This window comes from Mytilus californianus, unplaced genomic scaffold (genome assembly GCF_021869535.1).
Source record: "Mytilus californianus isolate M0D057914Y unplaced genomic scaffold, xbMytCali1.0.p SCAF_1, whole genome shotgun sequence".
NCBI lineage: Eukaryota > Metazoa > Mollusca > Bivalvia > Mytilida > Mytilidae > Mytilus > Mytilus californianus.
Genome location: NW_026262581.1, coordinates 99,908,556 through 100,052,734, shown reverse-complemented (window position 1 = coordinate 100,052,734; position 144,179 = coordinate 99,908,556). Strand labels below are relative to the sequence as shown.

The 144,179-nt window shown below is 32.9% G+C and overlaps 4 protein-coding genes across 6 annotated transcripts; all 4 read left to right on the top strand.

The window, feature by feature from the left end:
• Positions 1 to 20,653: 20,653 nt before the first annotated feature.
• Positions 20,654 to 31,602, top strand: LOC127727369 (phospholipid phosphatase 1-like). The gene is made up of 6 exons (XM_052234762.1): positions 20,654 to 20,949; positions 26,654 to 26,805; positions 27,905 to 28,122; positions 28,417 to 28,537; positions 29,838 to 30,014; positions 30,803 to 31,602. Exons 1-6 carry the CDS (start codon positions 20,841 to 20,843, stop codon positions 31,007 to 31,009), a joined length of 984 nt encoding a protein of 327 aa, XP_052090722.1. The 5' UTR covers positions 20,654 to 20,840; the 3' UTR covers positions 31,010 to 31,602.
• Positions 31,603 to 40,582: 8,980 nt separating this feature from the next.
• Positions 40,583 to 70,092, top strand: LOC127727454 (elongation of very long chain fatty acids protein 4-like). Of its 3 annotated transcripts, none has more exons than XM_052234769.1 (8): positions 40,583 to 40,944; positions 58,790 to 58,851; positions 62,054 to 62,241; positions 62,784 to 62,864; positions 64,466 to 64,522; positions 65,222 to 65,336; positions 68,466 to 68,593; positions 69,820 to 70,092. In XM_052234769.1, the coding sequence occupies exons 2-8, from the start codon at positions 58,797 to 58,799 to the stop codon at positions 69,982 to 69,984; spliced, it is 789 nt and encodes a 262-aa protein (XP_052090729.1). In that variant the 5' UTR covers positions 40,583 to 40,944; positions 58,790 to 58,796; the 3' UTR covers positions 69,985 to 70,092. The 3 variants fall into 3 exon arrangements, with proteins under 3 accessions (XP_052090729.1, XP_052090730.1, XP_052090728.1); XM_052234770.1 differs by lacking the exon at positions 40,583 to 40,944 and adding an exon at positions 53,387 to 53,414; XM_052234768.1 differs by lacking the exon at positions 40,583 to 40,944 and adding an exon at positions 57,046 to 57,433.
• A 5,435-nt stretch (positions 70,093 to 75,527) lies between these two features.
• Positions 75,528 to 88,139, top strand: LOC127727578 (elongation of very long chain fatty acids protein 4-like). Its single transcript, XM_052234779.1, has 8 exons — positions 75,528 to 75,693; positions 78,553 to 78,614; positions 79,136 to 79,323; positions 79,965 to 80,045; positions 81,723 to 81,779; positions 83,420 to 83,534; positions 85,595 to 85,722; positions 87,890 to 88,139. The coding sequence occupies exons 2-8, from the start codon at positions 78,560 to 78,562 to the stop codon at positions 88,064 to 88,066; spliced, it is 801 nt and encodes a 266-aa protein (XP_052090739.1). The 5' UTR covers positions 75,528 to 75,693; positions 78,553 to 78,559; the 3' UTR covers positions 88,067 to 88,139.
• A 4,155-nt stretch (positions 88,140 to 92,294) lies between these two features.
• LOC127727490 (elongation of very long chain fatty acids protein 4-like) lies at positions 92,295 to 105,987 on the top strand. The gene is made up of 8 exons (XM_052234772.1): positions 92,295 to 92,410; positions 96,747 to 96,813; positions 97,625 to 97,812; positions 98,385 to 98,465; positions 100,085 to 100,141; positions 100,711 to 100,819; positions 101,842 to 101,927; positions 105,866 to 105,987. The coding sequence occupies exons 1-8, from the start codon at positions 92,312 to 92,314 to the stop codon at positions 105,884 to 105,886; spliced, it is 708 nt and encodes a 235-aa protein (XP_052090732.1). The 5' UTR covers positions 92,295 to 92,311; the 3' UTR covers positions 105,887 to 105,987.
• Positions 105,988 to 144,179: the final 38,192 nt, after the last annotated feature.

Sequence of the window (144,179 nt, the reverse complement as noted above, 5' to 3'; positions counted from 1 at the left end):
TAATCACTAAAAAAAAACGGCCAAGTAATCACATAATCAAAAACCCAATGAGGTGGCTCATTAACTCAATTATCAAATGTAAGCTTTCGTTTTCAAAAACGTCAACAACCTTATATATGTCTGAATATGAACATGGGAGGGTATTGTCATCAGGTACAACTCGGTCTCTTTCAATTTATTTAGAAATAAAGCTTGTTTTATTGTTTATTAATAAACATTGTCATCGGTTCTGTTCAGACATGTCTTGGACTATTCAGTGATATATTACTGGTCCTAGGGCAAGCTTCAGGAATTTAACCGAGAGAAATGGCATATTTTCCAGTAGCCTTGTTTACACTGACTCTGTTTATTTGCTTTTCTACAAATTCTGTGTCAATTGATTTAAATATTCTTTTTGAAAGCTTTCTGTTATTACTTGAAACTGGGGAGCTTTTCCATAGTTTAATTAATAATCTAGGAGTAAGTCGTTGTCCTCTTTCATTATTTTTTTTTTTTCAATATTTTTTAAATTTTGTCTTATTCTGAAAGGGGGCTCAATATTTTTTTTATTTTGTCATATTTTGAAAGGGGGCTATTGGTAAGTCGTTATGCTTTGCTTCACCAACACATATATATCTGAAAAACAATCGTATTGATCTTCTTTTGATCTGTTTCACATAATTTCTATTTGTTCTATATTTTCCCTAGTTTTCGTTTGACCTAAATTTGTTGTACTTTTTATATATATACCTTTTTTTTCATGTATATAGCGTGTCTACGGTGTTGATTCACAAATGATGTACATTCTTCTTCTTTTCTCTATGCCGGAATGTGTTTGTTTACATTTTATAAAAAAAGATGTTGACGGGATAGATATTAGGAAATCATTTTCTTTTCCAAATTCCTCCCCCAGATATTCCAAACTAAAGTATGAAAAGTGAAAACAAACTACACTGTGCATGCTATCTTAAAGCTATGCTAAATGTCCTACTTTAGAGCGAAAAACCCAAATCGTTTTCTCTCTACGTAACAAAATAGATAACCTTATAATACATTTATTATAAATTATGTTTTGAGTTATCTCTCCTTATAAAGCTAGATGTTGTTTTCAGTGTATATTACGGAAGCCGATAAGGGCCATTCAAAAAAAAAATTGTATGTCGTAATTACGACATAACATGTCGTAATAACGACATCACTATGTCGTAATTTCGACATAACATGTTGTTATAACGACATCGATATGTCGTAATTTCGACATAACAAGTCGTAATTACGACATCACTATAGCTATGTCGTAATTTCGACATAGCATGTCGTTATAACGACATCGCTATGTCGTAATTTCGACATAACATGTCGTTATAACGACATCGCTATGTCGTAATTTCGACATAACAAGTCGTAATTACGACATCACTATAGCTATGTCGTAATTACGACATAGCTATGTCGTAAAAACGACATCGCTATATATATAAAAGAATATGTATTATGATTGCCAAGAGACTAAATGACACAGAAATAAGCAACTATAGGTCATCATAATGCCCTCAATAATGAGAAAAGCCCCCGCATAGTCAGCTATGAAAGAGGGACGAAAGATACCAGAGGGAGAGTCCCGGAATGACAGCTGTTTAACAATTTAATTCAAACGAGTGAAAATAACGGTTTTAATAATGTACAAACAAAGACCGAAACACGAATATGTAACACAGCAACAAATGACAACCACTGAATTACAGACTCCTGACCGCTATCTGATAATAACGACAACCTTATAGTTTAACTTTTCACTTTTTGAAGCGATAGGAATTTCAAAATGGTCGCCAGTAAAGGCAAAGTTTGTATCGTAAACAAATTCATCTTTTTTTTTTTAGAATATTGAACACTTTATGCAATCAAGCTTAATTAAAGTTATTCACTAGCACCTCAGACTTGCACATACTAGAACTTTATTTATAATCAAGTCAAATGAGACCCAGTTGAATAGGGGAGCAATTCAAGCTCCCTGGATCCTCTTATTATGTTTGGCATTGCAGGTTCTGAATAAGATGAATTTTAAGCTTTTCCCAATAAAGACTATGTTAAACTTTGGACTCATAGTGCTCAGACCCACGGATCTCTGTACCTTCATTTGTACACACTTGAATCTTAATGAACTACTGAGGCTTGAAGCAAATTATAACTGTATTGCTATTGTTGGTTCTTAATGAGATTCTTTAAGCGTCCTCCCCATTGAAGCCCTATTAAAACTTTGTACCCCAAGTTCTTTTAACCACTGTTCCCCAGGACAACTATTCCTACAAACTAAGAGGGAGGTTTGGGATCCCGCTAACATGTTTAACCCCGCCACATTCTTAATGTATGTGTCTGTCCCAAGTCTTTAATTTACATATTTGTTTTTCGTTTATTTTTGTACATAGAATAGGCCGCTAGTTTTTCTCGTTTGAATTGTATTACATTTGTCATTTCGGGGCCTTTTATAGCTGACTATGCGGTATGGGCTGTGGTCATTGTTGAAGGCCGTACGGTGACCTATAATTGTTAATTTCTCTGTCATTTGGTTTCTTGTTGAGAGTTGCGTTTTTTCGAACAAACCAGCGTATCCCAAAGCCTTGATAACCTCTGTAGGCCCCAAATAAGACGAAAAAACATCAAAATTGGAGAGAAAACAGAAAATAAATGGGTTCTAACCTCAGGGATATTAACCCTTGGCATGCTGAACTGTTATCAGAAATTGTCTAAATTTCGAGTATTTGTAAAAATATGCAAATGATATGCAAATGAGCTGTACCCTGATGCTGATGCATACTGATTGCATTAAATCTAAGATAGCCAAGGGTTAATATCCCTGAGGTTAGAAACAATTTTTTTCAGTATCTTTCGTCCCTCTTTCAGAGCTTGAATTGCTCCCCTATTCAACTGGGTCTCATTTGACTTGATTATAAATAAAGTTCTAGTATGTGCAAGTCTGAGGTGCAAGTGAATAACTTTAATTAAGCTTGATTGCATATAGTGTTCATTATTCTAAAAAAAAAAAAGATGAATTTGTTTCCGCTACAAACTTTGCCTTTACTGACAACCATTTTGAAATGCCTATCGCATCAAAAAGTGAAAAGTTAAACTATAAGGTTGCCGTTATTATCACATAGCGGTCAGGAGTCTGTAATTAAGTGGTTGTCATTTGTTTGCTGTGTTACATATTCGTTTTTCGGTCTTTGTTTGTACATTATTAAAACCGTTATTTTCATTCGTTTGAATTAAATTATTAAACAGCTGTCATGTCGGGGACTCTCCCTCTGGTATCTTTCGTCCCTCTTTTATAGCTGACTATGCGGGGGCTTTTCTAATTATTGAGGCCATTATGATGACCTATAGTTGTTAATTTCTGTGTCATTAAGTCTCTTGGCAATCATAATACATATTCTTTTATATATATATAGCGATGTCGTTATTACGACATAGCTATGTCGTTATTACGACATAGTGATGTCGTAATAACGACATGTTATGTCGAAATTACGACATAGCGATGTCGTTATAACGACATGTTATGTCGAAATTACGATATAGCGATGTCGTTATAACGACATGTTATGTCGAAATTACGACATGCTATGTCGTAATTACGACATAATTTTTTTTTTTTGAATGGCCCTTATCGGCTTCCGTAGTATATGAATATGTTGCTTGTTATTTTATTTACAAGATGTATATAATCGGACAAAAGCTCAATATATAGAGCATGTGTTTTATCGTTTTAGACCAAGGTGGCGGAACACCGTCATGGCAATAAGAATGAAAATAAAACAATAATATAATGCGTAACAACAAGTATTACAGTGACATTAGATATTATCCAAACAATTACTAGTAATTAAACTTCTTTAAGATAAAAAAAAATAGTTCAGTAGCCTGCGATCCTGACTCACTGCATGCTCGACAGCATGTGCAATGAAGAGATTGTGTTAGGATGATATGCTAATATGGTTCAGTAACTCAGTAAAGCACCAGCATATTTAAACAATTTTAAAATATACCTTGTCTTCTTTGAAAAGAACTTCAAAGTTTATTTCAAGTATCTTGGCCTAAAACAATAATCAGCATAATTTCCATTTCTATGGTGTCTGATAAGTATTGGGCGATTTCCTTCTAAACAATCCTCTCTCTCTACCTGACTTTCAGACTAGCATGTTTTGATTTAATAAAAAAAAAATTGTCACATGAACTAATGTACATTCGGAAAAGAGGTCAATTTCCCATGAAAGCAGTTTTTTTTAAATACAAAAGTTTAGTGTGTACGTGTTTCTATAATACGTTCGATCTGGATGCATAAACGTTTGGAAGCCATATACGTAAAAATTCTGTGAGCAAAGTAGGAAATAAACAGAACAGCCAAGAGTTGTCTATCCATTTTGCCTAATAGAGTTTAGTCCAATTTACATTACAAATAAATTAAAAATGCAGTCGAATGCATCATTTGAATCACGCTAATACCACATCATCAGCTAATATATAGATTTGTGAAGATAGACTGGTTGTTGTTTGGTTATCGTCAAGCGGCAAATAGTTCATGCACAGCCAGAACGACAAATTTTTGACAAAAATATTAGAGAAGAAGAATAATAAGGATTCGACTTTTCTTTCATTTTCCAAAATATAATGTTTATCATCATGATTAGGGTTACCTGTATAGTCGTCATTTTAGCTGACTTGGGTCATAGGTTCCAAATCAAGTCATCAGACGCCAGACCCCATAGGCCCCAATCAGTCCCCAAAACAGGCTGTCGGACGTCATAGCTATCTCTGACTTGAACAATATGTACGAATTTTACATTTAAATGATCTCTCTTAATGTGGATAATCTTAACCTGTGTTTTGTTATATTAATTGACGTTCACTGTGATGTCATGGACGCGAAGCACTATGTTCGTGTAATGTTAAGAATATGGGAATTTAATCTTTGTTATTTGAATAGAATATGGAATATTTGTACTCTTCATTATTTTTCTTTTCATCCTATGATACAGATTTCAATATGTACTACACAAGTTTCAGAAATTAATAGACGTTCATCAGAAATGCTCGAGACGTCTTTACACTAAATCTATTGGATGTTGGATGTGCACTGATTGATATTTTAGTCTTAGATACATGATTTTTTTATTAGTTGTTATTGGTTTTGAACAAGCTGTCAGTAACCTCGAGTACTCTCAGATCTGTACTTAGTATATTTTTGTTGATAGGGATGAGGGATGGCTAAATACCCTGCCACGTCCGGTTTGTGTTTTTGTTTGATGTTTTTCTGGTTTGTATCGATCTGATGAGTTAAGACTTTTTCAACTGATTTTTATAATTTGCTCTTATGTTGTGCTGTTACACCACTGTCCAAGTTAGGGGAGGGTTGAGCGCTCACACACATGTTTAACCCCGCCACATTCTTTATGTGCCTGTCCTAAGTCAGGAGCCTGTAGTTCAGTGGTTGTCGTTGGTTCATGTCTGTCATATATCTTTTTCGTAATTTTTTTTGTTATAAATTTTTCTCAGTTGAATTGTTTCATATTTTTCATGTCGGGGCCTTTTATAGCCGACTATACGGTATGGGTTTTTACATCGCGATGACCGTGATGGCATTCCGATGTATTGTTGCCACAGAGATTTGACTTTCGTTTTTGACTGGTAACCGATCGTATAAATATGCGGACATTATCGAGTGCAAAATAAGATTCCTTATCGCTTGTTATAAATTCATTTCTTCAATGAATACTCATAAAAATATTTTTTTAGAACATAAATTAATAATATGAAAATGTTTTGTCGTTAGAAATATATATATAAGTAAAAAACCATTAATATCTATGCACACGTACAGAAAAATTGTGTTAACGCATGCGGAAGAATATCACAAGGACGTTTTGCGGGAAAATATGAATGCCTACTCAAATCCAATGTATAAGAAAAATCGAATTATTACAGAAGAGTGTCCACCATGCACTTGCACTGCACTATTATTAGGATAGTAGAATAGAATCATATACAAATGGATGAAAATTATATATACATGTAACTGTTATATACAAATATTAATATAATATATAACAACAAACCAGAGTATACTGATTTGTATCACTAGAATATAATAGTTATTACGTTGAGGTTGAATTCCCTGTCATTTATTCATCATCCACGCACGAACTTGTCTCAGAAAAAATATATCTCTGTACATTAACCTCACTTTCAGGTAAAGCGATGTGATTTTTTTTCTGAGACAAGTGCTTGTGGCCATCCACAAGAACTTGCGGACATCCGATGTTCAGTACTTCAGTACTTTGATTCTCATTGAGGGCCGTAAGGTTGCCTATAATTGCTTAATCCACTTCATTTGAAATTTGGTGTTAAGTTGTCTCATTGGCAATCATACCACATCTCCTTATTTTTATATCGAGAATTATACGCGTTACGGTACTTCATTTTAATTTCTGCCATGCAACTCTCGCATTGTTTTATTTTGATCTAAGAAACTTATATAAAAACTTGATACTTTTTGGATTAAATGTTTAATTTTTGATTGTATAGAGTTCATAAACAACTTCAGATACAGTTGCATACAGTACATCCGAACGCCTTTAAAAACTAATTTCTGTTAGTATATATGATATATATATATATATATATATATTTCGATTCCTAACATCACTGAAGAGACATTAATTGTCGAAATCCGGATATGGTGTACAAAAACCTTTGCACCTTTTGTTTGCGGTATATCATCTTTTCCGCAAGTTTATTGTTTTCTGTTTAGTATTAAATTGATAATTAAGATCCATTTATTACATCGGTGATCCGTTTATTTGGCAATCGCCAATGGCAGTCAGCAGGGTTTAAGAACATTTGTTGTTCGACCTGTGAGTCAAATGCGTTTTGTTAAAATATACTTTTTCACTTTTTTGGTCTTTTGGAAAATGTTGTTTGTGCTGTATTTTGACCCCTCTAACAAGAAATTTGTTTTGCATGCACACGTATAAAAATTGCGGTTTTTATCCAACGCAATCATAGGTTTGAACGTTGTTTTCAATTTAGACTTGTTTATATTTTTTCGTTTGGGCTTGTATTATATTTGCCTTCGGGTTTATATGATCCGTTCATCCTATTTTGACTCCTCAAAATTCAAGAGTCTATCCTAAATTGAGGTAAATTGTATGGCTTTCCAAATACCGTTTTGATTCCTAACATCACTGAAGAGACATTAATTGTCGAAATCCGGATATGGTGTACAAAAACCTTTGCACCTTTTGTTTGCGGTATATCATCTTTTCCGCAAGTTTATTGTTTTCTGTTTAGTATTAAATTGATAATTAAGATCCATTTATTACATCGGTGGTCCGTTTATTTGGCAATCGCCAATGGCAGTCAGCAGGGTTTAAGAACATTTGTTGTTCGACCTGTTAGTCAAATGCGTTTTGTTAAAATATACTTTTTCACTTTTTTGGTCTTTTGGAAAATGTTGTTTGTGCTGTATTTTGACCCCTCTAACAAGAAATTTGTTTTGCATGCACACGTATAAAAATTGCGGTTTTTATCCAACGCAATCATAGGTTTGAACGTTGTTTTCAATTTAGACTTGTTTATATTTTTTCGTTTGGGCTTGTATTATATTTGCCTTCGGGTTTATATGATCCGTTAATCCTATTTTGACTCCTCAAAATTCAAGAGTCTATCCTAAATTGAGGTAAATTGTATGGCTTTCCAAATACCGTTTTGATTCCTAACATCACTGAAGAGACATTAATTGTCGAAATCCGGATATGGTGTACAAAAACCTTTGCACCTTTTGTTTGCGGTATATCATCTTTTCCGCAAGTTTATTGTTTTCTGTTTAGTATTAAATTGATAATTAAGATCCATTTATTACATCGGTGGTCCGTTTATTTGGCAATCGCCAATGGCAGTCAGCAGGGTTTAAGAACATTTGTTGTTCGACCTGTTAGTCAAATGCGTTTTGTTAAAATATACTTTTTCACTTTTTTGGTCTTTTGGAAAATGTTGTTTGTGCTGTATTTTGACCCCTCTATCAAGACATTTGTTTTGCATGCACACGTATAAAAATTGCGGTTTTTATCCAACGCAATCATAGGTTTGAACGTTGTTTTCAATTTAGACTTGTATATATATATATAAAAGTCTAAAGATTATGCAACGGTACTAAGATAAGATGGTAATATACGAAGATGATGTGATAAAATCGTGTTGACAAATATTTTGGCTTTTTATAGACTTCTATATTATTTTTCTCTGAATGACATGTATTATGTTACTCACTTAATCCCAGTGAATTTAAGTTTCCATCTCTTACAACATGAACAGAAATACTTATTTTAAACAACGTAGAGCTACTAAACAAAAACAAATTAGAACTGAACACCACTTTACTTATTTAGTTCAATATGTTTATAATGAAATTATTCCCAACGGGTTACATATAAAGCTCATGCCACAAATACCTGGCAATTTATCTAACACCCTACTTTGCAGATGGGATCAAACCCTCTACCATTGCTCCAAGCGCTTAATGATCTTCCTTATACAACACTGCGAAGAACATCTCAATACTCTAACTGACGAATTTAACACTCTTTGGAATAAAGAAGATCTCACATCGGACAACTGTGATGCTATCGAAGCTCGCCTTAAGGACATCACTACCAAACAATCTCAAAATCTGCGTGAAAGACCAGAAAGGAAATTCCGCAGGGATGGCATTGAATACATCCATCCTCCTATACCATCTGAAGAAAAGGAGAAAAGAGAACGACGCTTTAAACTTAGGCCACAAGAGACTAATTCACCCTCCAATATTGTGGTCAACCTATCTTAACACCAGTTGAAACATCTCTTCTCTCGAGAAGCCTTAACTTCTGTCCTTTACCTGCCCTTATCAATGAGACAAAACTGTCGGAAGACCTTGACAATTTTGCAATTAGACTCCGCATAAATGAATAAATTTGCTATAAAAAGTACTTGGATCCCTTAGTCTAGCAAAATGCCACCTTAGAATCCTTTATTGACAATTTCACGTCAGACATTGTTAGAAATACCAGGGAAACCAATAAATCTAACGTCAACCTTATCCCTGAAGAACGAACTTCACTGAAAAACTTACGATCCAACAACAATATCGTCATTAAACCTGCAGACAAAGGCAGTGCAGTGGTTATCATGGATCAATTTGCCTATATCCAAGAGGCTAAACACCAACTTGACGATGCAAGGTTCTACCGAAAACTAGATTCTGATCTTACAACAACTTTTAGCAGAGAAACAACTGCTAGTTTGGTAGAAATGCACGAAGATGGCTTCATCGATGTCAAAACTCTTGAATATTTGAAACCAAAAAATCTAAAATCCGGGCAGATTTTATCTTTTACAAAATAAAATGTATATGGCCAATAACCCAGGAAGACCCATCGTTTCAGCGAACGATCATCCGCCTGAAATAACTTCGGAATTCGTTGACTTTCGTCTTCATCAACATGTCGAAGACTTACCATCTCGCATCAAAGACACAACTGATTATTTTAGAAAAATGCAAGCCTTAATCCTCTGCCTGCCGACACCACACTTGTCCCTATGGATGACACCTCCCTCTACACGAATATTCCACATGCAGATGGCATTGATGCATGTAAAGAAGTTTGGGATTCCCGACCGGTAACATCTCCACCTGCTGAATGCCTAGTCAAAATTTTCACGCTGGTACTGAAGAACATCAACTTCACCTTTGATGGAGATCATTATCAAGCCTTTCCACAAACGCCACAATGGCCATAGAAGTGATATATCTAATAAGCCCGTCCTCCCAGTTAGCCAGCATTTCAGGCAGTCGGATCATACACTTGATGACTTTAACCGCATGAAAATCAGAACATTCACTGCAGTGATGCCCAGCGACAGGTTCGGGAAAACTTCTGGATAAAGGAACTCAATGTAATTCATCCAAACGACATTAACATCTTCAATTATTTTACATACATTTATACACACTTCCGCATTTTGACAATTTGGGATGTAAAGATACGCAACCACGTTTATAGAGTATTGAGTTTTTATTGATGAGATTCAAGATTTGGGATTAAACCAATAGTTCAAAACTTACCTGTATTACTGAGCTATTTTACACAAACAACTAGTATTGTTAATATTATTTACACTGACGAATACTATTTTTTCAGCCGAAATATTTGTCAACACGATTTTATAACATCATCTTCGTATATTACCATCTCATATTAGTACTTTTGCGCAAATCTTTAGACTTCTATATTTGTTTTCCTTATCTGCGCAGTATCGTCTATTCTAGACGATCCGGTACATATTAAATTTGCTGGTATATATATATATAGATATATAAAACCCCCAAGGTTGACTGGAGAAAAGAAATGTGGTCACCACTGATCTTCCCCAGACCGGCAGTAAAACCCTCGCCAAAGTAGGGCGTCCGTTTGGCTGTAAGCGATGTACAAGTTCACAGCCACGTCCGGTCAGAATGGGGACGTTAAATCCGATGCCTAGTGTAAAGATAGTGCTACGCTCTTTGTACGTCAAGAACCCTTGCAACAACTCTTTGTAGGGTCTGTAGGAGGCTTATTGCAAGGCCAAATTTCTGTCCCTATCCAATATACCCTCACTTTCCAGTGGCAGTCCAAATTTCCCCGACCTTCAACCCGGACGACCTCTATTACATGAACTACCTATTGTATTTATTGTTAATTTGTTCTCGTCCTGAGCATGCATGAATTATTTGCCACTGGACGTTAAGCAACCAACAATCAATCAATATATATATATATAGAATATTTAGACCCCTCTACTAAGTAATTTGTTTTGCATGCACACGTATAAAAATTGCGGTTTTTATCCAACGCAATCATAGGTTTGAACGTTGTTTTCAATTTAGACTTATATATATAGAATATTGTATATACTAGTACATTCTTACTTTTTCAAAGTTATTATGGTTTTTACTTTTAAATTAGTATTTAAAAGATATATTTGATCAGGTGTTGTTCATTCATATTGTGTGGTAGACTTTAAAGTATCTGGAACACACTTGATGATTTGTACCGTAGATCTATGTTTGAACGTAACACATGGGTTCTTTCATCAAATACTTTTACCTGTGGTTACAGTTTAAGTAAACCATATTGTATTGAAATAAACGAAAGAATTTCCTCGTCGTATTTATTTTCAAAATGATTTACATTTAGTTCTTGTTTGTCAGCAGTTTGATGCTAACGTAAACTTCTCCCTGCCAATAAAAATAAACCTCCCCATCACTGAAACAAATGTTTCAAGCGGAATAACAAATTGTTGATCTCTGTTATGATAGCAGATGTTTAATTACATTGCTAATAACCAAGGAAATTCATGTTAAATTTTTCATCTTTACACTCATTGACGGGAGTGATGTGAATATTGTCTCAGGCAATCATACCACATCTTCTTATTTTTGTATTGTATAGTAAAAACATAGGACTTATCAGTGGCACTCGAATCATAATCTAGTATGCTAGTGGGATATTGATTGATTGATTGATCGATTGATTGATTGATGTTAGTTTTAAGCCGCCTTATTCCAAAAAGCTATAACGTGAAGCTTATTTTAAGCTATTATGTTTATTTTGACAATAAAGTGCATGGTTTTAAATTATCGATAATATATATTATAACTAAATTTAGAGCCTGTGTCGCTCACCTAGTTGTAGGTGCATCTTAATCAGAAGTTCACTATGTCAAAGCCAAGTGTAAGCCTTCAATGAGAAGTGTTGTCCATGTAGGCAATACTGGTCAAACTGCAAGTCTGTATAGTCTGAATGTATGTATAACCAAGTCCACGGGACATATTATGTACGATTATTGTGTCTGTAAAGCTGGAGAGGCAGGTCTTTGTGCTCTTGTTGGAGGTTTTCTATTTACTCTTGTCAAAATGAAAAATGCCTGTACATCTCAAGAGTGTAGATGGGATAGATTGAGGCCCATTCAGAGAAAACCAAGTCCGAAACGTGTACATGAAGTTCGTTTCTCGACTAATGCTGACAAAGAAAAGTTGCGTTCTTATCCTGACACATTCCAAGCTTCAGCCTGTAATGATCCGGACATTTTTTTTAATGATTTACTTGAAGGACTTGAACTTATAAATCCTGGTTGTGTCCTTTATAAAACACTGGAATCTGAATCTGCTGATATTTCTCCTTTATGAACATTTTTGAATCAAATTTTTCATATGCTGATCATGTAAATTTTAACTCTGGCAACTGCAAGACTACATTTTTAGAATTCTTTGATGACTTAAATATAAATACGGAGACCGTAGAAAATTTAGAATTTGGAACCAGGGGTCAAAGTATAAATAAAAACTGGATTGATGCAAGAACTGTCTTGATAATGGCTTCTAACATGGGAAATCCTGCAAAATAAAAAAAGCAAAACCAGATAATAATCTTGTAAAAACTTTGAGAGGATATAATTCTCCTCCGAGCACAGTGAAAAGCCTTTCAACATGGAAGAAAGTATGAACGGCAGGCACTGAAGGACTATCACAAAACACATGTAAAGTTTTGTGGTGGAACCATTGAATTGGATGACAAGGGATTAATGGTTATTTCAAAGTATCTATTTCTTGGAGCAAGTGTTGATAGCCTAGTAACTTACAGTAAATGTGGTATATGAATAGTAGAGGTGAAATGCCCATATGGATCAGATAAATGTAGTAGGGAAAGAACAAAACCATGGAGAAATATGTCGCCATTAGAATGTGCAAAAGACCTAAATTTTTTTTGTAATATTGTGGACGATGCCATAAAATTGAAACCTCAAATAATTATATGTATCAAGTTCAAGGTCAAATGGCTATATGTGAACGGAGGTGGACAGACTTTGTTGTTTGGACCAAAAAAGTGTCAATTTTCAGAGAATTGAATTTTAAAGAAAACTTTTGGGAAGAAAGTATGCTTCCAGTATTGCGAAAGTTTTATTTATATGGTATGGTACCAGAAATATTTTCTAACAGGGTTAAAAGATGTATTCCGCTTTATAGTCTTTGAATCATAGAAATATCTCAAGTTGACCTAGAGGAAACTGGACAAAATGTTTGAACTATATTTTGAATTCAAAAACAAGAAGTAACTAAAGCATTATTTCTTTATGTGTCGCTGATAACCTAAGTCAACAACATGCAATTGTGTTATATAATTCGTTTTGGCCCTATTGGACACTTGCTTCAATATCATGTTACTGCCATAGTAAAATTCTCAAATCAATTTTGTTTTTTTGTACACTCTTCAATCTTTCATTATAAATAAGAAGATGTGGTATGAGTGCCAATGAGACAACTCTCCATCCAAGTCTGCCATGACTACAAGTAGTTACTTGCAGTAAATGTTGCATTGGAATTGGTGGTATTGGTTTAGTCTCAAATTCTATGTATTTATAGGCAACAACAAAAAAATGTCTGTTTTTTAATTCAAAATTCAGCATAATTTTTTTTTTTTTTTTTTTGGAAAAAACCAAGCCCTTCCCTCTTCTATTTAAACGGTCGGTTTCCAAACTCTGTTCGTCCTGGACACTGGGTTAAACAAATTTGGACGTCACATGGATGAAAAAAGTAGCAGAAGATGCTCATTTTTCCCGAACACCTGATCCTGCTCCTGGTTTTAAATTCGTCTCAACGAAGATGGCAAGAACTATTGTAGTACCCATTGCATCCGTGTCCCAGCTGGTTAATTTGAAATACCACAGTCATGGCAGTACTTATTCATGATACAAAAATTAAGGATCATGTAATCTTGTATATTCATGTATCAGGGATAGTAGGTCACTGTGACCTACATTTTACCATTCATTGACTTTGGTTAAGCTAACTTCCAAATTTTGAATATCTCAGCAACCATTATAAACATAAGAAGATGTGGTATGAATGCCAATGAGACAACTATCCATCCAAGACCTTAAGTAGTAAATATAAGCAATTATAGGTCACAGTACGGCCTTCAACGTAGAGCCTTGACTTACACCGCAAAGAAGGACAACTTTGCAATGTGTGAATGCCTAGTATGTGTTTTTCTAGAGTTTGTGTTGTGCTGTCCATGCTTTAGTTCAATATTTTGTTTGGTTGTTACGTTGGTTGCACTTGTTTGTATAACTTCAACACAATAGAAAAATTGTTTAACAATCAATATTAAAAAAAAATTTTCATTCACCAAAATGGTTTTCACATTTTGCCACAAGCAAAAAAAATGACGACGGATTTAGAATAACATGTATAATGAAGAATTTGTTCCATTAATGGATGCAAAAGATTTGTCCAGGCAATGCACAGTGTTCAGTTAAATAAGCCTCTGATAGTGGTGAAGTGCCATTCAGTATTCTATAGTTTTTAAACTGTTCTATTTTCATCTCAACTACAATGCGAGCGGAGGCAATACCTTGAGTTTGAAAAAACTCATTTGTAGTCATTTGTCGATAACCTGGAATCCTTGGTGGCATATTAAACTTGACATCTACTGGGAGTTAATCTTCAACTGTAAACCCCTATTCGGTCATTACCATGTCCCCTGGTCTTAATTTAGGTAGAAGGTCTTCTTTTTCAAAAATGTATCGGTCAGATGCGATACCACACCAAAGACGAGAAATGAAATTTACAAGACCATTAGGTGCACACCAATCAGTAATTTGAATGTGTTAGAATGTTTATATTCTGACCAGGTTAACCACTGTGCTGTAAGAGAAAAAGGTTTCTCTGTAAATTGTTATGTGCAGTCAATTACTATTCGACAATCTCTATAGTCATGAAAACATTTTGGTAGATTACACAAAATTTGCTCTTTATACGGCCAAGGAACCAAATGTTTTGCGTGAGCATACAAAAAGTTCACCCAAGTGTTCACAATACGAGAAACTGTTGTTTTAGAACATAAAATATATCCTCATGATGTGTTTGAAGCAATCCCAAGCGTAGTCTCATACAAACTAAGAGAATTTCGGCATTGCTTTTTGTATTTTAACTGATTTTATCTTCAGGCTCTGACACAGAAAACTTCCTCTGAAATTATCTGATCATTTGACTAAACAACTTGTTCAGCCTCATAGAGCCACTCAAATCCTAGATTACCATTACATTCGTTTTCTATTGGGTGGCGAATCAATGGTCTTCTTTGCCTTGGGACATCTTTTGGTGGTTTTGAAGGAAATATAGTTGGCACAGATATATCAGGCAGTTTTCCCTCAAAATGTTCGCATCAAACTCTGGTGTTGTCATTAACATCTAAATTGTCTCGAACATTACCCAATCGCTGTATCCACTGTTTTTTTTTATGTGACTCGTACTTTCTGCCATTGGAAGTCTACGCAGGGTTTATCTTTTTGCCGTCCTCTGTTACAGTTGCTGAAGTGTTTGAACATCCTGGTACGCAACAGTATTTACGTCCCATTCTACGAAAAAAAAATGATATGGTTAAAATATTTACCTGCCATTTTTAAACTAACACAATTGGAAGGTGGGAAGTGACTCCTGTAAAAATAGGTAAAAATTTAGAAACCCACAAACGTTGCCTACCTACCCACCCAAGAGGTTTGTTAAGGCCCAAAAAAATAATACATGTATTTCCGCTAACCCTACCTACCCTAATTTTAAGTCCCTACCCTAACACTTTTTATGCCATTTTTGAACCAGCACTGTTAAAGTCAGACTGATTCCCTAGTAGTAACCAGCTAAAAAATGTTTGTAAAAAATGATATTGCCTACCTACTTACCTACCTATTTTCAGCACATTAGCGGAAACACACATGTTATTTTTTGGCCTTATTTTTTTTAGGGGGGACCAATATCCCCATAAGTTTTTGCAAAATTAAGCTAGGCCTGTACCCCTTAACATAAACATAAAACAAATATCCCCCGAAATTTTTTCCCACAGTATCCCATATCCATGTTTTGCTTATTATTAAGCATTTTTTAACATATTAGACTAAAGGATGTTATTAATAACTAAAATCTGTTTTGTTGAACCTGTATTGTTGAGAATTTTTTCTGTTTACGGTTTCTAGCTATCTTCTTAAGTTTTTGCCCAAAACACAAAAAAGTTTTTAAACCGTCATATAAGGGCAATAACTCCTATAGGCAGACATGCATTCTATCTATCTATTATAGTTTTCAAGATAATAGGCAAAAACGAAAACAAACGGTATAAAAAAAATCTTCATTTAAGGGAGATAACTCCTAAACGGAGTCAATTAACGATTTACTTATTTAAAGATCTGGTCTTGCTGATTATTTTTGCATTTAAAGTTTGTATCTATCTATTATAGGTTTCAAGTTAATACGAAAACCTATGAAAAATGGTAAAAATCGTCATTTAAGGTCACATGTAACTTGTGTTGAAGAATGAAACAAAATAACGGTTTCTTCGTTTGTTATTTCTGATAAATAGAAATATACATTTATATTTTTATTTTTACTCTCAGTAGTACCATCCAAGGACACGAAACTACATAACACTTACAATTAGTTGTCATGAAAAATGCTTGGATACAATAAATGCACAGAAGCTGAGATTGATTGATGTTTAACGTCACTTTCAGCACTATTGTGCTATTTCGTGGCGGTCAGTTTTTATTGGTGGAGGAAGCCTGAGTACCCGGAGAGAGTCACCGACCCTCGGTAGGAAAACTGACAATCCTAGTTAATTAGGATTGGAGTTAAGCTCACCTACCATGTGCGGGATTCGAACTCACAAAATCAGTGTTGACAGACTAGTGATGCAGTAGTTCGACTAATTATACCACTCAGCCATCGAGGCCCCTCAGAAGCTGAGAAGTTTGTCAGGAAAAAAATCAGATCTGACTTTTAATCAACGTAATGCGTAGTTGCCGAAAAACCAATCAACAGTACTGCTTTCGTCACAGAACATTGTTTTTCTTGCGGTTCGCATTCTTATTTATATTAAATTCATAAAACTAAAATTTTAAATGGACATTAGCTACGAATTAGACATAATGTTAAAAGACTTGTTTTATGTTTCAAACATTTATAAAAGCGGAGTATAGAAATAATATTTCGCTGTTAGCAGTCAGTTTGGTTAAAATTAGCCAAGCTAAAAACATAGTTGATGTATTATTAGCTTGCAAGTCAATAATTCAACTCACTTGAGTCCGTGTTATTGCAACCTTTAATTTGACCTTTAGTGGAAAAGGTTGCGCATTTGTTCAGCATATGGTTCATTCAGTCAAAAAATAAGAATGTCAACATTGAAAAGTGAAAAAAAGGGAGACACCAGGAATAACCATTTCATTGAATGATCTGACCCACAAAAATAATTATTGTACAGGTACAACAATGATATAAATATTAAGTTGAACCTCGTTAAGTCAAAGTCGAAGGGATCGGATGAAAGTATTCGACTTGTCCGAGATTCGACTCATCCGAAGTCGAGTGTGTCTTAATAAATAGTGTATTTATAATCTATAACATGATATCAAACAGACCTAGAAAATCGCTATTATACGACAGCACGTCCAGGTCTGTTTATTAGGTCTTTCCACTTTTCCAAGGAAAGACCTACTGATTTTGTTCTGATGATTATTAATTTTTTTCTTCCGCTAAACTTTATTTCTTGTGCTGTATGTTTCTTTCGCAAGATGTCGCTTATATATTTGGTATGTTATATCGAACAGTTAGTGCTTTTTTGAAACTGACACCACTTAACATAACACTTTTCTTTGTAAGAGTTATCTCCCCAAACACTGTTTTTCTTGTTATGACTCTCTTTTGCAAATGTAAAAGAAACCGACATTTTTTTTCCAAATTGTTCGTTTTATCCTCAGGATATTATGAGAAATTGGACCGAAGCGATACATACATTCCATATGAGAGTTATATTTATGTGTGCAACATAAGTGAAATATGATTGTCACAGGTAAACCATAAGTGATAAAGACCTAGTGTCTATTGATATGAGGTCCTTAGTCCTTAAAAAAGAAAATGAGGTCAAGGTCAAAGGTCAAGGTCATATTCTAAATTTTGTCGCTTCTCCTCATAAACCGTACAAGATATCGACAAAATATTTTTACTTATCTCTTAGTTGCGACATGTTGTAACATATATATTTTGTTGAAAGGATATGGTTACATTAAATGGGAGTGTCCTCCCCTCCAGTGTTTAAAATGAGCTGTATTGGGATATAACTCATTAACCATATGCAGTAGAGACCAGGGTCTTTTGATTTAAGGTCCTTGCTTTATGATCTGGTAATTTAGGTCAAGGTCAAATGTAAATTTGACGTTCCAGATTTTGACCTTTGTTATAAATTCATGTTTATACATGATAAACCCATGGGGTCTTTTGCATTAGGTTTGTAGACATATAACCTTAAAAAGGTCAACCTGAAGTTACCTTTTGTAAACCGGAAGTAGCCATTTCCTGCACTGATTACATTCAAAAATACCTAGAACCATATATTTTGGAATCAGTGATAAGATGATACAAAAAAAAAAAGAAATTTTGTAAACCGGAAGTAGTAACTTATCTCCTTTATTTCACCAAAAGTATATAGAAACCATATATTTTTGGAATCAGCATAAAGTGAACTATTTTTGGACTTAGGAAGTGATTATGATTTAACCGGAAGTGGCTTATTATCTACTTTAATTGATATAAAAGTGCCTATAACAATCCGTGTGTGATAAGCTATCTTTTAAGACTAGACATACTGTTTTCTATCCAAATTTTCTTATATTAAGTGAATTTGAGTGAAAAGACTATGTTCTCTGAACAATTGGGTTTTAATTTATATTTATGTTTGTATCGGATTATATGACCGTCGCAGTCTTTGGAGGTCATCTCGATGGATAGTTAGTTGGCGTCTAGTCAAAAATACGCACGAAATGCTGATACATTTTGACGGGTCCATGCAATGTTAATTGTTTCTCTTGGATTTTTGTAATTTGAATAAACGTTTAAGTATGTTTTATGTTTTAAATCAAATATAAAATTTGGGTCAAAACGGTGGACAAAAATTGACACCTAAAGCCCTGTAATCAAGTATCAATGTGTTATTGCAAGATAAAAGCAATTTATCATGCCCTCGTAACACTATGGTACAATTGCACAGGCACTTGTCTCTGAAAAAAATACCTATATACTTCAATATAACACGTATGTAATATGTTATATCAAAGTATGTAGGAATTTTTTTTTCAGAGACCAGTGCCTGTGTACAATTGCAATAATAGGTTTTCAAATAAAATTTAGCTTTTTCTATATGTTGTCTTGTATTTTAAGCGGAGGGTAACCTTAAAACTACTGTTAACTTCACAATTAATTTTAGAGCTCTCTTTGCGGTCCGCGGGTAAGCAATGTTTATTTCTATTAAAAAATCAAACACACAGATACAGAACAAAAATAGCCTAATGCTTAGGAGTCAATGTTTAATTAAAAACAACATACAAACATTGCCGGAAAATACAGAATTAGTCTTTACACTCGACACACCTCGTTATTCTTCCTGTTTCTTAAACTCATACAATTAAATTATATATTGTTACTTTTCTGACAATGTACAACGAAGCAGGAGTCTTGCTTTACGTTCTGTTTCATAGTAAGCTTGTTCAAATTCCCTTTTTTATAACGATGGTATTTCTCGAGTAGTCTATGAAAAAAAATAAAAGGTGCTCATTTTGATTATTCTAACAAATGTCTTTATTAAAATTTCTTTTCATTTTTCAGTTTGTTTAATTTTTCAAGGAGTTCGGTGCATTCTGCACTCACAAACGTACCAATAATGCAAGTCTTACAGGAAATCATTAAGCCATATATCGACTAAAAATAAAATAATATCTGAAGGAGCTTAACAAAGAAATTTATTTTTATCACTAAAATAAAACACTGCAATGAAAATGTATTTCATTGGAAGTTAAAAATGAGAATGTTTTTTTTCAAGTTCTCAAGCATAAACATATGTATCCACTTGAGTGAAAAGGAACTATTATATTCCAATTATTATTTTGGGGGGATTAAACACTCATCAAGCATAACAAGAAAATTAAGAAAATAATTGTGCCGACTGAGCAAGTAACACTTGGTTCAAACTTTCAGTGTATTACGATAGACGAATAAGATAGGAGCGCACTTTTGGTACTCTAAAAATTATTTCCACATCATTTCATGATATTATTGAAAAGATGTCAAATATTATATATTTTAAAGTTCAAATTTTAAAAGTGCCGTTTACCTACTATTGACTTATTCAACTGTAGGCGTTGGATGCAAGCTTACGAGTGTAGTAGCTTTACGGGGCGTAGAAACTTGAAGATTTAACGAAAGTATAAACTACAGGAATTCTCAAAATTCAAAATTCTTTTGCCAATGTCTGATTTTATAAAGGGATGAATTTAAATAATAAATGATTCTTCGATGACATGTTCTATGTGGAGTTGTTGTCCTTGTCTAACATATATCTTCTTAGCATTCAAATTATTGTCTTATCCTACGAAATTGCTGATTTTCTTCCTGAATTTAATCTGTGTCAATGGAACAAACCTGCAATACCTTTATTTTGACTGTTTTTCCAGTCAATAATAAGGAAGTATGATTAAAGTATCAATAATATTACCTGAAAATAAATTGTACCGATTGAACACGTACAATAGTACTATACTTAACAACAATTCACTCATGGATCGTTCTCACAGATCAATCAAGATTTAGTAGGCGTGCATATATATATCATGGTAAAATTTGACTGTTGTACTTATGTCGATTTATAATTGTTTTGTACGCTCTGTCAAACACATGTATATATCGTCTGAAAATGTCACATATGGATAGAGGTGACACTACATGTTGGTGCTGTTCGAACTGTGTTGGATTAAAGAGAATTTTTGCTAGATTCTTTGTGGATTTAAGCATATGGATAATCGGTAAGTAATAAAAATATCACTTCCTTTATTTTGATAATTTATAATAAACTTTTTGGCAATTAAAAATATAGATTGGACAAATAAGGTTTTACAGTACATTCATTTAATTATTATCTTAAAAGACAAATGACATATACTTGAAAGCCACGTTGTGAATACGATATAAGATATTCATTAAAACAAAACTAAAAAGATTGTAAATCTAAATTTGGTCATGAATTTATGTCATATAATCCTTTCGAATAATAGATAAAGTGGTATCAAAACTATTTGTAGGGTAAATACAGTATAGATAAAACAATACAACGGTTGTGTACTAGGAGAACTATATACTTTATAGATTAGGAACTATTGTTATACAATAAAGAATGTCTACATTGTACCACCGTGGTATTGATATTTCAAATTACTTGAACTTGGTCATGTTATTGAATAATATGAGTAATATAAAAGTTAAAAAAACCTTTAATTTGGTTAGTATTGAGTATTTGTACCGCACAATGTATAGAGCATTGAAAGATTTATAGTTAAATAACCTGTTACTTTCATGAAAAAATTGGCATTTAAAAATAAAAATGAAATAAAAACAATCTTGTGGAACGTTTTCCTTTGAATTGCTTATACCAGACAAAGAGTAAACACGAGTGTATAAAATAACTGTTTGATCATTTGCATGTGCTGATCATTTTAATTCAGTTAGTCTTAAGTTAAGCTTTACATCAATCTGCATTTCTACATATACTAACACAATTTATTTTCATTTCACTTCTTTCTAATTAAGAACTCGATGAAATTATATCGTTTACACAAAGAAACGAGTTCTGCAGGGTAAAGACATACTCAACCGTCCAACACGAGCCCCTGCATTGAAAGGGGACATCTCTTTGTGCAGGATTTGAAAGTAGAACAACTAAATTCATCAATACCCATTTCAACCGGTACCACTACACCGATGTTTTACACCGGCATTAAAAATTATTAGCCCATTTTGTACTTTCGTCCACACGATTTAGAATGTTATAATTTATTTATTTTTTTTACTTGATTTAACTTCTTGAATACCAATGAAATATTTGCTGTTCAGCATGTGAAAAGTAGAAAGATACAAAGGGGACATTCAAAAACCATAATTAGAAGAAAGACATACAACACTGTGGCCAAGACAAAACAAATTAACAATGTGTACTATTGGTAGGTTCTGCAAGTAGGGGTCGACCGGGATAAAGGGCGGGAAATTTTGATTTCCACTGGAAAATAAGGGTAAGTTGGATTGGGACAAAAATTTCTTTGATATGGGCCACCTACTGTCCACTCAAAGAGTTGTTACAGGTGTCTGTAATGTACAACGGGAGTACAACTCCTTCTGCACGATGCATCGGATTTAACGTTCCTATTCCGACCGGACGTAGCTGTGTATTTATACATCTCATACACCCAAGCGGACGGCCCACTTTGGAAAGGGTTTTACTGCCTTAGGGTGTACTGTTTGTTCATTATGAAGTTGACTATTGAAAATATATATCAAATTAGGATTTTAACCCAGATTTGCCTGTTCCCTGAACATGGAAATGTATTGGGTTAAAGTTTTGGTTTGAGGTATGATAACGCTTTGGTTTAAGGTATTTGTTATGTGGTCACGTCAACTGAAAACCTAGTACACATGCTCATTACGAATTGAAATGTTCAAGATATATGCACAATTAGGGTTTTGACCCAGATTTTATGGTTCAGCAAACATGGAAATGTAATAATGCGAGCGGGGTATGGTGGCCCATGGGCACATATTTTTGTTTTCATGTATATAAATATTAGAAAGTTTATTTTCTAATCAGGAAGAATTTAACTATTGAAAAAACAATTGAATAATAAAAAATGTGTTCCTTCCTGTAAATAATTCCATCAATGAAAAATGATATAATACTAATTCACACGCACGGATTCTTAAAAGTTATGGCAAATTTCTCCAATAATTGTTTGAATCTTTATATGAACACGGCAGTGAACATTACTGTAATTTGAATATAAAACAGCATTTACATATTTATATACGTGAAAGATCTTCCACAAATTAACATACACTCATAAAGTTAAATTGTTATCTTCAGAGCTATACGTTACTTTTGAAGACAACTTTGATATAATACTGTAATATTACAATTTTTAAAGTTTTTGTGTGTTTTTTGGTATTTTTTGATGTGGGTAATATTACAGTATTATATCAAATGAAGCTCCTAAAAAATATAATTTTGCATCGAAGTGCAACCGGATTCAAAAGAAATTATTTTTTTGTTTGAAAGACATGCCATACTTAGATGCATTACTGAAATAGAATTGGTTATGGTTTTGAATGTCTTTCCTGTTCATTCTCGAGATACATATTAAAACATTACCGAAATCTATCAAACTTGCAGTAATTAAAGTAAGGGATACACATGACATCCACCATACGAAATAAACACAATAACATCATACAGTTTATTCCGTGATGGTTTCGTTACTCTTCCCGTTCGAGCCATCTAAAGGCATTTATTTGTTTACATGCTTAAAAGTTCTATCAAATGCTTAATAGAAGCTCAAAATACACACACTGATAGGCTGTAACACTGTGAATTTCATAAGGATTTTAGTACTTTTTGAAAATGACTCATCTGTCACATTGATACAGAGTAAATTTCCCCTCTCTCGTTACATTAATGTATCATCGAAGTTCATGATCAAGTCATGACTTACTATTTATTTTCTATATGTATCTGTCAAGACACTTACGGAGGACCGGTTGTTAATAGTGTGGGCTTCCCTTTCCTATTTTTTGAGAGGGTTCCACTCTACGTATAGTAAAATAACCACCACAACACATATATTTGAAGGAACTATATGTTACATATTGCTTATAAGTATTGGCCCGGATCAACATGTCTCCAGTAAAACTCCAGGTATGCATGTGGTCATTTGATTGTTTACAGCTTGAGTATTGCTGTAATTATTGTCCACTGAAACGGTCTAATAGAGGATTAACGTCGCTATTTTGTTTAATACATGCTGCTGTTGTGACTTGCTTTGGAAATGCTTAATTTCAAGATGTTTCTTTGTTAAATCTTTCCATGAACAGATGTTATTTTTCCTTTCTAATCGTTATATAAAAAAGGGATCCGTTTCCATGACTTCCCCCGTCTAGGTCTAGTATTGAAAGAAGTGTGTGGCTATCACATTTATTATCCACTGTCCGACCTAGTATATTGCACAACTTCATGAATGGCCATATCTGATTGAGGTCTTTGCTGTAACTAATTATAACATTTTATTTGCTTTCAAGTCACATTTACTGAACATTTATCAAAAAGGCAACGTGGAAGTCTGTTCATTTTTATTGTTGGAGTAAATGAAAATACTTTTTTTAAAGGAAGCCACGTCATAAAATGATTTATTGTGAAAGAATTAAAAGCTAGTCAAAACTTCATAATAGTCGGCATATCTGATTGTTTTCTTTGCTGTAACTAATTATTTCATTTTTTAAAATTGCTTTCAAGTCATATTTACTGAACAGTTATTGAAAAGGCAATGTGAAGGTCAATTCTTTTTTGTTTGCTTGGAGTAAATCAAAATACCTTTTAAAGGAAGCCACGTCATACAATGATTTATTGAGAAAGAATTAAGTTAATGACGATTATTCAATGGGATAGTTTAATAATGATAATGATGCAAAAATGTTTGAAAAACATACTATCTACCACGAAATATCTTCAATTGTCAAGCAATATCCGACTTTGAAGAGCATTTCTTCCGGTAAACACACTGATGATAGTAAGAAGTGCCTATATTATCGTCTATAGTTCGGATTACATTGACATGGTTTGATAAGAATAAGGAGGATATTAATAACAAAAAATTGTCACAAATAAGGTCAAATAATTAGTTTGCGCAGTTATGTGCATTAAATGTGTCAACTATACACTAGTATAAACACTAATGTCAATTTCAATGTAATAAATGATCTACTGAGATACCAAACCCATCCAAGATGAAGGATGGGTGAGCTAATTTTTCAAGGAGTGGTAGTTGTTAGGTTATTTTATATCAAAATGATTTTGGTACATAAGTGAAAATTTGCCGATCATATCCTACCTACTTTTCCTGCATTTCCAATAATGTTCAAAATTATATTAAACGTGTCCAAAAAGAAAGAGAAATAAGATATACATGACAAAAATGTGAGTTCATGTCCTGGAAATACACGAAATATTGCTACCAACAAAACATTACATACCACATGCAATTATGATACAATCTGAGCTGAAAAAAGTTTTATAAAGAATATGAATGATAATAAAAGAGATGTGGGACAAATGCCAATAAGGCAGCAACACAAAGACACGAAAATACCCCAATCTAGAAGTCTTCAACATTAGACAAGCGCATATATATTATGTTAAGTTCTAACTCGCTCCGAATCTAGAATATTGTAAATAAATTAATTAGACTTCAAAGATCAATCACCAATACTAAATTTCCTAAAGGTCAAAAACATTAAGATATAAGTGAAGATAACCACTAAATAACGAAGTCCCTTATATAGTGCAGACACAGGAACAAATTGCAATTTAAACTATAGTGTTTTATTAATCAGTCCTTAACCTTTTAATTTTTATCAGTATGAAAACAAAAAATACATACCAAAAATCAGTACAAATAGCACTCAACTCTGTAATACCGGTATAATGGACAACAAAAGTAAACAATATTAAAGTATACTGTATCAAAGAATGTTGGCAGTCACTGAAAGCAAGCTAAAAGTACTTCACCTGCTGATACTGGAATCTTGTCGCCCTATCTCTAAAATTGATAGCACATCGAAGTAGAATTCAAACAAAAACGCAATGAACAGTGCAGGAAGACAAGATCATGAGCAATCTCCAAAGTAAAAGTGTATTTCACCGTTTGTTTTATAAACCAAATTTTTCGATTGGAATGCCGGTAAGAACTTAGTCTTTTACATGTGTTTCGTGTTTCAAATACTGGAAGATGCTGATACGTTTTAGGAAAAATTTGGCCGTTTAACAATGCTTATAATACTACATTGAATTGCAGGTCTAGAGAAAGTGCTAGAAGTTGATTATTTATATCATTTATTCATACAAATGTTAATAGGCCATAAAGGGGTAAATTTAAATGGTTAAAGTTTATCCTTTTTTTATGTATTTTTTAGTGTCGATGTTTAAATATTTGAAGTTTGATATGCAACGACAAGTATAATTTTGTTCATTCTGAGTAAGGGAATTTTATAAATAGTTTGAACAATTAGTTTAAGTTTTAGGCATGATGTGCAAATATTCAGAAAAGTATTATACTTGAAATAAACTTATCAATTTTGTTGAATACAAGTCCGATATTTTAAAATGATGTCACGAATATATAATATACTATAAATTAAGTGTTTTATGCGGTTATTTTCTCAAGGCAATAATATGGTTAGAAAGGTTGTAGGATGATGAAGAGTTAAACTATGCTACGTACGTATGACAAGGGTATGACTATTTTAGTGGTCAATAAAATGAAGGTTGTAGTGGTAGTTCGTCGTCCTTAAAAAGCTGCCATAACAGTTTGTCTTTCTTGACTGTAATTGAAAGTCGTGTTAATTTGTACTGTGTTTGACTTCTTATTATTCTACTATTTTCATCTGTAAAAATAACACCCATTTTTCTTTCAGTTGGTGTTCCAGTATTGTATTTGTATAAAAACAGTGTACCATACAGGCGAGGTTTTTTCTGTAACGATGACAGTTTACGTTACCCATACAAAGAAAACACCATATCTGACGATTTACTGCTGCTCATTGGTTTCGCTTTACCATTTGTTGTTGTAAGTAACATACAATAACATACTTTTTCAAAATATTTATTCTGTTCGCCAAACCAAGGAAGAAGTTGCATCTCCTTGACAATTTTCACTAACATAAGAACTCCCTATCTGTCAAGTTGTATGTTATCATTTTAAAGAGGTGAGATAGAACATTGATTTGTACTGGAAAGGAAACGGAAAATAGGTAATTTTGCAATTCATTTTATTCCTTAAAAAAATGAGAGAACTGTAATCTAAACTAAGTACATGTATATTGCATCTTCCTGTAACTGATATAAATAAGGCTGTTTACTTCTACGTTTCTCGGGTTTTGTAGAATATCACTAATCTTTCCTTTAAAATGTTAAGGTGGCAAATTTTAGTAGAATATTCGTTTAAAAGAAGGTTGAAATGATTTTTTTCTTAAGTTGTATAGATAAAAAACATATTCGGACATAAAAAAAAAGAAATGGAATGCCTAAATTTTTAATGTTGTATTGAAATACTCTATTCGCAAGTTTCATTTTACTATTCTATGTACCACTCGATCCATATGAACGACTCCAGTGTCCGCGTTCAAGTATTATGACCTATATTAAATTATAAAATTATAGTAAATTAGATATAAGTTAAGGTCATTTTTCAAATTACTATATCCGCTCTGTTAGTTGTCATTTGTTTTGTTTATATATCGAATAGTGAACCACAAAGTAATTTCGGTCATTGTTAGTTGAACTGAAAAGAAAATTTGTGAAAATGAATAGATTTAAAAAGGTGTTAATAATTCGTATGCAAACGACTAATACCACTGACATAAGTTTAAGCTAAAAATAGTTTGATTTATTTCTGCAATAAATTATCATAAGATACTTGAGTTTATTCATATACGATCACATAACAGGATCGTTGAATTACAGAACATATTTAAGATAAGTTTTATCTTACTTTTCTGAAACTAGACGCTTCCTGCATTGACATAAACGACGACATAAAATTACTTTTAGCTGAAGATTTACAATATGTGACAAATTTTGATTAATCCTAGTATATCACTCGTTTATTTATATGCGACTGTAGCTAGATTTTTCAGTTTGCCTCTATTTTAGAATTTTGCTTTCAGTTTATCATTAATGAATCTGAGAGATACCGGGTAACTAGAAGGACTGACCACATCAACAAATACCTGGTTGTATTTTTGAAGATCTCGTGTGCCTATGCATTTGGGTTTACTATGATAGAACTGGTAATTCAGGGAGCCAAACCAGCTATTGGACGCCTACGGCCACATTTCTTCGATGTTTGTAAACCTGATTTTTCAAAGATTGATTGCACTAAAGGGTAACTTGAGTTTCATAATTTTATTTAAATGTGATTCATTATAATTTTGCAGAAGGAAAATATAACTAAGAAAAACATGAAAAATCACAATTTTTTATATTGTCTACTCTAAGCGATCTGATTTAAAATGTCTTTGATTTCAGTTTTTGAATCCGTTTCCGTATATCACATCCTCTTACATATTGAAATGAATATTAGTTTGAATTTTCAGTAAGAGTTAATAAGAAAGAATCAAAGGAGTTCAAATGGTTAATATGACAATACTTAATGCTTTGTCGATATTGTCATTTACAGGTATATAACAGATTATAACTGTACAAATACTAACACTAGTGCTTCAGCGCATAGAGAGAGCAGATTATCATTTCCATCTGGACATGCTGGATTTGCTATGTACAGTGCTATTTTCACGTCGGTAAGTGTCCATGTTGAACATAAAGGTTTGACCTGGGATTTACAGTTCCAGCAGCTAGTGCTTAGGTTCTGGTGTGATTATAGCGTTACACATTTATTAATTAACCGTCCCCGACTGTTCCAGGAATCTAGTGCTTAGGTTCTGGTATGATTATAGCGTTACACATTAATTAACTGTCCCGGCTATTCCAGGAGCTAGTTGCTTAGGCTCTGGTGTGATTATAGCGTTACACATTAATTATCCGTCTCCAACTGTTCCTGGAGCTATTGCTTAAGTTCTGGTGTTTTTATAGCGTTACACATCAATTAACCGTCCCCGACTGTTATAGGAGCTAGTGCTTAGGTTCCGGTATGATTATAGTGTTACTCATATATTAATTAACCGCCCCGACTGTTCAAGGAGCTAGTGCTTAAGTTCTGGTGTGATTATAGCGATACACATTAATTAACCGTCCCCGACTGTTCCAGGAGCTAGTGCTTAGATTCTGGTGCGATTACAACGTAACATTTTGATGAGGGATTTCAGATTGTAAATAATGTAATTGTTCTTAAACTAAAGTTACAACTTCTTCGGGATATTGACCTTTATCCTTTATTTTGCTTTTTTGCTACGGCTTATTTTGGTTTTAATGTTCCGAATGATTTTGATATTTGGCTTCCCAGCTTGTTCGTCTCAAAAGTACTTGATGAAAGTTATTCATGAAACAACACGTGTCGCTCATACGGAAATAAGTATCTTATACTTCTACTGAAATTGTGCCTAGATCGCCCACGTAAAATGAATTCAATGTTGAAAATCGACGTGATCAAAAATACAATCGATGTTAAGACAGCCCATCTGGCAGATATAATTAACATGTCTGTTAAGAAAATACCCGGTACTTGAAAGTACAAAAGATTTTAAATTGAAAATTTAACCACACATTTCTGATTACTTAGGTGTAGGTGATGGTTGCATATACTTTGTTTTTCGCGAGGTTAATTGAGAAAATAACCTCTACCTTCTAGTCCTGATAAACCAGACATGTTAGGTTTTATCAAATCAACATTAAAAAGACTTTAATTACACAAAGTCACTTTGTATATGATAGAATAAAACGAGACTTCAAAATTAAGCTACTTTTTAAAAAAATTCTCTTTAATAACTGGTTTTCATCGATACATTTCACTTTATTGGAACAAAATTTAGAGTAACTCAAACGAATTCAAATTTATTTGGTCGTCTCTGGTGTTATAGTTAGTCATTAATGCAAAACTGTTGGAATTAATAATCTTTCAATAATATGCTTTTATTTTTTTAGTTATATATGGAAAAACAGGTAACTCTTCGATGTTCTGCTGTTGCAAAATGTTTCACTCAGACAGCAATGGTATTGTTGGCTTTAATGTGTGCTGTTACACGCCTGTATGACAACCGACATCACGTTTCAGACATTGTAGCTGGTAGCGTTTTAGGCGCCGTTATTGGATTTTATATGGTAATATTTAATTTATGTCATTCTTAAACCGTGCAAACTCTTGTAAAACAAGTATCATTTTACAGAGATCATAAAAATGATTGATAAAGATTGAGATTACATGATTTAGTTAAAGGTGTTTTACTGTTTTTCTAATACAAAATTGACCCCTAAAGATGCACTAAAAAACTAAATTTTGCTAAAATCTAGTGTAGCGTGAAACTTTCGACATTAACAACATCCTGAATATTAAATAAACAGAAAAGAAAAAAAAAATACTTAGTCGAAAATATTTTCAAATGTCGTTACTATAAGTCGTTCGCGATACAAAAATAAAATCAGACCATTTCAGACCTTTCATTCACACATGTTATATGAGATACTATAACTTAAACACTTTTTCCATATTTATTTTCTATATATAAAGAAGTCATATATGAGCTAAGCGATTAAAGACACACTTAATCAATTCATATGTGAGTATCTGATGGTAGGAGTCCTGGATTTTCTGTCGCAAATTGAGTTAAATTGTGTATCCAACCCAAAAAGACTTAAACTTGGTAGAGCTATAATAACTATTCGAATAAAAAGCCAGAAATAATGCATTTATTTTAGTTTTTAAATTATTTGATAAGTTGGCTGTGTCTGCGACATTTTGTGGCTTGTTAGTGGAAGCTTTTAGAATCACAGAAGAAAAAAAAATAAGCAATACACTTTTTAAGGTCGAAATTGAAAACATCAAAAACGCAGCTTTAGCTCTTTTTTTCTCAACAAAATGTATTTTAAATGGATGGTTTGATGTATTTCAGTTTAAGGTCCTAGGAGAGAAAGCTTTACGTTCGCGTACACTTCATTTAAAAATTCCATTTTTAATGCGAAGGCCACAACATCGAAAAGGAGAGATTTCTACGCCGACGCCACTGTTGAGTCAAACATGTTCATCGTCATCAACCACCGAGATGAACCATTACTTTATTGGTCGTGATGGAAAGGAGTCTAATTTAAGTAATGTCTGATCAAAGTAATGTGTTATATCATGTGACAAATAGACAAGAATGCTATACTTAAATTGACGGTGTCGATGGAGACGCTATTGTTATTCAAGGAAATATCAAAATCAGAAACACCATTTCCGTTGTAGGAATTTCTTCCTGGGATTTTTTTTTTTTAATAAATTTTCTTCTGTGAAATGTGCCGTTTTCAAAAAACAATACAAACCTATAAATGAATCTACGCAATTACACGTCATCGATGACACGTTTTATTGTGTGATTAGAAACTAATATGGTGAAAGAAGAATACATTTTAAAGAACAAAGTATCAATTACACATATGAACAAGAAAATCAGATGCGATAGCATAAACGGAACAATTATGGAGATATAACCACATTTTCCCATAACTCCAATAAAGACTCAAAATAAACGTCAAAAGATTAACAAATAGTAGAATTTCGTACTCTACATGCGCTGCTACAGAACGCATGTGTTCCATTAGTACAATAATCATCTAAAAGAATCGACAGATTTGTAAATATAAAGTTGTTATACTCTTTCATAATATTTATGTGACTTGTTACAATGATTTTTTAATAAAAGAAGAAATTGAATGCATGTATCATGTATGTAACATCTTTTAAATATTACGTAACTGTTTTTCCAATATAAAAACTTCTCCCACACACTATTTGTACACTTGCGGGTTTATCTTTAAGTACAGATTATATCACAACATCTACTATGAGGTGGTCTTTCAACATTATTATGAATATTTATAAATAATATTGAATAAGAAGGAAATTCCAAACCAAAACTAAAATAATAGCCTGGCGAAGGAATGGAATATTAAGGAAACAGTACATTATCGATGTTCAACTCTCATAAATTGATTAAGAAGGGACAAATCAAGGAAGAAAAGAAAAACAAAAAGAAAACTGAGGAAATCGCATAAACTCTAAAGGAGCGAGACCGGGTGCGTCGACAGGGAAGCAGATCGCGAAAATATGTCGCAAGTGAGCTGAGACACCGACACATCGTATAGGTCAACCAATTCGTGATGGCGACTGTAAAACGTATGTAGTGTCTATTTCAGTCGTTGTCGTCCTTCCTCAAACCTCTGTTGGAGCAGTTTTTGTGTTAGCAGCACACCCCTGTTAATGAAGTCCATATAGGGTAACATTTACGAGCGTAACGTTTTAACAGAGATATGTTAACGCCATACAATAGAGAAGGGTGTATAATTTATGTTACTGCTGAAAAATGGAAAGTTGACAATTAGAAAGTTCAAATCATTACGTTTGTCATAGATTCTAGTTTGGAGTCGCCAAAATGTGTCAATATCGATAAAAAGATTAAACATGAAGCAAACCTTCTACTTTCGACATTGTACCTAATCTCAAGTTCAATGGGATACATGAGATGTAAGCACCGAGTGACAGAACATTATCGATAGATCTAAAAGAGAAATTCCAGAAAGATGCCTTCTTTTCTTTGAGAAGGTTCTGTATGAACCCTGCTTCAAGCGGTCAGTAGTCATGCGCAATGAGTACCTATATTACCTTTTAAGATAAACTCCACTTCATTTTTGCTCCGGAATTCCGTCGATACAAATTTTACAAAGACATAGAATTTGTAATAATGTAACAAATTTTTCTAACATGATAAATGTAAAAATATGGAAAATATTCAAACAATTCATTTAAACTCATAAATATTCGTATTCACCTAGGTTTCATTAACCTTCCGATTTTGTCCGTCTGATTGAAATAAGAGTTGTAGGCATTCGTGAAATGCTTTGTATGTTTTTTTAAAACATTTTAAACAGGAGAGAAGAAACCAAGGGACAAACCAAAATCTACAAGTTGAAAAACAAAACAGACAACATAAAATCCAATAGAAAAGCGCAAAAAAATAAACACCAATCAACAAAACACTAAACAGAAAAATTAAGATTGAGCGACACGAACTCCATAAAAAACTGGAAAAGTGTAGCAATTCCTGCTCCACTAGTGGCACCTGTTGTGTTGCACATAGCAAATAAAACAAACAAGTCACATTAATTATATCACATTCGATGACAAAGAGGATGGAATCGTGGCTACGACAAAAGCAGCATATCTATGATAAGCTCTTACTGAAATATTCCATAAAGGCTTCCGTAAAAATTTCGAAAGGGGTAACAATTTCAGATTAAGAATCTGTGAAATTTAAATAATAGGCTAACCAGATGATTAACTTTTGTGAAAAGATAACTGTAAAATGTTAGCCGCTCGACACAATAAAACCATTCTTGTCTCATTCCTAATTTTTTTCATAAATGTATAGTGACATTGATTTGAAAGTCGATATTTACATTCAGAAACCCTGATAATGTATAGATAATGAAAGCCATCATATCGAGTATAAGTAAGACTGGGGAGTTTATATTGTAAGGTCATAACCGAACGTGATACCTATTCAAAAACAATGTAATATATCACAGTCTTTGTTGAAATACCATTAGGTTAGTTTGATGATGTATTACTATGCGCTGAACTATACCATACAAAATGTTTTTATTATGTAGCTCAAAGAAAAATTGAAAAGCATAAAACAGAATTACTAAATTGTAGTCATGTGATGAACTAAGAATATCTTTGTTTATTGACTGGCTAAGCCAGATATATATTTGCACGTTTTAAAAACATTTAAGGTTCGAAGTACTTTTAGTTTTTATTCACTAACTGCGAGCTCGAGTATTCTTTAATACGTTGATTGTTTTTTTTCATTGTTTTAGTGTTTTTGTGACCCATTAACTGGCATGATGGAGTAATAGATATCTGATGTATCTTTTCTAATTCCGATGAAATTTTTGGGTAAATTATATTAAATTGAAATGTAATTAATCAATAGACCATGATTGGAACCATAACTAAAAGCCCAAATAATGGATTTTTATTGGAGCAAATATTTTAACTGATTTAGAAATAAATGTTCAAATAGCCAAATGTCATATCACATCTCCATATTTTTATAATAATTTTCTAACACACCTGTGTTCCCGTAAACGCTTCCAATCTTTTTATATTTTAGGTAAAGTTTCAGGTATTACTTGTATCGTCTTCATTGTACCTGGCTTCGAAGAAATACTGTTTGATTCACTTTAGGGTAACTTGAAATATGGAATACGATGATAAAAACTTTGTTCTCTTGCCATGTTTATTCCCATTGTATTACTAGTATATTAACGTATGATATCGAGTTGAGTTCGAAAACTGATGGTTTCTGGAATGAATTGATTAGTGGCGCTTCTAGACCAAAGTTTGGAAAGCCTAGTATATAATAGCATTTGAGATTTATTTTATTTTCAAAGTCCACATGGTACAAATTTTCTTCGAAATATATCTTACAAGTATAGCTTTATTTACTTTAGCAGGATATTAATGATTTCATTACTAATGTTAAAAGCTCGTGAGGTCATAGACTATGCTTACTATTAACAGTAATAATACTGAATAAAGATTTCTGCGTTTATTCAAAGGGTATGAACCTTCAACGATAAGACGTTTTATCTGTATTTACCAAACGATGAAATGGGCAGACTTCAAAAAGCAAGCCACGAAACAAGCTTAATTAAGATAACTGTACCTAATCACAGAATCAATTATAATTTATTCTGTTGTAAAATGATAACTTGAGGTTAAGACGTGGACAAACAGCTAAACATCGCTTTTCAACGTTCAGAGGTTATAAATGTTCACCAGCCACACTCAGCTGATGCAGAGCTAATTAAGCTTATTATGAAGCTGTATCAGAAACAGAAGAAATGTTTTTCTGATAAAAAAAAGCAATATTGTGTCCATCTGCAACATAACCCCAAATTCAATAGTACAACATCACCTCACCACAACTGATGCAAACACGCACCCTTCCAAAAGGTGGAATTTAAAATTTATTACAGATGAGATAAAGAGTTGAGACGTTATATCACCTGTATATTTTACCTGTTTGGCCAGTCCCGAAGAAGAATTGAAATGCATCATGATAGAATGGATTTCGCTATACTCGAAAACAGTAAAAATCGCTTACTAAACAGAAAGCATGTTAAAAACCTGGTCCTAAAGGGGCATTTGACACAATTTAGATAAACATTTAAACGCGATGTGTTTTTGTTTTGTTTCAAACATTTATAAATGCGGAATTTTTAAATAATTAGTCGCTATTATCAGTCACTTTGGTTCAATTTTGTCAAAATATTAAGCTCAAAAACATCGCTGATGTAATATTGGCTTGCAAGTCAATAATTCAACATCATTAGAATCTGTATTCATACGACCTTCAATTTGACCCTTAACTGGAGATGGGCTACGCATGTGCTAAGGGGCCGTGCATTTTTTATCAGGCAGGTGGGACCGGTGCAAACCACAGTTGGACAAACACATTTTTCATCCACTTCAGGCATAGGGTCTCCACTTTTTTCACCTTTGGTGACCATAGGACATGCATATTTATTCAAATATTTCGAAAAGGAGTTCCATATCCTATCAATATTTTTTGCTTATCCCTGTGAATTTGAACTCTTTTTAAAAAAGTGCATGATTATCTTAGTATCTTTATAGATTTTGACAATTCAGGGGCAATAATTATAACTCTATGACCTGTTATCTAATTTCCCTGATATTTTTTATGAATGTCATGATTCAGTAGAGATCTTATCTTGAAGAAAATACTGTGTTTTTGCAATTTATATTGATCATCTACCTTTTATATACATGTATACAATTTTCAAAATACCCTATTAAGGAATTAATGCAAAATTTATCATTAAGGGGCAATAACTCTTAGACTAGTAAGCATATTATCATATGCAGAATGCTTTCATTATATTCCCAGTAGATCTGGTCTTAATAACACAGCATGTTTAAATTAGTAGAGGAAATAATTCAAACCACAATAAGAGGGCGTAGAATTTCAGTGCCAGCTAGACCTAGAGACTAACTATTTAAGGATGTCAGGTTTTGGAATTTTTCCTTTGATACAGGGTAAAATATTTTGCCCCATATCACCCACTTTACTTTTCATAGAAGGCTTCAATAAGTCATAAAAGTAATTTGACAAAATTAAAGCAGATTCTAGATTTCCTTTCTTACGATTTGAAGCCCAAATAATGCCAATGCCAATTAAAAGGTAAAAATCCAAGAAAGATTTTCTTCCCATTTTTTAAACATCAAATATCTCCTTATAAGATCTTATAAACTTAATATGCTTTTCTGATTTATAGTATCAATTTTAAATTCCAGATTTTTAAAATTTCACAATCTTAAATGTCTTTTTTATTGTATTATTGATCATGTACATACTTAAACAACAATATGCAAAAACAGTTTTCATTTATTACTACAGGAAAAGCAACCATCACCAAGGACATCTTATCACTTAGTGCCAGATTAATTCAGATAAAGTTAATGAACACATACTTTTTTCTGCATGCAAGTCATAGGACATTGAGTTTTTACAGCCCAAATCAGTATAGGACATTCACTTTTTTTTGTCATAACCAGAATTTGCACTGGTCCCACCTGCCTGATAAATATTGCACGGTCCCTAAGCATGTTCTGTTATTAAAAAGAAAATGTCAATATTAAAAAGTGAAACAAGGGAGTACCGGGAAGAACCATTTCGTTGATTGATAATTCGGCCCACAAAAATTCTTTCTTATACAGGTAAAATGATGATTTACATATTTTTGCAATCGATGACATGATACCAAATAGACCTATACAAATCGTCCGGTTGTCTGTCATATTTGTCTGTGTATTTATATTCATATTGGGTCATATAACCATCGGCATTCTTCGGAGGTCATCTTGATTGTTACTTAGAAGGCGTCTAGTCTAAAATACACACGAAATGGTGATACATTATAACGAGTTCATGCATTGTGTATTGTTTCTTTTATGACTTTTTTGTAATTTGAATATGCGTTTTAGCTTGTTAATTAATTTGATGTGTATCTTTTTAATAGACAAGAGATTTGAACATCGATAAACTACTGTAGCCTTAATTCATATCCTCATAGTAATTGAGCTCTATTTTGATTGAAGATATAAAAAATATTGTTAATTTCCGAAGAGATATCGCAGAAAGGAATCTGATGTGATAAAAATATTCTGTAGAGTTATGGCAGAAGGTTCAGTTTTGGTTGAAATTCCATAGGAACAAAAGACAGACCTATGATTATGAACAAAGGGAGAAGTGGGATATACGTCAATGAGATAGCAACCAAACACCACACAACACCAAAAACTATCTACAGGTCAACATAATGGTCTTCAACAATAGATGTTCGTATCCAATCTTAATTGACTAGGATTGTCAGTTTTCCTACCAAGGTCGGTGGTTCTCTCCAGACATTCCGGCTTCCTCCACCACAAAAAACGGACCGCTACGAAATAGCACAATAGTGCAGAAAGTGGCGTTAAACACCAAACAATAAACAATAGACAGGTGTCATGCTCAAAAATCCCCCGAGAAACTATACAAAAGAAGTGAATAAATTTAACAGACATTCAAAGACCTGCGATCACAAAATATCCCCAAAACGACACCCAACAACAAAACAAACAAAACTTCTTCGAAATGAAAACAAGTGACGAATCAACTTTTGAAAGAAGTGCAGGAAAATCATTTAGTTAATTCTAATGTGTATCAACAACTTTACAAAGCATTAATCTTTTTTAATTTTTTTTGTGTTTTACTCTTTCCAATTTGTCCATTTAAAAGCAGAACTCGTAAATATTTCACAGCAATGTTTCAACGGCCAGTTAATGGATTCAGGCGTGTGATATTTGAAAAGATGTTATGGTTAACGCCACCAGTTATTACGTGGCAACCAGGAATTTATATAATGGGAAATTGACACAGGTGTAGTAGCTTTGAAGTCGTTAATGTTGAGATCCTGCATTAAGTATTTCAGTCGAAATCTTGGTTTGAAAATGTGGAATATAGGCCTTTGTTAGTCTTTGCTGAGGCCCACCTCCGGGTGCGGGATTTTCTCGCTGCGTTGAAGACCCATTGGTGGCCTTCGGCTGTTATCTGCTCTTTGGTCGGGTTGTTGTCTCTTTGACATATTCCCCATTTCCATTCTCAATTTTATTGTATGTTTTTTTAATTTTAGTTCATTCATATGTTTTGGAATTAAAGTGACGTCCATTTTCATTGAACTAGTACACATTTTTGTTTAAAGGCCAGCTGAAGCCCGCCACCGGGTGCGGGATTTTCTCGCTGTGTTGAAGACCCATTGTTGGCCTTCTACTGTTTTCTGCTCTTTGGTCGGGTTGTTGTCTCTTTGACACATTCCCCATCTCGATTCTCAATTTTAAATAGATACATGCAACAGACCGATGTTAATGGAAGAGATGCATTTTATACGAAAGTCGCATAGATTAATGCTAGCACAACCTTTGTCTCCGTTACATCTTTTTCAACGCCAACCGGTTTGAAAAATATATGACGAACATTACTTTATAGGTCATTGCTGCAGGTATCTTTTGATTCGAATCGGAATTTATGAGAATTTTTCGGAATAGGATTTATTCATAATAAAAGTTTCAGCTTCTGTATTGAGGTAGAAGATTATTTATTCAAACATTATGAAGTATAGGTAATGTATAACGACAATGACCATGACTGTATCTACGCAGAGTTAAAAAAATATCCATCACATTTCACCAAGGTGCAGGTATGTTGGTGGTTTAGGATGAATAGAGAGATAAAGTTGCTTGGAGGGGATTGTTGTAGTTTTTCATATTTTGTACAAATGATACCAACTCGCATAGGAACGATCCAATGACTAAGTTGGCTCTAAATTCACATCTTTAGTTTACCCTAGACATATTCCAAACAGCAAATGTTAAATTCTTATCCATAAATAATATTAGATGATTTAAAATTCAGATTATCTCAGTATGATTTTTAGTTATAATTACACCTTATGTAAGAATCCTGGGTTTTGATTGGTTGATAGCCAGTGTATTTTTCACCAATTTACTTTTATCAAATGAATATCGTTCATTTTTAAACAGCGCCGGGGTATATGCAAAAAGGATATGCCTTTTTTACCCTCCCTGCCGTGGTATTTGCCAAAAAATACTCTATCCGACTGGACGTTGTAATGTCACGATCATCAATGCGTTTTATGTCACGATCATCAATGCGTTTTGTACGTTAACATTCGGTGTAATTAAACAGATATAGCATGTTCTTGAGGGGTATTAGCGAAAAATACCAGTCTTGAGAATGAATTTCCCTCGCCTTACGGCTCGCGAAATTTAACATTCTCTCGACTGGTATTTTTCGCAAATACTCCTCCTTAACATGATATATCTGTTCAAAATACAGGTGAAGTGAGCATTTGTTATTTAAACAATGCAGCGACTGCATACGGAGTATCCCAGTTGACATGATATTCCAGGGCTTGTATTTCCTATAATGATTTCCTTGATAGAGGGTTGCTGATCACAAGGAAGCTTTTAAACCAAAAGTTCCAAGAGGTGAAGGTGAAATCATCCGTTCTTAAATTTTACGGACGCCATCACGAGTTGTGTGACCGTTATGGAATATCTGGAGTCGGTTTCACAAAAAACAATTACGACTAAGATTTTTCGGAAATCATGAACAATTCAGTATACTTAAATTTTTTTTGTGTGAAACCGACTCCTGTTTCACAGGTGATGACGGATATGTTCGTAACTACAATCCGATCCCCTTTTTCCCGAATGTGACCTACCGAATTAGACTTATCATTGGGTTTGTACTTACATGAGCAACACGACGGGCGCCACATATGGAGAATGATCTGCTTACCTTCCCAGAGCACCTAAGATCATCCCCAGCTTTGTTTTTTTTTTGGGGGGGGGGGGGGGGGGTCGTGTTGCTCAGTCTTTAGTTTTATACGTTGTGTTTTGTGTACTGATGTTTGTCTGTTGGTCTTTTTCTTTTTTAGCCGTGGCGTTGTCAGTTTATTTTCGATTTATTAGTTTGAATGTCCCTTTGGTATCTTTCGCATCTCTTTTACAGCTTATGCAGTTACTTGGCTTTATATTTAGAGAAAGGGAAAAATTGGTTTATGTCGTTAAAAATCAAAACATGTTGTGGCTGAACAAAGGCTTGTGCGTAACAGTATTAGATTCCGAAAGATGATGATCTGAATATCAGAGTTGCTTGTAAGATTTTGTGATACTTTGACATGCTTTTCAAGACGACAGCGCGTGGCTGGTCACATCTTGCACAGTCATGCCTGCATATTTTACTGAATGAATGATTTCCTCGGAGATCAAATACAAGCCAAGAGTGACATTGATCCAATAGTATAGTTAATTAATATATTACCCATGGCTATCAAAATTACAAGGCTAAAAAGTCTTAGGACGAAATACAAACAACTTTTCGCGAAGGACTATAAAAAAAAAGAGTTGAACTCTAATTCTTGCGAAACCAGGGATTGAACTCAAGTTTAGAGGTATAATATGTTCATGCTTCATTTGTGGTACTCGACATGTCAGTATTGACAGGTAAACATCTGTTGATCAGTCGTATTCGATGATTAGTCAATACAGATTCAGATATTTCGTAGCGATCTACTTGAAGCTTTCGAACAGATGACTTTATATGTACCATTAAGAACCCTTGGTTCAATAGTATCCTTGTAAGAGACAACCATATCTCAAAGAAACCCTGATAAAAAACATAAACTATGGAATATCTTATCAGCTCGGAGATATGTGCATTCTGATGGAATTTAACGATGGAAAAATAAAAGTATTGTTAGATGGAAATGGTTGTTTTTAACTAGCTCTCACAAACGACAAAGAGAACAAACTACTACTATAACCTACATTGGCATCATAATGAGAGTACTATAATAACAAACAGCTGATGGTAAACAAGGCTGGTATTTAAAATTGGTGTAAAAGGTGGGTAAATATGTATATTTTAAAAAGAGATGTCTTGTATGGTTCTTGTTTAATTGATATTAACAAATGAATCAGGAACTGCTGACCCTTCTGTAGTACATCTGTATTACTACGCGGTTATTTTTTGGATTCTTGTTGCTAAATCTTTAGGGTTTTTTTAATGTATGATTTGTGGACTTTTGTGCATCTGTTCGTCTTATTTCTTTTGTCCATGGTGTTATCTGCTTCTTTTCTTTAATTGCTCCCTTCGTTTCTTGTGTTTTTTAATCATACAAAAATAAATATAAAAATGTAGTATATAGATGACCAAGTTAATTCAGATAAATATAACCTAGGATGATATTCATCGAATCAGTTAATTGGTATTTATAGTGAGAGACAAAAAGACGATAGTCAAGGTAAGTATGCGTATTCTTTGAAGTATCTGACCAGTTATATATATACACCCCCAGCTGAAACCTTTCCAATAGTTTTATTAAAGATAATTAAGGCATTGAAACAAATACCTACTGCTTCTGTGTTGGTGATAAATCATGTTATGATATTCATAGAACAAGTTAACGGTGATGATAGTTAACTTAGAAGCTTTGGTATATTTAAACTTGGCAATTGATTTAGCATAACACTTACATAACTTCATTGCACATTAGCGTTCCTGCTTACATTACCTTTTCACAATAAAGCAAATTTTGTCTTGTAATGGACTTTTGTTGCAGGCGGTTGAGCTGGACACCTGTTCAATTTATGCGCACGCATTGGTTTTGGGTTTTCAGCGTCCTGTATCAATAATTCCAATCCGAGACATCAACAATCAAACGAGTATCTAGTGTGAAATGATTCATTTCATCCTTACATTCGATATGAATTGAATTCTGTATAACTGAAATTTACATGTACAATAATCGAAAATAGATTGGAGATATACAAAACATGTATATTTCCAGTTTTTGTTGTTTTAAATATGTATGAGTAACGTTTACTTATTTAGAACGGTCTTATGACATTTAATATTTTAGCAAGTTAAGATGTGTTTTCCTTTTAGTTGTATGTCATCTTCGATTTTAGCGAATTTTGAAATTCATTCTTCATACTAGTCTGTTCAATGGCCGTATACAATTCATTTTTATTTCATTCCCCAGAAGCGAAGTTGCTAAAATGTATAATTCATTTGTCAGTTGACTTTAAGTATATATTAATTAATCAACCGTTCGTGGCATCTTGTAGTTTCAATAAACTTTGTCAAATCGTTTGCACTGAAAAGATGAGTTAATTCAATAGCATGTTCTACGGTGAAGATAAGGGATAAAACTTTTCAAATGTCAAGGTCAACTGATAGCTTATAGAAAAACAGCTTTTCCCATCTTCATCAAACTTGGTATGATTTTCAACGGCAACAGGACGAATCTAATTCAAGTCATCTCATATTATAAGGAATAGCTTTTCTTAAATGATAACATTTACACAAATTAAAAGTGTAACTTTTTGATACACAAAAACTGATTCATTGATGATCTTCTCTCACCGTGTTGCTAAAAAGGAAATTTTAAAATCGAAAATAATGAAAAGGGTTCGAAATATGCTGAAAATGGTGAATTGCTATTAACATATGACAGAATCCACGACAGTAATGACTTAAACTTCATAGCATTTCGATAATAGTTGCACCTTATATAAGTATGTTGGATTTTGATTGGTTGATAGCCAGTGTGTTTTCGTGTTTGTTTTCCTTCATCATATGAATTAGGTTAATTTTCACTGTCGTCAAGGTATATGCACAATGATGTGCCTTTTTTACCCTTCATGGAGACTCTTACTCCTTCGCCTGATTGAATGAAAAAAAACCAACTGTTTTGCTTACAACTTGATTGCAAACGAATAGAATTGAATTGAATGTTTTTAAATAAACCATTCCTATCGATATTCGGTGTAATGAATTGAGGCGACAGTAGTTAACTTGTGTTCAAATCTCGAAAATCGATTAAAAGAAGCCAAATCATGGTAACAAAAACTGAGGAAATCGTATGAACCAGGACAAAAAGGAGCGAGACCGGGTGCGTCGACAGGGTAAGCGTATCCTGCATTCCATACATCATCCTCATGCGAATACACACTCGGGCAAAATATTACAATCGGGAATAGGACACAATCGATAAAATTTCAGATCAGACGATTATATACTGGTATCTACAATCTAAGACCACGAAAATATATTCGCTAATGAGTTAAAACACGGACACCTCGTATCGGTCGACCAATTATTGATGGTGACCGTTAAACTTATATAGTGTCGATTTCAGTCTTTCTTTCTTATAACTGTTGGAGCAGCTTTTGTGTAAGAAGCAAAACCCAGTGAACAGACACGAGCGTAACTTATTAACTGAGATATATAAACGCCATACGATGAAACAGAGGGAATGTTACTGCTGAGAAATCGAAAGTTGACGATTGGAAAGTAGAAATCATTACGTGTTTCATAGATTCTAGTTTTAAATCACCCATCTGTGTCAATATCGAGGAAAAGATATGAAACAGACTTTCTACTTTTGATAGTATCTTTGATATGAAGTTTACTGAGATATATGAGATGTAAGCACTCATTGAAGTGAGGATTTACGAGAGACAGGACATAAGGAATATATACGAAAGTGAAATTTAAGAACTTTTCAAGATGTCTTTTTGTTATTTTTTTTTATTAAGAAGGTTCCGTATGAATTCTGCTTCATATGAGCACAAAACCAAATCAGTCAGTAGTGAAGCACATTAGTATTCATTGGAATACCGACTGTCTGCTGAAATATCAGTCCACCAATCTCAACACATATGTTGTCGATCAAAAAGTCAAGCACTTTGATATCATCTTCTGCGTATATTCCGTGTGAATCAGTGTGGCTCTTGCATGACAAGGTAAGATTTTTCATGACGAAAAAAAAAGCAAGCGATTTAAATATACGTTTATACGTTTCTCATTTTTGTAGAAACAGAGTGTTTAATGAGACGATGTAGTCGATCTTCTTTTTGAGCCTAGGGACAGACATTAAACAGATTTAAGTTTTAAGACTATTGATTTCCTTCCGTATGCACTATAAATAAGTGTTTTGCACTTTTTATAAGTAACTTTCCACCTCTCATTGAAGATGCACATAAGTTGGGAGATATGTCACATGCCATTGAATCTTTTACCAGTGCATACATCTTACGCAATACAGAACTTTCAAACAGCAATCGAGTCACCTTTATTTATGTTTGAATGTCTTTCAAATTGTTATTATAAATAAGCAAATACATAATTGTCTCGCCTTATCGAGACTTGGGCGTGCTATTTCGGGCGGCGTAAGCGTCGGCGCCGTCGACGGCAGTTCATCAATGTATTAGTTTGTGATTAGGTCAGTTTAAGGGGAACCACTAGTGGTATGTCAATTGTATGGATATTTGGTATGCATTGTTATAGTTATATACACATAAATCCACAATGAAAATTCATCGCACCTCCGAAAATCCCACATCAGAATAAATTGCGCATATATAGTTAAAATGAATCGCTTTCAATGATTGGTATATTTGGAATTGAATCCTGCTATTGTACATTGAAAATTGTGTTAAACCACACCTTTAAAATAATTATTTTGTATTTTGAAATGAAACAAACACAAAACGGAAAAAATGGCGTATGATAGTGAAAATGAACTATTTGGATCCGCACTTTGTGTACACTGATTTTCAATGGATTGACATGAGAGAATAAATATCATTATTATATGCATAAATATGAAGTCAAAGATATATATATATATAAACAAGTCTAAATGGAAAACAACGTTCAAACCTATAATTGCGTTGGATAAAAACCGCAATTTTTATACGTGTGCATGCAAAACAAATTTCTTGGTAAAGGGATCTAAATACAGCACAAACAACATTTTCCAAAAGACAAAAAAAGTGACAAAGTATATTTTAACAAAACGCATTTGACTAGCAGGTCGAACAACGGATGTTCTTAAACCCTGCTGACTGCCATATATAGCATAAAATGTCTAAATAATAGCAAACGATAAATCTTACGGGGCGATGGATCATATAATTATGATACAGAACTCTACAAAATATAATATATAATAAGCAAGTCTAAACAGGTACAACATTTTTGGTGATGTTGTACCCTTTTAGACTTGCTTATTATATATATAGCATTATATATACATACATGTATATTAAACATTAGTGTTTAAGTGTGTACTCATATGGTATCATCAACAACTTGAACTTTCAACAACCTGGTTATACTTTCACAAATTTAGAATAGAAAGTAGATACCAGTGGGACGTTCTAAATCATAACTCGAAGAAATCAGACAATACCCTTACCAAAAAGAATAAAGACGAATATACAGTTATAACACACTGCATAGTAAAATAAAACAAGCAAAACGAATCCCCAACAAAATGTGTGGATGAACTCGGGTGCTCTAAAAGAGTAAGCAGCTCGTGTGTCACTAGTGATTTGGTTGCATATAATATGATAATGTTTCATAATTTTTATGTTCAGTCATGATTAAATATGATAAAACAAGTGCTTAACAGTTGTGAATGAGAAGCGTATGGTGCACGTTCGAATATTGAATGAAATTAAACCTCATATCCTATTTACCACCAATGCGTAGCAATACATATGGCTTGTTAATATAACGAAAAGGAAGAATAGTCCTTTCAAAAGAATTAAGGAGTAAGAACAAAGACTTGTCAGTTCGGAGTCAGAATAATGTGTCTGTGTAAGGTGATATGTCTACCTGCGGACTGTTGCTTTGTGAACAAGCACAAAACTAAATTGTTATTTATATATTTATTTATTTTTTATTTGATTTTATTTGATTTATCTTTTTTTATTTGAGAGAGAGAGAGAGGGGGGGGGGACTAAATATGATTAACATTAATTAAAATTCAAATACAAACTAATTGATCCATTTTAAGAACTCCCTTCGATGCAAAATTTTATATAGTAACTTTTCGTATGACTTAATTTTCGAACATTTAAAACTCGGTCGTAGCGCTTTCCCGTAAACAAATCTAAGTTGAAACTCGTGATTGGTATTGTTTTTGAGAAAAAAAGTCAGACAATCAATGCATATCGTCTATTCAAATTTCTTTCCACTAAACAAACGTGAACTTTCCGAAGAGTGCAGCAGAAGGTATTAACTTTAATATATTAGTTATCTACATTTATTGATTCCTTAAATATTTGTCATTGAGATATTGAGAGTTTTGTTAGCTCTTTATGTTATCATCAATCTTTTAAAATTAACAAAATATGATATGTCTAAATGATTTTTGTTTTTATATGAATCAATTATAATATTCGATAATATCTTTTGTTGTCCTTCAAATGACCATTTTTTATATATGTGTGCACTTTTTCTTGTCATGTAGAATTATGATTTATCGGTTTTATCAGATATAGTATTGTAGTGTTTCATTTTCCTTTGTTGCACATCTGCGTGTAAATGAAAGTCCCGACGAATATACTGGTGCCATGGCGTACGTTGACGGATACTTGATACTCGACCTTTATTATGAAGATGAACATGTGCGAGTGTAACATTCTTTCGCCATAATAGCCATTACCTTGGGTAGGTATTGATAGTGAAACTCTTTAGTTGTATGTATGTCGACACGTTTTTTTTTCTTATAAAAACGTAATACTAAATGACGTATTTGGGAATCTGTCACGTTCTCTACAAGTCATCAGCTATCGACTTACTCCATTGGTGGCCTTTTGAAAGGTTAAATTTCTAAACCCTACTTAATATGTTCTTATTTTCCAACACAAAAGAGTTAAACAACGAAAATACATTCAATTTACATGTCATTTTTACTACCGAAGGTCGGTGGTTCTCTCCGGGCATTCATACTTCCTCCACCAATATAAACCGACCGCAAAGAAATAGCCAAAAGTGTTAAAAGTGGCGTTTAACACCAATCAACCAATCAATCAATTTAAATGCTGACTTCCCGAATATTCTTATTAGATCATTTTACCGAATATTATGGGGAGAATTTTACCGGAATGTGCATGCGGAGCGGGATAACATTTTCCTGCAAGTGTTCAGGCCAAGAATCCCTCGAGGAATTATATGTATTATTTTTGGTCTTTTAACGGCCAATGTAATAAGTCCAATAATTTTGTTTTCTAACAGGATGATAATTCCTTAGATGAACGAATTTGTTATGTGAAAATGGTATGTCCAGTGATGTGAAATGTTTTTTTGCATTAACTTTAGTGAAAAAAGTTAAATGTCTTAAAGTCAGTGATATGTTTTATTAGATTATTGGTTTTGGTGATCTGAACTGTTTCGCTAAATGTATTTTTTTCGCTTAAAAAAGAAAAAAGTATAAATCTTCATGTGCATACAAATATATATTCACAAATATATTTGCTGTGACATCATTAATATTAATTAAAGAATTTTTTTTAGAAGTGCATTTTTTTTTTTTTTAAAATACGTAACTGACATTGTGATGTACATTCAATTACTATATCCTCTTTAATAAGGTTCATACATTTTTTTTAAACATCCATCACAGCAGAACTAAAAACAAAGGTTGTTATGTTCAATTTTTTTTCAAATTAAGGAATGTTTATTCTTGACCTTTGACCTAAATTTAATAAAATTGCAATGAACGACTTTTTGACGGGTGCATGAAGATTCTTTTTTGAAAAATGACCCTCGACTATTATACTCTTTCCGATTTAGAACTGATCATATTGTATATCTATTTGTTTTTTTAAGTCTTTGGGTTGTTGTAATACCCCAATACCCCTTTTATTTATGTTTATAATCTGATTAGCGACTTTTAATGGAAAATAGTGGAGGAAGCTTGGATATAAATATAAAGTAATGTAATGATATGTGAAGAGTTCTGTTTTTTACTTATCCGCAAGCTGACGATAAAAATACTATGGAGTCCAAAAGTAAGTAAGTAAGTAAGTAAGAAAGTAAGAAAGTAAGTAAGCATGTAGTCCAAATAATGTCTACAGTAAGTAAGTCAGTAAGTAACCATGAAGCCAAAATAATGTCTACAGTAATTAAGTGAGTAATAAAAGTCAGGAGCCTGTTGTTCAGTGGTTGTCGTATGTTGGTGTGGTTCATACGTGTTTCTCGTTTCTCGTTTTTTATATAGATTAGACCGTTGGTTTTCCTGTTTGAATTGTTTTACACTAGTCTTTATGGGGCCCTATATAGCTTGCTGTTCGGTGTGAGCCAAGGCTCCGTGTTGAAGGCCGTACTTTGACCTATAATTGTTTTCTTTTTACACATTGTGACTTGGATGGATAGTTGTCTCATTGGCACTCATACCACATCTTATTTATAAATACTTTATTTCAAGAGGATAGTACAGTTAGCAACAATAAAGCAAATCTTCTCTTTGTTTATTTTGAAACTGTACGACCATCAATATAAAAATAAGGAGATGTGGTACGATTCCCAATAAGACAACTATCCGTTAGAGTTCAAATGACTTGGAAGTAATCAATTACTAGTATTGGTCACCGTCCGGCCTACAATAATGAGAACAGATATGACGAACGTGAACCAACGACAACCACTGAATTACAGGCTCCTGACTTGGAACAGGCACATCAAGTATGTGGCGGGGTGAAACATGAATGTGAGCATTCAACCCTCCCATTACCTGACACTGTGGTGTAACAGCACAACATTAGAAAAAACTGTAAAAGTGGCTCAACTCAATAGATAGGTACGGAGCAACAAAGAAAAAACAACTAACATTACACAATAGACACAAAGCACCGATATAAGAGTATTCACAGTTACTGAAAGCTAGTTCAAAGCCAATTACCACACCATTATGATAAATAAATCATGATCTCCCAGACAATGCATACTGATTTATTTTATGTAAGACAGATGAGTGAACAGCTGAAATCAATTCGTCTTTGTATTATTTTCAATAGTTTACAGACAATTAAGACGTTCGCCAAATTACTTTCTTGCTTTTTTATTCTTTTATTTCAGTGCATTTCAAGTTGAAATAATCAGTTATACAAAATATACCGTTTTCCGGCTAAAAAAGTTCATGGTGAACGAACAAGAAAAAAAGCTTCGATGTCTGATGACGTCACTAAAAGTTTACCAGATCAACCGGAAAAACCTTACCATACAGTTTTTGTTTAATTGGATCTATATAAAGTTCTGAGATATTCTTCCAAATAAAATCTTCATATAGCTTCATTTAATGAAGGAGTAGAATTTGTGTCAATATGATTTATTATTGTAAAGGGTATGACAAGAAGAAAATGAACTAATTTTTTAATCTGCTTTTGCAGTAGTCTATATTTATCCTAAATGTGATATAAAAGGGATGTAAAACCTATGTCAATGGAGGACGTCTGCTTAGCTTTGCGGGATGTATAAATACGCAGTCCCGTTCGTTTAGATTGGGGATGTTAAATCCGATGCCTCGTGTAGGGGGAGTGTCAAGCTTTCTGTACGTTTAGAGAGCTTGTGACAACTCTTTTAAGCCTGTTACAAGGCATAAAATCTGTCCCTATCCAACATACTCTGATTTTCAAATATAAGTCTAAAGTACCCGGCCTACACCCGATTCAACCTCCTTGGCAGTCCCGCCTATTGTAATAATATAATATAATAATCGATTGTTTGTTCTCGTCCTTAATATGCATGAAATATATACCACTAGACGTCAATTAAGCAACAATCAATCATTAACAGTAACAACAAATAATTTGATTGTCCATAAAATCTTTAAATGATAGCTCGCTTTCCTTAAAAGAAAATATTGTTAACTTCTCTCCACATTTTTTTTTTTAACTATTGATACATTCAAAACAACAACCTTTCTTATCCACTACTGTAATATCGCTTGTCGCTTTGTTTTAAGCGATACAATAAAGCATAGAGAATAAATAAATTGAGCTCTCTAAAAGTAGTTTTAATTTTATAAAAGGGGGGAATAATCTAGCAATTGATGTGACCGGAACTAAAACATCGAACATGTTAATTGCTAAATACATAAGTTCAATGAAAGGTAACTCTAGCTTGTATTTTTCTACAGTTGCATATTTCATCCTGTAATAGTCCGGTAATTTTCGTATACATTTATGCGTCACAGTTTATTTTGGTGTCATTTTTGCGATCCGCGCCGAATCCCGTCAATTCCGGTGAAAAACATAGACTACGACTTTTTTTTATTTCGAGGAGTTCGTGGCTTAATTCTTCATTTCTTTTGAGTTATGTTTTATTAACCATCTTTAATTCCCCTTTTTCTTCTTTTTTGTTGTCATGTTGTTGTCTGTCTTTCCTCGATTTATAATTTTCGCTTGCTCTTGTGGAATCTACTAATTTCTATTCACATATCCTGAGTTAAGTCTGCCATAAAAAAGTACTTTAACTTTCATGGGTGCTACTAGTGAAACAGGAACTTCTAACTCTATCCTTATAACATTTTTTACTGCGATAGCGATATACCAGCAAAGTCTATAGAAATCTAGTCAACTTGACATATTTCGTTCGTTTAGTATTACGGGATGAACGAAGCAGCCTTATAAAGAAATGGGGGGGGGGGGGGTTGGGTTAAATTCGATGCCTCTTTGTAGAGTGAATGTCGCACTGTCTGCACGTTTTTGAGCAGGCTCGTAGGCAAGATACTGACAATATCCAGCATATGATCTTTTTTTTCATTGATAGTTGAAATTCTCGGTGTCGAACACTTTGCAGAAAGTACCTTTTGAATATAAATATTGTATTTTGTTCTGAATACTAGTATGCATCATTTACCACTGCACTTTGTTTCTGTTTATCAGTGTCTATAATAATTCTAAAACTAGAGGCAATTGAGTTGTGTAGTACTGGAATATCCAAGGCAAACTTATCACACGAGTTCTCTTAATGACTGAATGATTCATACGATGATCCATGTGAAAAATATCCAGTTAAAAGGTTTTTTTTTTCATCGTCCGGAACTCTTTTCACAAACAAATCCTATGCATTGAATAAATGGTAGGTTACTCTTAAATGATCACAACGTAGGAGTATTTTTCTCTTAAGATATTTTGTGAATTAACCCCATCGACTTAAAGTTTTTACAATAAAAATCCAAATGTGTATATGTATTTTTCGATTATTTAATGATATTAGCTCTGAACATTTATTATTCTCTAAAGTGAAACTGTTGTGTGTGCTGATATAAAGAATATTTCAAACAAATTCCTTTAAAGTTTTGTGAAAAAGATTTTCATTTTATGTATCGAAATGTGTAAGTGTTTATTTAAATCCCCACTGGAGGGCCTCTGACAGACTGAGTGAGCGTAAAATCATTGTTATCGCTAGCCGATGACCAACAAGTCAAAGGTAAGGGGACGACCATTTGATATTCTGGGGGGGGGGGGGGCAGGAGGATTTTGAAAATAAATAACTCAGCCTTAATAATCACAAAAATAAATGGTTTGTTCTGTGGTAGTTTGAAAATAAATTACCTGACTTGCAATGTGTTGAAAATAAATTACTCAGCAGGTCTAATAGAAAGTATGAGATGGCACCAGATTCTTCATAAATTCATCTTTTTTCCAAAAAAAAAATCGGGAAACACTTCCCATATCTTTTAATAATAAAAGTATAAATATTATTTAAATATACTTGAAATGTCAGAAAATTGGTTTCATTTAACTTGAGGTTAATTGTCTCAGGAACACTTACCTCACTTTTATTAAATCAGGGCCGTAACTACATTGAGACAAATGCCTCATGTAGGAAATTTCAAAACCAAACGCTTGTCTCCATATCAAATTGTGTTCACCGTGAGTGCCTTTCAAGAAGCAAGTTCTGTTCTCCCTCAGACGAAGCCCCCGATTTTTCGGGATCAATGTTTCTTATTTATTTGTCTTTTGTTCATTGATTGCCCTTCTGTATTCTGTTAGTGTTGCATTCATTTTGTAATTTAGTAATTTTATTATTAACTTGATCATGAGTTTAAAAAAACACAGCAGCCACAGACTTAACTATGTGAATTACATTTTTGCTTTATCATGCATATTTGTCTTTTGATGTTGTTCCTAGAAACTTAAGTCTTACACTGAATCTATAATGTGATTTTGCTTTGAGACCAAAATATTGTCATAAAATTATTAAAACAGAACTTGCATTTTCAGTTTAAGAAAGGGTCTGGGGAACACCCAGAAGGCATGATTTTGCATCATTTGTTCTATAGCTTCTTGGGCCTTCAGCGGTTCAAAAACCCTTCAAAAAAAATTTTGCCTCGCTCCACTCGGCAAAACATGTTTGCCAATACTTTTAAAACAGCCTTAGTTACAACCAAACTTTAATACTGGGTATGTATGCAATACATGTATATGCATTGGGGAATATAGAAGAGTCATTTCTGCAGAGGATAATAATTAATTCTGATTAAATGGTACATAATGACTTGACTATACATGAATTATTTATAATAAACAAATAATTTAAAAATTGTATGTTTTCGAATATTATAAATATAGTTGTGAAAATAAATAATCAGTCCCTTGCTTTAATGAAAATGAAAAATCTTGCTTCAATAGTGCAGAAAATAGATAATCTGTCCTCTTAGTTTACAAAAATAAATAACCGATCCAAAACAAATCCTCCTGGCCCCCCAGAATATCAAATGGTCGTCCCCTAAATGATTCAGTATTATTAACAACAAAAGTACTACGGTTGTCCACACTGTTACGGGAATACTTCTATATGTATTATTTTTGGTCTTTTAACGTCCAATGTAATATACAATAAGCTGCAAAGTCCAATAATTTTGTTTTCTGACAGGATGATATTTCCTTAGATGAACGAATTTGTTATGTGAAAATGGTATGTCAAGTGATGTGAAATGTTTTGTTACATGCATTAACTTCAGTGAAAAAAGTTAAATGTCTTAAAGTCAGTGATATGTTTTATTAGATTATTGGTTTTGGTGATCTGAACTGTTTCGCTAAATGTATTATTTTCGCTTAAAAAGAAAAAAGTATCAATTTTTATGGGCATATAAATATTTATTCACAAATATATTTGCTGTGACATCATTAATATTTTAAATTAGAGATTTTTTTTCAGTAGTGCATTTTTTTGTAAATAAAAATACGTAACTGACATTGTGATGCACATTCAATTACTGTGTCCTCTTTAATAAGGTTCATATATTTTTTTAATCCTACCATCACAGCAGAACTAAAAACAAAGGTCGTTATGTTCAATTTTTGCAAATTAACGAATGTTTATCCTTGACCTTTGACCTAAATTTATATATGTTTTTTTAAGTCTTTGGGTTGTTGTAATACCCCAATACCCCTTTTATTTATGTTTATAATCTGCTTGGATATAAATATAAAGTAATGTAATGATATGTGAAGAGTTCTGTTTTTTACTTATCTGCAGGCTGACGATAAAAATACTATGGAGTCCAAAAGTAAGTAAGTAAGTAAGAAAGTAAGAAAGTAAGTAAGCATGTAGTCCAAATAATGTCTACAGTAAGTAAGTCAGTAAGTAACCATGAAGCCAAAATAATGTCTACAGTAATTAAGTGAGTAATAAAAGTCAGGAGCCTGTTGTTCAGTGGTTGTCGTATGTTCGTGTGGTTCATACGTGTTTCTCGTTTCTCGTTTTTATATAGATTAGACCGTTGGTTTTCCTGTTTGAATTGTTTTACACTAGTCTTTATGGGGCCCTATATCGCTTGCTGTTCGGTGTGAGCCAAGGCTCCGTGTTGAAGGCCGTACTTTGACCTATAATTGTTTTCTTTTTACACATTGTGACTTGGATGGATAGTTGTCTCATTGGCACTCATACCACATCTTATTTATAAATACTTTATTTCAAGAGGATAGTACAGTTAGCAACAATAAAACAAATCTTCTCTTTGTTTATTTTGAAACTGTACGACCATCAATATAAAAATAAGGAGATGTGGTACGATTCCCAATAAGATAACTATCCGTTAGAGTTCAAATGACTTGGAAGTAATCAATTACTAGTATTGGTCACCGTCCGGCCTACAATAATGAGAACAGATATGACGGACGTGAACCAACGACAACCACTGAATTAAAGGCTCCTGACTAGGAACAGGCACATCAAGTATGTGGCGGGGTGAAACATGAATGTGAGCATTCAACCCTCCCTTTACCTGACACTGTGGTGTAACAGCACAACATTAGAAAAAACTGTAAAAGTGGCTCAACTCAATAGATAGGTACGGAGCAACAAAGAAAAAACAACATTAAACAATAGACAGAACGCACCGATATAAGAGTATTCGCAGTTACTGAAAGCTAGTTCAAGCCAATTACCACACCATTATAATAAATAAATCATGATCTCCCAGACAATGCATACTGATTTATTTCATGTAAGACAGATGAGTGAACAGCTGAAATCAATTCGTCTTTGTATTTTTTTCAATAGTTTATGGACAATTAAGACGTTCGTCAAATTACTTTCTTGCTTCTTTATTTTTTTATTTCAGTGCATTTCAAGTTGAAATAATCAGTTATTCCTTAGTCACGCGATTGATCATGTGATTCATGCTACATCCCCGCAAAAAAGACACTAGTAAATCTTGTAATCTCTATTGTACAAAATATACCGTTTTCCGGCTAAAAAAGTTCATGGTGAACGAACAAGAAAAAAAGCTTCGATGTCTGATGACGTCACTAAAAGTTTACCAGATTAACCGGAAAAACCTTACCATTCTATATAAAGTTCTGAGATATTCTTCCAAATAAAATCTTCATATAGCTTCATTTAAAGAAGGAGTAGAATTTGTGTCAATATGATTTATTATTGTAAAGGGTATGACAAGAAGAAAATGAACTAATTTTTTAATCTGCTTTTGCAGTAGTCTATATTTATCCTAAATGTGATATAAAAGGGATGTAAAACCTATGTCAAAGAAGGACGTCTGCTTAGCTTTGCGGGATGTATAAATACGCAGTCCCGTTCGTTTAGATTGGGGATGTTAAATCCGATGCCTCGTGTAGGGGGAGTGTCAAGCTTTCTGTACGTTTAGAGAGCTTGTGACAACTTTTTTAGGCCTGTTACAAGGCATAAAATCTGTCCCTATCCAACATACTCTGATTTTCAAATATAAGTCTAAAGTACCCGGCCTACACCCGATTCAACCTCCTTGGCAGTCCCGCCTATTGTAATAATATAATATAATAATCGATTGTTTGTTCTCGTCCTTAATATGCATGAAATATATACCACTAAACGTCAATTAAACAACAATCAATCATTAACAGTAACAACAAATAATTTGATTGTCCATAAAATCTTTTAATAATAACCCGCTTTCCTTAAAAGAAAATATTGTTAACTTCTCTCCACATTTTTTTTTACTATTGATACATTCAAAACAACAACCTTTCTTATCCACTACTGTAATGTCGCTTGTCGCTTTGTTTTAAGCGATACAATAAAGCATAGAGAATAAATAAATTGAGCTCTCTAAAAGTAATTTTATTTTTAAAAAAGGGGGAATCATCTAGCAATTGATGTGACCGGAACTAAAACATCGAACATGTTAATTGCTAAATACATAAGTTCAATGAAAGGTAACTCTAGCTTGTATTTTTATACAGTTGCATATTTCATCGAGATGAACGAAGCAGCGTTCTAAAGAAATGGGGGATGTTAAATTCGATGCCTCTTTGTAGAGTGAATGTCACATTGTCTGCACGTTTTTGAGCAGGCTCGTAGACAAGATACTGACAATATCCAGCATATGATCTTTTTTTCATTTAAGAATTGAATGCTTCTTTTTGTAAATTCATTGGGGTGTAAAAGCGTTGACCGAAGTACATTTTGCTCTTCATTCTAAAAATGTACGCACGGTCAACGCTTTTACAACCCTATGAAATTACCAAAAGAAGCATTCAATACTTATAATTACATGTTTTCGCTATGATCATGAACACACGATTACTATCATTTTTTTTTCTTTTATTTACCTGTGCACTTTATTGTGGAAACGTGTGTCATCATGTATGTTACAATTCATGAAATTCATTTTGAAATGAAGAATGACGCGAGATTGCTGTTAGGCAATCAAAATAACGTATAATAATGAAACATACATCTAATGTAATTATTGATAGTTGAAATTCTCGGTGTCGAACTCTTTGCAGAAACTACCTTTTGAATATAATTATTGTATTTTGTTCCGAATACTAGTATGCATCATTTACCACTGGACGTTGTTTTTGTTTATCAGTGTCTATAATAATTCTAAAACTGTAGAAGTATTTTTTTTAAATCATGCACTTTCGACATTATGTATCTCATTGTGGTCCTATCTGTTGGTAAAGTATAGAGAAGAATATACTTTATTCAAAATTAATCGGCCAACAAGGGGCAGCATGAAAATATTCTAATTTACAATTAAACAAATACAAAAGAACACTACTGAGTGAAAGAATTACTTGATTGATAGAATATAAAGGCGAGAGAACAAATGATATGCGGTAAACGGAGGTGTAGCAAATATCAATTTCAAATATGTGATTAACTCGGCTAGGATTCGTAATCACAGTCCATAGCGCTCAAGTCATGTACGATACCGCGAATCAAAATAAACATTTTAAAATGTGGCAACTTTGAATGTTAGGGAACGACCATTTACGACCATTTAACTTCAAAAAGGGGGGGGGGGGGTATGGTTTTTTCCTAAAAGAATATTCTGATCCCCAATTTGATGAAAACAAATACTGTGGTCAAGCAGATGACCAAACAAAATCTTCTAATTCCAGATTTTCCCCATACCTTATAGTGTTAAATTTTGAAAAAAAATAATTTAATTGATAGCGTCGAAAAACTAAAAAAAAAAAATTCTGACTCAGACAAAAAACCATAACCCCCCCTTTGAAGTTAAATGAAAGCTCCCTTAATTCAAAAATTGAGAAAATTTGATACAATTCTGCTTTCTTTCACAAGTATATGCTCCTTCAAATTTGTTCTGGTATGAAACAATTTTCAAGTCAAACTCAAAAGAAAAATGTCGAAGTTTCTGTTTCGTATCGATTCTGCTCAAATAATAATATGATATTATATGTATAAAACTCTTGTATTAACAAAACAGCATAATAATACCAAAGGAAGATCTGTACTTCTAATTATACTCCATTCACAAAGAAGAAAAAAATACGATCGTTTTTCTTAATTATTTTGGATTCCATGGCGACATCTTCAGAAATAATTACAAGTTAGCATATGAAAAATGAGCAGTATTTCAATTGCTGACCTAGGTTAATATAATCATGGAAGTATATATATATAATACTTCCATGATATAATTGATTTTACCTATATGAACACCTTAACAATATAAACCCACGTGAGGATTTAAATTCGGCATTAAAGGTCGATCTTAACAAACAATAAAAGCACATGTTCTGAGTTTACGTAACTGACATTGTTTACAAACAAGAGGTAAGTTTTTCAACTTATTAAGTTATGCAGAAGTATCTTTTTAACCATTTAAATATAAAAGTAAAATTTGTACAGAATGAAAAAAATAGCTTCGATACTGATGTCTCCACCCAACAATCTTAAACGTAATGATAATCTGTAATATAAATTTGTTGTATGTTAAACATGATAAAACTCGTTTATCATTTATAAAAAAATAATAGAAATATAATGACTTATTAATTAAAGTGTATGTATAGCTAAGAAAAAGTGCTAATCGGAATTCCGAATTGCCGTTAATTTCTCAAGCTTGCAGGAGAAAATTTTAAAGATTAGAGTATTTCAGTGTCCTCTCATATTTTTAATTATGCCGAAAATTAAACCCGTTCATTCCGATGGTTCTAGTTCTAAAAAAGGCACACAATGTCTAATGGACAATATCAAATCAAAGTTTTTGCACTAAATCCAAGTTTATGATTAATTTTAAATATATTGACACCAAGTGAATTTATCTATATCAACTGTCAGTTTGACCACTTCATATCGTTCACTCTGACATTAATGTACATAGTTTTATCGTAACAAATCATATCCATGCATGGCCACATTGGACGAATTATTTGCCCTTATTTTTCGTCCATTACAATATAACAGCAAAGTTCATATTACAGGAGAGGATCTATAAAACCTATCTCTGTCGTTCTGTTTATGAAAAAGAAAATCTGACAAAACAGAAATATGTAAATTACACGGAGGTTTTCCTACAATTTTCGAACAAAAACAGTTTTTTTTCAACAATGTTCTCTCTGCGCGTGGCAAACTTTTTTTTTTGTGAAAAATTGATTTTTTTATCAATTCTTTTACACTTGATTTTGTAATTTCACGGTATAAACAAATCTATAATACTGCACAGATAGAGTACATGTGCCTTACGTGCAATGGCAAATACTACATGCATATTTAGGACTAGTATTGTTAATATAAAAGATACGTACCGTGCTTACCATGGCAATACAACTTGTGATATTAAAATGATTTACGATGTGTTACATGAAACCAATGTTTCGTTCTAAAACTTATTATTGACAAAGAATGAAATCGTTTTTAATAAATCTACTGATTTCAATTCATGTTGAATAAATTAATCACTTGCAAGATTAAAAAAAGGTGTAACTAAAAGGGGGTCAATGGTAAGAAAGAAAAATCTTTATGGTTCTAAACCTGTAATAAATCATGATAAAACTGTGTGGATATACTTCTTTCCTTTATCAAATGTTTGTTATATTGACCCAAACATTTCCCATGTTTGATTATTTCATTGCATAACTACGTTTTCTCATTCAAGTTCCAATGTAATAATTTTTATTCAAATTGCAGGTGTAGAATGGATTGGGTTTACAATGTACGGCATTTTTACCACTTAGCCATGTCAAAAGGAGGTATGTTAATTCAAAACTTCAAAAGAGTATTGGTAAATTACCCTTGATTTTTTTCTCTAATTGGTTAAAACCTGAAATTTGCACCGAAGACCATATAAAACCAAAATCTGAAAAACGATACATTGATTTTCTTTAGACAAAATGCCGATTTTGGTTAAGAATGGCCTTCTCGTTAATCTTTGATAATTACTAGAAATTTATAAAATCAAATCTTTCAAACCCATGTTAATAAGAAAGTTTTTAACGTTCGTTCGGCTGTGTGGGATGTATAAATACGCGCAGCTACATGTACGTCCGGTCGGAATGAGTACATTAAATCCGATGTCTTGTGTAGAGAGAGCGCCACGCTTTCTGCCAGATAACGAATCGTTCCAATATTGCGATAACTCTTTGAGGGATGCCTGCACTATAGCCTTGGGTACGAGACCACAACTGGGATGAGCTGTCACGGGGAGGCGCTGCAGGGGTCTTGGCATTGTAGAGGCTATGCACTCGACTTTTATCCGTCTAGTAAATTTACTTGCTAGAACTTTGGCAGTGTTAGTAAAGTTTAACTTTCTTTTCGTACAGCAAGTACATTAGCCAGTGATAGTAAACTTTCTTTTCGTACAGCAGGTACATAAGCCAGTGGGAGTAAATCGTCTTTTCGTACAACAAGTTCATTAGCCAGTGGTAGTAAACTTTCTTTTTGTACAGGAAATACATCAGCCAGGGGTAGTAAACTTTATGTTCGTACAACAAGTACATTTGCCAGTAGAAGTAAACTTTCTTTTCGTACAACAAGTACATTAACTAGTGGTAGTAAACAAATCAACTATTTGGTACCATTCTTGACGCATATTGCGAAAAACTCCAGTGCATACAAGCTGAAAGTTCAAATGAAACTATGATACTGTATATTTTAGAAACGATTTAAGGAAATTTTGAAAATGGCCTTAGTGTGAAACAGTTTCAGGGGAAGCTGGTCCTACCTCTTTACATTTTGTATAATGAGAAAAGGAGTTATGAGATAAACGCCAAAAAGACAACCGAACAAAAAACATCCAGCACACAGAGGTCAACATTGTCATAGTTTAATATAAAAATAAGAAGATGTGGTATGATTTCCAATGAGACAACTCTCCACAAGAGACCAAATGACATAGAATTCAACTATAGGTCACCGTACGGTCTTCAACAATGAGTAAAACCCTTACCACATAGTCAGCTATAAAAGGCTCCGAAATGACAAATGTAAAACAAATCAAACGAGAAAACTAACGGCCTGATTTATGTACAAAATAATGAAAGAAAAACAAATATGATATACGGCAACAAACGACAACCATTGAATTACCGGCTCCTGACTTTGGACAGGCACATACAGAATGTGGCGGGGTTAAACTAGTTTGAAGGCGCACCAACCCTCCCCCTAACCTGGGACAGTGGTGTAACAGAACAACATAAGAACAAACTATAAAAATCAGTTGAAAAGGGCTTAACTCATCAGATCGATACAAAGCAGAAATACATCCAACAAAAACACAGAGTGGACGTGGCCGGGTACTTATACATCCCCACAACAAAAAGACACGAAGTACAGTGACTGACAGCTAGTTCAAAGCCAATAACAACTAATAAAGAAAATCATGCATCTAAGACTAAAATATCATTCAGTACACATCCATCATCCAATGGTTTTAGTGTATAGACGTCATTAACAGTGAGGGAAAAACATGACCTTGTGCAATGCCAAGATACAGGTATCAACAGATTGTAGAGCCATGAATGTGCATATGTATATAAAAATAATATTTAGTTTGATTTTAATTTACTGATAACAAAATCAATATTAGTACCAATAAAAACAGTATTCAAAGATCTAATTATAGTGTTGAATTGGTAACCTTTTAGAATAAGTTTATTTAAAGTTTGTATACTTACATTTTTAATTTTATATCGTTTTATTGTCAACTATATGGATTTAACGACTTTTCAAAATTCAAGTTAAAACATTAAACATTACTCTTGTTTCCATGAAAATAAAACATGTTGTTTTGAACTAGGGAATTTACCACAGTGCTTAATGTTACATGCTGATCACTGGAAACGTCGCGTAGATAGGAATACGTCGTGAAGCAACCCAACCACTCAAAAACGCCAAAGGCACATAAAGGTCAACATATGGTCTTCAACCATGGACGAGTGTCTTTGCAATATGTCAAGGTCACGTCGAGTCTAGACAAGTAGTGATTACTTGACGAGACTATCAAGATCTGCCATCAACACCAAATTCTCTAAAGGAATCAAATATAAAGACATATTCTTTAAAAAAAAATAAAGACTAACAAGGTTTCTGACTTGATACGGCTACATGAACATATGACAGGTTAAACTGAATAGTCCTTTTTGGATCTCAACCTGTCCCCCTTAAATTTATTTCAGTGGTTTAACAAATGGTTACCGAACACAAAAAAAAGATATGAAAAAGCACTTAAATCTATAATACATGTACGGGTATTACTGACAGCAAAAACACAGGTACGAATGAAAATAATATGCCGTATAAAGAATGGTAGAAGTTACTGAAAGTCAGCTCAAAGTTCTTGACTTGTTGAAATAGAAACCTTGTCGTACCACTCTCTATCGGTGGCTGAACTTCCAAGTAGATTTCATAAAGCAGCATCATGAATAGTACAGAAAGACATGATCTTGTGCAATGCCCAGAGTAAAATTGTACACAATTACAGAAAAAAGAAACATTTCAGTAAAATATGCCAATATAGATTAACCCCCTCTTTAACACCACATTCAACTATGAAAAAATCACTACAATTATAACTTATTATAATCAAAAAGTATATTTAGCCAAAAAAGAGACTTAAAAATAAATTCTTAATTTGCTAGACTCGATTAATCATTAATATCACAATAAAAAGACGTGGGAGATGGCATTTATATTTCATTCCTCCAAGTGGAATCATACTTCCACAATAAATCCTTATATTTGTAATAATATTTCGTGAAAGTCTTGACCAATTTTATGACACAACATATATGTATCCATATTTAAGATATTTAAAGCAATCGCTGCGGAAATCTGAAAAGTAACTGCAAACACGTGCATGTCGTTCTAACTGACAAACTGACAAATAAACACTCCATAAGAAGTTGTTTTATGTTAATATTATTGTTGATTTTCTATTACCATTTTACTTTCCAGACCCTAGGGTTAATGACTGGCTACTGATGGAAACACCAATTCCTATCGTGATAATTTTTATATCATACTTACTCATGGTTAAATTTGGACCCAGGCTGATGGAGCACCGGAAACCGTTACAGCTTCACAATGTTCTGATCGCTTACAATCTGTTTATGGTACTTTTATCAGCGTACATGTTCCATGAGGTAAGAATGCGTTATACATACATGGGGATTTTTTAAGAAATAATATATATATTGATTCTATCACGTAATCACGTTGATTACAATGTTTTTCAACTCAAGATTGTTAAATTTTCAAACTTTTTAATCAAAGGTTCTCCTAGCATTTTAAGATTTAACTATCGGAATATGGATAAATATTGTAGTAAATAGAGTAAACTGAAAGCATCCGTTTCTCTAGCGATGTAAGTGAAAATGCTTGATGCAATCTTCCAAATGTATGTATATGGCGGGATGTTTTAGAAAGAGCCTAAATTCAAGTCATTTTGGAAAGTTTATAATCCGATCAATTCAATCAACAGGTACATTTTAAACCTGTCTTTGCCAAAATATTGACAACTGTGTCTATAAAGGTTAAGTTTAAAATAAATATTTTGTTTAGTTCTAGAATACTTACTTGTTACTAGAATGGCTAGACAAATGAATAAAAAGTAATTAGCACCCTTGCTATCCATGATTTAACTATTTGCATGAAGTTTTATTTGTTATTTATTATTTTACATTAGTTTTTAATGTCAGCAGTCCTTGCAGGATATAGTATAAGATGCCAACCAGTAGACTTTTCCAATAATCCAATCGCAATTCGGGTAAGTAGACCAAGGTATTATTAGATGTTGTAAGTAGTTTCCTGTTCTAAGGCAAACATTCCCATTCTAACAAAAACTCTCTTGTTTCCATTAATAATAATTATCGGCCTTTTCTCTGTCTGCCAACATTTGAGATCATACTAAATATTATATATATCTTAATATCTTTAATACACTCAACAAAAGACATAAAAATAAGGAGATGTGGTATGATTTTCAATGAGACATCTTTCCACCACAGTTCAAATGAAGTGGATGTAAGCAATTATAGGCAACCATACGGCCTTCAACAATGAGAAAAACCCATACCGTATAGTCAGCTATAAAAGGCCTCGACATGAAAAATGTGAAACAATTCAAATGAGAAAACTAACGGCCTAATTTATAACAAAATAATTTAGGAAAAACAAATATGACAGACATGAACCAACGACTACCACTGAACTACAGGCTCCTGCATGCAAGTTTATTTTAGGTTTACTAGTACTTAAAACAGTACACTAAACATAACTAGGAAATTTGGGCAGCCAAATAAGAAAAAAAAAACAGCTATTAACTTCAAATCCCAATAGGGGTTAAATCCTTAAATGAAAAAAGGTTTTTTTTTTAAAATAAATTGGGTTTTTTTTTAGAAAAAAAATACCTATAGGTAAATGTAAATGACATTCGTTCCTATTATCTTAACCACAGTTCACCAGGAATTCTTTTGAGTCAATTGTTGGGTCGGCCAAAATGAGATAGAGACATAAGGAACCTCATATGAGATAGAGACATAGGGAACCTCATATGAGATAGAGACATAGGGAACCTCATATGAGATAGAGACATAGGGAACCTCATATGAGATAGAGACATAGGGAACCTCATATGAGATAGAGACATAAGGAACCTCATATGAGATAGAGACATAAGGAACCTCATATGAATGAGATAGAGACATAGGGAACCTCATATGAGATAGAGACATAAGGAACCTCATATGAGATAGAGACATAGGGAACCTCATATGAGATAGAGACATAGGGAACCTCATATGAGATAGAGACATAGGAAACCTCATATGAGATAGAGACATAAGGAACCTCATATGAGATAGTTACGAGAACCTGTAATCGTGAGCTTAAAAGAAAATGGATGTTTAAGAAGTGAACCTTCTGCAGAAATCTACAACACATTTAACATGAAAGTTAGCAATTGAATGTAACAGCTTATTTTTGTACAATAATTGGATAATATCTGTTTCATATGAATACAGAAATAAACCAGTAATTTGATCAGGCATAAAGTTTCCAATACTTGTAAGTTAGCACCGCTGATGAGAAATAAATGAACATACGGCCTACGCGGTACAACAAGTAATTGTTGCATTTTGAAACTTTGTACTTTAAGAGGTTTTTGTCCCAGAAGAAATTACATGCGTTCCAAAAATGTGTGGAACTCAAAAACCAACGTCAAAATCAGATAAGTAGAAGAAAGTACGTGGCTTTGTTAACACATTGAAAGTGCTGATTATATATTTTAAGTTTTATGGCAGGTTCCGGTAATTATACTTTATCAGAAGTAGTTTAAGTACGCTTACATATTTATATGTTTTGTTACAGATGGCTAAAGTATGCTGGTTATACTTCTTTTCAAAAATTATTGAAATTTTAGATACAGTAAGTAACATTAATCATTAGGTAACTTATTAACCCGATAGATGGGAAATAACTGTATAGAGATATTGCCTTATATGTTATCTGTTATATAAGATTTAAACCCTTACAATATTGAGTAATCAATATAAAGTCTAAAGATATTTTGCAACAAAAAAATAATATCTGTCTTTCTTACGAGAATACACTAAAAAAAGTGACAACACTTTCATGCGTTCTGAAGCGCTTTTCTTGATTTTTCGTCAGGATCGCTCAAAGCTCAATATTTGTAAGCCAAGACATAAAATGATATGCAAATAAAATAGGAAGAAAGCTGACTGCTTAATAAAAACATTATGACTGCAAAATGTTTATATTTATACAGTTACTTACAGTAAATTGATACATGTATGAGAATTTTCTTAAAAACGGGAAAATTTATATTCAGCAAACACTGGTTGAGAATTGTCTCATTGGCAATCATACCACATCTTCATTTCTTTAAACAGAACTTACATTATATGAATTTATTATTATTATAGAGAGTTTTGATGATTCCTTTATAATGAGTGTATTTAAAAACATTAGATGGTCACTCAATAAAAAATCAACACCAAGTATGAATTATTATAAGCGCATTTATTGATTGACATTGGTTTAAATCAATATTTTTAAACTTTACTGTAACAGAAGTGAAATTTATTTTTATCTTTTTTTCCTCAGATATTTTTTATTCTGCGGAAAAAGAATCAACAAATAACATTTTTACATGTCTATCATCACAGTACCATGTTGCTAAATTGGTGGTTAGGTGTTAAATATATTGCCGGAGGCCAATGTAAGTAAACTTTTTTTTTCAAAAAATGTCAAAAATCGGACAATACAGTAAAAAAGTATTAACAAAAATATCGAACTCCAAGAGAAATTGAAAAAAGTGTAAGTCCATAAAAACTGACAAAATCAAACATTAGACTTTTATCAACCAACGGAACAAAGGGAAAACGACTGTCATATTCCTGACTTGGTACAGGCATTTCTCGAAGAAAATAGTGGGTCAAACCTGGTTTTATACAACAGCTGATTTTTTTTTCATTTCGTTTGATGTCAACGTGCAGCTAATGCCATTAATTTCCGTGATATGGACTATTTTAATCCTTGAATTCTCATTTGATGCAAAGGTTACAATTATAGATCTTCAACTTTTCCCGAAGCAAAAATATGGTAATATCGCAATCGCTTACAAACTTTATTTATTAATAATGAATTTAACTGAGATGACCGAAGATCTGATACTATTTCTGAATGTGATAAAAAAGAAAACCAAGGCCAGGTCAATCGAAATAATGACATAACCAAAAGACACGAAAAGACTGTTTAAAGGACGAGAAGATACCAAGGGGCCAATCAAAAACCACAAGTCAAATAAAAACAGATCATACTATTGTCAAACAGAAAATCGATGAAAAGACAAACAACAATCCACAAACCACTACATATCAAAATGAAGATTGAGTAACATGAACCCGAACAAAGCCTGGGTGAACTCAAGTGCACCGGAAGGGAACCCAACCAAAACCTGGGTGAACTCAAGTGCTCCGGAAGGGAACCCAACCAAAACCTGGGTGAACTCAATTGCACCGGAAGGGAACCCAACCAAAACCTGGGTGAACTCAAGTGCTCCGGAAGGGAACCCAACCAAAACCTGGGTGAACTCAGTTGCACCGGAAGGGAACCCAACCAAAACCTGGGTGAACTCAAGTGCTCCGGAAGGGAACCCAACCAAAACCTGGAGTGAACTCAAGTGCTCTGGAAGGGAACCCAACCAAAACCTGGGGTGAACTCAAGTGCCCCGGAAGGGAACCCAACCAAAACCTGGAGTGAACTCAAGTGCTCCGGAAGGGAACCAAACCAAAACCTGGAGTGAACTCAAGTGCTTCGGAAGTGAACCCAACCAAAACCTGGGGTGAATTCAAGTGCTCCGGAGGGAGTTCACAATTTTCTGATCTCAGGGTGAATTAGAGCTTGACATATATATAGAATTTGTCTATTGTTGAAGACCCTAATAAAACAAACAACCTTGACCTGCAGACGTTTTTAAATTTGTATTTGTTTTCGGTGTTGTTGTCTTGTTGTTTCGTTGTAAAAAAGTATATAAAAAAATACAAAAACTCCACGGTAAATTCCAAAAGGTGAAGTCCATAAAACTGACTACTCTAATGTTATCAACAAATGGAACGAGTGAAAAACAACTGAAAAATAAGGATTGATCATCATGAACCCCGTTATAACCGGGGGTTGACTTCAGTTTTTAGCAATATAAAAATATGAAGTATAACTCTTTAAATTGTGTTCATTCTTATGGACATTGCCATAAAACCTGACGTTCATTTGTACACGTATCGTTTAATTAAGTCTCCCAAACGAAGTTTGTGAAGACTTATTGTTTTTGCTCAGTTCTTATTATTATTATTATTCTTCTTCTTCTTCTTCTTCCGCCGCTTTTAAATTTGAACTTGTCCGCACCCGTTCTCCAAAACCGCTTGTCAGATTAACTTAGGGTTTCACAATATGTTAGGCTAACATGTCTAGTGGTGCAATCAGGGTTTTGTTTGTGCAATGGGGTTTATAAAGGGGTACTTTGAGGGGCAAAAAGAAAAGAGGGTTTTACTATAGAACCCTATGGGATTTTATTTTTTTAAATTTTCAAATGAGTATAAATTGAAAACCGTTTGTGATAGACACAATCTTTTTAATTGAAAATGTTCTAATTGATAAAGCACATTTAATGAAATACAGGGTTAGTCCCCAGGGGTCACCCCCACCCCATGCCATTTAAGAAAGTTCTAATATCTTGTAAGTGGTCAAGATCCCCACCCCTAAACCATATATATTCTGGTTTGTCATGCTAAGATGGTATGAATGATATACAGGGTTAGTCCCCAGGGGTCATCCCGACCCCCTGCCATTTGAGAAAGTTCTAATGTCTTGTAAATGGTCGAGATCCCCACCCATAAACCATATATATTCTGGTTTGTCATGATAAAGCACATCAAATGAAATACAGGGTTAGTCCCCATGGGTCACCCCCACCCCATGCCATTTAAGAAAGTTCTTATATCTTGTAAGTTGTCAAGATCCCCACCCCTTAACCATATATATTCTGGTTTGTCATGCTAAGATGGTTTGAATGATATACAGGGTTAGTCCCCAGGGGTCATCCCGACCCCCTGCCATTTGAGAAAGTTCTAATATCTTGTAAATGGTCGAGATCCCCACCCATAAACCATATATATTCTGGTTTGTCATGATAAAGCACATCAAATGAAATACAGGGTTTGTCCCCAGGGGTCACTCCCGACCCCTGCCATTTAAGAAAGTTCTAATATCTTGTAAGTGGTCAAGATCACCACCACTAAACCATATATATTCTGGTTTGTCATGCTAAGATGGTTTGAATGATATACAGGGTTAGTCCCCAGGGGTCATCCCGACCCCCTGCCATTTGAGAAAGTTCTAATATCTTGTAAATGGTTGAGATCTCCACCCCTAAACCATATATATTCTGGTTTGTCATGCCAAGATGATTTGAATGATATACAGGGTTAGTCCCCAGGCATCACTTATGCATATAACTTTACTGGACCAAACCAATTTTCACTGGACTTTGCCCAATGTCAGGCGACCCTGGGAATTACGAATTATGGGAGCTTCGTTTGGGAGACTTCGTAACAGCATCCTGTTACAATCATTTCTTGTTAAGCATACATCCATGATAGTTTAAAGTTTATTTTCGTAGTTTGCTTGAAGACTTCAGAACTTCAAATCAACTGTTTCTTTTCATTCAAGTTCGTAAATTTTATTGTGAACTTGATTATTTTATATCCCCTCTCATTGTCAATATGTATAGGAATGATTTAAGAGAAGGTCATGGAAATTACCTTTACTACGCAAATTGATTATTTTTCAGCATTTTTCTTAGCTTTATTAAATACATTTGTCCATGTATTAATGTATGGTTACTACGGATTGTCAGCGCTTGGTCCACATGTTCAGAAATATTTGTGGTGGAAAAAGTACATAACAAAACTTCAACTAGTAAGTAAAAGTAGAATTAGTGTTTGTTTGATATTAATGAACGACTATTAATATTGTGTTCTCATTCACTGCATGTCAATTCAAAGCTTTATTTAGAGACGGTGCATATATTTAACATGCAGATAGTTTTGATAATAACTATGATAATACGACCAATGTAAACTAGTACATTCCATTAGAGGTTTGAAATAGAATGTTATTTTTCAAAATATCTTTTACCTTAAAAATATATACATTTTCAAAATCTGTTTATCAGAGATTTCACGAAGGACATAAACTATCCCGTATTTGATACTTAATGATATGAATTATTTACGAACTTAATATGTATATTTTACGAAAAATAGTTAAGGTACATTTAGTTCGGTAGTTTTGTTTTGTTTATTTTCACTCCGTTTTCAGTTTTATTATATAGATATAAGAAGATGTGGTATGAGTGCCAATGAGACAACTCTCCATCCAAGTCAAAATTTATAAAAGTAAACCATTATAGGTCAAAGTACGTTCTTCAACACGGAGCCTTTGCTCACACTGAACAGTAAGCTATAAAGGGCCCCAAAAATTACTAGTGTAAAACCATTCAAACGGGAAAACCAACGGTCTAATCTATATAAAAAACGAGAAACGAGAAACACTTATGAACCACATCAACAAACGACAACCACCGAACACCAGACTCCTGACTTAGGACAGGTGCAAACAAATGCAGCGGGTTTAAACGTTTTTCTGAAACAATAGTGTAACATCACAACATAGAAAGACACACTATAAAGTATCAACTGAAATAGCTTAACTCAATCAAAGGACATATTAACACCATTGAACATACACTGAACAAATAAATTTGACCTATGATACAATGTAAATACAAAATAAATAAACTAAGGGAAGAATAATAAAAGTAACATGTTATACCGGTAGGAAATGTTAAACAATTTAAGAAAAACAATATGCTCGTTTGCTTTTTTTTTCTTATGCTGCCAACGTTTCAATTTTTTACCTTTAAGAACAATTATCGGGGAAACTCCAAGCAGTTAAACGGTCTAGGTGGAATACTCTGTGGAAAAAATAAGAAAAAAACAATATATAAAAAAGGTGTGGTATAATTGCCAGTGATACAACTCTCCAGAAGAGTCTTAGTGACGTAGAAGCCAGTATGAACATTTTGATTATACCTTTTCTGTCCAACCTATTCCTTTTATATTTATGATTTTCTTTTATTACAGGCTCAGTTTTTCCTAGTCATCATCCATACTAGTTTGAATATAGTAACGGAGTGTGACTTTCCAAATGGATACAATGTAGCAGTATTTATATATGCCTTTTCATTGGTCTTTCTGTTTTCAAACTTTTACAAATCTGCTTACGAAAAGAAAGAGCATAGTACTTGATAATATAGAAATGTAGAAAATAATTTATTAATAACATACAGGTTTCTAACGTTGAATGTGATGATGTGGTGTAAATAACAATTTATTTATTAAAGTTCTTTGTTGTGATTTAATCTGACCATTTATTAGAGATTGATTGATTCTTAGTGTTTAATGCCACTTTCAACACTATTGGCTATATTGTGGTGGTCAATTTTTATTTCTGGAGGAAGACGGAGTGCCCAGAGAGAACCACCAACCTTCAACAGGAAAACTGGCAATCTTAGTCAATTAAGATTTTTGAGTCGAACACACCTGCCAAGTGCTATGTTCGAACTCACAACCTCATAGCCTGGGATCCTGGCTCACTGCTCGACGAAGTATTAGATTGGGTCAGGATGCCAGGCTAACAACCTCAGTGTTGACAGGCTAGTGATACAGTACTAGATAAACTACTTAGGCCACTCGGCATTTCTTCGAGCAATTACAATACAGTTGTTAGATATAAGTATCTCGTAATCTATTAGTGGTACTGTTTTCAGATTCATTATTGAAATCAATCAAGAATTGAAACCATCTCGTTGGTATCAAGGAAGTCATATCCCGATATATACGGGCATTATAGGATCTGCTTGGTTAATCACCAAAAACAAATAATTTCAGGATGGTAATTTCATATAAATAAAAGGAATTATTGGGCAAACATCAATGAGACGACAACCATACAACAGTAACTGTTGTCAAAAAAACCTCCGATATCAAGAGGTCACAACCTTCATGAGAAGAGATCAAATCATATTGAAATTTCTTGATTTCAATATTGGTAGAATATGATTCAATGGGGATAACAACCAGCGGCTCTTTTCACAAAAAATCTTAAGAGTAAAAATACTCGTAAGTCATACACATTTCAGTACAACTTACGATCAATTTTAATCGTAAGATCTTTTGTGAAAAGAGTCGCAGACTCTTCAAATGAACAAAACCAATTTAAAGACATTACAAACTATTGACGGTATTCTTGACATCCTATACGTATTAAAGCATTGGATGTGGATACAGAAATCAACACAGAAAAATATTTTATTCAACAATAATAGGAATAGTGACAGTTATAAAAAAAATAATTTATTTGCAACCGGCTAATTCATGTTCCGTTAAGAATTTTCAAAGCTATTTTACAGATAATTAAGAAAATAAATACGTTTTTTTACAATACCCGTTTAAATGTACACACATATCAAACTTTTACCTAACTATTGTAATTCAAAAAACCTAAACGTTCTATATAAAGAGTCAGCAAAGGTCCAAGGCTTATAATTGTGTACGCCAAACTCATTTCCTCTTCACAAGACTCATCAGTTGCACTCATATTACAGATGAAGACGAAATCAATATCGAAGTACCACTTAGTATGCTTCCTCCTATACCAATAACAGTGTAATTTGGTGGTAATGATTAGAAATAGTATATGAAGTCATGTAAGGATAATCGGTGATGAACCTCTTAAATCAAACTGAATGATCGAAATAATATAAAACATTCTCCAATAAATAATACAAAACAAAGTTATGAATAAAGCGTAGTATAATAAAGAATTAGAAATAAATATTCATGTTTTAAATTTACCAGGATAGAAGTCTGTATATGTTTAGATAGTATTGCCTCCAACCATTCAGGTTTCTTTATATTTTATGTTCTGATCCGTCATAATCTTCCCCATCGTTAATATTTTTATTCTCGCTTTGCTTTATTTTTCATCTATGTTCCATACAAGGGACTGGGTATCAACAATGGTAGCATGGTCTTTTTAGTCTACCAGAATGACCCATGTTAAGGGGATGTCAATGGTTATGTGGGATGATTTATTACATAGTATATCAACTATATATAGTTGTCATTCTCACTCTGTCTAAGTCTGAGTATATACTGGTTTCCTTTTGTCTCCATACACACCGAAACGGTGAGACAAAGTAGTAGTATCGGTCCGTCTGTTACACTTTGTGAAAACTAATTCACCGAGACCGTTTGTTCAAAAGCTTTCATACTTACGTATTGCTGTGTGTTTGTTTATTCTACATTGGCTAGAGGTATAGGGGAGGGTTGAGATCTCACAAAACATGTTTAACCCCGCCGCATTTTTGCGCCTGTCCCAAGTCAGGAGCCTCTGGCCTTTGTTAGTCTTGTATGTTTTTTTTAATTTTAGTTTAATTATATGTTTTGGAGTTTAGTGTGACGTCCATTTACATTGAACTAGTACACATTTTTTGTTTAGGAGCCAGCTGAAGCCCGCCTCCGGGTGCGGGATTTTCTCGCTGTGTTGAAGACCCATTGGTGGCCTTCGGCTATTTTCTGCTCTTTGGTCGGGTTGTTGTCTCTTTGACACATTCCCCATTTCCATTCTCAATTTTATTGAAACGATTGTGCGTCATGATGTTCAGTTGACCGTTCTACGGTCATTTTTATTTTACGTTTTCTTTTTTCAGGAATTATAGGACTTTGACCATTATTGTACCTATTGTAGCATAATGACGCTGTAAGACATTATTTCTAATTGCTGTCTATTTGAACCTTTAAGTCATTGTGTGTAGTTGACCATATGATCCCGCCATTTTGATTTGCTGAATAGCATATTCTGATATTTGAATTTTATTACATGAAATACCCTCGTGTATAGTTTTTTTGAATATACTATACTATTAATAAACTTCAGTGTTCAGGTATATTTTTTTATAATTTTTGATTCGTCTCGCTTTCGTTTTATCAACCCATTCTTTGGATTTTTGTACTGCACAGGGACAAAGCGATAATGAAATTTTGCTATGGTATAACAATCCTGAGTTTATTCATCTTAAACCTTGTGCTCTTAATCAAGATTACAGAGTGAATTTACAAGATGATTTGTAAAACAGGAGCACATATTTACAAGAAGGTTCAATTGAAAAGAAAATACATGGTTATGTAATTAGGAAATTGATTTCAGTAAAACCTTAAATAAATAGCATGGCACATACTTTTTTATGTTCTTTTTAAATGGGACATGATGGGTAACACATACATTTTCCTTGCAATTATCATTTTTAATAAACAATCTGAGAGATTGTTAAAAGTGTTCTTCTATGTGTTAATAGGGCGGCAACTCTCCTATCAAGGGGGTGTCGTTTTCAACATTGTGACTAGACGTGACTGTCACCGCACTTGAGGTTTAATACTCTTAAACTATTTCCTTTATCAATTTTGATTGATTATTGGTTGCTTAATGTCCATTTGCAAATATGTCATGCATGATCAGGATGAGAACAAATTTTAAACAATAGATATTAAATACAGTAGGTAAATCCTGCAAAAGAGGCCGTCCAGGATGAAGGACAAGGAAATTTGAACTGCCCATAGAAAATGATGGTATATTGGATAGGGACAGACATTTTGCCTTGCAACAAGCCACCTACAGACCCCTCAAAGAGTTGTTGCAAGAGTTCTTAACGTTCATAGAGTGTGGCACTATCTTTACACAAGTCATCGGATTTAACGTTCCAATTGTGAGCGGACGTGACTGCGTACTTGTACATCCAGCACAGCCAAACAGACGCCCCACTTTTGCAAGGGTTTTACTGCAGGTCGCAAGAAGACCAAAGTGACCATATTTCTATTCCCCAGTAATCCTTAGGGTATCAATTTTGAGTAAATCTGCACGATTAAACATACGGTTGAATAGATTTTCAAAGACACAAGTTGGTTGATATACTTTAAATGCATTTCCAGTTAATAGCATATTTTTTGTTGTTTACAAGTTTGACTTGTGAGATCATTTATAAATTGAATGACGGATATATTGTCATTTGTCCTTCGTTCATTGTGTTTTAAACTCGTAATTATGAACAAACATCGCAATGGTTTGCGCATTTTAAGTCTTTTTCATAGATGAAATGGACCATTTTTTGGATGAGTTGAAATAAATCTAATTTTCAACTTTTTACATGGCGATGACCGTGAGGGTATTCCGATGTATTGTTGCCACGGAGATTTCTAATTACGTAACTTTCGTTTTTGACTGGTAACCGATCTATAAATACGCGGACATTATCGAGTGCAAAATATTATTCCTTATCGCTTGTTATAAATTCATTTCTTCAATGAATACTCATAAAAATATTTCTTTTAGAACATAGATTAATAATATGAAAATGTTTTGTCGTTAGAAATATATATATAAATAAAAAATCATTAATATCTATGCACACGAATCGAAAAATTGTGTTAACGCACGCGGAAGAATATCTCAAGAACGTTTTGCGGGAAAATATGAATGCCTACTCAAATCCAAACTATTAGAAAATGATCGAATTATTACAGAAGAGTGTCCACCGTGCATGCACTTGCACTGCACTATTATTATATAGTAGAATAGACTGGTATATAAATGGATGTAAATTATATATACATGTAACTGTTATATACAAATATTAATATAATATATAACAACAAACCAGAGTATACTGATTTGTATCACTATAACATAATAGTTATTACGGTGAGGTTGAATTCCCTGTCATTTATCCATCATCCACGCACGAACTTGTCTCAGAAAAAAATATATCTCTGTACATTAACCCAACTTTCAGGTATAGAGATGTGATTTTTTTCTGGGACTATTGCTTGTGACCATCCACAAGAACTTGCGGTCATCGGATGTTCAGTACTTCAGTACTTTGATTCTTTTTATGAAACGTATTTTTATCCCTTTCTACAAAATTATTTGCAGTTAGTCCTACATGTATTTGACGGATCACCTTTCTGCAAATTTTGAGACGAAGTAATCGTCAATGAGGCCTTTTTCGAGTAGTTATTACTTTCTCTGGCATTTTGTCACATAAACAATTAGATCATCGCCAATCCTTGTTGAACAAGTTGTTATTAGTTTACACACACCATGTACACGAAAGGTGCAGATTTCTTCCTCAATATATGCGCAATATTAATAGACTCTTTTTTATAATAAAATCTCGGTACTTTTATAAAATTTAGATTTACATGCAGCAAAACAGATTTTGCAAGTGGAAAATTTGAGTTTTTGCCCATTCCCTTCCACTTCTAAGCAATCATTTAATGCTCATAATATACACTGAATTTGGCCAATGACATCATCTGAAATAAAAGAACAAATATGCAATTACTTAAAACAAAATCAATGCTGTTTGCGTCCCTCAAAAGCATTTGCTGCCGCTTATGATGAGGTTATACGGAAATCGAAAAGGTTACTTGATTCTTAATTTAATTTGAATGTGAAAAAATATGGATATTAAAAAAACTTTCGTATATTAATTTCATATTCTACCTACTTGTCTGCTGCATAATCAGTCAAAAAGGAATACAAACAAAAATGTTCTAGTGTATTTAAAAGGAAACTGTACTTCGAGTACATAGACACTACACCGCGATAAAAATAAATTATTCATTAGTTGACAGTTGTCTTTACGTATATACCTATGTTACTATTTCTACCTGAAGTTATCTCCCATTGAATGTTTACTTTCACATGATTCTTTCGACTTTGTACACAATAACCTGAATTCGATAGTACAACATGTAGGTTAATATAATTTATCAATACAATTAACGGAAGTGTGTATGATATATCAAAGTTAAACTACTACATGTTCCAAGCGCATTGCATACATCCTACAACCAGCATAGTATACAACAGAACAGTATCAACCTCAATAACTTGACGTGAGTATACCAAATAATTCACAACTTTTATTTCATACAAACACGTGTTTTGAATTTGCAAAGATAGATATAAATTGTAAAAAATGGATATTATTTTTAAATAAAGTAAACTTTCGGTAACGTTAAAACGTATTCTAAATTTTGGAAAGAGCAACAAGATCGATACAGACCGAGATGTATATGTGGTAAGATGGTAAGATGAGAACAGAACAATTTATGAAATCCAGACCACCTGTTGCAGCAAATTGTTGCAGTATTTTATGATATTTATCGTTAATTTTCTCGACAGAGGTCAATTGTCTTATATCAGAAATTTGTCAATTTTAAAACGGTTATAATATATAAGGTAGATTGAAAGTACCATCATTATCCCAAGGTAGACACATTGCAAAACATAGTTATGCTTACATCACGTCATTTGGTCTTTAATACATAGTCGTGTCATTGCTATCCGATACCACATTTCCTTATTAATATACTACATTAAGGACGCACTCAATTTATAAGGTCTTATTTTCCTTTTTTAATCTTTCCTATTTGAATAAATCAACGTTTTGTTAAATTAATACTAATTTAAAAGGAGATTGGTTAAAATGCAAAGATTTTTTGAAAAAAAAGGTCAATATCGAAAGCTTCGATCACGCATTTTCCTCTTTAGTTAAGTTTCTTAAAAAAATAAAACTTGTTTATTAGTGTTAGTATATATCATGTACAATTAATTCAGAATTGAATGCTTCTTTTTATAGTTTTATTGAGTAGTAAAAGCGTCGACTTAAAAACATTTTGTATATACTAAAAATGTGCGCACGATCAACGTTTTTTCAACCCTATAAGATTATAAAAAGAGCATTCAAGTCTTAATAATAAATAAAAAAAATAATATATTAACATTATATATTTTTATATGTATTTTATACGGAAATAAAATATGATATTGGAGTGCCTCGCGATTGTAGTCGGCCAATTAAAAATACGGATTTAATGAAACATATATATAATGTAATTTTGATTTAATATAATGCCAATTTGGTTTGTTAAATTACTAGAATTCCTAGATACTAAAGTATTTCATTATTAGTATCATTATTATTTTGGCTCTTGGTAAATAAGACACACACGATAAGAAGGCCATAAAGACTATTGGTTATTTAACGTCAAGTGGGAAATATGTTATGTGATATTCAGGACATGTGTAAGATTATCAATAAAATCGAACATAATATTTTTAAAATGCAGAGGAGTCACTCAATTAAGTTAATGAGTGTCGGTTGGGAATAGAAAATTGCAGCCCTTGTGAGCCAATAACATCGAGCTTTACTTTAGAACTTTATATAAATAAACTCTGACGCAGTAACTGTGCTACAGTAGCATCAATTATACATAATACATTAAAATTACAGATGACAGAAGGAGTATAAATTATCTTATATACAGAACTTAAAAGATACTATAAATAATCGTAATACGGGGAATATATTACAACTTATAATTTATATAAGGGGTATTATACAAGTTCATATTTCAATGATTTATGCCTTGAGTGCACTCAATTTGGTTTTTGTACATAACCACCACGTGTGTCAAAAGAAGGGAGTAGGGAGCATGGCATTTTAAAACCTTAGCCCATTATTGTTAGCGTCCTAGATTTCTGCATCAGTACCTGACACGAATTCCCATCCTTATCCGTTCTCGTATACACGATGAACAGCTCCTTAGGTGGAGGTCCTAGGAATTGCCACCTGTACCAAGTGACTTTCACACTTTTAGCATTGAATCTTGAAAGTGGTCAATAGGAAAGACAGTTTTGTGCTCTTATTCGTTCCTATTTGGGTTTGTTAGTATTGACCATCTCCATAAGAATCATAGATGACCTTGTAAAGTTAAATTTTCAGACTAACAATGAATAATTGTGCTATTCTTCATGAAAAAAAGAACAAGGGTATGAAACTTCATTGTATATCAATGTCCATATATATAGGCTAGTTTTGAGATATTTTTCATCGTTAGTTCATTGCTTTTTATACTTTCAATATGTTTACCAGGGCCTTTCCCGTTCCGAGGGGCGAGACGTCTCTTTTATTGTGCGGGATGTATATACAAAGCTAAGTACGATCAAAATGAGGACACTCACGTTATAACTGAATTAACCATTTAAAAAAAGAGGTCTACTAATGATCAAATTTAATATTACATTTGCAGTGTAGTAAATGTTTTTATTTTACCCTTATGGTCTTTTACAAATATTCATCAGTTTCTTTTCCAGGAGCTCTCCCTCCTACCTACCGAGCTTCCTTTGTTACATATTAGACCTCTTGTTTTAAAAATTAACTACTGATCTGATCAGATGAAACCAGTCAAAAGATTTATGAATAATATTTTTTCAATCTTGTATCAGACCTGTTTTTTAAAATTCAAAATATTTTATTTCTGAAACGGATAATATCTTGATTAATTTTGCTATTCTACATTTAAAGCATGTCTAAAATGTGTTATTGGTATTACTATATTGATCGTGGCTTGTACATGTACGTCTACCAATTGAGAATACTATTTTTTATAGTAGAGTCGAAAATGAATACCGATTTTGTTTTTGTTATTATCTATTTACTACTTTCCTAAATTAATCAAAAGATAAGATTCTTGCCTAAAAAGTGCTATTTTTATTTTATCAAAACGTGCTTTAATTGAACATTTTAGACATGCTCTAACGGTTTAAATATGTGTATCTTGATGATTTAAAAAAAAACGCCTCTGATTGAAAAGGATACAATGCAAGTGTACACTTTTGCATTCTTATGCTAAGATGTCTGTGCTAAGATAAAGATTTTACGAAATATTAAACGGTAAAATTCCTTTTAGATCCAAGATGTCATTCTTTGAAGATGCTAAGACATTTTATACAGAATTTCTAAAGAGAGGTGGTAGGTATAAATTTTATAATAGAAATTTAACTAGCACCAACAGAGCGATATCAGTTTAAAAAAAATCTGATTTTGATATTAAAAAAAAAATTAAGTAACTCCTAGCCGGACATATAGCAACTGTCTTATTCATAAGACAAAGAGATAGTTACATGAAAAGAAGAAGACAGTAAGATTGGCATAAACATGTAAGCAGTATACCATTGAAGTATAATATGGCCATTATTATCAATGTGATTAACTCAAGGATGTAATGAGTTTGTTACATGTATTAAGGGCATCTGATTTACAGGGCATGATTTGAATTTAAACGCTTGCTGTAGTTGACATTGTCATAATATTTATAGTGTAAATGTTGCACTGTTGAAAATCATACTACAGGAGTTTATTCCTCGGTGCAATAACCATATTTCCGTTTCATTATTATATAGCTTTTTTCATTTTATTTTATCAAGAAATATTGACAGATTGTTTAACACGTTAAATCACTTTTGAAACTTTTATTTTTTTTTTAATTTCAGATCCTAGAGTAGAAGAATGGTTTCTTATGCAGACCCCCGTTCCAATTATGATATTATTTTTTTCTTATATTTTCGTTGTGCTTGTCAGTCCTAGAGTTATGAGGAATGTACAACCACTAAATCTAAAAGCAATATTAATCCCATACAACTTTATTTTAGTTGGATTATCCATTTACATGTTTTTAGAGGTAAATGTTAATTTAGTTTAATTCTTGGTATTTACACCAATTCACGTTGTTATACTTTAAAATTGTTCTTTTAATTTGCAATATTTCCAGTAGGTTTTCAATTTATATATAAAGTAAAATAACAAAAATACCGAACTCCAAGGAAAATTCAAAACGGTAAGTCCCTTAACAAATGGCAAAATCAAAAGTATAAAAACTGATCTTTTATTGGATGAAAGTCGAATCATTTGATTCCATCGTATGCCTTAATTTTGTATGAAAACAACCTATGTAATAATTAATACTATTTTTCGTTCGTGTACTTCATGCAAACGGTTATGCTTTAAAAAAAAAAATCTAATTTGAAAAAAAGTAATCGACCATATATCTTGTAAATGAGGATAATAGATATAGATATATAACAATAAATTATTATCGTATGATATACAATTCATATGTAAATTAACGATTGAAATTTGATAAATATTTTAAAATTAGCAGACGAGCTATCTAGTACTTTGAAATCGACGTCTTCTTTATTGTTTTGATTATTATTTTGTCAATTTCAGCTTTTGACACATAATTTATTTCAATGGAATGATACTTCTTTCATCTTACTAGACAATCAAATTCAATGTTAGTTGTGTAATTTTTTATTTCAGTTTCTTACTGTTTCATTATTGTCAAATTATAGTTACAAATGTCAGCCAGTGGATTATTCAGACAGTCCCTTGGCCATGAGAGTAAGTACAATTTCTTTGAATATTCAACTAAATGTCATTTGTTTTTGTTTTATTGGTTTGAGATAGATCATTTTTTTAAGTAAAACCGAGACTGCCAAACATTTTAAAGATATGATACAGTTGTAGAATATTTTTCCATAGTGATTAATCAAAAGCACCAAGAAATCACTTGAAAAATATTAATCGACTTATTTTATATTAAAATCATTATACAACTTGGCTGCTTTCAATATCGTAGCATCTAGTATAGCCGCTATGTCTTACATGTAGATGTTCTATCTTTGTTGAACGATATGCTACATAGCTAGTCTATCTAAACGACAGCATGAGTAATAATAACCTTTCCGATGCCATTTTGGATTCTTTAGATAACACAAGTTTGAGCTTTCTAAAAAGCTGTGGACTGCTTCGCTCTATCCTAATGTAAGGTAATATGTGTGCATGTGGTTGTTCAATTAGTATTCTGGAGGTGTGCCTCTCTGGATGTGTGCCTAGATTGACAGAAGTTATAAAATACAGATAATGCGTTTTTGTAAACATTGTATAGGAACATTGTTTAGCAAAACAAATCGTGCATATATTGCAGATTAACAAAGCAAATATAAACACGTATTAATAATTGATATTTCAATATTGAATTCCAGTGTGAAATATATGCATAAAAAAACGAACATGAATGAATGACTGTTAATCGGAACTGAAATACACATAGTTAATATTCCGGCATTTGATGTCTTATCCTGAGACGAGAAAAGTCTGTAATTCTTTATCTCATTTAAGCCAATAGCTGTTGCTGTATCTCAGCTGCATCCTAACGCAACCAATCAGAATCTATTTATATGTGATTAGTAATTATTTCAAGATGACGTGTATATCGACTGAAACTAATAGCTCCGCACCCTGATGCGAAGCAATTAAATTTTTGGTCGATCAAGATTTATTTAGCGACTAGGCTAGCTACACGTTCAGTAGTCAAATCTACGTAGCACTACGTAGCAGCTACGATATTGAACGCAACCCTGGTCAGATCCGATTTCAATTACGAAGGTTTATGGACACTCCTTTATACGGCGTTTAGCTAGTTATAAAACCAGGTTTAATCCACCATTTTCTACATAAGGAAATGTCTGTACCAAGCCAGGAAGATGACAGTTGTTTTCCATTCGTTTGATGTGTTTGAGCGTTTGATTTTGACATTGATAAGGGACTTTTCGTTGGAGTTCGATATTTTTGTTATTTCACTTTTTGCGTAACACTGAATTTTTCATGACGTAAAGTTAGATTTTATCGTAGCATTTTTATGGTGTTTGGAAGTCGGAGGGACGGCAATAGATCAGCAAATTTGAAAAATTCCGTTAAATAATAAAATGTAGTATGGAGTATGTGATAAATGCATATGTTGTGGCATTAAATTGTAGTATTAAGAATATTAACCTGAGCTTGCCAATTTATATTTCGTATGGATTATTTAGACAAATACGGTAAATACAAACACCAGACCTGTTCTTAAACCCAGAAAGGAAGGTAAATCTAGAAGACTTCTTAATTTATATAGTTTTCATTTATTGAAACAGACTTGAAGAAGGAACGATCTTTTACTTTCGTAATGCTATATTAAACCAGGTCTTTATAATTTGCTGCAATTTTAGTATTGTTATGTACTTTTTACACTTGCAGATGGCTAAGGTTTGTTGGTGGTTCTTTTTCTCGAAGGTTATAGAACTTTTAGATACGGTAAGTTAGATTCTAGCCCGCTTAACATTTAAAGTAAGAGACAAACTTACTATTTTCACCGACCACAATTGCAAGCTTTATCGCAGTTGCAGGCCCTGGGGCTGCAAAAAGCAATCAATTTTAAAGATAAACAAAGCAATTGGAAAGTCACCCCACATTTGTCTATAAATATTTTCAAATTAGTTTACTCTTTGGCTTCTCCGTCCAGTAGTGAAACTAATGCAAAATAGGAGTCCGTTTGTCTATGTAGGATGTTTGAATACACAGCCACATTGGGTCGAAATGGGAACATTTAAATCCGATACATGGTGTATAAAGTGTGCCACGCTCTCTACAGTGAAAAGACCTTTGTTAAACTTCTTTAACGGGTCCGGTCCACAAGAATTCCCATTCAGCATTCCGGTCATCTACATAATCTGCCTATTGGATTTATTTTAAATTTTGTATCATCTCCCACAGCTTATACACATGTCATAGTATGTTACAATTTTTACGAGTGTTGTTTTTCTGTAAGATCACATTTATGCAAAGCTAGTTGATTACAATTTTATTTCATTTCATAAGAATCTTTATATATATATATAGTGATAATGGAATCGGCAAAAATCATTCCTAACATTTGTACGGCTAGATAAAACACTGAATAAGTAAACATTGAATAACAAAAATACATTAAAAATTGTATCAACAGATCAAATTAACACGAAAGTACGATTTGAGAGTACTCGCAGTTACTGAAAGCTAGTTAAAAGCCAAAAACAATTAAAAATAAAAAAATCATGCCTCAGAGACTAAAATTAACTAAAACACATCCCAGGGATTTAGTGTTTTTACGTCATGGACAGTCAAAGAAGACATGACTTGTGCAATGCCAAAATAAAAGTATCGACAGGCAGTAGGATAGTCTTTAAAACAAACATGGAACGAACTAAACTAAACTGATTGATACTTTAGTCAGCTGGAGAACTGTATTTATTTATTGGTTCTGTTTTACTTTACTAGCTTTCAGAAACTGCGAAGACTCGTAGATCGGTACTTTGTGACTGTTATCTTTTAAATATGTCCAGTTGTTGTCGTTATTTTCTGTCTGTCATATTTGTTTCGTTTGTTGTTTTGTCAGGTCGTTGGTTTTCTCGTTTGAATCGTTTCACATTTTGTCATATGGGGGCCTTTTTAGTGGTAGGAGTTTTGCTCATTTTTGGAAACCGAATTTCATTTGTGTTTCTGGAATACTCTCCACGGGGTACGCTAGAGTCTCAAAATTTAGAACCGTTAAAATGTATTAATAATGAAAGCATTTAAACCAAAATGGACAAACAGAGAACAGTTAGATTAGCATAATTTGTAGTTTTAGTAGTATACAATTCCATTAAACGGGTGGATTTTTAGGGAAAATGCAGCAGGTACGCAAGTTTGATACCTATATTAGTAAACATATATGTGTATATCCGTCAATAAGACTTTGCTAAAATATTTGTATATTTGGAATGCCCATTTTCAATGCATTTCGTGTACATCGAAACACACGTAAAATGATTTGAAAGTATCAAGAAAGGAAAAAAACCCTTATGGGAAGTGAACGGAATGACTTCGCGTGAACAAATATTTTGTTTCTAAGAGATTGATCTTTTTGTCTACAGGTATTTTTCATATTACGTAAAAAGTTTAATCAGGTATCATTCTTACACGTGTATCACCATTGTACAATGATATTGAATTGGTGGATGGGTGTCAAATATGTCGCTGGAGGACAGTGTGAGTATATAAAACTTGTAGGTACAATTTTAGTCACGAAAAAAATCCTCAAAATTAACACATGGAAATTCCGATATTTTCTTATATATTCTCTTAAACATGTAGGTTTTTAATCAAAGCAGTGAGTGACCGTTACAGTACTCGTCTTTCGCTTTATCCCCCGAACATGCATGAAATATTTCTCAGTGGACTGAAAGCAAATAAAAATAAATCAAGTTTAAACAAGTTGTAAATATATCTTACAGAAACTAACAAAGATCTACCATCTACACAAAATTTCAATAAGCACAAAATTATATACCAAGGACAGTCAACATAGTGGTGAGGTTCCTAACTGTGTCTTTACCATATAGATGGAGCCCAGTGTGATTTTTTTCTATCTCTTGGCTTTTGTTTTAGGACAGAACGACCTGAAGAAAGGGGATTTGTTTGGCTGTGCAGAAAGTATGAACACACAGTCACATCCAATCTTATTGGGGACTTTGAATTTTAAAAATCTAAAAAATTCAAAGCCCTTGTTATATGAATAAAGCACTGGCTTTGCGAACCAAAGCAATTTTTCTGATTGGTCGATAGTGTACCTGTTGCTGAGGCTTCATTTCTTACATTTCACAGTGGTGTCATTAAAATTATTCACCCCTTTTTTCCAGCCTATTCACTTTTAGATCACCAATGCGACAACTATCCACCCAAGTTCAAATGAATTGGGTGTAAGCAATTATAGGCAACCGTACGGCCTTCAACAATGAAAATGAACGAAGTATTTATTATACTACGACGACGAGGGGGTTTTTAACGACCTTGACTACCCAATGGGAGGTCTTGCACGGTCGGCTACACTAAGGAGTAAGTTCACGAAGGGTAAACATTGGCCTAAAGAATTTGATGTTTTATTTATCAGGCCAAAATTCTGCAAATTTCACATAGAAATAGTTGTGATATAACTTTTAATACCAAATAACTTCTTTTCAGCATATCACATTAAAATTGACGAAGAAATTACCCCTCAAGTATACATTATGTATGTTGCAACGTCAGTTTTGGTCAAATTTTCAATAATTCTTAACAGTTTTTTATATAATTTACTTCGGCGCCACTCTGGATCCATAAAGTTTTTATGTCTAGGGATTCACTGTTATCATTGGCAACTTTTGGCTGCAGAACATTTTGGAGCCTAGGTTGCGGCAAAGGTTTCCTCCAGCTTTTAGGTCCGAAAAATGCACAAAATCATCGTTTTTTGAAAATATATCCAAAATGTGCTGACTTTGAAAACTAGAATGAACTCAAATGAAGAAATTTATTTAACCTAGTGGTAAGGCTTTTTAAATAGATCAATTTAAGAACCAAATTATGGCCATTTTGATATTTTATGATAAAGTTGAATTTTAAGGCCACCAACAATCATTAACAAATGAAGCAACACATAATTATAAGAAAGAAGGTAGTAGAAACCCACTCCGAAAACGATAATAAATTTAAACAAACGAAAAAGTTGGTGTTAGATGAAAGAAAAAGACAAACATGGCAACAAATCATTATACAACAATCTAACGATTACAAACCTCATGAAAACATCGGAGATACATGTAGTCTAACGCTGCGAAAGGGTGAGCATTGTATGTAAATAATACAGAAGTTAATGGTCTTAATAAATTTCTCAGATAACGTATCCATGGGTGTGTCAATGTTCAGAAAAGATTCATGTTACTCGTTTAAACACCCTTGTCGTAAAATACTGTTAATTCATAATAATACTATATATGTTGGGTTTTTTTTATTGGAAAAAAGGTAACGGAATAGATATCGATAAAAAAAACTCGCAATTTAAATTTTAAAAGCATTATTAGTAGTCAGTTTTTTCCTGAAATCGTTCTAATGTCGATTGTTTTTTTCAATAATCGCTTTAATTGATGCATGCAGAGTTTTCTGAATTTACACTGTATTATTACACAATGTTATGTATTTTATAATGTCTGTTTAAATACATGAAAACCATGTACGTATACTAAAAGGTAACAGTATTTCAATTCAGTCTAAGTTCAACTATCTTCCTATTACAGCTTTCTTTACTGGGATGCTAAATTCCTTTGTACATATATTTATGTATTCCTACTATGGACTTGCGGTTTTTGGACCACATATGCAAAAGTATCTTTGGTGGAAGAAATATCTTACAAAACTTCAATTGGTAAGTATTTGCTGCAACATGTTGATACAGAAAATGTTTTCTACCCTTGGCAATGTATTCAAGATAAGGTTAAAAAATAGTATGATAATTAATCGTGAAACAGGTAGAGCAGCAAAAGGAGAGGGGATACATTACGTGTATAAAAGCCGTAAGTCGAAGTAAAACAGAAAAGACCAAGGCCAAAACCAAAAAAAAAAACAAAAACAAAAACAAAAAAAAACAAATAAAAAATCCACAAAACACAATATAGCAAATTAAAGTTTCAGCAACACGAACCACAGATACCGGTGATCAGGAAGGGTAAGCTGTTCTCAATCCTCTTGGTGTATCCGTCGTGTTGCTCATTGAACCTAAAAATAAATTACATTCGTTGATGTCACAATCAAGGTTAAGATGATGGATTGTGGCTACGACAAGTGGAACATATCGATGACAACGATTTTCCATAACGGTCAACCAATTCATGACTGATTTTATGTGTCAGTAAAATGATGGTTTCATTTTACCATTAAGATACATTGATTCGAAAGCTTCCTTGTAGGCAGCAATTCTTCTCTAGGAAATCATGAAAGCAAACAAAAAAAACTACAATATCGTATTAACTTTTTGAGAAAAAAATACTGCTTATGCAGGTGCTGCTGCACTGTTTCTTCTAAAAATAGATAGTTCACAGTGGGAAAATTTGATTCATCCCTGTTGTAAAGTTTAGTGTTTAACCAACCCTAACTATCAATTTATAAATGTTAGTCAAGGTATTAAGGAGACTTAATTGATAAAGGTCACGAAACTTTAAATTATTTAACGAGAAGATATCTATTCATTCATTCTGTATAGCTAAACGTGATGGCCTTCTTTTCATTCATTCCGAGAAGCCCTGTATGAACTACTGTCTCATACGAAAAACAGGGGGGAAAACGCGAAAAGAGAAACACAATTGGCTCCCAAACGATTGCCTACTGTCCGTCTGAAAAACACTACCAAAAAAACGTAACAAATGTGTTGTCAATAAAAGATGAAGCAACTGAATCATGTCAAACGCAGAGATTCTTTTTATCAGTGTTTTAACAACTTGAAGGTATACTTTTTTTTCTTCTTAAAACAAGATATTCTAACTACGTTGGTCATTCTTTTATGAAACCAATTTGGGCTTATTCTTAATGAAATACTTATCTAAAACGCATGAAAGGAAGAGAAACCGGAATCTGTTTGCTTGTCTACCAGGTTTCTGTCTTACATAGACTGGATTTGTGTGGCAGTTTTGGATGTATTAATATGCAGCTATGACCATATTGATTGTTGACGTTAAACCAAATATAAAATTGGGAGCGAATGTGAAATAATCCACACGATGTGACTTCGGAAAGTCCAGTAGTTGACCTATTGCAGACTTCCCATAATTAAAAGTGGCAGTTGAAATCATTCGCAATCGTCTTCCTTCATCAATCCAACACTTTTTTTAGATCCTATCAACTGATATATTGTTAATTTCTAGTCTTAAATCTCTATAGGAATATCCAACAAACGTCGAGTGACCAAACATTAATCAATCTTGACATCGTAGTCCTGTCAAAATAACGTATTTATTCTTAAATACGTAAAATCAGAGTGAAGTTCACATCAATATGGAAAAAATCATTCAGTAGAAATATGATATGATGTACTCGATATTTTAATCTGATTAATTTAAAAGTGAAAACCCGGAAAATGAGAAATCAGAAAAATGTAAAGAAAGGAGTATAGTTGAAAAAAGCCTTCTGTGCAAATATTCTGAACTAATTAAAGGATTCAAATGACGAATGAACCAAAAGCTTGATGTGTAATATTGGGTTTATGTTTTGTTTTTAACAGGAAAAAATAATATCTTATGAGGAATTTCAAAACATTTCAAAGTTTAACTCTTTGCAAGTGATAACAAGATGAAGCAAAAGGCTGTTGGAACATTAATGGTCTTGTATAATTGAATATAATTTAATTAAGTATTGTTTCTGAAAGTTCTACTAAAAATAAAATAATGACTGGAAACGAATACACTTCATTTTTTTTCTAATGAAAAAAGAAAACATAGTGTTTATATACACCAATAACATTTCCGATATACATTAAAAATGCGGGCCTATTAATATTTTGATGTATTGAAATTGCTGTAAATTTTCATTATTTATTTCAGACACAGTTTGTGGCGTTTGTTATACATACTGGATATAATTTAATAACTGACTGTGACTTTCCTCAAGGCTTTAATGTTGCCGTGTTCATTTATGCAATAACACTAATTTTACTATTTGGAAACTTTTATTACCATTCCTACCTACAAAGTCAACGAGAAAAGAAGAAATTTTATTAGGATATTTTATGAAATATTATAATACATGTCTTATGCTATATATGATTTGCTCAAATAAAAAAAATATACCTGAGTGTGAATATTTATATCGTTATCCACCACAAAGTTTATGTTCCAAAATTTCCTCTGAAATTTGATTCCAAATTCAAAATTTTATCCGTTTGGTGTTTAACCATTTTCCGGATGTTCAAGGAGACCTGCCCACGTGATCACAGTTAGTAAATACAATATGTTTAGTCTGTGATACATGAGTCATGCTGATATTTTGCTGATATTTTGCTGCAGTCACAGAAGATGAGAGGACCAAAAAGATCGATAAATTCGAATTTATTCTGTAATATAAAGAGAAGAAGGTGTGTTATGATTGCCACCAGAGACCAAATGACAAAGAAGTTTACAACTATAGGTCACCGTACGGCCTAAAACAATGAGCAAAACCCATACCGTAATATGTTTTTCTATTTTTAATGAATCAGATGATCCCTGCTAGTCTACCGGTACTTTTATTACAAAAATATGGGAACAATTCATATCAAGTAATATACATGATGGATTTCTTTATTCATCGGAGTTAGTTGTTTTTGGTCCATCATATACTTTAGTTATCCTTTTAAGTTCTCTTGACCAATGGCTACGTGATCTTTGTCATTACTTGGCGTCACCGTCGTCCGGCATCCTATAGCATTTCACATTTTGATTTTCTTCTTGACAACCACTGTCTAAAATGACACAAAAGAGATCAGAGATGTAGTTATTTGTGAGATAAAGAGTAGCACTTTGTGATATATGTAATTTGAATATATTGTTTGCTGCATAATTTGAGAAAGTGTATTAATACGCATCCTGTTCCGATTTTCAGTTTATGAATATAATTTAACCCCGTTTTTTTTTCTGCCTATAGTTTTCTGTGTAGTTTTGTTTTGTGACTGTTTTTCTTTTAGCACTTTTTGATCATGGTCCGGTGTTGTCTTTTTTTATTGATCTTGTAGTTTTTATTGCCATTTTGAAAGTAAGCGTATTACGTTTTTCTGATATTATTCATGTTTTGTTCAACGTTCAATGTTGATCTCTTGACGGATTTTTATTTATCTTGCAAATCTATCTTATTTGCTATAATTTCAAGATTCGTAGAAATAAATTTTAATCATATATCACATTTCATAGAACTTGGTCATGTGAAAAATTCTGTTAACAATAACGGCAATTTTGAACTTGAGCACGTCTAAATAAACGTGAAAATTAGTATGGGAAAAAAAAAACTTTACATTTGTGTAGAGGCATTTAGATATGTCATTTTGACATCGTATGATTGTTTATTTAGCTCTTTGATAATTGAATTACGCATTGAACATCACCGACCCAATATGTACTGCAAAAAGAAACTTTCAAAAGAGAAAATCATTTACGTTGGTCTGATTTGTGTTATTTACATTGTAAAGCTTTCAACGAAAGATTTTGGAATTACTTTTACCGACTTTCGTTCAAATTATATAAGTGTCTTAATAAACAACATCATATTAAGGTTTATTTTTTACGAATATTTTTATCAAATTGCTAAAATATGTTTTCTTTCATCAAGTAAAACCGGTCTTTAGAGCTTCATGGAATAATAAAATATCTTCTCATATGAGGATTGTAAATAACCCAAAATATCCGTTTGAGTGTATATACACTTTACAATCAAAGTCCATCTTCTCATGCAAATATTATCAAAATATTTGAATGTTTCTTCACCCGTTACCAAGATTTTCCTATTTCACATCCCAATTAGTCAAATATTTGTTCAATTTAAGGCAGATACAAACAACAATGCACACGTTGTCATGCGAAGCATACTTCCATACGTAATTCAAAGTATCTGAAAACGGGAAGACACGCGTTACAACTCAAATACTGTCAAGCTTCTGACAGAATATGAAGTAGTTCTGTTTAGCAGTTTCTGAGGAAATTTTGATGAAAATATTTATAATTGAAAAACAGAATATAGGCAAATAGGAAGTAAGTATATGTCAAAATGTATGTATGTAAATTTATAAGTCATCAATTATGTTAATAGGCAAAAATCAGTGGCGGGTCCAGAGGCCTAGGGGGGCGTAGAGGGCGTACGCCCCCCTCCCTTTACCTGCATTTTTTTTTAATTAAGACTGTTAAATGATTAATCAGACTTGATTTCGTTAACTTTGCCATTTACTGTATATTTTATACGACAATTCGTTACTTATAAAGATATTATTCGCTCGTATCTACATGTAATATATTATTGACTATGTCAAAGTCACGTGATTCGCTATCGTGGAGTTGACCAGTATGTCGAAAAAACGTCACTCAGTCATTTTGAAATTCAAATCACAGTAACACATTGCTAAGGCTGAGGATGACAAGTATTACGCCTTCAAAGCGACAAAGGACAGAGCAAGGACGTATTGAAGCTTTTTCACAATTCCACCCAACAGAAGGTACTCACATGATGAAAAAATAGTTCCACAACTATGATACTTACTTACGAAAACATGTTTAACCCCACACAGGCAAGCCCATTAATAATATTGCTGAATAATGATCCCAAGTCAGTAATCTTAAGATAGATTAAAAGTATAAGGTACGGACCATTTGATTTTCGGGGGGTCTGAAATATTTTAGAGAATAGAAATGTTGGCCCTGATTTTTGCCTTAAAAAATTCTGGCTGTACCTGGGCTGAAAACACATATCTTGCCCACTTTTTTTGCTACTACAAACAAAATTTCCAACAAAATTATTTAGTATTAAATTTATAATTTTTTTTGGGGTTTGCATGTAAATTCCAGACCACCATCAGAAAATCAATTGGTCCGTGCCAAAAATCTTGTTGGTATTTGAAATACTATTCTTGTGTTCTTAATGTTTTTAAAAGAAGTTTAGACTTAAGAGAGGGAAGTGACCGAAATGTCTGTTTCTCCGAACTGGTATACTGAGTACTTTTTTTCAAGGACCGACTGCAACCTGCCTGCTGGGTGTTGCCTTTAGGTCTCCATTTCTCGACCATCATTCACAACTTCATTGTCATTTCAAACTCATTCGTAGCCGCCTTTGGTTGATTTGGAACCACTCACTTCCCTTGTTGGGTGAAACATTTCAACCATACATTTGGATAAAAAAAATTGTCTTCTTTCGTGTCGGTCGTATTGTAAATTTCAGTAAATGGCCGTATATCTTGTTTACAACAAGAAATCTCTGAGGATATGCTAACTAACCATGAAAACAAACGTCAGTCTCCATTGCAATTTTTTGTCTCCCCTGCGACTTCTGTCGCAAAAAGCGAGACTTAGGGATAGTGATCAGGCGGCTCTTAATTTAAAATCTTAGTATTTCAAGGTAGAAACCCTGGATGCTTCGTACTTTGTATATATATATGCCTTATATTACAAACTAACGGTCTGTCAGATGACCATTGTCCTTGACCTCATTTTTTTGGTTCAAAAATGTCCAACCCTTACACTTTATCTATAAAATATACATGCCCCTGGTCAGGAACCGTTAAATTAGTGAATTTTACACTTATTTTATGTTTTTAGCCAAAATAAAGGTCCGAAAATTTCTATTCTACGCCCCCCTTAGAAAAATACTGGATCCGCCCCTGAAAATAAAGACTGCAAGTCTTTGAGGTAAGTTGGCCTCGCTTGCTTTATCTAAACCTTTAGGTTTGTATTCTTCTAACGTTTTATATTTCATCTTTTAAAGCTTGATTTTTACAAGGTCGCCGAGGCTAACTGATTGACACTGCGACGAATACCTTAATGTACTTTTAGTGTTAAAAATTTATCAAAAAAAAGTGTGTTAAAACTATATATTTCAAATGTTAATTTGTGGTTAAAAGTCAGAATTTATAATTGAAAGTAAGGTTACTATTAAATTTAAAAGCCAAAGTTATTTTTATATTTTTATAATCGTACTGTCCATCTTCAAAGCAATAATACTAATTATTACACGGCGAAATATTTTTCCAAAAGTAAGCAATCTGGGAAAAGAAAAATGATATTGACAAAACGGTCATACATTGCTGCACGCATTTACTGTCTTGAAAATCATTACAATAATCTTCTGTTTCAACGAAAAATAACTAGTGCCGATATTCTCTTGGAACAGGTATTGACAATTTACACGAGCAACCAATCAATAATATAATCATTAACCTGTGGTTTTAAATATGTAATCCGTCTTCTAAATGTTTAATTGATTTAAAGACAACAGTCTATAATGTAATTACAATGTGGTTTATTGTTATTCGAACAGAACTTGTCAATAGGGCAAAATATTTAAACCAAGAAACAGTGGAAGTAAGTTACAAAGAATTTTGGTCTCACAACGTAAGTAACTTAAACTAGTTTGAATTCATTCGTTTGATATGTTTTTTATTGTACTAGATCGACCGTATACAATATTAAATTCCACTTACAAATATGTATTTTATTAACGTTTTAAGAAATATCTTATAGGTTTATACCCGTAAATAAAGCCAGTTGTCCACACATTAAATAAAAGCATGACTATAAGTCGATTGTAGTGTATGGGCACTAGTAGAACAACACGGTCTTAGATTCTTAAACTCAGACAATATTAATTAGGACCTAAGACACGTTTTATGTGTAAATGGCTGTTTTGGTTGCTCACTCAATTTTGTCAATATAACAGAACTATAAACAACTGTCATACAAGTGGGAGGTTAAGCAAGCTATAAAACCAGGTTTAACCCTCCATTTTCTTCGAAAAATGCCTGTACCAAGTCAGGAATATGACGGTTGTTTTTCCAATCCTGCCGTTGGTTGATAAAGTCTCACGTTTTTATTGACTTCCCCCTTTTTGAATTTACGTTGGGATTCAGTATTTTTGTTATACTTTTTTAAAAGCAATATTTCAAACTTCCACTTTTGTACATTTCATTAGTCGTTTTTTTTACCATTTTTACTGTGCAATCGGTCAGTGAGTTAGCTTTACAACAGCCATTGCTTTTCGTGAACCCAGTTTTTTTTTGTTTAATTTAATTTCGTTTTTTATACAGATATTGTTGTCAGCCCTTTTTAAATATTGAGCATTATATTGCAGTGACATTTTTTTGCATAATGAAATAGATAATGATTATTCCAATGAATTTTTCTTCAATTTGGCCATAATAACGGTCCATATACGTCAAAGTTTTAAGAAAAGGAATTTTCAGTAACGTTTTAAGCATTTCTACATTGAATTTGGGTAATGAGTAGGTACTGTTACGGGTCCTAAATCCTATTGAATTGTTATACCAAATTTAAGGTAAGGTCGTAGCGTAAAGACCCAATGCCAATTTACTTATTGAATTTTTGGCTGCAGATGATTTCAAACACCATGGTTTTGCGCAGAGTGTTGTTACCAGTGAGAGTTACACGACGTTCAAAATAAAAAGAAATTTTGGCATTGTTTAAAAAAAAACCAAGCGTTATAGCATATATTTGAAATCGTAATTAATGTTATGCATATGTTTACCTGTTTTTTCCAGATATTAATGTTAGGTTTTTATTAAAAAAATGCGAAAATGCGGCTTAATGTGGCGTCGCATGATATTTATAATAAGTTTATTTCTGTCAAGTATTATGGCAATGCCAGAAGAAAGACGAGTTTAAGGCACAAAGTTATAATCTACTATACACAAAAAGGAACGTTAGAATCAGGTTTCTGCCTTAAACTGCGGGAATAGAGTTATTACGCAATATTTTAATTTTTAATTTGATTGTTTTACTACTTGCAAGCCTACTAGTATTATATTCAAATCAATAAAAAAATTGTCATGTTTTTATCAATGCGACCAGTTATTGTGTTGCTTTCATTATTAATCAATCTAATTAAAATATAGATCTCGGATTTCGTTATACTACGTTATACTACATACGAAGCTAGATTGATTATTAATCTGTATCAAAATTGATTTGTACCAGCACCGTGTGCAACGTCCGTACACATTTGATGTTATTTTTTTCATCTTTTCATCAGCTTATGAATAGAATACCGCCTACTCCCCGAAGAGGCGAGCTTGATGTTGGGATAGATTTAGATACTTTTCATTGATAAATAAGTCTCCACGTATTAGCTGACTCCTGACAAATTAATTTTCAAAACACATCATTAGAGAAGATATATCAGATCTGTGAATATTTTCTTTATCGGCATCATCATTGATTTGTTTTAATAGATAAACATAACTTAATATGTTTTTCATAGTTACGAACGCTCCTGGTCCCACATACCAGTGATACATCGATTTCGGCAATGCACAAGGTCATGCTTTTCTCAAACTGTTTATAAGGTGTTTCCATTAAATCCGTTTGATGTGTACTGATTGATAATTTAGTCTTGGAAAATATGGTTAATGTATAAGTCGAAATTGGCTTTGAACTCGCTTTCAGTACATGTGAGTACTCTTAGATCCGAACTTTTGTGTCTTTTTGTAGTTTTTTGTGTGCACTTCGAGCCTATCTGACGAGGTAAGTCCGTTCCAACTGTTTTCTTGTTTGGTTTTCCATCACTATCCAAGGTTAGGGGAGGGTTTAGCGCTCGCAAAAAATGTTCAACACCGCGTCATTCTATGTGCTCCTGTCTCAACTTAAGAGCATATTATTCAGTGGTTGTCGTTGGTTACTGTCTGTCATATTTATTTTTCTTTTATTGTTTAGCATAAATCAGGTCGTTGGTTTCTTCTTTTGAATTGCTTCACATTTTGCAATGTCAATTTTATAGCTGACTTTACGGAATGTGTTTTGCTCATTGTTAAAGGTCGTATTGTGACCTATAGTTATTAAATCCGCGTTATTTGGTGTCTGGCAATCATATCACATCTCCTTATGTTTAAATCGACATGCATTGAGCCAATATATTTGGATGGAGATAACATCTAGGAATAACAAAACAAATAACGTAGCACACAATAAGTCTTAACACATATATCGTCTTTGTAATATACATAAAGTGATATGTTGGATAAATGTCAATGAGATACCAACCGAACAACTAAAGACGTCTAGAGCAACAGACGGGTTCAAAGCTATGGCCAAGATGTCATTAAAATAGTAGAACATGTATATGCCACTACGGAAGCGTATTAGCGCCACACAATTTTTGTTTTATATTTTTTCCTATGTTTGCGTTATAACGCAAACCTTTGCGAAATAACGCAAACATTTGCGTTATAATGCAAACATTTTGATTTTAATTATTCATTTAGTTTTGAATATTTAATAATAAAATAGTATATATAATATTTAAATTTACATTTTATGTTTATTATATAATTTGAAAGCAGTGTTTTGTAAATGTCGGCTTTTTGCATGTCCGTCTGTCGTCAAATTTCGGTTGTGATTTAGTTAAAAGAAGAACCATGAACACAAGGCCAAATCATTATAATAAATATGCATAGAAATAAAGGAATACTTGAAGTGCAATTATACACAAATTAATAAATGGTTTATGCATCAGAAGATTATATAAATTTAACAAGTAAATAGATATGGTATAGGCAAATTTTAATTGAAAGGCCAAGATTTTGAAAATTTTGAATAACGGAAAGTGGTAAACTAGATAAGAGCAAAAATAATGTCATACAATTGTGAAACTATAAGTCAAATAGACAAAATGTTCTTTCTGCTTTAAAATGTATTATTCAGAAAAAAACATTTTTTTTAAATTTTGATGTAAGAAATCGTTTGTTGAAATCTCAGAATATGATAAAGATTCTTTAAAAAAAAAGTCATGGAATTTTAATTTCAATCTAGTGAGGTAGCTATTTAAGATGCTTGGGTAGCAATTTGAATGTAGAGAACATAATTATAATAAAATAACATCTTCATCTTATACATTTATTGAAAAAGGGTAGCTTGTTTGAATCTAATCAATCTTACACAATGCTCAAACGAGCGCTTACTTTGGAAGTATACTTAAATTTGCCGGCTACACTAGCGGGGTTGATTTTTTATTTTCTTCGGCATAACTTCAATTAACTCAATTTTCTTTGTAATATATATATATATATATATATATATATATATATATATATATACATACATGTATTATCCTGCTCATTATTATCCCATGATATGTGCTAAACACTCAATCATTTTACATTGCAATGAGTACAAAGGGTGATAAATTTTAATATATGCAGCCTCCTCCATTTAAAACAGCTGCTTCCTATGAAACTTAAATAAGAAATAAAATAAAACAAATGTTTGCGTTATTTCGCAAATGTTTGCGTTATAACGCAAATGTTTGCGTTATATCGCAAAGGTTTGCGTTTAACGCAAAGGTTTGCGTTATTTCGCAAAGGTTTGCGTTATAACGCAAAAGGTTTGCGTTATTTCGCAAAGGTTTGCGTTATACAAACATAGGAAGAAATATAAAAAAACGTGTGGCGTTAATACGCTTCCGTATGCCACTAGCCGCTTTATTATTATTTTTTGTGCTATCTTCCGTTTGTTTAAATATCAAATCCAAGTAAAAAATTCGAAATTTCATTGCGGAAAATCGTCTTTTTAATAACAGATTTAAATGGTTGATACTATAGTATGATCAAAGTTTTGTGTTCCTCTAATCTAGAGTTACATACACAGTTTTTCTCGATTTGACTGATCCTTAATATTAGAATGATACATGTTCCTGTTGTAACCTTATTTTCAATTACAGGAGTTTGATAAGATGGCATTTTTTGACGATATCAGGAAGATTTACATTAATGGATTAAAGAGAGCAGGTTTGTAGAATGCGACTGTATGGTTTTAAAGAATTTTGTCTGCAAATTTTAAAGTTAATAGAAAAAAGACCTCATAATTATAAAAGTTTGTTGTATCTTAATTTTATTTTCTATTTATTTTTGTCTAAAAATGTTGCCTCAGCTATTCTAGCTTCAGAAAAAAAATATGCAGTTAAATAGAAAACAATTTCACTTATAATTAGAATGTAATCCAAATATTCACATCTACGTTTAAAATATTTATTTTTAATTTTATTTTTCTTCGCTTTTCACAAAAACCGAATAAAATAATAACCAAAGGCTTTTAGTTAATCTTCTTATTAAATCAAAAGTCTATTCATAATCTTATTATCAACAATTGCAAATCCTATTATAACTTTAATTTTGATATATAAATATTACATAATTCATTGAAAATTTTATCAATTAAACAACAAGTTGTTTCTAATGGGCGAAATAAATTAGGATCTACGTTGGGACCCTCCAGGGACTCTGTATGACTTGATCTTTCAATATGATATATTTACTCACTAACAAGGACAATCCTTTGAAATAATATTAACTATTTGTGAAATGATTTATTGGTTCATAGTAAACTTTAGTACAAATAGATAAAGTTTTAAAAATCTTGCAGGTCAACGTCTATTTTTATTTTTTGCATTCGTAAAAAAGTTTTACACATCTTAAAAGAAGATCTCTTAAAAGTAGAAGCGAACACCATTTATTCTGGAAGCGCGGTTCCAATGATCATTTTGAAATTGAAAAAGACCTTTATATTTCTACTAAAATAATTGAATTTTGCTTCTTGTAGATCCAAGAGTGGAGAAATGGCCCCTTATGCAATCACCTGTGCCAATAATTATTGTATTCTGTGTGTATGTTTCTATGGTGCTTTTATGTCCAAAATTTGTGAAGAAATTACCTCCAATGAATTTAAAATTAATTCTTGTGCCTTATAACTTCGTTTTGGTAGCACTGTCGGTCTATATGTTTGTAGAGGTTAGTACAATTGTTTTTAAGAACTGTGAATAAGCTTTCAAAATAGGGAGATTTTACCAAGAGGACATTTAAAACCACAAGTAGATTTTATACCATAGTATGGTCTAATAAAGAATGTGAACATATACACTAGTTCATAAAAAATTACACAGAAAACTACCGAAGCAACACGAACCTAACCTAACTAAGGCGTTTAGGAAACGTCAGCAGTATCTGCTCCCCTAATGACACCGGTTACTATACTTGTACTCTAAATATTTGACACAAAAAAAAACCGCGTATATATTAGAAATATTACATTTTACCAAAAATTTCTACTGTAATTATTGATACACCAACAATGTATATAACAAATCAGCAAAACGGGCATATTTTGAACCAAAACGCCATAACTTTGTTTGGATCAGATTGGACCATTCCTTTGACAGGTTTGTTAAAAAAAATTACAAACGACGTTTTGTATTGTTATAAATTGAAAACAATAATTTACTGAAATTAACGATTGTTATTTCTCTTTCCTAGGGGTACCATATTTTCATACTCGTCAATGTTGTAATATTTTTGTATTTCAGTTTATTACTGTATCCCTGTTGTCCAACTATAGTTATCAATGCCAACCAGTAGATTATTCAGAGGACTATTTAGCAGTCAGGGTGAGTATCGATAATAAATACTCAAGATCGAAATTTTATTTGGTTTTTTTAAAATTATAACTGCCATAGCTAGACAATTAATAATTGATGAATTAAAGTAAAATTTCTTTTTATTTTTGAAAAAAATATACCACACACACAAACTATATATATTAAAGTGCACTGCTGAACTAAATATTTGAAGCCACTTTCTAGAGGAAAAGATTTTAAATGTTTCTTGCAAGGGAGCCAATGTTCTGCAACTGGACCATTATTGTACATCGTTATGGCAACACCAGGGTGTTTTGGATAATTTGTGTATATAAAAACTATAAGATGTGGTATGATTGCCAATGAGACAACTATCCACCAAAGTTCAAATGAAGTGGATCTAAGCAATCATAGGCAACAGTACGGCCTTCGACAATGAGAAAAATCCATATAAAAGGCCCCGAAATTCAATTGAGAAAACTAACGGCCATATTTATAACAAAACAATTTACGAAAAACAAATATGAAAGACATTAACCAACGACAACCACTGAACTCACGTGACAGGCTCCTGACTTGGGGGAGGTACATAAAGAATGTGGCGGGGTTAAACATGTTTCTGAGCGCTCAACCCTCCCCCTAACCTGGGACAGTAGTGTTACAGCACAACATAAGAAAAATCTATAAAAATCAGTTTAACTCATCAGATCGATACAAAGCAGAAAAAAAAACATCTAACAAAAACAGACTTGACGTGGCAGGGTATTTATACATGCGAAATGGACGCCACACTAGATTTGTGGTGCAGTTGTACAAGTGACATATTGAATTGTCGTTTCTGCGGACTTTCCTTAATAGCGAATTCCAGCTCTTGCTCACATCTTACATACTGTGGAAAGAGGATTCGTTTCTTTCCGAAAAACCTCGTCATTATTAACACATATTACAGAAGTTGTTCCTTACGGGGAATATAATATTTGTTCCAACAGGACAATAATTATTGTATTCTGTGTGTATGTTTCTATGGTGCTTTTATGTCCAAAATTTGTGAAGAAATTACCTCCAATGAATTTAAAGGAACAGATATAATGGCATTGTTTATAACAAAGTTTCCACAGGAACTTTTGTTAGAAGGAACAAATCTACGTTGACTCAATGACGTGAATAAAATCGTATTCGAAGCAATATATGTCTATTTAAAAATAAAAGAAAACAAACTTTATTATTTAAAACAAAGAAAAAATATGGACAAATTACGGTGGCCTATAATTGCTTACCACCACTTCATTTGAACCCTTGTGGATAGTGGTCTCACTGGCAATCATACCACATCCCCTTATTTTTTATATCTAATGAAATACCATACTACGTTAAGGCAGATAGTAGGCACTACTAAAGACCTACACTGTTATGCACCTGCGAAGCATTTTACCTGAAAAACTGAATACATGTAATTCTGTATTCCGATGATACTTAGCATGCATTTTATCTACTGGTTTCCGTCAACCTATTCTTCTTACATGAAAGCGGTCATTACCTAAAATTTTCAAAACTCTGGGTCGTGACATCTGAATGTCTGTTTTTCTATTTTATTTTTATTGTCTCATTTATAATAAGTTGAATATATTATGTATTCTTTTATTTTACAGATGGCGAAAGTTTTATGGTGGTTCTTTTTTTCTAAAGTTATAGAGCTTATTGATACAGTAAGTATCATGAACACAATTTTAAATTTCTTTAATGTTGAAAACGTATTAATGCAAGCAGAAATGACCATTTGACATTTGAGGACGGTGCATATACGGTATCGAACTAAGCGTTGAAAAAAAACTCATATAGCAGTCAAACAGTACTCATTTTTTTTCAATTTTGACACGAGAAGCTTATGTTACAACCAAACCAAATGTCATTTTTCTGGACAACAGAAACCAAATACTCTTATATTTGACCGTAATTTTTTTTCAAGTTCTGTATTCATGGTTATAGTATGTCCGAATACATACAAACAGCTCCTCTATGTAGCAAAAATCACAGGATGAAAATTGATTATTAGTTAATGAAATCTTCCAGATAAAAGCATATTTGTATTTGTCATTTTTTTTAAGTGCAGCTGACTTTCCCATTTTTATGTTTTAGTCTGATATCCTTTCTCTGAACAAAACTTAATTCATAAGTATTATGTAAACAGACTGCATTTTCTTATCTGCTTAAATTAACCAGTTAGATAATGACTTTTTGTTTAATAAAACATAATAAGTAAGATTTTTCCTACTAGTTATTTCTGATACTGAGAAAGAACCAGGTATCATTTTTGCATGCCTATCATCACTGTACCATGATCCTTACATACTGGATGGGAGTCAAATATGTGGCTGGAGGACAAGGTATGTATGAATAAAATGAAATGTGATGTCAAGGAAACAGCAACCAACGGCATCCATAGGGAAGTGCCTTTCTCGAGGTCAGGGATATTATACCCCAATTCCTACAATTCCTAGGTACGGGTTATGCTATTTTGGATTTTCCTTGTTCGTCCGTTCGTCCAACAGATATTTTTGTGACACATTTCTCAGGTACTTGGTCAATAGCTTGACAGTAATGAGTTGTAAATGTGTGAGCACTTTTCGGATTCTTTCGAACACATACTTCCTGTTTGCTGATACCTTGAATTTTTCATGATTTTGAATGAACTTAAAAAATGTCATCGCATATTTCTCAAATCACTGCTGAATAGAATAGCTTTATATTTAGGCAACAGCTTGTCATTGATCAGTTGTAATTTATGCGCGATTTTCGGACCTGTCAGACACCTAAATAAATTCTTATTCCCCGATACTTATAATTACGAGTGGTGTATGCTTAGCACGACACCGCGATCTTTTTGGATCTGTATTTCTAGATACTGTTTGTTCATTGCGTTTTTAGCAAATAAAATAAAAGATCACAAAAATTTTGTAATATTTTGTTAAAAGAAACATGCTCGGTTTTGCATATACAATTACGTCATGAATCATTTATCATTTGGTGGCGTTATATATCCTTAGAGAAAATTTGAATATACCAAAGAACCCTTAATTTATAGAAAGGGCATTTAATAGTATGACAAAAATGTTAAAAATAAACCACACAAATAAACCATGTTGAAGGCCTCACTGTGACTTTGTATTTGTGGATGGATACCCCACGTTCTTTCTTTGTTATCACAAATATTATACAAAATTATAAATATTGAGCAATTCGATTCCCATTAAAATATATGTTTTCGGTCGGTTTAAAATTCCTGCTACATGTATGTTACTTATTTAAAATAGGCTCGTTATAAATATTTGTTCATCTGTGACAAAAGTAACCCGTCATGATGGCGACTGTATAACTTTCGAAGTGATGACTTGAACTTTACCCCTAGGAAACTTCGATTCAGTAAGTTCATTGCTAGCAGCAGATTCCAATCAAAGAAATCATTTGAGGAATCAACACTATGAACAGAGGGAGGTATGTAATCCATATACAGGTATTACTAGCATTGTGTTACCTATAAAACATTTGGAGAGAAAATACCAACAGGGCAATCAAATACCATAAGTCGAAGGAAACCAGACAACACCATGGATTAAAGAAGACAAACGACAATCCACAAAATATTATGCATGTTAAAAATGAGAGTATACTTTGCAAATACTTGAACCCCGCCATTAGTTGCATTTGATTATATCGATTGTTTTGTCCTTTAAATACAGGGGCGTAGCTGGACTTACATAAAGTGCAATCATAACTATCGCCGTCTGAAGCGAGGCGAAAAAATTTTTTGGACCATTTTATGCAGAAAATGATAACTTTTTTCGGGCATTTTCCCGGTATGCCATGCTTATGAAATTCACATCACATTCACGCCCAAACTCCTATTTTGTGAATACTTGTGGACTTTATAGTGATTCGGCAAGGGAGGAGGCTATGTACCGCTCAAAGTCCCCAGCTGGTCCAGGGTACCATAGTCGGGGATCCAGGGCAGCACCGTAGACGGTGGTCCAGGGAAGCGAATCCCCATGAAGCTCCGGGCATATGAGTAATTACGGTGACTGCTTTTAACATGAAAAATACCCTATCTGTTTCTTACTATACCATATTTTCATGAAACGATAGTAAAAGTCTAGTGAGTTCCGTAATTTGCTGCTTATATTATTAACATGATTATTTCCAAATATAAAATAAATTTTATAAAACGGGAAGATCAGGAAGAGTCGACAACCGAAGCGTTAATCAATAGACAATTGACAAACCCGGGAACAGATAAGACACAAAAGGAGAAACAAAAACATTCAGCATTGAAAACTAAATACAGATGAAAAACACGGACCCAGAAAACAATGTGGCGACCTCCGGTGCTCCAAAAGGGTAAGCAGTTCCTGGTTCTTGCAAGACACCCGTAGTGTATCTCACGAAGGTCATTTTCAAATCAAAGGAGAGGTTTCTACGACAACGGTAGAAGGTCATTTGGGACACAGATACCCCAGGTGAATCAATAGTCTTTTGGACGAACGGACAATGGGAATACGAAATCTAACGGCCACTTTTAAGTCTTGACTTATAAGTAAGGGATATAAATCTAAGATGTTTTCAAGGTGATTGTATTGAGCCTGTATTATTAAATGTTAATACTGCATGTAAGACTTTAAGTATAGTTAATATCGAAAGTCCATATATCTATTTTTTGCCAAGGCAAATGATCGCAGAACTCTCTTGGTGAAACAGGTATGAGCGCCAACGAAGATAGTCTGTCCTGTACCATGGTTGAACGGAGATAAGTTTTCGGTCACCTTAATGCACTAAATGACCGTTCAGTAGTTGATGTAGTTACTGGCATTGTAACTAGAATTGAGAAGATTGCGAATATTGAAGGATATATAGTTCCCTATTGGTCACTGCTACAGACGACATCAGAGATTTGGGCTTTAAACACCGCCCGACACGATAATCTGTAAAGACTAAAGACTATCCGTAATTCAATTTCAGAATTTTTGTTTTTTTTTTGGTGAAAAAAATGTGCAAGCAAATGATTTTTTGCGTAAAGGCAGCTACGCGCCTGAAATAAATTATAGTTTTTCGTAGATCTGCGGTAGTCTCTGTTAAATTAGACATAGTACGTATAATTTCTCACGTTTCGTTAGTATAGACGAAATTATTGTATGTACGGTTCTAACGTATACGGTTTTATAAGTTTACGTCACTAGTTATGAGACACGTGACTAATTTCCTTATAGCGGGAATTTTTTTCCCAGAGATTATCACTTTCTAGCCCGCCAAAGACAGGACAACATTCAAGTTCCATTCATATTATGAATATATTATGATATACATGTATGTATTTATATGTTTTCAAAACTTTACACGTCCGAGTATGTCTCGTGAGAAGACTTGTCGCATTGGGTCGGACCCAGGTTTCCAGTTTATCCCATTATTGGGTTTGTTAGGTTGTTCCTGGCCGGCGAGGTCGTTTATGATCGAGTTATTCATTCATTCAGTTATTCAGTTTACATTCATGTCAACCATATACTAGTTTATGTTTGTATTAGGCTTACATTATTTAAGCTTAGTTGTACCTAATAGTATATCCATGATTTCGTTATTCGGGGTAATTGTGATTATGGTTTTTTCATATGTATATATATATATGTTAAGATAAATAAGTCTAAATTGAAAACAACGTTCAAACCTTTGATTGCATTGGATAAAACCCGTATTTTTTATACGTGTGCATGCAAAACAAATTTCTTGGTAGAGGGGTCTAAATACAGCACAAACAACATTTTCCAAAAGACCAAAAAAGTGAAAAAGTATATTTTAACAAAACGCATTTGACTAACAGGTCGAACAACGGATGTACTTAAACCCTGCTGACTGCCATTGGCGATTGCCAAATAAACGGATCACAAGATGTAACAAAATGGATCTATTATTAATTTAATACCAAACAGAAAACAATAAACTTACGGAAAAGATGGTATACCGCAAACATGAGGTGCAAAAATTTGTACACCATATCCGGATCTCGACAATTAATGTCTCTTCGGTGATGTTAGGAATCGAAACGGTATTTGGAAGGCCATATAATTTACCTCAATTTAGGATAGACTCTTGAATTTTGAAGAGTCGAAATAGGATGAACGGATCATATAAACCCGAAGGCAAATATAATACAAGCCCAAACGAAAAAATTAAAATAAGTCTAAATTGAAAACAACGTTCAAACCTATGATTGTGTTGGATAAAAACCGTAATTTTTATACGTGTGCATGCAAAACAAATTTCTTGGTAGAGAGGTCTTAATACAGCACAAACAACATTTTCCAAAAGACCAAAAAAGTGAAAAAGTATATTTTAACAAAACGTATTTGACTAACAGGTCGAACAACGGATGTACTTAAACCCTGCTGACTGCCATTGGCGATTGCCAAATAAACGGATCACAAGATGTAACAAAATGGATCTTTATTATTAATTTGATACCAAACAGAAAACAATAAACCTGCGGAAAAGATGGTATACCGCAATGTTAATATACATATACGTAAATAACTAATAAATTCCGTTGTCCACTATGCTTGCTGGGGTATCGGCAATACTATATATATATTGTATTCATTCATGCCTTCATAGAATAATAGATATGAGCGTATAGGCTATACACATACTTACCTCTTGTTGATGAATGTATGGTGACCTCAAAATGTCTTTTTTTTGGTTTATTGTGTTGTTGAGTTGCTTATATCATATATTAAACATTTTGCATTGAAAGTTTTTTGTAAACCAATCCGATTCTGTTTTAGATATTTTACATTACAGAAGAAATGTATCTTAAGACAGTCAAGGATTCAAATTATGTTTAATACCAATCTTTTTACGGCTAACGTAATTGTATATGTATCTTCCTGATACCATATGACGGTAGACAATGTTAACTAAGAAGAAAACTGCATTGTTGTTTGCCTTAGTCACAGCAAATATAATTACATTCTTTTAAAAAAAATTGAGGAAACAGTAGTTCAAATCTCCCCAAAAACAATGATAATAAAAAATCGAGGAACTCAAATGTAGCGAGACCCGTTTCGTCTCATGCTGTTCATGCTAAACCCACCATGCAAATACAGACTCAGTAAAAATGTCGAAATGGAATATGTCACAAACAAATAAATATAGGTGTGAAAGCAATGAGAATCACATAAATTCAATAAGGGAATGGGGACGATCCGTACATCAAAAGAGAAAACAGGTATAAGTGATTCCTGAATCTAGTGTACTGGCTAGGAAAACCCGAATATTTAACATATTTTATTGAATATGCACTTATTGTTTTTCAAAAGTCCGCAACAATAATAACTAAAACTAAGTCAGTTTGCCTGTATTATTTTGTTTATCCCATAACTGTATTTCAGCATTCTTCGTTCCAATGTTAAACACCTTTGTGCATATCATTATGTATACATACTATGGTCTTGCCGTTTTGGGGCCTCATATGCAAAAATACCTCTGGTGGAAAAAATATTTGACTAAATTACAACTGGTAAGTATAAAAAATTTATGTATTTTTATTCTTTGAGTTTGGAGATAATTTGTTTCATTCCCAATGTAATCAGAACATTGCAATATAATATCTAGCACTGAATAACAATATGTAATCATCAACAACTGATTGGTTGCTCTTTTTTTAACGTAAAAACTACTAACACTTGCTCCCATGTTAAAAAGAGGGAGAACAAAACTATGTTTTTGGCACACACAAAAATTGCTGAAGATAAAAATGTAAACGAAAGTGGACACTGACTTATTTCTAGACTATAAGACTTTAGGAAAGTTTTTTTTTAGGCTTGTCACTTTCAGTGTGCTCCTACGCCTCTGTTATTATGTCATGCAGTAAATTTGTCACACACAAACACCATAATTCACGAACATAAATATTCTCGCAGACTTTCGGGTGTTCTTAGAGCTACTTTCATGTTATTGGCGCTGTCTTTGAATCAATGAATTGAAAAAGGATGATTAATAAATTCCTGCTGTAATACTGACAACAGAGAGCGAACTCGCGCGACATTTACAAAATTGCACAATAAAGATTGGAAACGGGATCTAATATTTTAATAGTATTAAGATTGCCAATGAGACAACTATTCAACAGAGTTCAAATAACGTGGATTTAAGCAATTATAGGTCCCTTTATGACCTTATACAATGAACAAAACTCATGTCGTATAGTTGGCAATTAATTAATGTCCCAACGTGACAAAATGTGAAACAATTCAAACGATAAAACCAAGTTTTTTTTTTTTTTCATTATTTACTGTGTAGGAAAACTGTTTACACCATAAGTTGTGAATTATAGATAATTTCTGACGAACCTTCACACAGAAGGCTCTGAGCCAAAAGCTTGGGTCGGCTAGCATATTTATGAACATGCTTGTATTTTATTATTGTAAATAAGCTGAATATTTTTTTCAGATACAGTTTGTGGCGTTCATTGTACATTCAGGGTATAACTTGCTCAGCGGATGCGATTTTCCTCTGGGATTCAATATAGCAGTTGTAATATATTCATTAACTCTCATTTTGTTATTTGCAAATTTTTATTACAAATCTTATGTTCAAAAACAACGAAAGAAGAAACTCACGTAAATATTTTACAATAGTTTTATTAAACATTGAAAAGCAATCTCTTATACCGTTTATTTAATTTCTCAAAACTGCTGCAGAAATTGAAAGCCTTCATAGTATTAATTTGTATTTTAAAATTACAAATTAGTTATATTTTCGGGTAGATAAGATACGACGAGGTAGTCATCAGTGATGCGTTCTTTTGACAAAACATATATTCAAAATTTTGCCAGTGAATTTAGTTCACATAAAAGAAATCTGCAAACGGAAAAATAAACAGTAAAATGTTTCATCAAAATAATAACAGTAATGTTCTGTGATCTTGTTGTAGACTATGTTTTTCTTTTTGTCTCATTCTTTAAGCAATGGAGTTGTCAGCCCTTCTTCGCCTTGTGATTTTTGTTGTCTCCTTTGGTGTTTTGTTACTTTATAATTTGTAAAGTAACAGTATGATTAAGAGGATCTAGGGTATTTGTCAATGGAACATAATTTCAACTACACAAATTAAAAGACAACCGGCTACAAAACGGGCTTACCAGTTTGATTTTGATTAGACAAATGCTTTCAGAAAATAGGATCTAGGGTATTTGTCAATGGAACATAATTTCAACGACAAAAATTAAAAGACAACCGGCTACAAAACGGGCTTACAAGAAAATAATTTAATGTACTCTCTCAAATGTCCTGAAATAATTTTCAGTTGTGTTTAGAAACGAGATCATTTTAATTTAGATTTAAATCTGAAAATCACCAATCTTTTTACTTTTCCTGCCATCCTGGTTCAAGATGGTCAAACCAAACATTATCTCTTGTAGTGTACCAAGGACGCTTTTGACCCTACTTTTAAGGTCCCAGTTGATAATATAATTATGACTTTCCATAGTTTGATTAATCGGACTTTCTTTTTTTTTTTAACAATTTCAAAGTGTCTCTTTGCAGTAACAGAAGCATGTCGACACGAATGTGCTTTCTACCAGTATGTTTGATGTATCTGAAAAAAAGGATAAACATGAAATAAATCCTAGCGCATAAGGTGTACCGGTAGATTTAACCATCGATATTCGTTCAGTTTTTACTGCATTAATTCACCTTTCACGACAATTAGTATATCCAGCTATACAAATCACACCCGACAAAATGCGTAAAAAATTAAATTCGTTGACAAACGTTCACTTCTTAAGTTAATTTTTTTTTATAAAAATCAACTTGTGGTTCGTTTGATCTCAGTTCTTCATTGGTCAAAATTCATTTATGACGTCAAATGTTCGTGCTGTCCTCTGAAAATCCTATTGCGACATCATGGAAAAGGCGACCATGTCTGATGACGTCACATATACAGAACACATCTTTTTGAAGATAATTAATAAGAAGGATAAAGTTTTGTCTACACATCGTCTAAAAATCCTTAAAGTAACAGATTCCACTACGGAATCTCGTGCAATACGATATATCTCCCCTCTCGACGGTTAAATTTTCAATATTTAAAAAGCTCGACAAGACTCTATTGATTCTCATATTCACTTTATTACATCGGTGCGGAGAAGTTGCGAAAGAAGGAAAAGATGACGAAAATCCCCATGACGATAATAGAAACATAATCTTTTATGCATATTTCAGAAATTTGTCTCAGAAAAAAAAGCACAATCAAAATATATACTTCGTCTTAAATTCAGCCCAACAATGTTATATCTGCATTTTTTTTCTTCCCTCAGCAAGATTCTGTGATATCGTGGCAAAACCTCCTGAACTGTGTCATATCATCTCATATGTTACTGACAAAATCATAGGAATTAGAGTTATCTTTCCTATCACAATCATCGTTCACAACTCAATTCTGGAAGATCTATCAAGATTTAGATAAGCCAGAAAAAAAACAGTAAATCACCATCAATCAAAACATAACAAAACCAAACATCCCCGTATAGTTAACCACATTATCCTAATGAGAAAACCAACGTATTCAATATATATTTTTAAATAAAATTCTTCAAAAAGCCAAAACGGCCCATAGCAGATAGAACATTCAACACGAAAACAAATATTCCAAACAAGATAAAAACTTATTTACCAGAACAATCTTGTAATATCTGGCAACAATTTCATCAAAACTGTGAGTCTTATAAACAGTCATATACGCATTTTTAATTTTGCCTTGTAAATAGGCAGCATTAATCGTGTGAAAAATATCGAAAACGTTCTATCAAGTTTAAAAACTGATATGGATTCAAATTATAAATCAATGTTAGTACAATCCATAAACAAGCTTCAAAGTTTTCCCCTTTTACTTTACGTTTTGTCCTCACAATTATTTTTGTTTGTAACTTATTTGGAGAGATAATTTGACAAAATGGTATAATTTAACTGTAAGAATACGATAACATAATTATAGTATACAATGGTCTTTTTCGTGCAGAAATATCCTTTGTGATATAACTTTGTAGTCATAAACATATGACAGTTTACACATTTTTATTCAGTTAAATCAAATAAACCTCAAGTGTTGACTGGGTTATTTTAAATTAAGCTTATTCCGTCCATCAGTCAAGCACAAGAAAGAGTGTTCTTTTGGCTTTGAATGGTGTATAAATACGCTGCAACGTCCGATCGAAATAGAGACGTTAGATTCTCTCTCTCGTGAAGGAAAAGTATCACGCTTTATTGAAAGAAATTTGCAAAAACTGTTTTAAGGGACCATTATTAGCCTTTTGCAGGACCAAGCGTTTGCCCCACTCTCTATCACCCTGCATCCCGGTCAATCAAATTTGTACTCGTCATTAATAGACATGAACTGTTTGCCACTGTGCGATAAGAACACAACAATCAGTCAATTGTGTCATTAAGATTTACATGAGCGACAGAGCAATAGTACATGTATACTGATTTCTGACGGGTTTATGTCTTGTGAACATGTTGTAGATTTTATTAAATTAATTACTGATACTTTGTAATTTTTAATTCAAGGGTCAAAAAAGGTACTAGTACCCATCATATTACCTTCTTTTATCATACACACACAAAGACATATATATATATATCATATCATATCCCGCAAATGCCATGAATGACCATTCGAACGGGTCGAAATGACTGGGATAATACATTTGATAAATTCTGTTATAAGTTCCTGTTTCTTAAGCATCTGATTCTCCTTTTCTAACAAATAGTCGATAGTCTATTGCGCTGTAAAACCATTGTCTGACTCAATCCATGTTAATCATATCACTCCGATTGATTGATTTATTGATTAATTGATTGGTGTTTAACGCAACATTCAGCACTGTTGGCTAATTTGTGGCGCCCAGTTTTTATTGGTGGAGGAAGCCGGAGAGAACCACTGACCTTCGGTATGAAAACTGACAATCGTAGTCAATTAAGATTTGAGCCGAACACACCTGCCAGGTACAGGACTCGAATTCACAACTTCAGTGTTGACAGGCTAATGATACAGTAGTTTGACTACTTGGACCACGAGCCCCCCCACCCCGCAATAAATATGGTTGTGTTTGTGACACCAATTTCGATTGGTTGACACAAGAACGTATAAAATGAGAAACCATACCGTTAAAAGTGAAAGTTTGCGAAACTAACGCGTTAATTTTTCATACCGTATGAATTACAAATGAACACGTTTTTTTTTTTAAATCAATGCGGTAAAAGCGTTAAAAGTGGAAACAAGAATGTTTTATCATTATAATTCAAACACGGTGTGAAATTTGAAACGGTATGTTTATACAGCGAATGACACGAACGGCCACTAATAATAGGGATTTATTAAATTTTATAATAATGTTATCAACAAAGCGAAAACATATCAGAATTGCCCCTCCTGTAATATTTTAAATGATATGTAAGTGGAACCATTGTCAATTGTTCGAGAACAATGACTTTTCAATCCAATAAAAGACGGGTAAAACGATGACAGAATTTTTAATGCAGTTTGTGATCAGTAACAATATCACTTTTATCTCCGATTGTTGCAATAACTTTTCCGTAATTTTGGTCATTGAGGTCTGAAACGTAATTATAGACATGCACGTGCAGAAGTTGGAATAAATCGCGTTAACCAGCTGGTTACCGTTGACAGACATGTTGCCTTGCTTCTATGCACAATTTTTGCTATGTGACTGATGTAGTAAACTCTTTTTTCTTAAAATGCATGTACCATATGAACCGAATGTTGACCTTTAGTCATTGGACATGCAACAGAAATTAAGCTTTATTCAACCAAAAATAAAAAGCTAATCGATGCTTTTATCTATACCATAATGTCGCTTAACTCCAGAAATTATCATTAATATATATACAGTTACTAATCAATTGATTAACAATTGAATATATGAATGCTTCCCAGTTATGATGTGAACAAAACTGAATCGTATAGGAGAGTCTAAATTAATCATAACGGGACTCATTTAATTTACTCATAATAAAATTGCTGCATTCAATGCCCTTTTTTCTAATATTAGAACGTCGAATTTGATTTACTAATATTAACATCTTGGCAAGGACATTTGGGTCCAGGTCAATGAAAGTATCCTAAGATATAATTATGTCTTATGACTTAATTTAGGATAGTTTTTTGGACATTGCTGAGACATATCTTAAGATGTAAAACACAGGGACCTGTTTATCGAAGCGCTCTTAGGACTATGACATGTCATAAGATCATCCTAGGACATCTTCGATAAACAGGTCCCTGGTGTCTTAAGATGGTCCTACAAAGTATAATGTTATGCTAATAAATGAATGATATTAAGAGAAGTAAATAAAATAAACTTAAATCATATGATATTTTCAAGTATATATAGGAAAAAGAGGGAGTATCATATTATTTCTATCCTTACAAAAAATAAACTGTTATAAGAATAACAATACGATAAATAATTATACTAATGTTGATATAAATAAAAAATAACAAAAATAATTTTAGATAAGGAACTTAATATAGAAAATTTATTAGGCGCCGATCCGTTAATTTTTGTTTGGGTGCGGGGTGGGGATAGTTTATAAAAAATGTTTCAGAGGGAAAGTAAAAATATAGTTTGTTCTATTGAAAGTTAGGAAAAACAATTCAACACTGGATATAAAAAACTTGTTCTTGTATGTTATTAACTAAATAGTTGAAAAATAAATAAATTCGGAAAAAATTGTTCGTTTAATGAAAAGAAAATGCTTTCCACAATAGACATATGGTTGGTGCCTAAGAGGTAATTAGTGTTTATAAAAGATTTGACCTTTGGTCCACTCATTTTCATAACCTATATGGAGAAACAAAAGGAGTTTATCCAAGTTTAATTTTTTCTGAAACAAACGTAGAGCAATTTTATTCCGTTTTGAAGTTTTTATTTCGAATTATGACATCCTAAGTTTAAGGACTATCCTAAGAGTTTATTATCACATCTTTTTAGCTGTCCTAACGTTAGGATATATCTTATCTAAGGATACTTTCCTTGACCTGATTTAGGACTAAAACATGTTCTAAAACCATCATAAGACACATCCTAGTCATAAGACAGCTTTGTTGACATGGCCTCTGGGTCCTTATCTTTTTCTTTTATTGAATGCTAGTTTTCAATAGTATTAACCAACTAGCATAAGTCAATGTTTTTTCACATGTAACGTATGTACAATTCGATTCCAGTTGATTATTTTGTATTTTGAAAATAATTACTGGCACGAACCAAGTAAATTTCACTTTAGAATTTATAGGCTATTTTGTATGATAGTATATTCAAAACCTGGCATCAAATACGTCAAAATTGGTTTTATTTTGATTAAAAACAAACGTTTAACTAAGTACATTCAAATATCTATGTAATCCCTTCGTTTTTAAACTTACTTTTATAATTATACCTAATAAGTGGGTCCAATTTTATTAATCCCAAAGACCCCATATGGATATAATGTTCTAGACGATTTGTGGATACATATATATAAATAGGAAGATGTGGTAAGATTGTTAATGAGACAACTATCCACGAGAGGCGAAATGACATAGAAGTTAACAACTATAGGTCACCGTTCGACCTTCAACAATGGGCAAATCCCATACCGTATAGCAAGCTATAAAAGGCCCCGAAATGACAAATGTAAAAAAATTCAAACGAGACAAATCACAGCCAGATTTATGTAAAAAACAATAAATGAAAAACAAATATGTTATACAGCAACAAACAACAACTTTTGAATTACAGGCCCGTGACTTCGGACAGGCACATACAGAATGGGGAGGAGTTAAACATGTTTGCTGGTGCCAAACCTCTCCTAACCAGGGACAGTGGTGTACCAGAAATTACGAGCTATTACTCCTGTTTCGAGCCAAGTATACAAATACAGCTGATATTTAAATACACTAAACAGTTGTTGTCTTTATCCTGCAATTAATTTTGTACATTGTTTTTGCTTTGAAAGACAGAAAAACTCACATTTATTACATTTATTTTCGATTTAAAATGTATTAGTTTTTTGTTTATTTTACATTTATGGCCCGCGTAGTAATATTTAAAAAAAAATCCCACAATCAGCTGATGACCGGTACGCCGAAAAGAATCTCGCATGGTCAACAATAATACATCGCTCAAAGTTAATAATCATTTATTATAACATAACAAACAATTTCAACAGTAAAATGATCTTACAAAACATTGTCCGTTTTAAGACAAAACAGACTATAAACCCTTACAAAAACACAAAAAGACAGAAAGTACAGATCCGAGAGTACTCGCAGTTACTGAAAGCTAGTCCAAAGCATATTTCAACTAGTTAAAAATCATGCGTCTAAGAAAAATAGCAATCAGTACACATCCAACATCCAATGGATTTAGTATAAAGACGTCGGAAAAAACATGACCTTGTGCACTGTCAAAATATAGGTATCGATGTGTATAAAAAAAATATTTAGTTTGGTTTTAACATACTGACAACATTGTTGAATTGGTAACCTTTTAGAATAAGTTTATTCAAAGCATCGATAAGTTTACCCAGATCGTATCTTAATTAACGGGCTTGGTAAAAACACCTTAAAACCATATATGTATGGTTAACCTACTACAAGTTAACCATTCACACCGAGCACATTTTGCTTATGTTTTTTTCAGGTTTCAAGCCTTGGTTGTGTGCCCTTTTCTTGTTCTTCTTTTTTTTCATTTTATGACACGGTTGGGTTCCTAGTTCTGCTATGTACACGGTTTTGTTCCGAGTTCCGCTATGTAGACGGCTGTGGTCCTAGTTCTACTCTGTACACGGTAATGTTCGTAGTTCTGCTCTGTACACGGTAGTCTTCTTAGTTGTGCTCTGTACACGGTTGTATTCTTAGTTGTGCTCTGTACACGGTAGTGTTCTTAGTTGTGCTCTGTACACGGTAGTCTTCTTAGTTGTGCTCTGTACACGGTTGTGTTCTTAGTTGTGCTCTGTACACGGTAGTCTTCTTAGTTGTGCTCTGTACACGGTAGTCTTCTTAGTTGTGCTCTGTACACGGTAGTCTTCTTAGTTCTGCTCTGTACACGGTAGTCTTTTTAGTTGTGCTCTGTACACGGTAGTCTTTTCAGTTGCGATCTGTACACGGTAGTGTTCTTAGTTCTGCTCTGTACACGGTAGTCTTCTTAGTTCTGCTCTGTACACGGTAGTGTTCTTAGTTTTGCTCTGTACACGGTAGTGTTCTTAGTTTTGCTCTGTACACGGTTGTGTTCTAAGTTTTGCTCTGAACACGGTAGTCTTCTTAGTTGTGCCCTGTACACGGTTGTGTTCTTAGTTGTGCTCTGTACACGGTAGTCTTCTTAGTTGTGCTCTGTACACGGTAGTCTCCTTAGTTGTGCTCTGTACACGGTTGTATTCTTAGTTCTGCTCTGTACACGGTAGTCTTCTTAGTTGTGCCCTGTACACGGTTGTGTTCTTAGTTGTGCTCTGTACACGGTAGTCTTCTTAGTTGTGCTCTGTACACGGTTGTGTTCTTAGTTGTGCTCTGTACACGGTTGTCTTCTTAGTTGTGCTCTGTACACGGTAGTCTTCTTAGTTGTGCTCTGTACACGGTTGTATTCTTAGTTCTGCTCTGTACACGGTAGTGTTCTTAGTTGTGCTCCTGTACACGGTAGTGTTCTTAGTTGTGCTCTGTACACGGTAGTCTTCTTAGTTGTGCTCTGTACACGGTTGTGTTCTTAGTTGTGCTCTGTACACGGTAGTCTTCTTAGTTGTGCTCTGTACACGGTAGTCTTCTTAGTTGTGCTCTGTACACGGTAGTCTTCTTAGTTGCGCTCTGTACACGGTAGTCTTCTTAGTTGTGCTCTGTACACGATAGTCTTCTTAGTTGTGCTCTGTACACGGTTGTATTCTTAGTTCTGCTCTGTACACGGTAGTGTTCTTAGTTGTGCTCTGTACACGGTAGTGTTCTTAGTTGTGCTCTGTACACGGTAGTCTTCTTAGTTGTGCTCTGTACACGGTTGTGTTCTTAGTTGTGCTCTGTACACGGTAGTCTTCTTAGTTGCGCTCTGTACACGGTAGTGTTCTTAGTTCTGCTCTGTACACGGTAGTCTTCTTAGTTGTGCTCTGTACACGGTTGTGTTCTTAGTTGTGCTCTGTACACGGTTGTGTTCTTAGTTGTGCTCTGTACACGGTAGTCTTCTTAGTTGTGCTCTGTACACGGTAGTCTTCTTAGTTCTGCTCTGTACACGGTAGTCTTCTTAGTTGCGCTCTGTACACGGTAGTGTTCTTAGTTCTGCTCTGTACACGGTAGTCTTCTTAGTTCTGCTCTGTACACGGTAGTGTTCTTAGTTGTGCTCTGTACACGGTTGTCTTCTTAGTTCTGCTCTGTACACGGTAGTGTTCTTAGTTCTGCTCTGTACACGGTAGTCTTCTTAGTTCTGCTCTGTACACGGTAGTGTTCTTAGTTTTGCTCTGTACACGGTAGTGTTCTTAGTTTTGCTCTGTTCACGGTTGTGTTCTTAGTTTTGCTCTGAACACGGTAGTGTTCTGAGTTCTGCTCTGTACATGGTAGTGTTCTTAGTTCTGCTCTGTACATGGCTGTGTTCTTAGTGCTGATCTATACGCGGTTGTGCTTGTTTTTCTGCTCTATACACGCTAGTGTTCGTAGTTTTGTTTTAACTCCTGAAAACGTTAACGTAAAAGAGACAAGGAAGAAGTTTTCCTATGACCTAATTTAACTGATCGGGTGCGAAAAAAATCAATGTGGTATAACATTATGATAGTTTAGTTGATAAATATAGATTTCAACAAGATATGGAACTTTTAAAGACATATATATATATATATAATAAAGAATTTATGTATCTTTGTGTGCAGGATGCAAAAAATAGTGAAAAAGATACCAAAAATCTACTATAAAAAAGTATGATAATAACAAAAAATCTATTATAAAAGTATGATAATAATCTTAAGTATAATCTATTACATGTCAGGCTGTAAAAAAGCCGATAGCTTCGCCTGGTTGAGAATAAATTTAAATTATATGAATAAAAAGAGATGTTGCGTATTATTAACAAGGCAGCAATCTTACAACACAAAAGATTTGCCACAAACAGCAAGCTTTTAAAAGGATAAAAGGTATTTAGAAAACATGGAGAAAACCACTGGCAAGGTTTCTGACCTGAAACACGGACAACGACATATAGCTAGGTTAAGTTCGCCTTTGATTATTCGACCCAACCTCTTTTATATCTCAACGGAATAAGAAAGAAAAAAACGTACTATGAAAATCAGTTTGGAAAATTACTTAATTCTTGTATATCGGCAATACAGAAAATAAAAATACCAAAGGATGATCAAAATAATAAAATGCATGCTTGTACATGCACATTTTCATATTCATATATGTAACACAATGTAATAAAACCCTGTTCAAGGTTTATCTTTGTGAAGTCTTAAACTGCTTTACTCGTGAAATATTGAATTAAATCTACCATCCAATTTTTCTTTAAGAAAATAAATGAAGTAATAGCAAAGGTTTCGTCTGTTGTAGAATCAATATAAAAACTAAATGTTACATATAATTCTAGTACATGCATTATTTCATTTGTTAATAAACCCCATTAACTTTCCTTCATCGAAGACAAACATATACAAAAGTATTATGGTAATATGGTTTATATTTGTTTTGTTTAGAAAATATGATTTATTAATATGGTGTGTATACCAAAGTCATTTTCGGCAAAAAATGAAACGAAAACTATCATTACCATAATTGACTTTCTTGTCTCTTCCTTCAGCGTCTAAATCAACAAATGAAAAATAGTGCGGGTCAGACTTTCAGTTACATCATATCCCTACCACCGCCAGACTTCATTCTCTATCGAAATTTAATCAATCTATTGAAAATATAAATAACCTATGTATATAGAGGTTATTCCATGGTAGACATATTTATATCAGCCATCAATTTCAGACTTCTTAATACTTTTCCCTTAAAAATCTATTGGAAGGAATTATGAAAGTCTTCAATCATATCTAACCAAGCATACATATTGGCATTACATGTTGCTCAGTCAGACAGAAATAGACAAAATTGAAATATAATATTGCGGATAAGAAATTACCCAGGCATTAGACATTACTAATAATAAGACGTTCAGCGTGAAAAATAAGAACCAGTCCTTTAAACTGAAGAAAAAAAGTATACACATATTGGTTCTACGCTCGGATGCCAAATAAAAAGAAGCTACCCTGTAAACAAGTAATGCTCCTCCAACTGCACGTGCATTACAGAACTAATTTCTCTTTCAAAGGTTCAAAATACTACTATACTTGAGGGACAAATGTATTCAAACATGAACTATTATTGCTTTTTCCACAATTGGAGTCATTAAAAACAATTACTAATCAAGGACTATATGCTCAAGGAAATATATAAACAGTCAGGTATCTAGAAACCAAAATTGTTACCAATAATTTGCCTTCTCTATATAATCTATCTATTCAATATAAAAAAGAAGATGTGGTATGATTGCCAATGAGACAACTCTTCAAAAGACCAAATGACACAGAAATTAACAACTATAGGTCACCGTACGACCTTCAAAATGAACAAAGCCCATACCGCATAGTCAGCTATAAAAGGCCATGTTAGCGGGATCCCAACCCTCCCCTAACCTGGGACAGTGGTGTTACGGTACAACATAAGAACGACCTATAAAAATCAGTTGAAAAAGGCTTAACTCATCAGATGGATACAAAAAGAAATACATCTAACAAAAACACAGAGTGGACGTGGCCGGGTACTTGTACATCCCAACAACAAAAAGACACTAAGTACAGATCTGAGAGTACTCGCAGTTACTAACAGCTAGTTCAAAGCCAATAACAACTAATAAAAAAAATGCATATAGGACTAAATTATCGATCATTACACATCCAACATCCAATGGATTTAGTGTAAAGACGTCATAAACAGGTTCATTTTAAACCAAAACATGATACAAAGGTTACCATCCCGAAACCAATCTAAAACTAGAGTTGTTTCCAATTAAACCGGGACTAATACAATAGTTGTTGCTGTGAAATTTAGTATTGAGGCAATAACGTTTTGAGTTTTCAGCTATTTACTTTATACAATTAGTGCCTCTGTTTTAGATTGACACACTAATAAATCAATCTGAAAGAATTACACTGACCCAGGAATAAAGTCTGAGGTTTGAATACTTTAAATTCAGAAATAAAAGATCATGGTCTTAGTCAGTACCGGTATGATGCTACTGCATACAAAATTTTGTCAATCTAAGTGTTACAGTACAAAGTTATGCACCAAACACAAATCAGACAATGGTTTACTATCATAGGGTTCAAAGGTCATACTCTAGATCAGACTGACCTAAATTTAGTATATGATACACCCCAAGTCCATGATTCAACACCATACCAAGTTTGGTAAACCTAAGTTTTATAGTACAAAAGTTATGAGCCGGACACGAATTGGATAAGGTTTTAATATCATAGTGGTAAAAGGTCAAAGTCAAAGTTAGAGTGACCTAACTATAGTATGTGAGACGGACATGTTGATTCCTATTTACCCCCGAAAAAAAAGTTTGTTTGCAGGGGTATAAAAATGATCCAGTTTTTGTAACAGTGACCTTGATCTTCGACCGATTGAGCCCAAAATCAATAGGTCTATTTAAGTTTCATACCAACCAATCAGGAGACGATAAAGTTACCGTCCGGAAATCATCATAATCATACCCAAAACTTTCTGTTTCTAGTAACAGCGACCTTGACCAATGACCTGTTCACACACAAAGCGAATAGACCTTTTCATCTTCCCTTTATCTTTCATCTGTACGTTTCATCTCAATCAAGCAAGGGATACTCAAGTTGTCATCAGGAAACCATTTGTTTTGGACACACGAATGGAAGGACAAAGGGATTTTTTCGGGGAACATAAGCAGTAAGATTGTCTGAATCTTTTTCAGATTTTTGGTGATATGGCAACTCTTGCTATGCTGTACATCAATACCAGTATAAATTCAGGTGAAGTTTTAAAGTCATAATACACTAACGGCATATTTTGTATAAAAGTTCACATTTAGGATTCTAAAGACATCAGACGGGATATTTTAAGATATAATACGGATTTTAGGATATCTGACAGCACAATTGGATGATAAGATATATGATGCATGCAATAAATCTTTCATTGATATGTCATATCGATCGAAAAGATACGATAGGAATGATAAGTTCGCCCTTTCTTCCCCATGTCCACTCAAGCTATTTGAAGAGTGTCACTAAATACTGATGCTCAAATATCTCATAAATCCTTCTGCATGGGAGCGAAGCGTAACGGAAATACGAGGACGTAATGATTTGTTTGACGTCATTCTAGTAAGTATTATAATTATGACTGACGTCAAAATTGGAACGTTTCTAAATAAGAGTTTTAATGCCACGTTAAACAGAAGAAATAGATTCTTATATTCGCTCAAAATAGAAGATCCAGATTTCAATATGTAGTCACGTACATAACCTGTAATTATCCATTAAATAAATACTTACCAGACAGACTTTATCTTCTCATAAAAAAGTTTTATAGTGGTGTCTACGACAATAGGGTCATTATTCTATCAAAACCTTATCAATCAATTAATTAAAAATAACACTTTATAAATTTCGTGCGTCCGAAGCGCTTTTCTGCATTGACCTTTATCAGAAGAGCTCACACCTAAACACTTGAAAGACAGGGATATAAAGTACATAACCACGTTAGCAGCTGTATGACTTACAGAAACATGTGGGTAGGAGTCGTAATAAAGAACTGTAGGCAACGACATAGTATATATAACCATGTGCAATTTGGGAAGTAGACAGCATTTTTAAGAGTCCTTACTACTTTTGGCCACAATTTGTATAGATTTTGTATTCTATTATTTCTCTACATGCACTTTGTTCCTCCAATCAAAACAAAAACACGTGTCGTCTCAACAAAAATCAGTTTCGTGTTTTTAAGCTAACACTGTCACTACTCTGTTTGTGGACTTCTGTCCCTGTGTGCGCATACTTCCAGAACCTAGTGCTCCTGTATCGGTAAAATTTAAAGTTAAATGTACATTTTGCCTGCGTTTTCCAGTTAATTCTACGCCTTAGTACATGTGCCATAATAAGACGTTCGGACGGCATACGTTTACTATAAGGATTGATTGAAGAAGTAAAACCCGTGCTAAAGAGGAGCTTTTGTTTGGCTATTTGGGATATATAAATACCCAGTCACGCCAGGTTGGAAATGAGGACGTTAATTACGATACCTCGACAAGACAAGACAAAGTGTCACGATCTTTGAAGTTTTTGAGGTAGGCCGATTGCAGGTGCCTTTCTGCCCATATCCTCTTTTTCCACACTGCTGAATATACATTTTGGGTTCGATTGTTAATTTGATCTCGTCTGAATATATGCCTTAAATATTAGCCACTCGACGTTAAACGACCAATAAGTAAATTTGAAGTTAGTTTTTATGTACGTTGTATGCTTTTTGTTATTCCACTGATCAATATTAAAAGGGTAAATTGAGTGCTAAATTATTTAGTTTAACCCATCCACATGTTAATGTGCTTTATATCCATAATATGGTCATCAGTTAGATCTTAATATCCCGAATATGGTCCTCAGTTAGATCTTAATATCCCGAATATGGTCCTCAGTTAGATCTTAATATCCCGAATATGGTCCTCAGTTAGATCTTAATATCCCGAATGAGGTCCTCAGTCAGATCTTAATGTTTCTGTCCTATATTTCATATGCATGATAGCAGATCATAGATAGTTTCTATTAGCCTTTTCAAAATTTTTAGACTGGTGCGATTTGAAACATGCCAGATTTTATAGACACTCGTCTATTGTTGATGTCTAGATGTCTTGATTGTATGTAGAATTAAGGAGATGTGGTATGAGTGCCAATGAGACAACTTTCCATCCAAGTCACAATGTGTGAAAAGTAAACAATTTCTTTTTTGTATATTTGGGTTGATGTCTCATTGACATTTTCTCGAAAACTCCTTTTTTATTCATATTTGTAAAATTGAGCTGTAGGAAACATATTTTTTTGGTAATTTTTCTGTATTTGTAAAATCAAATTAAGTTTTCACTCGACTTATTTATGATTCCATATAACTTTCCATAGGACTGCACGATCTATTCTTTGATTTTTTTTCCTCAATGAAACAAATCAACATTTTATCGGTTTACTTGTAGTTTTTTTCCTTGCTGCAATGAAAGTTGAAAAAAAGAACCTTAAACCAATATTGTTTCTTTAACCAAATGACTCACAGTTAATTCTCTGAAATTATTTTTGGTCAAAATTGAAATAACTGATGACTAAAATAAATCACCAAACGAAATGCAGATGAAGTATGTCGTAATGCAGATCAAATCCTTGTTTCGTGTCATTTCTGTCAGTCAAACGCAAGTGGGTCTTTTGTTATACCAATTGTTTATTGATTCAAGAATCTTTATATTTTTATTTGTTTCACGCGCGCGTGCAAATTTAAGCATTTCCTAAAATCCTAGATTAGCTCCAGTTTATAAATTAGGCATCATAAGGACAATTAACAAACAAATACGATATATAACGTTTTGAAAATTTCAACAGCCTACAAACTATTTTAACAATCACTGATCTTTCCTATGTAGGATGTTAGTCAACATGTCAGAACAATCACTGGCAAGCTTTACATTTGACAACATTTATAAGTGTCCTATATGGCCCTCTAATAAGTTTGATCGATTCTTCAAGCCCTCTAAAGCCAAGATGTCAATTTGATATTGAGGGATTTGTTACATTCTGACAATCCGCTGATGGGCACGTCCAACTTTCGTGTGGTATTTAGTTTTTATTTCTCAAATCTGATTGCGGTAAAGCACAGAAATTAATTTACTGGAGATGTTGTGTCACTGCTAATATTAGACAGTAATTAGAGTCCTATGACATCTTGACGATTATGGCTGTACCCAGAATCATTCAGTAATTCCATTTTATATTTTACGTTGTCGACGACTAATACCTAGGATTTTCTTCAAACATCCGGCATCCGATTCAGTGGTATAAAATACTTCTATAATTCGTTCTAATCATGAACTTGCTTTCCTGTTCTATGGTGATAAAAGCTAACTAATTAATGAAATGCATTTGAATCTTAATTTTATTGCGAACCCTGATTTGTAAATTCATGAAATTAATGATTAACCAGTAATTTTAGAGATTTCAGCCCAGATCGTCGCCTTGTTGATTTGTTCTCGCCGAACAAACGAGAAGTGAATGAAGATTTACACGTGACTTTATGGTGTCTTTGTGTCAACGTATTAAAATTAATGCAAACAAAATTTACACTAAATCTCATCTATTATCTGCTTACTGTTCCAGCATTTATTCCCAGACTAATGTTGATCTATAGATGGCTGTTGTGTTTTATAAGACAATTACTTTTCTAATGTTTTCAAACATTTGTCTGACCAATGTACGTCAGATTTATTTTATATTTGAAAAAAAACCACATGCACAGAACGTAGGAGCCTGTATGTACGTCCTGCGTTTTACGGTTAAAAACCTTATGACATACACTGGAAACAAAGAATTTTTAGTTTTTTATTGAGAAAAAAAACTACTTTCAATAGCCGATATTTCATAGATGTATTGATTTATGATTAACAAATAATGTTTCCAGTTTGTTTTCTATTGTAGGGGTGTAAACTCCTTTGAGAATTTTAAAACGAGGTTTGAAAAATGTTTTTTACCTTTTACTTACAAGACTGGATTTGTTTTAATCGTCTTGAAGTGTAACATAGATAAACACCTTTAACCAATGATGAAAGAAATAATTTTATATCTTTGGGTTAAGTAAATAAACCGACCAAATATTTTGTATCCCATGCATGAAGAAGCAAGACTATTCCAAAAAAGAACAATGAAAAATGGAGCCAATAGAATCAGGGGCGGATCCAGCCATTTATAAAAGGGGGGTCCTAACACAGGATAAAGGGGGGTGGGGTTCCAACTGTATGTCCCCATTGAAATGCATTGATCGTCAAAAAGGGGGGGGGGGGTCCCCAGCAACTGAGAATTAACCGCTTTAAGTATTGTGTATGTGCCAATCTTTATTCTTATGTATATTTTATTGTATGTTGCACTTTTTTTTTAAATGACATTGAAAGAGAGACGAAAGATTCCAATGGGACATTCAAGCTCACAAGTCGAAAACAAACTGACAAAAAAAGAAAAAGACCAAAAGACAAACAACAGTACACAAAACACAATATAGAAAACTAAAGACTGAGCAACACGAACCCCATCAAAAACAGGGGTGATCTCAGGTGCTCCGTAAGGGCAAACAGATCCTTCTCCACATGTGACACCCGTCGAGTTACTCCTGTAAAATATGTTGATACGTTATATCAAGTATATAAAGGATTACTTCAGCTCTAGAACCATGCCACATCTGAATTTGGTGATGTTTTCTTCCGTTCTTTTTCGGTGGGAAGAACGGGTGAACGGTAGGTAGATTGATGGATTTAGAAATCGTAACTAAATTGGCCTTTCAATAGTTTTGTTTTGAGTGGCACTAGTGAGGTTCATATGTAGTCGAAACCCTCGTTTTGAATACTAAGTTATAAGACTTGTATCTTTATTGGATTTTAACCAATACTACCACATGATCGTGACCATGGACGGTAGACTGTTAGTCCCGTTGATGAGGATATCATTGTCGTAGCAGTCAATGTTTCGACGATGGCAGTTTTTTATTACTAGCTTTTTGATAAATTCTTAAATGATAAGTTTTAAATTTAGTAAATTTTACACAAAACGTCAAGCATAGTTGGTCTATCGTGGTTAAGGATATAATTTTTAGACCAATTATTGTTTTATAGCTCCTTGTGTATAGAAACAACTCTGAAAACTCTTTATGAAATTTAATCTAGAAATATGCATCAACGTTCATTACATTTTATTATATTTTAGCAATTAATGACCTTTGATCTTTATTTATATATAACATTACAAATTATTATTTTGTTCCCATGGAGACTATGAAAAGGCAATCGTTTGTTATTTGAACTGAAGGAGATATGCATTGGAATTACATGAAGACAACAATTCCATAACAAAAATAATCAAAATACACGTATGTATGTATATCCGGTATACATAGAACAATACAGCATAAGCTTTGTACAGTTTTAAGCAAGCATATACATCAGGTTTTTTTCGTTTGAATTGTTTTACATTCAATCATGTCGGGGCGGGGTTTCTGATAGTTTAGTATACGGGCGTTTTCTTATTGGCTCATAATTTTTAATACCTTATATAACTTAGGGGAAGGTATGTTAAGGCTACTTTTTTGCCCCTTGAATGCTTCATATGTTCACAAGACATTAACCTTTCAATATTCATACTTTTAATTTTTGTCTTACATAATTGCTGTAGGGTTTCAAACTCCTTTCATTTCATACACAACTGCAAAACCTCCCCTCAATAGCCCTAATCTAAGATATTTTCTTTTATGCTTGTTTTGTTAACCTTCCAGTTAATCATTTGCCTTTTGACTTACTCCTAAATACATGGTTTCAGTTAAATGAACGTAATTTCCTTAAAACACGTGTTTAGTATATTGCATTCAAGTAAAGTCATAAGTCCCTGGAATGCACGCAATTTTGTCATCGTCTTAAAACAATTTTGGTATATTTAAAGAAAATGCAAGCATAATGTGTAGACCTCTGTAATGAATCAGGAATGCTATCGACTAGATTAAAAAAACAACTTGCTAAAGTAATGTTAAACTCCGAGTAAAAAGTGTATTTAGTCAACACTTGTATTGTCGAACTCCGATGTAACCATTATACATAGTTATATGAATTTCACGGAGTTTTTTTTCACGAACTGCAATGATTAGTATGGTGACACACCAATCAACGATTATAAAAAAATGTTAAATTTGAACATTAAGGCTTTACTTAAGACCAAGACTGCATTTAATCTTGTTTGGTAACTGCTTCGTTTTTTGCACTGAAGAACAAAGTCTTTGTCACATCATTATCAGAAAACCTTTTAACGGTTATTAAATCAAATAGAATTTACAGATTTAATATTAAAAAGCACACCTCTTAAAATTTTCGATTACTATGAAACCTTACAGAGCCAAAGATTGAAACCATTCAGGTGATTATTTTAGATCTCTTAGGCAAAATATGAGTCAGTGAGGACAGTAATTGGTCAAAATTGATAAACTATCCATAACCACTTCTAGAGGGGATTTTCCTTTCTTGATGTAGAAACATATTAACAGCACCGTATAAGGATTAATTATTTCAACATCTCTTGATGGGATTCAATATAGTTGAGAAATTTCCCGGATCATATTATAGGTTTATTTCGTTTTGGCTAGTTCATAGTAGCCCAAGGGTTGAAAGCTCACTAATGTGACAAAATAGACAAATTAAAAAATAAGACCTGCACATGTTTTTGACATGCTTGTTTTACTATTTCAACTGTCTATTTCTTATTATTCACGTTTTCTATTAAAAACTGTCGATACGTTTCTTTTTCCCATTTCATTGTCATAACACCATATGTATTACAAAGAATGCTAGTTTCACCATTCCTTGTCTGACTTTATATTATATAACATATTAAAGTGATATATAACTGGTTTCAAATCGGTAATGCGTTTGTATTATAGTCAGTTTCAACAATGCCCTTAAACATTAAAATGAAGCATAATAAAAGTGTAATCCAACCAAACAATTTCTCCTATGTTATTTGATAAATCAAACATTTTCAAAACGTTATTGCCAGTTTAGCTTTATTTCAAATAAAGTGACACTCTTTATTCATTAATTCCAACCCTTTCTGGCACTCTTATATGTTCGAGCTTTTTAAGCAAAAACATGTTGTATCCTCCGATAATATACGTGTATTGTTTTAACCTACACTGTTTTAAAATCGGTATTACTTGGATGAAGACCGCGAAGAGGGCTCTTAATCAACTGTTTAAATCGATCATGAAAGATTTAGCAAAATACCAGGAAATAATATCTGTATTCATATTTATCATAAGTATATTTGTATACTAAAATGGACAATCGTAGGACAAATCCATGTATGCATTTATGTGATAGTGACGTAAAAAGTCGTAGTCGCCGCACTTGACCCCAAACACTTAGCAGGAGTTATTTGATTAACGCCAATTGCTATGAAAATATTATTTGTAAAAAATGTTACAAAAAGGCAGTCTGGTTTTAGTATGCCGCCCACGATCTTTCGATTCTGTAAATATGAAAAAAAATAACTTAAACCTTGCCCTTTTCAGATGTTTCATGACGTCAAAAGCTCACGCGTCGAAAATTTCTTGTCAAGGACTGCAATCAACGATAATTTCTATACTAACATATCCGGGCCCTTTCCTCATACAGTCATGACAGTAGCAATATGCTTTTTACATTAGTTTAAAAATTTTAGAAACAGCGACTATTATCTCCCAAAAAAAGAATAATTAAAATAGATTGTAAATTGTACTGAAAAGTTCATGATAGACGAGAACTTTTGGGGGTGAAAAAAAGAGTTTATACCTTAACAAGAAGTTTTAGATAATCATTCGTGTGCTCCGTTTATCATCTTACGAAACAATTATACAGGAAAAGTTCTCCTCACATTTGATTTTTTCACTCAAAAATATTGTTCAACACATAAAAGTATTGCTATGTTCTTTTGGACGTGTTAAACCATCTGTATTCATTTATCTCTAATCAATAACGTTTTAATGAAGGCAATAACTGTACTAACGCGAACTTCTGTAGATTATTAAATCTTCAAATTACTCTTTTCAGAATTTTTTGACCAGTTTCCTAACCACTATCATTGTAATTAAATTAATAACAGTAATGATCTGTCAACTTTAGCAAGTCTTGAGTAGTTTAGACAAAATACTTCCGTCAAATCCAGTCCCGTTTTTTAAGTTCATTGGCGCATTAAAAGAAAATTGAGACCAAATATGTTTAAGACTTCATTGAATCCCATCAGGCATAAAAATGACAGCGTCACAAGCTTTGTTTCCATCGATATGCTTTGTTCTCGCACGTGATGATTCCACTTCGATGACGTCTTTAATTTTAATGTTTCTTTAATAATACTGAGGCATCTGTTATTACAACTGATCGAAAATGTCTGCGAGAAAACGGGTCAGTGCAATGAAGATAATTAGGTGAAATGCTGAGAAAATACTACTTTGTTACAACAATTTAATTATTTGGACATGTTATCAGAGTATATTAAGTCATTCAATTCTTAAAAGTAAACTTACTCTGTCGTTTTTTATAGAGATTCAGATTGTTTTTAAAGTTATTACAATTTAAAAAAAATATTTCAAGTTTATTCTTCTTTCAGATTTATTTAATTTAAAATCGAAATATCAACCCCCCCCTTTTTTTTAAGCTAACGAAGTGAAATTTCTTCTTTTGCAGTACGCTACATCAAGATTGGAATGAATGTAGAGATCTATATGATAAGTCGAGACAAGATATATTTTATGTAACGTACTTCAATAAAAATTTGAGATCATTAATGACCGAATGGTTTATAAAATAGTGACAGTTTTCTTTTTTAATCTAATTAAGTCTAAAAACTTAGCAGTAGGTTGATAAAATTAACGAATCGTGACAGATAGCATACTTAAATCAAACGACTTGCATTAATTTTACTTTGGAAAAACAATCTTAATGAATATGACATTCCGTTTCCTACGGTTTTAACGAACAAAGAGTCCAAAAACGTCCTGATATTGTAAAAAATAGCAATTATATCCATGGCTATAGCTAGGTAATGAATGGTATAAGTTTTATGCTAGACAAGACATCAAAGCCGTATTCAATCACCAGAAGAAATGATCTAGTAATTTCTATCAAGATTTACACACCAGGTCTTTGTAAAGCTGTCACTGATTGTTGTGATTGTCATTATAAGCCTTCTGAAGTCCTGTAGATGTTGAAAGGCAATCAATACCTATACATGAATATTAATCTGAATAATATGGACTTCTATACAATATACAATTAGGAAGGAAGGATAAGAGTCCAACTCATTCTTTATCCTGTCACATCAACGTTATAATTGATATAGAATTAACACAAATCTAGGTTTTATACAATAGCTAACATTTTCTTGCGACTTAGTGGTGTTAAAAAGCTAATCTAGAATTTGCATGTATGAAATAGGTTTAAAAGAAGTAAATGTGAGAAAAAAATGAATTGGTTTTCGAAGTGAAAGAAAACAAAGACCTGAAAAAAGTCTAAAAGAAAAGATGGAAATCACGATTGAATAAGTATATATGTATTTTAAAGTTGACATTTTGATAAAAAAAAAAAGTAGAGGCGGAAGTTACCAAAGGGCAATCAAATTCACAGGTCCGAGAGAAACCGACAAAACCATAGCAAAAAACGAAAACATGAACAACACTACATAGAACACTAAAGACTGAGCAACACGACTCTTACAAGCAAAAACTCATGTACTTATGCAAAAGGATATTATATACTTAGATTGGATGTTCTTTAACAGATATTGGGAGTTGTGTAGTATCCAAGTTTGAATCAAACTACCATTAGAGTCGGTAGTTTCACATTAACTTTGAAATTTCGTTTTGAATGCTGATAAAATATATGTTAATACTTTGGTTTCGTGGAGCATTTGACAGACCCGTCAATATAAGGTTGTTTGTAAGGACACTTATATGTAATTAGAGTATCCAGCATATTGACGGATCCAGTTCTTAATCTTTGATAGAAATTTCAAAGGAACATTCGAACAGAAATATAATAGATCTTGATTTCCTCTTTGGTAGGTGTCGTAGGAGTATATGTTGAGTTTCCAAGTAAATTCCCAATACCTAATTCCTTGATCAAGCTGATTATATTATGTAATGTGAGTAACAAAAAAAAATCGATTACATTGGGGGCTTTGTCATCGGTGATAATGATATATTTGTCATGGAGGTATGACAGGTTTTTACCAACATAGTCTTCGTAGATAGATATAACATGAGTGTTATTAGACCATTATGTTGTTTTTTTTATTTTAATTTCCCTCAACGACCCACAGCTTAACCCATTCGGAAAGAGTATCTACGTCTTCTTTTTTATTTTTAGTCCATTGCCTGGCATAATTTTCCACTGAATTCGTCAGTACTGTAGAGTATTGGTTTAGGCTTACAGTATTAAGGCCTGTTGGTTAGCACATTTAGTCTGTATATAATTTGGAATTAGTGATGGCCTATTAACAATTTGGTGTTAGTGGTGGCCTATTGAGAATTTTGTGTTAATAGTAGTCTTTTGAGAATTTGCTGTTTGTTTTTGTCTATTGACAATTTTGTGTTAATGGTGGTCTATAAAGATTTTTGTGTTATTGGTGGTCTATTGACAAATGGAGATAGTGGTGTCCAGAGACTTAATTGTTAGTGGTGGTCTATTGACAAATAGAGATAATGGTGCACAGGGAATTAATTGTTAGTGGTGGGTAATTGGGAATTTGGTGTTTGTAGTGGTGTATTGAGAATTGTGGTAGTTGTAGTCTATTAAGAATTTGCTGTTAATTTTGGTCTATTGGAATGTGTTAGTGGTGGTATATTAAGAATTTGATTTTAGTGGTGATCTATTGACAAATTTAGACAATGGTGTTCAATTAATTAAGTGTTAGTGGTGGACAATTGGAAATTTGCTGTTAGAGGTGAACAATGGGAAATTTAGTTTTAGTGGTGGACTATTGAATATGATGCGGTGGTAGTGCTTAATAGAGAATCTAGTGTTTGTAAGCGAGATTTATAGTGGTCGTTATTATCACAACTGGTGGGTGCTTGGCCCTTTCAGTCAACTTGTTTTGTGCAGTTGCCTATATTATTGATGTCCACTTCGTATCGCCCTTTAAACATTATTGCTGTTCTCAATAACACCCATAAAACAATGTTATCTGCTGAATCGTGATAAGGTTAACCCGCAATGAACATTTAAAAATAGTTGTATAATCCAGGAGATTAAAGTATTAAAGTTACTGTGAACATTATAATTTTTATATGCATGTTTTGATATCTTGTTCTTTTAGATAAATATCAGGTTAATATTTTAGATCTGTATTTTTAGAGCGTATGATATAAAACTAACGTGGCTATCTTTAACACCTAATGTATTTTAGTTATGAGTCAATACTGCATGGTTCACTGTTTGCAAATTTGTATTGAGTTTTTACATTGCTTTCTTGTCTGGAAACACAGGTTTTCAGTTTCATTGTTTTTATTAGAAATTACAGACATTAGAAAGTTTCTCTAACACCCACGCATATATTGATTATGTTCAAATTATAATAAAAACGTGCTTTTTTCAGTTATTTCACAATCCAAGATAACGGAGAACTCCCATACAACCTTAAACGAATAAAGAGTAACGAAGTTACACCCATTCCTTTAATATCCATACAATCAAAACTAACCCTCAACTAAACAGCACTTTATGATTTCATCGACAATCATAATTTCTACAGAAAAAGCAATACCAGTTTTACTGACTTGATATACATTCACGAGATTTGAACTTCTGTCGACTTAATTTGACTTTAAACTGGTATTTGAAAAATAAAAGTCATGTATGAATACACATCCACGTCGGATTGAAAATATCCAATTCTATGCCTCATGTAAGGAAAGTGCCAGGCTTTCTGCTCGTTAGAGGACACGTGTAACAAGTCTTTAGAGGTCATGGTGGCATATTTGATCCCTATCCAACATATCCTCTTTTTTAGGACGTAAATGACTCGGCTTTATCTTTATCAGTAGACTATCTACCATGTTTCTCCAAGAGTCTGTCTGAAATGCCGTGATATGCTGGAACCGTAAAATAAACTGACATTCAACTGCGGAGTCCAATCATTTTATAGTCCTAAATGAAAATAACACTTTATAAACCTCGGTCGTCCGTAGCGTTTTCTGGATTTACTAATACCAAAACATATGATAGCCAGGGATGTATAATACGTAAAGAATCTAAAGCCTATAATTTTTTTTCGAGTTCTTGTGTAGTAGATAGGCGTGTTCTTCCTTAGTTGAAAGCACTTTTTACGTTTGCAATAAAACATTGATCTAAATTAAAAAAAGCAAATGGAAATTAAATCTTAGTCATATTATTATATATACGAGTATCAAAGCATAACAAGTTGAAACATTATACTTCAGAATGTAAACATATATACCTATATTTATATTATGTTTACTAGTATTCAATTCTGCATGTTTTAACCGTGATTTCCATATTGTTTAAAAAAAACGATATCTAATCTTTTAATATATTCTACTTCGAAACCAAATAAGTCCTGCATAACACACTTAGCACATAGCTGTTGTCCTCAAATCAAATCAGTTAAAGATGCGTACGGGTGGGCGAATTACGTAAAGTTCCGTAAGACCATTTGTCAAGCTAGAATGATATTGAAAATTGTACAAAGAATCAAAAGTAGGCAAACGGGTGATAATACCAAATCGAATTTAGCCTGTCCCTGTGCTTTTATTCATATATACTTTGTATTTTTATTGTCATGCTTAAATTCTTATTTATCTTGAATGTAGAAATGCCATACATTGCCTTTGAAAAGGGTAAACACATAAGATGATTTCCACTGCGGAAGTATCAAATTTGCTTCATTTTACAATATACAATAAATTTAATTGACTTAATAATTTAAGAAATCGGAGGTGTTGGCCAATTGTTTCACCCCTCCATTTCTGAGTTTAAGCGTTCTCAGCTTCGGCAGATTTGCATCAATATCTAGTATAAATCCCTGATATCGTACTGTATTCAGATACAATACAATAAATAGTGAATGGGCCCAATAACTAATTCAAAACATTCGAAAAATTTTGGAAAAAAATTGATTCTCTTCTTTTTAACATCTCAATTTCTAAAGAAATTAGTCTGGCGTACAAAGTTATAAACCTGGTATCTTTGATGAGATTTTTTATTATTAATTGTGTGTTTTTTTCTGAAACTTTTATTTTTTGAGTTATTCTTTATTGCCACCTTGTTTCTTCTCCCTCCTTTTAAGCAAACATAGAATATAGAAAGAGATAGTTTTTCCATATTCAACCAGTATAACCATCCTACCGTTCGGACTATCTGTAAACATTCTACCGTTCGGGCTATCTGTAAACATTTACTGCTATTCCTATTCAAGAATATCTGACAAGAAAGCACTAGTTCAACAACATTACTTTCCCTCCGCTTGAAATTCTTTGTCTTTTCTAATTCAGTCCATATGTAGTGAAAAATCAAACCATCAATGTTTAATAGAAAGGCACTGCAACCAAACCACAAGGCAGTGCAACCAAACCACAAGGCACTGCAACCAAACCACTAGCATCAGAAAAAAAACATGTTTCAGTTTCTTACTGTATACGTACAGTAATTCTCAAACTGTTTTAAGTTAAGCTTAGTGATGATTTTAGCCACAAATTAAGCCAAAAAAAAATGACCAATTGTGCTTTGTTATATTATTGGATAGTGTCCTAATAAGAACTGTTTCTATTTTGGGCAATACATCATTGTGTCACCTACCGAGCAAAATTGCCCCCTTCTCGTATTCTCTAAGATCCTACCTGTTATTTGCTAACTGTCTGGCTGAAACTTTAGAAATGGAAAAACAAAATTCTATCGTCGGTTTGAGTTGATTCATTTGTCTGTGACTTTTATCGGGTATTCATTTGATCCCCGAATAATCTCTAAACAATGAAGATAAGACGTATGCACGGAGAAAAATTATGTGTCTTCGTTAACTTTAAAACCAGCATTCACCAAAGTTGATTTTACGAAATGATGATTAGGAGTGATTTTCGCTTAAAATTTTTTAAATGCAAGACTAATAAATGACGCCTACCATATTACCATATTGACGCATTCAGTCTCTATCGTTTTAGAATCCATGCGGTTCTCTCAGTTTTTGTTTGTAACCTTGATTTGTTTGTTCTTAAACGATTTACAATTTGAACATCGGTAAACTACTGTCGCAATTCTTTTGTAGTTTTCTCTCGAAGATTTTATTATTTTTTAAAACTGTAAAACAATAAATTTAAAAACACCATCTCAATGAAAATGTTTAGTAATAATTGTTTGAGAACAAATATCCGTATGATAATACTCGAATTTGAGGTCGAATTTATAAAGTAAATTGTCATTTTTTTAACGTAGTGCAGTTTCAGTTTTCGCAAAAAAAAAAAAAAACGCAAAAGAAAAGTAATGCGCTTTTATTGCTGTTCTTCATCACAGTTATGACTTCAACGCAGAGCCAAAACAAAAACTTTCACCTCGCTGCATATTCAAGACGGCCCTTAGCACCAGTTTGAGCGGAATTCTAAGCAAACTGACGATCACGCCACAACTGTGAATTGAAGAACAAAGCCATGGAGTAATATCAATAAAATAAATCTTGCAAAGAAATTAAACATTTACTGTCAAAATTTAGCCCGACAATCACTCTGAAGAGTGCAATATTGTCCTTATTTTACCGAAAAATAAGTAATCTCAAATCTATAATCAGCTTTTTTCTTGTTAATTTGACAAACTTACACAGTGCTGGAACTTTTTAAAATAATTTCACATTTTGTCATTCCACAGCCTTTATAAATACTGTATGGGTTTTATCAACAGTTGCTTACCTCTGTGTCCTGTGGTCTCTGGTAGATAGTTGTTTCATTTGCAATCATACCACATCTCCTTATTTTGATGTTACTATAAAACGTTTAAAAGAATCCTTCTTAACAATCGTTTTAATAAAGCTTCTGTGACGAAATTATGATGTTTCAAAGCTGACATGTTTTAAGTTGAGATCTGGGGGAACATAACTGCCTTTTTGTTCCTTCAAAATACATTGTAGTCCGTAAATGTAATTCCAAAAATCTTCATGTTTTGCTAGCCTTTAACACCTTTACTTTTTTTATATGAATCGGAACTCAAAAGTAGTTGCCTTAAAAATAGAAGTAATTTGAATTTAAATGATTATCTTATATCTTAATTGAAAATATAAATAATAGTTATTATTATTGTTGTTGTTTGTTGATTTCTTTGGAGCTACATTTAGATTGTGTGGACACTTGTCTTTATATTGTCCGTGGTTGGGCTTGAATTAACACATGTCGTATGGTGTTGGCTGTCCCTAATTGCACTGGAAGTTCGGAAAATTAAACTTTCTGGAAAATAGCTGAAACTGAAAAAGCTATTTACCATTTGGAAAAGTACTCGGTTTGATATTTCTGATATGTAAAATCTGGTCTGTTATCTGTCAATTGAGGAATTATCGTCGTCTTGAAGTAAATAGTCCTATTTATCGGACATGGTACAAAGGACCTCCTTATTAACAAACATGCCCTTGTCAAGACGAAATTTACGAAATTAAGTTTATAATCACTTCTTCCTTCCACGTTTCATCTGTCGACATTTCATCGATATGGCTTTGTATGGCTAATTTGATAATATCTATTTCAATAAAAATTTTAAATTTCACTTCGATAGCTTCGGTGTCTGCCTGTTGATGGTTTTTAATTTCAATTCCAATATACCATACAAGTCATTCCTGTGGGTGTTTTTAAATGAAACACGATATGCTTATTTCCAGACAGAATTTAGTGAAATGTTTCTTCGATCAACTGATAAAGCACAGTTCAGAAATATTAAACGTGGAAATCTATATATTCGGTTCTTGACATAGATGTTTTTATCATTGGGCATAAAGTGCAATAAACTTGTTTTTAGAAGAAAAAATGTTTTATCATCAGGTGTTTGGAGTTTTGCGATAAGTGTATTAAACGCCGTTCGTGCATTATTACATAAACACAACAGAACATATAATTTGGTCACTGTTACCTTTCGGAATCATGGGTCCTCAATGCTGTTCAACTTCTTCTTACTTTTATGATTTGGCTTTTTGTACATTTTTTTTATTCGAGCGTCACTGATGAGTCTTGTAGACGAAACGAGCGTCTGAAGTACAAAATTTTAATCCTGGTATCATGCAGGCTATGATGAGGTTATTTACATATTACCAACAGAACATATAATTTGATCATATTTGGTCATTTGTAGAACATAGCGTTTAGTAATATTTGGTCATAAACAGAATATATTATAATTTGATCATGCATATTTGGTGATTGTTACATAAGTAACGCAAACAGAATTTATCATTTGATAATATTTAGCCATTGTTACATAAAACCAACAGAACAAATAAATCAGGCCAAACGTTTCATTGCTTAAATTGTTTTACATTTTGTCATGTTGGGGCCTTTTTAAGCTTGCTATGTGGTATGGGTTTTGCTCAGTGTTGAAGGCCGTGTTGTGACCTATAGTTGTCACCATCTACGTTATTTTGGTCTCTGGTGGATAGTTGTGTCATTGGTAACCATATTCCATTTTTATATATAGATTATTTAGTACTATATGGTCATTTCTGCATAAAGCTAACATAATAAATAATAATAATTAATTGTTTCTCTGTGTTATTACTTTTTTAACCGCTATAGTTATCTTTGCATACCTTTTCTACTGAAGATGGGTTAATCGATAAAATTAATTAAATATTTTTTTCTTTCTTTTTTAGTAACATTTGTATTTAAATTATACTCTAAAGTTAGATCAAATATAATACTTTATTTATCTGTTAACTGATGTTTCGAAATAATATTTAAAATGCAATTGAAATTTCTGAACGACATGTAAGTTCAGATAATTTCGATTTAATATATTTTCATAATTTAAATCTGCTAATGATGATATCCTAACTTATGGTCTGTTAATGCATCATTTAAAAATATTTCACATGAAAGGAATGTTTCAACAATTGTAAGTAAAGTAAGAGATAACAATGAAACAAATTAGTTCATAAAAAAGAAACTGTTCGCCTTCTAGTCTTATGGTTTAGTTTGTTTAAGAACTAACGTGTTCCATTGTTTATCATAAATACAGAATTACACATACGAGAGCTATATTCATAATAGTTTAAAATACTTACACAGTGATCTAAACGATAACGTTTTTTTTAAAATGCCTTTTCATAAGACAAAATTGTCTCTAAAATATCACAACAGGCATCTGAAACGATGTCTTATTAAATCGTTAACCCTTTCATTGTCGAGAATTTTATCTAATTCTCAGAATGTCTGATAGAATATGATACAACCGTTAGATTTCAAAAGGAATTTTGTCGTTCATTGTATCATTTTTCGTCTTCTTTATTATATTTTATTACTATAAAATGGTTTGTCATTAATCAGGACATGCATTATTGTTCCTTTGAAGCCATGAGCATATATCATTATTGTCTTTAAATGAATTGATAATATTTTGATGTTACATACTTCTGTACGAGAATCATGTATCTGTATTTCATCTTGAAAGTTTCATGTTTTGTTTTTATACAGGAATCGATCACTTAATATGCCGTTATATGAAAACCAGCTTGTCAAAGATGATAAATGGAGAGATGATCTTCTCTCGTCTGCTTCAACTTTCCAATAGATTTGTTCATGGAATAAGGAACTGCTACATTTTGCAGCTGATGTCAAGTATTTTGATTGATGTACCATTTCTGATCTTGTGGTCTTCATTGATGACGATCAAAATCATAATTTTGTCTTTAATTAATGACATTGTTCGACGGAAATTTTTTGAAATCAGGAATTAAGATAAATGTCAAAACGGTTGCTGGACACGGATATGATAAAGTAGTTTTTCATACTTGATACTGTTGAGTCATTGCGTAAGAGGAACTTGGTTTAATCTTTCATGAGATTTTTCGGTCTAAACTTGTTGATTAATTGATAATTCATTACTAGTGGTTTTGAAAATAATTCAAACGTAATTGATAGTCCAAATAAATATCAGATAAACTGATAAAGGTTAGAGATACTTTCCCGCAAAAAAGGGACATCTGTAATACTTGGTTGCCTTAATGTAAATAGATTATAATGTCAATATAATACTGGACACATTAGGAGAGATTCTCTTCAAAACGACTGGCAGTTGGCATTTGAATGTCATAATCTTGACTTGGTAACGATATCAGGTTTCGGCATGCATGTCAAAACATTCTACTTTTATAACTGCGATTTCCAATTTCGATTTGTCTATGCATCTTATTAGACAAAAGCGAAGAAACGCTAAATGTTGCAAGAGGATCTACCTTTTTTAACTTTGCAAAGGTCATATAAAAGAATACTCCTGTGGTATATGCATATCAGTAGATAGATAGATTGTTCTATGCTTAACGGAAAAGGGTAATTCATGCACATTCAAAACTTATTAATTGTGTTTAAAAGGATAATTTTGAAGGATACAACGTATCTATTTGTCCAAGATAACATATCAAGTTGAGAGTTCTGAACTAATCGGTTCTTAAACCAACAATCTTTTTTATCCATTGCATAAGGTTTTTTTTGTAACAGTAAGTTTACAAAGAGAGATAAGTTACCAGTTGGGCAACCAAAAACCATAAGTCGACAACCCCATGGCCAAAAAGAAAAACGACGAAAAGATAAACAACAATTCACAAAAAATAACGCGAAACCAAATTGAAAAAGATTAAGCAACACATGGATGTATTTATGTACTCTGGCAGGGTAAGCTGTGCTTGCTTCAATATTGACATTCACCGTGTTAATCTCGTGAAGATCGTAACTTTATACATATTTGATTCTCTACCGGTATTTGAAATATTAATACCAGTATACATTAAATAGAAAACAGTCGAGTTTGAAATAGTCAGTGAAGTTTATAAATGGTTTTAATTGATCGAATATGTCAGATAGCAGTTAAACCTTGAAGTCGATACAAAACAATGTGTAATTCACTGAAGTAACACAATCCAAAATTTGTGCACATTTAAACAGTTCTGTAAATTCATCATGCAAAATGTTTAACAGAATTTTAAATTTTGCATTTTACCACAGCTATTTTTAAAGTGTAGCAATTTCAACATATTGGGTCATTTAATACCTGCACGACATGGAAGGATTCATGGCTATTACAGCTACAGGCTACCGCATGTCCATAAAGTTCATGTTCCCTACGATCAGCTCATTATGTAAAATAAAACACATGATACGAGAGTTACCAATCATATTTAAGTAAAACAAAATGCCACATTTATCGTACTTGCTGACCACATGCTACTTAAACCTGTGACAAATCTTGTAGTAGCAAGGTTAAACGTTGTTTCTTACTGCTTATATCGCTAAAAATTAGTTTAATGCGAGCATTACTAACACATCCTTCATCTAAAAAAAGGCGAAAGAAACCAAGGGAACATTCAAAACTTTTGTAAAATACTTCAATGATAAATTTACAGCTATAATTTCTTGTCATAATAAGACTAAATCAATAATAAACATAGAATAATACCTCGTATACGTTTATCTCGCTGAGGTCGACAAATTCTACAATGATCAGAAATATCCCATTTCAAATAACGAATACATTGAAAACGATAGCATAGCAGTGCAGTGCTTTTTGATCGACAACATATGTGCTATATTTGTTCATTATCCAATGAAAAGTCGATTTTCAATTAGAACAAATTGCTCAGCCCTTTTAGTCAACTGATTTTACTTATGTGACACAGAACTAACAAGCAAACTTCAGAAACACAAGAAAGACAAAGTCCTTTATTGCTCCATTACTCAATAATCACATTATATCCTAGTGAACTTAAATTAAAGATAAACATAAGACTAGAAGGTCTTCTTCATACATGTATTTAGATAATGTTTTTGTTAGAAGATGACATACACGGACAAGTGCAGACTAGTATAAAGAAAAAAACGCGGTGGTTGCCGTTTTCTTTTTTATCTTCGAATTCATCCATATCAACATACACTGTGTTCCTGTCTATTGTGCTTACAAATTTCGATTGACTTGATATTCCAGAGTGTGTTTTCTGAAAAAGAGGTACAACTTTGACTCAAAAACTTGTCGCCTATGAAGTCAAGAGGAAAAACAACTGATAACAACATTTCATATTTTCTATATATAAACAATCGCCATTGCATTTAATTAATAATTAAGTAGATCTATATAATTTAAGTCTGGCGTAAATCCTACTTGTGACGTTGTCCGTTTTGGTCATCTGGAATTTATCGAATTTATGGCCATGACTCCTTATATTGGACAAGACTTTGAAATCACATTTCGTTTTATGGATGCATACACGAATTTGCAATTAACCTACCATTCGTCCCTTTTTAAAATTTAGCTCGTTTATCGACTTTTCAACTAGGCATTTATAGTGGTTTAGGTTTACATGAAGAGTATATATAGTACTACAGGAACGAATTTGCCGGATTTTTAGGAACCTTTTTGCGTTTATTTACAAATGCATTGTGTATTGCGTTAGTTTTAAAAATAAAATTCTCCCAACCTGACGGGATTTTCTGGAATCCTTGACGTCACAAATATTCATACTGGCTGATTTAATGGTATTTTGTCTACGAATTACACCCATCCAGAATACTTTGGTATTCCGTGTAACAAACAATTATTAACAATTAACAAATTCAGTTTTGTTCATATACCTCATGATATTAAAGTTTTTTTCGTTTGCATCAAATATAATATAGACTGGCAAGAAAATTCAACTTCCATGTTATATTTTGCCAATACGATCAATGGTCTTTGATAAACACTATCGATGGTTGTTTGAATAATTTAAATTTTAAAAATACTGGTAAATTCATTTAAACTGATATTCAGAAAACATAAAGAATGCCTCGGCTGTATTCGTAAATATATCTTTAAAGTGTCTTTCATATCCGCGCATGCGCTGTTTACTTCCTAGTGAATGCATAACAAGCAGACGTTTACGGTTTACCCTTCCAGCGAACTTAGTGTTACTCTTTTTGGAGGTAAAATCTTGCTAGTTTTATTTTCATATTTGTAGGATTATACTTGAACTTTTCAGATTACAAGTGACTCCGATCTATACTACTGCATATCATATTTCCTATGAATTATTAGCTCATTTCAGAATTATCATAATTCAATTGGCAATATTATTATGTATCGTTAGAGCATTTGATGGTCTTATGTAATTTTTACTTTAAAAATGTTCCTAAATATTTGTAATTTTATTTGAAAATTTGTATTCAACATAGCTTATTGATTCGCATGAAATGTTTATATAAACGCTTTGTGTCGGATGTGTAAAAAACATTACTGAATAATAGGATGTGAAGTAATAAACAATTACAATATAAAAACTTGATTTTCATCGAGCCAAATTATATATATTTTATATATTATATACAATTATTGTAGAATCGAAAAAAAAGAATAAGATTTATCAATTAGAAAAACAATAAGGTCTTTCCTCACGTAGTGGAGAAAGACCTTAACAATTGCGAAGAACTTGATGAATGTCCATTCATGTTGTAATGAAAGTTTTGATTTAAAGTGTTAATATCCCTGATTGAATGTCGGAGAGATTTTCGCAGGCGGAAACCCAGTTGAAATTAAGCAAAAGAAATGGAACTCTTTGTTAGAGAAGATAAAATAGGCCAAGTTGGTAAATTTGAATTGTTTACATCTCTATGGGCTTTAAAAGTTTAATGAATGTGCCTAATTTAGGATTTTATGTATTTTATATTTTTTTTTTTTACTTAAATTATGGTATGGGGCTTCGAGATGTTTGTAAACTTTTAAATAATAGCCAATTTTTCACAAAACAGTCGATTGTGGATCTTTTTAGTGCATAAGTATAAATTCCGCCGAAAAAAATACAAGATAATAGATTGATCTTTTTAAAGCATCAAATAGCATCTCTGCCCCCGGCGACAGTTTTTTTTTGGAAAAAATTCCCAAAAATGGGCAATAATTTCATCGAAAAGAGAAAGTCGAGTACACCTTTTTATGTTCAGGCGTGTTTGAGTTGATTATTCTGTCTTGAAAACGTATAAAAGAAAAATATTTGATAGATCATCTCGCTTCATTTTCTTTAGCCTTTATATATTTAGGCTCTAAGTTGATATAATAACATTAAAAATTTACAGTATTAAAAAATGAAATATATGGGTCAAGTAAACTACCTTTCTAATGAGCCATAACAACAGAGTAGGTGTGTTCGAACAACAGAGTAGGTGTGTTCGAATAACCTAAATTTTTACTAAAAGTACTTGACGACAGACTTTTCAAGTGGATCTCAAAAATGCATAACTTCAAAAAAACTTCATTTTTTGTGTATGTTATCTAGGGTAATTAGTCCTCAACCTCTGAATTTTTTTAGTCTGCCCTTTCACGAAATATTTAATTAGAATTTTTTTTTAATATTTTTGGACTTTCGAAAATTCCCCCTGACAACCGATCAGACAATTGTTTTAAGTTGACCAAATGCATAAAAGCACATTAAATTATTCTCAATAGCTAGTAGATACATTTGACTTTTAAAATACAACTGGCATAGGATGAAATTTGAAAAAAAGGCAGGACAGGAGTTTTGAGTAAAAAAAAAAGGCAGGATGAGCAACTTGGCAAAAAAAAGGCAGGATGACAATTTATGTAAAAAAAGTCAGGATAAACTAATAAAAAAATAAATGCAGGACCGAATAGAGTGAAAAATAAAAAGGCAGGACAGAGATTACAACTAAATAAAAAAATACAGGGAAAAATTTTTCAACCTAGCCCCCCGCCCCCCCCCCCCCCCCATAAAAATCAAATGGTAGCTCCCTGATGGGGAGATACTTTTGACGAAGTAGAATCCCGACTGTTCGGGGGTTTGATATTCGGAAAATTGAATCACTCAAGAAAGTACTCACAATAGATTTAAAAAAAATATTTCTACGCAAAATAAAACCTCATATTACATTTTCTAGATAGAACTCACATCCCACCCCAAAAAAATATTCAGATACAAGTTCTGTCTCTTTGACACATTCCCCGTTTCCATTTTCTATTCTATTTCTCTGGGGAAATCTTCTACGATGAATATCATTAGAACAGTTTGTGGTTGACTGTCATATTTCTGACTAAATACATGTACTTGCAATTTCAAACGAAAGCATTAAAATACATTATTAACACGAACTTTAAATTCATAAAACAAAGAGTTTACACCATTTTAATTACGAGGTTTTGATGTATATCTAAACCAAATCGGACTAATAAACTGATATTTATAGATACTTCCTTTGAATTTGGTCGAGTGGGTGTATAAATTTTCCTTAATTATAAGGTGCTAGCAAGTAATTATCTCAACATGCATACATTTATTATTTTTTTTTTCAAAAAGAATTATGCAATATGTCTTTGATATAGAAAACATATATCTGAACATCAATTATACAAGTTGCACCAAACTCTGCCAAGAGATGGTGTTATCTTTGCATACCGTGAAAACTCTTTACCATGTAACAATTATTCCAATTGAGTTACGACGAGATCTGCAGAAATACCACCCCGAAACATTCAGCGTTCTTTAGTAAAATGGAGATGGCTAAGACATTACCAACAGACAGTATCTAAATACTTGTAGTCATCAAGATAGATTCAAGTAGTGCAGATGTATGTTATATTCTCATATAAACGTTTGATCCTGTATTTATTATTGGAATGTTGATACTGTCTATGTACAATCAATAAAAACATTCTATCCTTTGCAATTCATATTTAACAATGTATTTGTTCATATTGAAAAAGAGTATATTTTTTAGAACAATGAATTAAAACATTTGATCAATTTTATATAGAAATTCTGTTATTTCATCTTGTAATTGTGTTTAAAAATGACCAGAATCAAGCTAGCAACCAATTCTAGCGACCACTAAAGAAGGGGAAAGTACAATATCACTTCCAGAACTTTGCCGTAGGGAAATGCCGAGGAGTACCGAAATTGTAAGTGGTTGACATGAATGGTTTACGTATTTTTTCATGTCAACCACAGTGACTTCTGGACCGGATCTGGCTCAAAAACAAGGTATTGACCGAGAGCATTTTCCACTTAAATGTTTTTCTGGGATCTTGAATATTTGAACCACTGCAGGGGTTCAAAGTTTAAGACAATGAAAAATATGAAGTTTACGTTTATAACTTAGTAACGTTGCATGCCTTATAAAATAGTCCGAGTAGAATTTTCATTGAAAGTACTAAGTCTTGTTCACAGCATAAAATTGATTCCGATGACATGAACTTATACAATGTAGATGTTTTCCTTATAAGTATAGAAAAATTTACATACAATATAGGTTTGAAAAATCGTTTTTGGGTTTTGTTTCGAAAATTAAAAGAATGTTATATTCTTGCCATTTCAGATCAGAAAGGCACCTGTGACGTTATTGTGATGTGGAAAACATGTCAATATTAAAGTATTTACAAAAAATTGCCATAAACGTTTTTTTTTTCTATTTGGGCAATAAATCAGAACTTTTATAATATTTGATGTAAAATAAGATATGAACAACAGCCTTACCTGATAAAATATTTGACTGACATTTAAGAAAATAGTGGAAAATATTTTTCAAGTTAGGTTGGTGCATGTTTCTTAATATAGATGGTAAAACCTCAGAGTGAGGTATGCTGGTAGTTTGAGATAGTTTGTTTTCTTCAAAATCCTGAA

Bases quoted from the DNA above. Each gene is read 5' to 3' on its own strand.
- LOC127727369 (XM_052234762.1), top strand. From the start codon at position 20,841: ATGTCACATATGGATAGAGGTGACACTACATGTTGGTGCTGTTCGAAC. The intron at 20,950-26,653 runs GTAAGTAATAAA...TTTTTCTTTCAG, and splicing joins TTTAAGCATATGGATAATCG to TTGGTGTTCCAGTATTGTAT. The intron at 28,123-28,416 runs GTAACTTGAGTT...TGTCATTTACAG, and splicing joins AAGATTGATTGCACTAAAGG to GTATATAACAGATTATAACT.
- LOC127727578 (XM_052234779.1), top strand. From the start codon at position 78,560: ATGTCATTCTTTGAAGATGCTAAGACATTTTATACAGAATTTCTAAAG. The intron at 79,324-79,964 runs GTAAATGTTAAT...TTTTTATTTCAG, and splicing joins CCATTTACATGTTTTTAGAG to TTTCTTACTGTTTCATTATT. The intron at 80,046-81,722 runs GTAAGTACAATT...TTACACTTGCAG, and splicing joins ACAGTCCCTTGGCCATGAGA to ATGGCTAAGGTTTGTTGGTG.
- LOC127727454 (XM_052234769.1), top strand. From the start codon at position 58,797: ATGGATTGGGTTTACAATGTACGGCATTTTTACCACTTAGCCATGTCA. The intron at 65,337-68,465 runs GTAAGTAAACTT...ATTATTTTTCAG, and splicing joins ATATATTGCCGGAGGCCAAT to CATTTTTCTTAGCTTTATTA. The intron at 68,594-69,819 runs GTAAGTAAAAGT...CTTTTATTACAG, and splicing joins ACATAACAAAACTTCAACTA to GCTCAGTTTTTCCTAGTCAT.
- LOC127727490 (XM_052234772.1), top strand. From the start codon at position 92,312: ATGTGGTTTATTGTTATTCGAACAGAACTTGTCAATAGGGCAAAATAT. The intron at 96,814-97,624 runs GTTTGTAGAATG...TGCTTCTTGTAG, and splicing joins TAATGGATTAAAGAGAGCAG to ATCCAAGAGTGGAGAAATGG. The intron at 97,813-98,384 runs GTTAGTACAATT...TTTGTATTTCAG, and splicing joins CGGTCTATATGTTTGTAGAG to TTTATTACTGTATCCCTGTT.